Source organism: Apostichopus japonicus, chromosome 16, assembly GCF_037975245.1.
Source record: "Apostichopus japonicus isolate 1M-3 chromosome 16, ASM3797524v1, whole genome shotgun sequence".
Classification (NCBI taxonomy): Eukaryota; Metazoa; Echinodermata; class Holothuroidea; order Aspidochirotida; family Stichopodidae; genus Apostichopus; species Apostichopus japonicus.
In genome coordinates, this window is record NC_092576.1 from 15517096 (window position 1) to 15661274 (window position 144179).

At 37.7% G+C, this 144179-nt stretch overlaps 7 protein-coding genes and 1 non-coding gene across 13 annotated transcripts; 7 read left to right on the forward strand and 1 right to left on the reverse strand.

Moving 5' to 3' along the window:
• The first annotated feature begins 10871 nt into the window (after positions 1–10871).
• On the forward strand, positions 10872–26292 carry LOC139982028 (uncharacterized). The gene is made up of 16 exons (XM_071994528.1): positions 10872–10883; positions 11463–11507; positions 11949–11993; positions 12444–12488; positions 12930–12974; positions 13432–13476; positions 14413–14457; positions 14909–14953; positions 15899–15943; positions 16384–16428; positions 18858–18894; positions 19147–19209; positions 19462–19521; positions 20085–20110; positions 20482–20538; positions 21650–26292. The coding sequence occupies exons 1-16, from the start codon at positions 10872–10874 to the stop codon at positions 23882–23884; spliced, it is 2895 nt and encodes a 964-aa protein (XP_071850629.1). The 3' UTR covers positions 23885–26292.
• Positions 26293–46077: 19785 nt separating this feature from the next.
• Positions 46078–48633, reverse strand: LOC139982029 (zinc finger MYM-type protein 1-like). Its single transcript, XM_071994530.1, has one exon. It carries the CDS (start codon positions 48631–48633, stop codon positions 46078–46080), a length of 2556 nt encoding a protein of 851 aa, XP_071850631.1.
• Positions 48634–53047: 4414 nt separating this feature from the next.
• LOC139983530 (uncharacterized) lies at positions 53048–61533 on the forward strand. The gene is made up of 4 exons (XM_071997148.1): positions 53048–53204; positions 58221–58587; positions 59420–60467; positions 60932–61533. Exons 1-4 carry the CDS (start codon positions 53150–53152, stop codon positions 61214–61216), a joined length of 1755 nt encoding a protein of 584 aa, XP_071853249.1. The 5' UTR covers positions 53048–53149; the 3' UTR covers positions 61217–61533.
• A 21249-nt stretch (positions 61534–82782) lies between these two features.
• On the forward strand, positions 82783–91568 carry LOC139983627 (polyubiquitin-like). 6 transcript variants are annotated; one of them, XM_071997303.1, is made up of 3 exons: positions 82783–82952; positions 83805–83883; positions 89515–91568. In XM_071997303.1, the coding sequence occupies exons 2-3, from the start codon at positions 83880–83882 to the stop codon at positions 90045–90047; spliced, it is 537 nt and encodes a 178-aa protein (XP_071853404.1). In that variant the 5' UTR covers positions 82783–82952; positions 83805–83879; the 3' UTR covers positions 90048–91568. The 6 variants fall into 6 exon arrangements, with proteins under 6 accessions (XP_071853404.1, XP_071853405.1, XP_071853402.1 ...); XM_071997304.1 differs by lacking the exons at positions 82783–82952; positions 83805–83883 and adding an exon at positions 83911–84021; XM_071997301.1 differs by lacking the exons at positions 82783–82952; positions 83805–83883 and adding an exon at positions 84048–84345.
• A 4729-nt stretch (positions 91569–96297) lies between these two features.
• On the forward strand, positions 96298–107777 carry LOC139982958 (neuronal acetylcholine receptor subunit alpha-9-II-like). Its single transcript, XM_071996182.1, has 8 exons — positions 96298–96527; positions 100225–100330; positions 101101–101246; positions 102486–102530; positions 103581–103690; positions 104296–104485; positions 105834–106185; positions 107187–107777. The coding sequence occupies exons 2-8, from the start codon at positions 100237–100239 to the stop codon at positions 107633–107635; spliced, it is 1386 nt and encodes a 461-aa protein (XP_071852283.1). The 5' UTR covers positions 96298–96527; positions 100225–100236; the 3' UTR covers positions 107636–107777.
• On the forward strand, positions 97069–97141 carry Trnac-aca (transfer RNA cysteine (anticodon ACA)). The gene has a single exon. It is a non-coding gene; the product is annotated as a tRNA-Cys (tRNA).
• Positions 107778–120688: 12911 nt separating the features above from the next.
• Positions 120689–124020, forward strand: LOC139982030 (uncharacterized). Its single transcript, XM_071994531.1, has one exon. It carries the CDS (start codon positions 120689–120691, stop codon positions 123818–123820), a length of 3132 nt encoding a protein of 1043 aa, XP_071850632.1. The 3' UTR covers positions 123821–124020.
• Positions 124021–129178: 5158 nt separating this feature from the next.
• Positions 129179–130516, forward strand: LOC139982032 (uncharacterized protein F54H12.2-like). Its single transcript, XM_071994532.1, has one exon. It carries the CDS (start codon positions 129179–129181, stop codon positions 130514–130516), a length of 1338 nt encoding a protein of 445 aa, XP_071850633.1.
• Positions 130517–144179: the final 13663 nt, after the last annotated feature.

Sequence of the window (144179 nt, forward strand, 5' to 3'; positions counted from 1 at the left end):
TTCGCCCCCCTTGGCTACGCGCCTGTAAATGTATAGATCTCTCATGAGGTCTGGGAGATCGAGCAACCGGCCACATATTGTCATCAGCTGAAATAAGTTAGATCAATATGAAAATTATTTCCAACATAGTACAATTTCACTGCTTGTACAACTATTGAATGACTAAATTGTCGCCACTCCCCACCCCCCCCTCCACCTCCATAGCAAAAAGGAGAGAGTCCGCGAGTGATGGAGACGCAAATAATTTGTCACTCGCACATGTCAAACAATCTTACGATAACAATGCATAACCTGGAATAGTTCTTCGAAATTTGAAACAGGAGTGTAGGCCTAATATAAGGGAGGGGATGGGTTTGGTCAGTGGCAGCGCCAGGGGCAGGGAGTGTATGGTCTGAATTAGACTGACACATCCTATATGATATACAATACCCAACTTTATTCTATAATGACATGCCTACGAAAAGCCGTCTAGTTAATATAGTGTTGGGATAATATACATCAGCGCCAGTTTTGAAAAAAAATATCAGCATGTGGCAATTACTAATTGCGTATGCCAAATATTGCTTCCGTTATAGTATGCCATGAGGGGGAGAGGGGGGGGGGGGGAGCAGTATCTTACACAACCCAACATGTCAAGGGAAAGTTTGAACAACCCGACAATCACATCACGTGTTGATAATATTTCTAAAATGTAAAACAAACCACATACGCCGATGTGTTACCAAACGTTAAAGGTGTTTCTCCAATGGTTGAATCAACATTAATCGATGCATGCATGTTAATATCGAGCTTTAACATAATTGCTCTCATTTCTGACATACTAATATAGAAATATATACACATATTACATTTAATGTTGGCATATCGATATCATGTAACAGTTTGTTAGTTCCTAAGCTTAAACGAAGTTAATATTGAGTGGTATGGAACATTGAAAAACAAAACATCTCAATGGTAAACAACTGTAAACTCCAAATAATGATACGCCTGTACAGAGAATCAGGGGCGTATAGCTAATCTTCTTTTTAGGGGGTCCAATGCTATTTCTAGGGGGCAGTCACCACCATCTTATTTCAAAGACAAATCTGACAATTTGTTTTTGGAGGGGAGCAGCCACATATTTGGGGGCCAAAGCCACTGGGGGTGATTGGATATCCAATAACAATCGAAATACTCTAATTACTAGTTTGGGTTCACTCAAATTGCGCCATTATTGTTTTGTTTTTACCTTCACTGTAATATCAGGTGCTAAAAGTGAAATATCTTGACCCACTCACATCTAAGACACATCAATGATATTTCACATATACCTGTAGGCCCTAATTCAAGAAGAAACGGCTCAAAGCTTGCAAAATAAAAATTGACACAATCATTATTAAATTGCAAAAAAAAAAAATATATATTTTCATTGTACTATTTGGCATCATCTTATGTGTACGCACCTATACAGGTTATACATGTAATCCTTGTATTGAAAAAAAAAAAAAAAAACTGTGTACGTGAGCAAAACCACCTACCTGGTCTAAACGATTTCCCGGGAGGTTACGGACATTGCATGCTAGTTCTACATTTGTGGACGTACAAAGTCAGGAGAGATGTCGACAGAATCCAGATCAAGTCTCGGTTCTGCCAGCAAACCAGATGAAATACACAGCAAGATGAAGGAGATTAGCCTCAGATGTAGGACCACTGCCATACTTCAAAGCACACGGGTTACCCTATGTAAGCGGTATATGATGATTGAGTTCTGCAGTGTAATCACTAAACGTTAGCACGGCAATACACGTCTGGCTTCTTCAAACAATTTCTGCGAAATAATCGTTGTACAATAAAAGTTGAAAAAGAAAAACCCAGCGAAACTTGTTTTTGGATGTCTCATGTTTTTCGATGTACTTGTCAATACGATGAAAGGAAATAGTGTGTTTATTATCTAAACAATACTTGTCCAAGTGTAAATAAATACTATTGAGGAAATGTCAGGCCTCTTCATAACTTTCGGTCCATTCAAGCACGCCGCACGGCACGCTCTGTGAGGAAGACACCTATAAACAATTGGTTGTTTCTCGATCAATTTTTTGCCCTTTGAGCATTTTTTTGTGGATGAATAGCCCACAGAAAATGGTCTTTTCAGAACCATTTTTCTGTACAAATCGAGCAATTGGCTACAACAAAAAGTGCCAACGGTATCTCTATGGATGTGAAACCGCACATGTTTATCATAAATGGAGATAAAAAAAATAATGAAAAAAAAACTTCAGTTGTAACAGTATAGTGTGGAGATACTGGCTTGTATAGTCAATGAGCCTTGATCAATGCAAAGGGATTCCACTTTTGTGATAATCATACACATGAAATAGATTTTTTATTACTGCACAGAAACGTCGGGGTTTATACAGCCACAAGCTATCATTCTGACATACTGCTAGATAAAGCTATGTACTCTCAAAAGTCCCTATATTGTTGCAATACGCTCGTGTTCCAAATTATGGAGTTCGAACCGAAAAGTCGCTATCTCACATATCATTTTTCTTTTCCGTTTAGTCAGGTTGGTGTATAGACTCAGTATTTGGAAGAACGGAGCAATATACTCAGTTGACGGCGAAGCCGGGGACACTGCCGGCAAGATCCTTCATCCCCCTCTCTCCAAAGCTTCATCAAATGTGAATATCCTTTTACATCTTTGTTATTACATCTTTTTTAATTAAAATAGTGCCAATACATAGTAAACATGAAATTAAAAGTCTTCTTTGTTGAAAACCACTGAAATACTGGTATTTGGTATGAGAAACATAGAAGAAAGTACTGAGTTAATAAGACTTAGACAACTCCGGTTGTGCCCCCCCCCTCTCCCGAAGTTTTGTTTTGCTTTGTTTATATTTTCTTTTATTACTCTGTTCATTGTTCGTTCTATAAATTTCTGATTTTGACTTGTTTTTCTTCAGTTTTTAGGGAGTGAAACTCTTCGCCAAGTTCCTCGGGTTATTTTAGTTTTACTTTCCCTCTATATTTCATTCCACTACCTCATATTATTGTTCTTATTTTGTGCACTTGTACTATACAATGTTGTAGAAATTAATATGTACGAAGCGATATAAATTCTCTATGGAAATGTTAGTTCTTAATTGTTTTATTGTTGTTGGTGAACTGGTGCATGTTATCTGCACGAGTACCGTCATCGTACCCTTTCCCCCACCCCACCTTCCCCCTCTTCCCTCCCTCCCTCCCTCCCGTCATCATACCCTACATTAAATTTGTATAGTTGAGATATAAATGTAAATTTGTATTTCTAAGTCGGTCACACTCACCTTTTTTAAAATCAATTTGAAGAGTTTATTTTGAAACTCCCTGTACGATATTAATATTTATTGACATTAGGAGCAAGTTTTTTTTCAGGTGTTTCGGGCTTGTATCTGTTGAATTAGAGTGTGGTTAAATCCACCCACTTGTTTTTCTCTTGTTCTTAATACTAATTAACAGGAATAATATTGTTAGTTTTACACTTTTCAATTTCAATCGAATTAATTTGATATCATCTTTCATTTAAATGTATATACGGATACATCACTCAGGGAGGTTTCCCTGCTTTTAAAACAAAAATAGAGCTCATTAGTTTTACTGCAAAGAATAATATTTTTCACGGATCAAATTTTGCGTCTATGAACACAAGACCACACAGTCTTTCATGCAAAGTAGGCTACACCGGGTTGGCCTTTATTGACCTTGGATCACATGACCGTTATGTTTGAAATGATCCCTTACCCCATTCACAACTGGTCCCAAAATATCAACCATGTCGGATCCTGTCAATGGGAGTTATTGCTTGTTTTAATATTTTGGTTTTGGCCTCTAACTGACCTTTGGTGACCTTCACAGGCACCACAAAAAATAGGGCACATCTACTCAATGTGGTACTCATACACACCAAATATTAGATTGGTCCAAGCTTCCCTACTTGAGATATCGTGTTTACAAGCCAGGCGTCACACACACACACACACCCATACGTACATTGCATACCTATGTTGGTCGGAATTTTGTCCTAACCCTCGACATACCAATGTTGGTCAGGGATTTTTTACCAACAAGTGTATGTGAGGGACTTACACAACTGATCCTATTGGTGTGAGACACCAAGTTGCTGACAAACATGAAATATGATATGACCGGCATTTTTTAATACTGCCCCCAGTTATTGCTATATAGTTGAACTCTTGTACATACAGTATGTTATTGTTAGCATACAGTGAGCAACAGGAGAAACTACAAGAATAAACTGCTGTAATGGACTGTGAAACACCAAGGTAGGTATTAGTATTTTAATCTTGAACATCAAATTTACCTGAAGTATATCATGGGCTATGCCATTGGCTTGGAATTCTAAAACTAGCCCAATAAGACTACGTTTAGTATGTATCAAACCATGCAGAACACAAAACTTGGTTTGTTTTAGCTAGGCCTAACGTAAGGCTATATAGATTAACTGTAACACTAGGCTATGTTAATAGCATGCACTAGCCTAGGTTTATATGTAGCCTAGGTGGTCTTAATTTAGATCAGGTAAGGAATCAGTAAGCTGTTATTGTTAAAGAGGCAAACTGTTTCTTTTGCATCCATATAGCAAATTTTCGTACAAAAAGGCAATGCGCTGTGACCAAACTTCCAAAGGAAGCTAGTCTAGGCCTAGGTCTAACTTAAACGTTACTCCTTAGGATATGGTATTTAATGGGTATAGCCTAGGCTAGGCCTAACTTAGGCTTGGTAATTTAACTGTTACCAACGTTAAGGACACCTAATTTTCTGCATGTTAGTAAATTTGCATCCTTCCAAAATGTAACTCAATGCTGACATACACATGACACAAATGTATGATAGGCCCTAGGCCAACAGAATCAGTAATAAACTTTAATTTCTAATTCTAGGCTCAGCCTAAGTTAGGCCTCCTATGCTGGTTTTACTTAGCTGACCTAAGAAAGATTAGCTCAGGCCTTTGTGCTTTAAAATAAGTGGCATATTTTGGTGTCTTTCGAAATCATTTACTTCTGAATTCATTATTTTAAAAGGAATCATAGCAGGTCAATGTGGTTATATAGTATAGGCCTTTCTTGTTAGGCCTAGGTGCAAACAGGGCAAACATTGGAGCACAAAATCAGGCAACACACACAATTAAGGACACGCTATAACCTACTTCGTCTATAGCCTACGCTGGACCTACAATTTATGATGGGCTTAGGGCATTAAGCCTATGCCTAACCGGTTTGTTGTGGATTTCCTAGCTAAAATATAGGCCGTGGCTATTCTTACGACGAGTCGTAACAATTATTTATAAACTATTCATACGACAAAGGCAAATTCAAGTGCAGTAAAGTAAATAAAGCAACTGCGCATGTAGTAGGGGTAACCCTAACCCTAAACCTCAATCCTAACCTTTACCCTAACCCTAACCGCAAATTATTGATATTCCTCGTCGTAAAAATAGTACTCCTGGTCATGAAAATAGCAACTGCGCATGCGTAGTCGGAAATTATTCTTACAACTAGTCGTAAGAATAGCCACTTTGTAAAATATACCTCCCCAAACTTTGATCTTGTTTAATTGGACTATTATACTAAGCTTATAGACATGGGCACATATAGCCTAGGCATAGCTTATGATAGGCCTAACATTAGGGATATCTTACTGTAGCTGGCTGGGCTTAGGATCATGGAGCTTTTCGGTGATAGCCCCATGGTTCTATGCATGGCACTCTAGTATGAAAGTAGCCTAGGCCTAGCTTTACCTATATACCCTACACGGCTGTATCAGCATCGAGTTCAATGGTCTGATTCCATTTACAAACTTACCACGAACTGATATATCCTTTTTTGTTTTCGTAGAGGAAATGTATGTTAAGCTAAATCTCCTTTACATGGAATAAGTCTTGAGAGATTCATTGTTTGTTGAAAACAGAGTAAAATAATAGCAATTAAAAGTTAATACTTATTTTCTCATGTAGATGTACAATCTACGTCATAGAAGACGAGCAGTCCAGGGCCATACAATCATTCAACCCATGCAAACTATGGACAGAGACGGTTTGTCAGTAGAATGGATTAATGGTCATAAAGGTATGCATTTAATCTCTTGTACTGGAATATCATTGTTCAAATTGGAGAATGAAGAATGGTGTATTAATTGTTCAATGAACTCCTATTTGATTCACATTAATTTTAATGTGAGTTTTGGAGCATCAATATATGTTATAGGTGATCTTATTTTCATCAGTACTCAATTAAAGAATCTTGCCCATTGATGTTTTAATTGGGTGTGAGGGGGGGGGGGTGGGATCCAGACAAAAATAAGTAAATTGAAAATAAATAGAAATTGCTTAAATTATACTGGCTAACAGTCAAGATTCATATCAGGAAGTAAAACTTTGTGTCACAATTGTGTGGACTTGCTCTGGGGTTTTACTAATTTCATGATCTTGGTTGGCTAAAAGTGTTCTAATTGCAAATGTAGACTCATTGCAAGTGGCAGACAACATGTATCACTATTTTAAACTTGAAAAATGTCTGAAAAAAATTGTAGCTGTTCTAACAAGTGGCATAAACAAATTGATGTTTAAAATTAAAGCTCCATCATTGATACATTCTGGGGTATTGAAAGGGTTGAAACATTACATGAACATGCACTCATGAAATAAAACTTGTTCTACTCACACCCCAATATTTTCTAGGTGAACAACTCCTAGGAAACAAAACTGATTTTAGTATTTTGCTCCTATTTGAAATCATGGAAGCTTGACTTCAAGTGAAAGTAAAGGTTTTCAAAATTTTTACCACTCTGGAATTAGGATACATATAAGGCTGCAGAATTACAATTAAATCTCCCTGCAGTAAATCAGTATACATAGCCTCATCTGCTATATATGCTTATCTCTGCATTAAATATGTACAAATGTTTAACCACTGCATGGCCACAGTTGCTGATGAATGTGTACATTTGCCTAATGTATTTTTATTCTAGGTGTCAGTGTACTAATGCTTATGGTTGGTGGTGAACTCATTTCAACACTGCTACAGTGTATTTTGAGGCAAACTTATTTGTGGCCTTAATGAAGCAAATACACTCTTGAGATTGACACAATTGAACATGTCAAAATTTAAAATGTCAAAGTAAAGAGTCTTTTGCTCAACATAATCATCAGTATGAGTAGGAGTGGAATTTAATACAGTATTAAATTTATCTCTTTATTTATCCCTTGCAAACATGCAGGTAGAGGTGTATTTGCAACCAAAGCAATATACAAAAGAGAGTTTATCACAGAATTCAGAGGGGACCTCCTCTCCAAGAGAGATGCTGAGATGAGATGTCAGAAAAACATCTCAGACGTAGCATATATGTACTACTTCAAACATCAAGGAATAAACATGTGGTAATTAGAACTAGATAAATATTTCACATTGTATAGGGGCACATCCCATCTATTGATTCTTGATTTGATAAACATTCCTTCATGACTAATGGGATTTGACATCTCCTCACAGTTTGCAAGGTAACAATGAACAAGTTATATCCATGAAACCTTTTCAGAAGTTTGTATGGTGACAAATGACATGAAAACAAGTTGGTTTACCTTATTAGATAGTTGCTTGTGTGTGTTTTTATTTTTAAATCTGCATGCACTGTTTATTGTATTGTGAGATGTTCATGTGGCTGTCCACAAGTTATTATAACATAAAATGATATCACCTAAAGCCTTACTTAAGTATGTAGTGGTAAGATAAGTGTATGTTTTGTGTATTGCTAAGTAGATGACTGTTAGTGTGACTCTGGGAATTTGTTACCACTGTTATTAGTTTATTAATGAATTCAGTCAAGATAATGCTACTAATGTAGAAATGTAACATAACCTTATATTTGAACTCAATCTAAAACCACTGCCCCTGTCTTTTTTACACTAATTGTTTTTCTTTTTGTGTTTTCTTTTTTTATAGTATTGATGCCTCAAAAGAAGATGGTTCTATCGGACGCCTTGTTAATGACAACATTTCCTCTGTAGCTAACTGCAGGATGAGAATAATAGTGAAGGACAGCCACCCACATCTTTGCCTTTATGCGACTAAAAATATCCTTCAAGGAGATGAACTAGAATATGATTATGGAGGATATACCCCATGGCGAAAAAAGGTAAACTTTCATTAAAAACCTCTTTGATCATATCAGCAAGGTATGAAAGTGTGCAGTATTCAGGTATCCCTTACCAACACAATGCATGCTTAACATTCATACAAGAGCAATATAGGACTACTTATGGAAGTCAATTGTTTAAAGATCCAGAATTTCTGCTCTATTTTAGCATTAGCACACAAAACAAGAGCTTGAATGACATATAACTGAATCGAACTGTTTGGATGGCTTCAATATCACTGTATAATTCCACCTATGTGAACTTCTTACACCAGTAATATGCTCTTCACTCAACCTTTATGAGGCACAGTCCTTCTTGCTGTAAGCCTTACACGGGTTAATTTCATTGGCTACTGAAAATGTGTGTTAGTTAGTTGGTAGCATTCACCTCAAGTAACTTTCCCTTTTGTATTTTTCTTTTGTTGTTTCTTTGATTCCGTAAGCACTAGACCCAGGTAGTACAAGTGAAACTGTGCGTGAGTCCTGGGTTTCACAACTGTACAGCATGTGAAATTAAGCTTTCCGTACACCTATTTCAGGCATATGCAATATGATTCATTCACCAAGTTATTAATACCTTTTCCCACATTGTTATAAAACTCTGTGTATGAAAGGTATTTCAGTATTCACCCTGTCTATTCCACAATATCAATTTTTTTTTATCATGAGTTTTCTCCTCATTTTTACACAGACAACCAGTAAAGACAACGAAGTACATGTTACAGAAAAACATAAGGTGGGTATTTAAAATGTGTTATGAAATTGGGTGAAATGTTAAAATTCTTTTGGGGAAGAAAATTAGGAACAATTATGTTTTAAAATAATTTCAAATCAAGTGGTAACATGTATCTTTTTTGTTCTTGTTTTTGTGTTCTTTGATATACTTAAAGTAAATAGGCAGTTGTGACAAATATTTTACATAATACCTTTCTATGCAATCTCCTTTCAAAACAACTATCTATATGCATCCTGTTGCATGTCCATTCAAGGGCGGCGGAAGCACTTTTAATCTGGGGGGGAGGGCACCGACATCAAAGGGCACTTTGCAGAAATTCTATTGGACTGATGTAGCCTGATATTTAGTACCCTTTATAACTCTTATTGTATTATCTTATTTGCGTATACACATCACTCCATGCCCCCCCCCCCCCCCTGAAGGAAAACATGCATACTAGCACTGCAATATTCAATGTGCAAACAAGGAACAAGTTTTCTATTGAGACAAATGAGGTGAAATCATGCTAGTTGCTAATATAGGAATCTTCCGAATTAGAGTTTATTTCTTGTTAATATCTTAACGAATTGTTTCCATTTGAAATAGCTTTGAGTTTGACCCACATAAATTCATTATAAGTCAGGGGCGTAGCCAGGATTTGCAAAGTTGTATGCACGACTATCTGAGCGGAGCGCCACCATCGGTTGGCGCGGTGCGCACAAGAAAACTTTTTGTTGTACAAACCCCTCAGATGGCCGGAAACGGCCCTTCCCGAGTGTTCATTCTGGTTCCCTGGCCTCTTGCTAACTTGAGCCACCTAAATTTTTATGTAGAAAAAGGGCACATTTTTAACCCTGAGGAAAAGTGGGGGGGCACGTGCCCCCTGTGCCCCCCCAGTTCCGCCGCCCTTGCCATTGATAACTGTCTAATGTGTTAAAATGTTCATCAAAAATTTCCAATATCGATGAAAATATCTGTTTTATTCCAATTATACTTAAGTTTAAATTAGACCCACAAGTGACCCCGTGTGTAAGTCCAGTTGTGCCACAACTGTATGTGACTCTGTAATTTGATGTTAACATGACTATTTTGTCGTCATTTTTACACAGACCATTTGTGAAGCCAATGACGAAATTGTCACAGAAAATAGTAAGGTAGGTATACTAGCCTACATCCATGTACATTGAGATACTTAAAATGCTGTTTGAAAATGAGAAAATTTCATTACAAAATAAAAGGAGTGACTGTCCTGTGATTTGAGTAAGTAGGGCACTATATGCAGACCTACAAGTGAATGTGTGTGTGCTCAGTTGACCAAGAACTGTTTTTAACACTAGCTCTGGCACAAGCTCTTGAACAATTTTAACCAAAGTTTGATGGTGTGGGTTTCAGAAGACACCCTGTGTTATTGAAATTGATTCAAAACAAGTAGTAAATCATGTCAATTTTGTATTTGTTATGGTCTTTCTTAGATTTCATGAACATACAACTAGACCCACAAGTGACCCTGTGTGTAAGTCCAGTTGTGCCACAACTGTATGTGACTCTGTAATTTGATGTTAACATAACTATTTTGTCGTCATTTTTACACAGACCATTTGTGAAGCCAATGACGAAATTGTCACAGAAAATAGTAAGGTAGGTATACAAGCCTACATCCATGTACATTGAGATACTTAAAATGCTGTTTGAAAATGAGAAAATTTCATTACAAAATAAAAGGAGTGACTGTCCTGTGATTTGAGTAAGTATGGCACTATATTCAGACCTACAAGTGAATGTGTGTGTGCTCAGTTGACCAAGAACTGTTTTTAACACTAGCTCTGGCACAAGTTCTTGTACAATTTTAACCAAAGTTTGATGGTGTGGGTTTCAGAAGGCACCCTATGTTATTAAAATTAATTAAAAACAAGTTGTAAATCATGTCAATTTTGTATTTGTTATGGTCTTTCTTTGATTTCATTAACACTTACAACTAGACCCACAAATGACACTGTGTGTAAGTCCAGTTGTGCCACAACTGTATGTGACTCTGTAATTTGATGTTAACATGACTATTTTGTCGTCATTTTTACACAGACCATTTGTGAAGCCAATGACGAAATTGTCACAGCAAATAGTAAGGTAGGTATACTAGCCTACATCCATGTACATTGAGATACTTAAAATGCTGTTTGAATATGAGAAAATTTCATTACAAAATAAAAGGAGTGACTGTCCTGTGATTTGAGTAAGTATGGCACTATATTCAGACCTACAAGTGAATGTGTGTGTGCTCAGTTGACCAAGAACTGTTTTTAACACTAGCTCTGGCACAAGTTCTTGTACAATTTTAACCAAAGTTTGATGGTGTGGGTTTGCAGAAGACACCCTATGTTATTAAAATTAATTAAAAACAAGTTGTAAATCATGTCAATTCATTATTATTATTTTTTTTGGGGGGGGCGGGTTCTTTGATTTCATTAACAATTACACTAGACCCACAAATGACACTGTGTGTAAGTCCAGTTGTGCCACAACTGTATGTGTCTCTGTAATTTGATGTTAACATAACTATTTTGTCCTCATATTTACACAGACCATTTGTGAAGCCAATGACGAAATTGTCACAGAAAATAGTAAGGTAGGTATACTAACATACATCCATGTACATTGAGATACTTAAAATAATGTTTGAATATGAGAAAATTTCATTACAATATAAAAGGAGTGACTGTCCTGTGATTTGAGTAAGTATGGCACTATATTCAGACCTACAAGTGAATGTGTGTGTGCTCAGTTGACCAAGAACTGTTTTTAACACTAGCTCTGGCACAAGTTCTTGTACAATTTTAACCAAAGTTTGATGGTGTGGGTTTCAGAAGGCACCCTATGTTATTAAAATTAATTAAAAACAAGTTGTAAATCATGTCAATTTTGTATTTGTTATGGTCTTTCTTTGATTTCATTAACACTTACAACTAGACCAACAAGTGACCCTGTGTGTATGTCCAGTTGTGCCACAACTGTATGTGACTCTGTAATTTGATGTCAACATAACTATTTTGTCGTCATTTTTACACAGACCATTTGTGAAGCCAATGACGAAATTGTCACAGCAAATAGTAAGGTAGGTATACTAGCCTACATCCATGTACATTGAGATACTTAAAATGCTGTTTGAATATGAGAAAATTTCATTACAAAATAAAAGGAGTGACTGTCCTGTGATTTGAATAAGTATGGCACTATATTCAGACCTACAAGTGAATGTGTGTGTGCTCAGTTGACCAAGAACTGTTTTTAACACTAGCTCTGGCACAAGTTCTTGTACAATTTTAACCAAAGTTTGATGGTGTGGGTTGCAGAAGACACCCTTTGTTATTAAAATTAATTAAAAACAAGTTGTAAATCATGTCAATTCATTATTTTTTTTTGGGGGGGGGGCGGGTTCTTTGATTTCATTAACAATTACACTAGACCCACAAGTGACCCCGTGTGTATGTCCAGTTGTGCCACAACTGTATGTGACTCTGTAATTTGATGTTAACATGACTATTTTGTCCTCATATTTACACAGACCATTTGTGAAGCCAATGACGAAATTGTCACAGAAAATAGTAAGGTAGGTATACTAACATACATCCATGTACATTGAGATACTTAAAATGCTGTTTGAATATGAGAAAATTTCATAACAAAATAAAAGGAGTGACTGTCCTGTGATTTGAGTAAGTATGGCACTATATTCAGACCTACAAGTGAATGTGTGTGTGCTCAGTTGACCAAGAACTGTTTTTAACACTAGCTCTGGCACAAGTTCTTGTACAATTTTAACCAAAGTTTGATGGTGTGGGTTTCAGAAGGCACCCTATGTTATTAAAATTAATTAAAAACAAGTTGTAAATCATGTCAATTTTGTATTTGTTATGGTCTTTCTTTGATTTCATTAACACTTACAACTAGACCAACAAGTGACCCTGTGTGTATGTCCAGTTGTGCCACAACTGTATGTGACTCTGTAATTTGATGTCAACATAACTATTTTGTCGTCATTTTTACACAGACCATTTGTGAAGCCAATGACGAAATTGTCACAGAAAATAGTAAGGTAGGTATACTAGCCTACATCCATGTACATTGAGATACTTAAAATGCTGTTTGAAAATGAGAAAATTTCATTACAAAATAAAAGGAGTGACTGTCCTGTGATTTGAGTAAGTATGGCACTATATGCAGACCTACAAGTGAATGTGTGTGTGCTCAGTTGACCAAGAACTGTTTTTAACCCTAGCTCTGGCACAAGTTCTTGTACAATTTTAACCAAAGTTTGATGGTGTGGGTTTCAGAAGGCACCCTATGTTATTAAAATTAATTAAAAACAAGTTGTAAATCATGTCAATTCATTATTATTATTTTTTTGGGGGGGGGGGGGCGGGTTCTTTGATTTCATTAACAATTACACTAGACCCACAAATGACACTGTGTGTAAGTCCAGTTGTGCCACAACTGTATGTGACTCTGTAATTTGATGTTAACATAACTATTTTGTCCTCATATTTACACAGACCATTTGTGAAGCCAATGACGAAATTGTCACAGAAAATAGTAAGGTAGGTATACTAACATACATCCATGTACATTGAGATACTTAAAATGCTGTTTGAATATGAGAAAATTTCATTACAAAATAAAAGGAGTGACTGTCCTGTGATTTGAGTAAGTATGGCACTATATTCAGACCTACAAGTGAATGTGTGTGTGCTCAGTTGACCAAGAACTGTTTTTAACACTAGCTCTGGCACAAGTTCTTGTACAATTTTAACCAAAGTTTGATGGTGTGGGTTTCAGAAGGCACCCTATGTTATTAAAATTAATTAAAAACAAGTTGTAAATCATGTCAATTTTGTATTTGTTATGGTCTTTCTTTGATTTCATTAACACTTACAACTAGACCAACAAGTGACCCTGTGTGTATGTCCAGTTGTGCCACAACTGTATGTGACTCTGTAATTTGATGTTAACATAACTATTTTGTCCTCATTTTTACACAGACCATTTGTGAAGCCAATGACGAAATTGTCACAGCAAATAGTAAGGTAGGTATACTAGCCTACATCCATGTACATTGAGATACTTAAAATGCTGTTTGAATATGAGAAAATTTCATTACAAAATAAAAGGAGTGACTGTCCTGTGATTTGAATAAGTATGGCACTATATTCAGACCTACAAGTGAATGTGTGTGTGCTCAGTTGACCAAGAACTGTTTTTAACACTAGCTCTGGCACAAGTTCTTGTACAATTTTAACCAAAGTTTGATGGTGTGGGTTGCAGAAGACACCCTTTGTTATTAAAATTAATTAAAAACAAGTTGTAAATCATGTCAATTCATTATTTTTTTTTTGGGGGGGGGCGGGTTCTTTGATTTCATTAACAATTACACTAGACCCACAAGTGACCCTGTGTGTAAGTCCAGTTGTGCCACAACTGTATGTGACTCTGTAATTTGATGTTAACATGACTATTTTGTCCTCATATTTACACAGACCATTTGTGAAGCCAATGACGAAATTGTCACAGAAAATAGTAAGGTAGGTATACTAACATACATCGATGTACATTGAGATACTTAAAATGCTGTTTGAATATGAGAAAATTTCATTACAAAATAAAAGGAGTGACTGTCCTGTGATTTGAGTAAGTATGGCACTATATTCAGACCTACAAGTGAATGTGTGTGTGCTCAGTTGACCAAGAACTGTTTTTAACACTAGCTCTGGCACAAGTTCTTGTACAATTTTAACCAAAGTTTGATGGTGTGGGTTTGCAGAAGACACCCTATGTTATTAAAATTAATTAAAAACAAGTTGTAAATCATGTCAATTCATTATTTTTTTTGGGGGGGGGGGCGGGTTCTTTGATTTCATTAACAATTACACTAGACCCACAAATGACACTGTGTGTAAGTCCAGTTGTGCCACAACTGTATGTGACTCTGTAATTTGATGTTAACATAACTATTTTGTCCTCATATTTACACAGACCATTTGTGAAGCCAATGACGAAATTGTCACAGAAAATAGTAAGGTAGGTATACTAACATACATCCATGTACATTGAGATACTTAAAATGCTGTTTGAATATGAGAAAATTTCATTACAAAATAAAAGGAGTGACTGTCCTGTGATTTGAGTAAGTATGGCACTATATTCAGACCTACAAGTGAATGTGTGTGTGCTCAGTTGACCAAGAACTGTTTTTAACCCTAGCTCTGGCACAAGTTCTTGTACAATTTTAACCAAAGTTTGATGGTGTGGGTTTCAGAAGGCACCCTATGTTATTAAAATTAATTAAAAACAAGTTGTAAATCATGTCAATTTTGTATTTGTTATGGTCTTTCTTTGATTTCATTAACACTTACAACTAGACCAACAAGTGACCCTGTGTGTATGTCCAGTTGTGCCACAACTGTATGTGACTCTGTAATTTGATGTTAACATAACTATTTTGTCCTCATTTTTACACAGACCATTTGTGAAGCCAATGACGAAATTGTCACAGCAAATAGTAAGGTAGGTATACTAACATACATCCATGTACATTGAGATACTTAAAATGCTGTTTGAATATGAGAAAATTTCATTACAAAATAAAAGGAGTGACTGTCCTGTGATTTGAGTAAGTATGGCACTATATTCAGACCTACAAGTGAATGTGTGTGTGCTCAGTTGACCAAGAACTGTTTTTAACACTAGCTCTGGCACAAGTTCTTGTACAATTTTAACCAAAGTTTGATGGTGTGGGTTGCAGAAGACACCCTATGTTATTAAAATTAATTAAAAACAAGTTGTAAATCATGTCAATTCAGTAATTTTTTTTTGGGGGGGGGGGGCGGGGGCGGGTTCTTTGATTTCATTAACAATTACACTAGACCCACAAATGACACTGGGTGTAAGTCCAGTTGTACCACAACTGTATGTGACTCTGTAATTTGATGTTAACATAACTATTTTGTCCTCATTTTTACACAGACCATTTGTGAAGCCAATGACGAATTTGTCACAGAAAATAGTAAGGTAGGTATACTAGCCTACATCCATGTACATTGAGATACTTAAAATGCTGCTTGAAAATGAGTAAATTTCATTACAAAATAAAAGGAGTGACTGTTCTGTTATTTGAGTAAGTATGGCACTATATGCAGACCCACAATTGAATGTGTGTGTGCTCAGTTGACCAAGAACTGTTTTTAACCCTAGCTCTGGCACAAGCTCTTGTAAAATTTTAACCAAAGTTTGATGGGTGGGTTTCAGAAGGCACCCTATGTTATTAAAATTAATTAAAAACAAGTTGTAAATCATGTCAATTTTGTATTTGTTATGGTCTTTCTTTGATTTCATTAACACTTACAACTAGACCCACAAATGACACTGTGTGTAAGTCCAGTTGTGCCACAACTGTATGTGACTCTGTAATTTGATGTTAACATAACTATTTTGTCCTCATATTTACACAGACCATTTGTGAAGCCAATGACGAAATTGTCACAGAAAATAGTAAGGTAGGTATACTAACATACATCCATGTACATTGAGATACTTAAAATGCTGTTTGAATATGAGAAAATTTCATTACAAAATAAAAGGAGTGACTGTCCTGTGATTTGAGTAAGTATGGCACTATATTCAGACCTACAAGTGAATGTGTGTGTGCTCAGTTGACCAAGAACTGTTTTTAACCCTAGCTCTGGCACAAGTTCTTGTACAATTTTAACCAAAGTTTGATGGTGTGGGTTTCAGAAGGCACCCTATGTTATTAAAATTAATTAAAAACAAGTTGTAAATCATGTCAATTTTGTATTTGTTATGGTCTTTCTTTGATTTCATTAACACTTACAACTAGACCAACAAGTGACCCTGTGTGTATGTCCAGTTGTGCCACAACTGTATGTGACTCTGTAATTTGATGTTAACATAACTATTTTGTCCTCATTTTTACACAGACCATTTGTGAAGCCAATGACGAAATTGTCACAGCAAATAGTAAGGTAGGTATACTAACATACATCCATGTACATTGAGATACTTAAAATGCTGTTTGAATATGAGAAAATTTCATTACAAAATAAAAGGAGTGACTGTCCTGTGATTTGAGTAAGTATGGCACTATATTCAGACCTACAAGTGAATGTGTGTGTGCTCAGTTGACCAAGAACTGTTTTTAACACTAGCTCTGGCACAAGTTCTTGTACAATTTTAACCAAAGTTTGATGGTGTGGGTTGCAGAAGACACCCTATGTTATTAAAATTAATTAAAAACAAGTTGTAAATCATGTCAATTCAGTAATTTTTTTTTGGGGGGGGGGGCGGGGGCGGGTTCTTTGATTTCATTAACAATTACACTAGACCCACAAATGACACTGGGTGTAAGTCCAGTTGTACCACAACTGTATGTGACTCTGTAATTTGATGTTAACATAACTATTTTGTCCTCATTTTTACACAGACCATTTGTGAAGCCAATGACGAATTTGTCACAGAAAATAGTAAGGTAGGTATACTAGCCTACATCCATGTACATTGAGATACTTAAAATGCTGCTTGAAAATGAGTAAATTTCATTACAAAATAAAAGGAGTGACTGTTCTGTTATTTGAGTAAGTATGGCACTATATGCAGACCCACAATTGAATGTGTGTGTGCTCAGTTGACCAAGAACTGTTTTTAACCCTAGCTCTGGCACAAGCTCTTGTAAAATTTTAACCAAAGTTTGATGGGTGGGTTTCAGAAGGCACCCTATGTTATTAAAATTAATTAAAAACAAGTTGTAAATCATGTCAATTTTGTATTTGTTATGGTCTTTCTTTGATTTCATTAACACTTACAACTAGACCCACAAATGACACTGTGTGTAAGTCCAGTTGTGCCACAACTGTATGTGACTCTGTAATTTGATGTTAACATGACTATTTTGTCCTCATTTTTACACAGACCATTTGTGAAGCCAATGACGAAATTGTCACAGAATGTAGTAAGGTAGGTATACTAGCCTACATCCATGTATATTGAGATACTTAAAATGCTGTTTGAATATGAGAAAATTTCATAACAAAATAAAAGGAGTGACTGTCCTGTGATTTGAGTAAGTATGGCACTATATGCAGACCTACAAGTGAATGTGTGTGTGCTCAGTTGACCAAGAACTGTTTTTAACACTAGCTTTGGCCTTGAAAAGAAGCTTCCAACAATTGAAATGTGATAACCTTTTGTGGAAGAATATACCACAAATTAACTATTAAAATTAATTGAAATTAATTCATAAATCCAAAGTAATGCTTTAACCCATTGAAATTTGAACTGTGTTTGAGAATTATTATCAAGTCATGTTGCAAAGTAAGTAGCTTTGTCTTTTCCGTTTGATGTCCTTTTGAATCCTGTAGCAGTGTGTACAAGACCTACTGTACATGATACACTGCATGTGAACAAATTGTCCAAACTTAATGCGATTTGGCTTTTACATGCTGTTGTGAAGTCACTACGTAACACATGCCCTTTCTACTTGAGTCATATCACTCCTTTGTTAAGTGACTCATGCAACAAACAATTTTAAATCATGTAAACTGCATCAAACTGCATTCTGGAATAGTTGGTGCATTGCTTCCTTTTACTACCTTTACACTAATAACGCAATGTCGAAGCTACTGAAGTGAAGCAAATAGTCTTTTCTTTAGTAAATAGCGAGTTAAACCTTCAGGAGTCCATATCTACAGGCATCCTCTGTGTGCTGTCTTTGCCTGCTTTTTAATGCTAGTCTGGAACATAGTGAAAGAACAGGTTATATTGTTATATTGCTACTTTAATATTGATTACATGTGATACTGATGCTTTGCAATCATAGCATTAAGATGGAAAAAATTTTGACTCAAATTTTGGTCCTTTTTTTGCAAACAATAACAAATATGTTTCTTATATTTACTACATATTTCTTCAGGAGAGCATTTCAACCTCAACTTCAACATCATTTACTGGTATGTTTCATATTCATATCTCTATGATTAAACATTTTCTTGTAAATCCTTGTCGTGTGTTGATAGCTATAGTCCAAATGCATGCATGTTACTTAACTATCAGGCTTATGTGTTCTTTAGCTATTAACATTTAAATCTAACTACTGTTCAGGCATTATACTGTAGTTAAGATATATCCCTAACTATGTTAAATCTAAACATTTAATAGCTGCAGTAATATCATTTACAACTTCTTACACTTTTAACTTACAGAAGACACAGGCGGTGAACTGTACTTTGATGCTGATCTAGGAAAATATCACAACTCCTTACTTGGTAAGTGCAGCCCAATGTCTTTGAATAAATTGTCTGTATCATATGTAGGTCCCCTTTTTTTTGGATTTTATATTTGAAGATGTATACTATTCGAAACAAATTGTGATTATTTTCTTGCAACTAATTATGATAATATACCAAAATGGCATAGTTAAATAGCTTTAAGGGTTAGATGTGGGCTCTCTTCATTAATCTTGAATCTACTATAATCACAAAATAAACAAAAAACTTCTAATCGTTTTAACATTGCAGACTCAAACCGTGATGAAGCAGTTTTTTTAGACGAATTGACAGGAAATATGTACTCATATGGTAAGATACAAACTAGAAGCAAAGCTATTTTAATAGTTATGACTAAAACATTATATGATTTTTGTGAGGTAAACAATGCATTGTAATTGTCTAAAGATGGAAATCCAACTTTATTTTGTAATCACCAGTGTGAAAATATCTTTACAACTAGTAAACAAAGCATTTTGTACTTTTTAAACTGTTAATTAACATTACAAAAATATTTCCTAGTCAAAACTGTAGGCAGGTATTATTCTCAAGCAGAATATATCGCTTACATGTATGAATTCTTATGTGGAGGTAATATCTATAGAAATCACTGTTTCTACATGCATACGGTTCTCTGGAAATTATTTTCTGTTTGTTACTGTTTTGAACTATGGTTACCTGAACTTTTTGGAATCAGGAAATGCTTCAACAAAAAGGAAAGTTATGACTGCTAAAAGAATGTTTAAGGTCAATGCAGGTTCAAGGTAAACAAATAAACGCATTACCAATATTAAAGCAATACACACAATCCGAAACAATTTGCATGCATTTCAGACTGTGATAAATAAAATGTGTTATTTCTATCTTTTAAACAGATATCTTGAACAAACCATGTCAGGAAGTAAGTGTTGTTATTTCAAAACATTCAATTTAGGTTTTCAATTTTTTCTAACATAAAGTAAGATAAAGGAATGAGCTGCAAGTAATAAACATGTGTAATCCTACCTTTGTAATCAATGTTTCAACCATGTTACTTCAGGCCGCTTGTCTCCCAGAGACAAAATGACAAATTGTGGAGAAAAGCCATCTTCTAGTGCAGTAACTCTTCCTTTTTTTTGGCCAAGAAACCTATATTACCTCATGAAGTTTTTATTCAGAACCTTATAAAGGTATCAGTCTCAAGCTTCTATATCGTATCAACAATTATGGCTCTGTTTACTTCTCTCATTAAAATTACAAATGCTCTAAAGAGGTTTAATTATCTGTTCACAGTCTCACCCTGAACTGCAACCAATCTTTGAAAGGATGCTAGAACAAATGAAGGCTCAGGTATTGTAACTTTGGTATCTAAATGTGATATATGAATGAATAATGAAATTATAAATGGAAAAATGACTGGGAGATATTTTAATAAAATTTGTAAAGTGCAAAGAATTGAGGCCAAGATGGGATTCTAAACCAGTGACTTCAGGATTATGGACCTGTGCTTCACCAACTGAGCTACTCAGCCATATGAAGGTAGCTGTCCCTAATTTCCTAGGCACTTTTCAAATTACAAGTTCTCCTAGTCAGTTTCCCATTTATAATTTCATCACGTGTTTGTTTTAATGGGGAACTTCTCTGGAAATAACTTCCCATCTGCTTCAGGCTTGTATCAAGTGAAAATTGGTTAATAATGGAGTTATAAAACATTGGGCAAGGTACTGTCACTTTGACTGGCACCCTTTGCCTGGAAATGAATGAAGAACCTGGTTAAAATAACTTGGCTTTGCCAGTTTCTTATGTATTTTAATAAATGTACTAAGAATCTGTTAAAGTCATCTTTTCATTGAATCTTGTAATATGTACCATTATTAAAGGTGACTTTGCTCAGCTGCGAAAATATAAACCAAAGATCAAGTAAGTAGAGCAGGGATGAGATGACAAGGGGAAAATAGCTTATAAATATTGCACCATATAACATTTAGGAGCTTTATAAAATCCAAAACTTCCTAAAGATGAGTCTCTCTTTTTATACCCCTCCCCAGGTTTACCTCCTTCCCACTTTAAGACTTGATTTCCCAACAGTAATGTTTGCCTGGGCAGTCAGCCAGTTTGTTAGCTTAGCAGTGTTATAGCGCTAACTGACAGCTACGATAAGCAATTATACTGGAACACATATTATCACTCAGGAAGTTTTAAGTCAAAGGGTTTTCATTATTAGGTGACTTCAGCCTGAAAGTTTTATGACAAGTTCCAGTTTTCCTGAAGTCAAATAATTAATTGACCAATAGGCAACAATAATATTACAAGACACTGACTATTTCAGATCTCAGACACCATTGTCCAAAATATAAGGTCTAGAACTCTGGATGTAATGTTGTACCATACAAACCAACTATGTTTGCATAAACTTGAATTCAATCACAACATTTGTCTTTAAAACTATGTTTGCTTCTAGGTTCCAAAAAGGCTAAAGCATCTTAGCCATATGCAAACAACGGACTATGATAGTGAGGAATGCACCAGCACTGATGAGGAGGATTTCAGCGATGATTACCTAGACGCATTTAGTGAGAGTGAATCTTCAACAGATGAAGAATCCGAAGAAGAAAGCAGTGAAAATGAAAAGCCCTCAACAAGTAAAAATCATTCAGGTGGTGTCAAAGTATCTTCCACTTACTATAGTAAAAGTAGGAAAAGAACATGGAACAGACAACACTGTTGCCTCTTTTGTGAACAAAATGTAACCAAATTACCAAGACATCTAGAAACTCATCATGCTGATGAAATATTGGTAATGAAAGCTATGCTGTTGCCAAAAAGGTCAGCAGAAAGAAATGCAATTTTAGAAGAGATCAGAAAAAAGGGAGACAATGCCTATAATTGTCGTGTGCTAAAAGAAGGCAAGGGAAAGCTCTTGGTCTACAAAAGACCAAAATTAGGCACAATGCATGTGGAAGATTACATTCCTTGCCCAGATTGCCAAGGCTATTTTGCGAAAAAGTCATTGTGGCGACATCAAAAGAAATGTACCCTAAAAAAAGCAAAGGAAAATCCAACCACATCTCGAACTGCACAGTGTCAAAAGGCTGGTAGGGCATTGCTTCCAACAAAAAGTCCCTGCAGTGCTAAACTGCAAGAGATACTTGCTGGTATGAGAACTGATAGTGTTGTTGTTACCATAAGAGCAGATTCCTGGATCTGCAAATTAGGAGAGCATCACTGTGATGATAGCAGCACAATTAATCACAACATTGTTTCAGAAAGAATGAGGCGCATTGCAAGGCTCCTTCTTGAAACACAGCAAATAAATGCATCTATTAAGTCTGCTAAAGACTTAGTAGACCCAGCACATTTCGATGACGTGATCCTTGGTGTTAACATTTGCTCTGGATTTGACACTTCAAACCAAAACTTTGAAGCACCCACACTTGCTAAAAAGCTGGGACAAAGCCTAACTACTTTGGCTGAAATTGTAATTGCAGAATCCATTAAATCATCAGATACCTTGCAGGAGTGCAAAGCAGAGCAGTTCTTGAAACTAAAGAATCTGCAATGGAAACAAAGAATTGCCACAAAAGTTTATAAGCAACAATGCAAGCAAAAGTGGCAAAAACCAAAGAAAGTTCCCTTAACAGCCGACACTGTGAAGCTCAATCAGCTACTGACAAACCAAGTTTGTACTACAAAAGAGAAGTTACAAGGTAATGAAGTATCAACATCCACTTGGCGGGAGTTGGCTTCTTTAACCCTTGCTCAGCTAATAATGTTCAATCGCCGTAGACCTGGCGAAACACAATATTTGAGAATGTCAGATTATTTAGAGCAAACAAAGAAAAAGAGAGAGTTCCAAGATGAAATATTTGAATCTCTTCCAATAGCACAAAAGCTGGCAGCAAAGAGGCTTACTCTAATAATGACACGTGGAAAACGTGACAGAGGGGTGCCAATCTTGTTAACCCCTGACATGGCAGATTCGGTTAAAGTACTCAACAAAACTCGTCAAATTGCTGGCATCGATCCACAAAACCCATACATATTTGCTTGCCCATCAGGAAACTCTGTTCAGCCGCTTCGAGGTTATGATTGTTTGCACAAATACGCGCATTTGTGTGGGGCCAAAAATCCTGACAGACTGACTGCCACCAATCTGCGCAAGCATTTAGCAACTCTTTCACAAATCCTTAATCTATCCAACACTGAATTAGAACAATTGGCCAACCATTTAGGGCATGATGTAACCGTCCACAAGCAGTACTACCGGCTGCCCCAAGACGTCATATTTCTTGCAAAAGTGAGCAAGCTTTTACTAACTGCTGAGAAGGGAAAACTTCATGAATTTAAAGGGAGGTCCCTTGAAGAAGTTGAGATTGAGGAAAGCCAACTTCTGTCAGACATAGAAATGTCAGACGGAAATGAGAGTGACAACTCTGAATCAAAAGAGCCAACAAAGGCACTTCCAACTAAGAGGGTGAAAATATCTAAAACAATGTGGACAAAAGAGGAAGAGACAGCTGTTATTAATGATCCATGCCTTAGAAAGGCTATCAATGCCATGCACCCACCTGTGTCAAAAGATTGCCTTCAAGCAAAGCTAAAGAATTCCTGTCTTAAGCGCAGGTCCATAGTACAAATAAAGTCCAAAGTATGGAACATCATACAAAAGAATAAGAGGGAACAAATGAAGTATTAAAGACAGCTTGTTCTACTCTTCCTCAGCAACAGTAGTGTAAACGTGTGGTTTCTAAAAATTATCCCCAAATTTTAAAGACCCTCACATACTTTATGCAAGATTCCTCACTGTATGCATTGTAGGCCATGGGTACACTTAGTAGAAGTGCTTATTGTAGCGAGCTTCAAGAGATTTCCAATGCAGATCTTTCATTAAATTTTCTTTCTTTTTAAAGCTTATTACGATAAAGCTAAAAAGTTGTCTCCATACACTATCATATTTGTACAGTTGCTTATCACTGACATTTGTAAGTCCTTTGTGAAATTTGAACTTTATTCCTTTACAGGCACATACAAACATGTGATTTGTATGTCAAATTTTCATATGATTACAATTGGATATTTCTGAATGAATATAGTATTAGTATACCACTTTCATCATACAGCAAATTGTAACCATTAGTGTAATTATAGTATTTTCTTAAAGTGAGGGGGGGGTGGGATTTTGGAATGATTGCAAATATTCATTTTTAGTATCTTTTCAGTAAAAAAGTGCATTTGATTTGGAATGCCAAATGAGAAAACAAATGAAGGAGCTCGCCCCCTCAACTTGCATGTATCCTTAACATGGTACAGCCAGCTGTACCTCTGGCACAAATTACTAAATTGTTCAGATTTTGACAGACTCACCACAGACATGACACATGATCTTAAATATCATGATTCGTTTTCATATCGCTGAGGAAAACCATAAAAGTAACATCCATACACTATCATATTGGGTTTTTTTTCACCAACGTTTGTAAGTCACAAGAGTCATGTTCTTGGACAGTACTAATTCAACATTAGAATAATAACATACCTGTTTACATGTGTTGCTATAATGAATTTTAAAACAAAATTGTTGTTTGTTCATATAACTGCTAAATTTGTTTTTAATTTTTCTGCATAGCGTCTAATTGACACTTGATTGGTTATTTTAATTAAGCAAACTATTTTATGATTATTATGAATTTTATATCCCCCTTAAAGCGGATTTTACAAAATGCTAACTCTAATGTAATACATTGATGATTGCATATGGTAACATTCTTTTGCAGCATAACAGTAACATACTGTACACTACACTATCATATTGGTGCAATTCTATTCATTTTTTACTGAAGTTGGTAGTAAATCCTTTGTAAAATTTTAACTCATCATACCTTTACAGGCTCTTTTGAATTGTGATTTCTATATAAACTTTTTCATGAATAAATTGAATATTTGAATTCTGAATTTATATTGTATAACAATTCTATTGTACAGCAAATTGATGCCTTAAGTGTAATTAATTCAGTTTAATTGTACATTGTATTGAAAGTTTGAAAGCATTGTAGATACAGTTTATCAATTTTTATTTCCCTGACTGGAGAAGCTGTACGTATTCTTAGTATGGCACTGTAAGGTTTTACCGAATAATTCAAACATGAAAGAGGGAACATTTGCAGACTACTGACATTTCAAAATTTTCAAGAATCTTGTTGTTCTTCGACAATAGTAATTCAACATTAGAATAATAAAATACCTTCATTTTGTTTGTTTACATGTGTTACAATAATGCATTTTAAATCAAAATTGTTGTTTATTCATATAATTGCTAAAAAGCAATTGTCACTTTTCTACTTAGCATTTAATTGACACTTGATTGGTTATTTTGATTCAAATATTTCATCATTATTAGGGATTCTGTATCCACCTTAAGCGGATTTTAAAATATGCTAACTCTAATGTAATACATTGATGATTGCATATGGTAACATTCTTTTGCAGCATAAAAGTAACATACACTACATTATCATATTGGTGCAATTTTCTTCATTTTTCACTGACGTTCGTAGTAAATCCTTTGTGAAATCTTAACTCATCATTCCTTTACAGGCTCTTTTAAATGTGATTTCTATATAAACTTTGTCATGAATAAATTGAATATTTGAATTCTGAATTTATATTGTATTACAATTCTATTGTAATTAATTCAATTTAATTGTACATTGTATTGAAAGTTTGAAAGCATTGTAGATACAGTTTATCAATTTCTATTTCCCTGACTGAAGAAGCTGTACGTATTCTTAGTATGGCACTGTACGGTTTTACCAAATCATTCAAACATGAGAGAGGGAACATATGCAGACTATTCAGGAATCTAGTGCTTTAAATTTGATAAATTAATTGGGTCATTTTCATCAGGAGTTGTGAAATTTAATTCCTGTTCACTTTACAAAAGCTTGTTATTATTATTGAAGTCATTTGTTACATATATATTTTCAACATGTTACTCCCAAGTCAGTGGTAGTTTATTATGCAATTTAGTTACTTCCTGTGTATACCGTTAAAACGTTATGATATTGTTATTTACAGGAATGTTAAATAAATTTTGGAATCTTGATACTATTTTCTTTTTCATTGTTTTTGAATGTCATCAGTGTTGTTATTCCTAACTTAATTGAGGAATTCTACCCCAAGTAAACATAGGGTGCAATCAGCTCTACCCCTTCACAAACAAGGCAATTTAACTGTTTGATTTACGCATTCCCCAAAACTGCTACAAATATATTGTGCAGTTTTGTTCATACACATAAACATCTTTTAGTGGGTGAATTTCTTTCACCGTAGCCTTTAAAGGCATTGAAGACTCGCCACAAACCGCGTGCGGCCAATCTGAAAAAGTTAACTCTCTGTTGCTTGCAAGTAACGTTTTGTTCGTGTTGCTACAAAATGCAGACAGTAATGAAACGTGATACCTTAATTGTTATCTTTAGCTGGACCTGAGATGTCCATCGCTGTATGGTTTGTACACTGTGCTGTGGGTATTAACGGCAGCTGTATGTACTGACTGTACACTAGTGTCTAATTACCGACGGCAGCAAGCTGTGTGTATTTTCGGGGATCAATGGTGGTGTTTAACACTTCTGTTACACCTCATTTGAAACTATATTGGTCAAAGTACCGGCATTTAGACGTCATTTTTGCGAGAGTCTTCACACCCGTTATGTTTTTTTTTTTTATGCAGCCGCACATTGGTTGAAAAATATTCTTGTAATATTACATGTCCTTGCCTAGCGTGGGATATCATGGTGGCTGTCTCGTATTCCATTTATGGTTGATGCAAAAGTTTTCATTATAAAGATGAATACATTGTGTGTCAGTTAATACATTTTGACAAGGGCGTAGGAACCGGGGGGCTGGGGGGCGCCAGCCCCCCCAGTGAAAAATGTGGAGGGGCGGAAGTATCATTCCGCCCCCCCGCTCCGCAAGTCAGAAAACCCCTTTCTCATTTCCAAATGAGAAAAAAAATCTCATTTGGAGCACCAAATTGCATCTAAGGCCAGGTGAAAATAAAAAATTAAGTTTACAAAATGGAGTGGGTGTTGAAGTGTGCTATATTGCACCAAATTGCATCTGAGGCCACCTGGAAATGCAAAAAATTCCAAAGGGGAGGGGGACACCCCCTCCCCTTAGACCCCTCCCCCAGGCCGGCCATCAGTCTTCAGCCCCCCCACTCAAAATTACCTTCCTACGCCACTGCATTTTGAGGATATTTGTACCAAGAAACACTTTGCGAAAAAAGCCTCCTAGATTGCCACTTTCCAGGCACTTGAGTAACATGTACAATTTCTTTATTTTGAGATCTCATGATTTGAGAAATGTCCACTTAAACAAACCATGTCAATAACGCACTTGTACCTATTGTTACGTAAATAACCAGATATGAAAGCACTGTCATTAGGCCATTCTGATGGTACCTGTGGTTGCCTACTTATAAGGGTGGGTGGGTGGTTGGGGGTGGGCTGAACGGTTGGGCCCCGTAGGGTACGGGGTGTGGCAGTTCAGGTCAGTCTGTGTTTGGTTTGTGTCCTCACACAAAAGCCTTCTGCATCATCATATCGACCAACCGTTAGAACTGATGACACTATTTTCGCCTGCTTTTTCTGAGATGTAAGGGCAGGTCTGGGTTCATGAGCGTCTATACTTTGCCCTTATCGGCTCAAGTTTCATGCATGAATAGTTACAATACCAGGATCAGGATTGGTCGTCTTTCGATGCCACTTCTTTTGCTTGAAGTTTGCACTTGTTTCCATGCGCACATGTACAATGTCCTAGTCATGTTAAAGATAAAAAATTGTTGGCATAAGAATTAAGTATTTAATTCACTATGTTCAAGTGGTATTACATGCGCACTAAAGATACCACAAAAACTGAGACTTGACAAATGGAAGTACTTTTATTACATATTACTTACAATGTGAATGTACATCACATTTAGGCGATTAATATGAAACACGTCCCGGGTGGGCCTTGGCTCGATTGTTATAAATGTAAGGACAATTTGATGGTTCTTCGAACCAAAAGTGGGGGGGGGGGACATTTAGTGTTATGTGAGGGGACAGGCCCCTCCCTCTCCCCTTGTATTGTTGTCCATGCCTAATTTATTGTTTAGATTTGCAAAATAACGAATTATTATTTTTCGCTTGTAACTGCTATTACACTTGGAGGTGGCACATTTTCAAACGACATATTTGCCTGCGGGTAGCAGATGCTGTTGGCTATGAAGTCAGATCTTTAGTGAAGTGTTTGAACTGGGTACATATACATGGACTATTTTTATTGCGATTACGCTTAGTCGTGATAGTTGGTTAGAAGATGAGTTGGACTGCTATATGACCCTGTTTGGCCTCCTCTACTCACTTTCAAAAATATAAACCTGTGTCAATGTCTCACATGAGAAACTTACTGTTGATATAAATTTTCAAGCTTCAGTGAATTATGTGAATAGCATTCTTTGTAGTAATTTTGAAAGTGTATTTTAAAAGATGAGAAGGATAATTTAACTTCATAAAAGGTGTTCATGCAAATAAACATAGGAGACTCCTTCCAACTTACCTTGAACCAGTACCGTATAGGGCCATGCTATGACTAATGTTCTCTAACACACCACCATTTGTTAGACATGTTTGTAACTTAGGCAGAAGATTCAGTTAATATCAGACAACACTGTTGTGGGACAGTTCATAATAGAGGGCGATGTTGAACTTTTGCTATATTCACGTTTATACACAAATGAACCAAGAATAGATTCACTTTTTGGACAAATTATGTTTTGCTGTATATGAACTATAATAATCAAATTAAGCGTTTTGGAGTTTTTGAATGCATAATCACTTGTAGGACGACCAACAAGTGCACGTTACACAGAAAACTGACCCACAAATGCAGGTGTGTATTGTCCCACTTGTCCAACATATGTATGGCTAGTAAGAACACCCACGCACACACATACACACTATCCGCAAGCATGACTGCATAGGTTACGATTATCATCGAAACCAAAAAAGGACGCAAGCTTGCTTTCCTCTTGAGAAATACACCAGGACAGTGTCGCAGCACTATTGTTCAGAAAAGCGAAGTTTCTTCTCATGGTCCTTCAAATTATCAAAGTCTCCGGCTATATATTTTGTTTAGGACGTTAAGTACTGAGCTTTTCCCTTCATTCATTCCTGTCATATTCCTAAAAAGGAAATTAAAAATTACTACAAAAATACATTCATTTTTTGTCTAATTACCAACATTTTTATACCTGTAAGAATTTGTCACAAGGACAAATGAAGTTGATTGTTATCCAAACGGGGCTCCGTTGTTATATAAACTTTACAGAATAAAATATGTGTTTAGTTCTTAAGAATTCTTAAAATAAAGGATTAATATTATAACATTTAGGTCATCACGGAGTAGCCAGTCATCACACGGACTAATATCTTTTTAACAGTGTAATTTTTGAACGGTCCACGAAATATGAAACATTAATTTCTCGCCCAAAGGCATCCTTATATAATTTAATACCGAACGACGCAATTCTTAGTGGAACTTAAAAGCTACGGTTGACTGTCGCCTTTGGTTAGTCAGATAATTGGGAACGCAATCCTTAAAACAAAATGAATCACCAAAAAGAACGCGCGTGACATTTTGAGGGATAATTGTGTTTTTCTTCCAGCAACGTGATGAGAATCATATCGCATAATTGTGATGAAAAGTAGGACGTTGGATGAACCCGGTAAAAATTAAATATAGGCCAGTATGTGACCTAGTACCATTCCAGAAAACTCGACAACCATGCATCATAGGCTATTATATGATAGTACAAACATTGGTCGCCTCCCTGTTAAGAACCTATCACCAATAAACAGCAAATATTTTACTGGGGATTGTCAAAAAAAAACAAAAAAAAAACAAAAAAACGTCTGTGAGATTTACCAGACGTAAACCATTTGAACATAATTCGTTTTAGTTTCGTTTTTTTTTAACAAGACTGCCAGCCAATTGAAAGGAATATATTAAATATAATACTAACATGTACCTGTAATGTATATGATGCGATATTCGAGTGAAAGAAGACATGCACACTTTTCCGCTAATCTTGACACAACCTTTGACCTTAAAAAGAATGACGGCAATTGAGTAAACAGAGTAAGAAACCCTGCTATTAACTTTTTCAAGTCCCTAACCTTGCTAATCACCGATGTGTTATGTGTATGTTATTCTCTTAAAGATATATAGTTAGTTGGCATTATTCGTGATATAGGGAGTATCTCCTTAACACCGGTTGCTATGGCATTTTGAACGGGCTTCCTTCGTGCATGTAAATGCGATGGTGAGATTTGGAGGCCGGGGGGGGGGGGGGGTATTTGGAGGAACGAAGGAAGGACCGAGAGGAGGTTAAAGGAATGTGAGTGTGGGTGCCAATGAGGGATGTGGAGGGAACGACCCGTAGCCAGGAATTCGGAGTTGGAAGGGGCACCAATAATTGAATGAGAGGAGTGGGACCACAATTTAAGGAGGGATTAGATGGGATAGAGGGTAGAGTAGTTTGAACGGCGAGTGATAGAGGGTAGCTAGGCTACTGTGTCCGGCCAGGTTTCTGGCCTGAGGAGGAAATATACATCGATAGCAACATCGAGCAAGCACTGGATGCTGCCATATAGTCCTTCTGTTGTTGTAGTTTTGTTTTTTCTTTGAATAAACCGAATTGTTAGGTACACGATGCTGTAGTTTTTTTTTAACGTAACATTTGCCCTCTCTCTCTCTCACACACAAACATGCAGGATTCACCTCACCGTAAGCACACGACGTACGAGCGGAAGTGACGTTTCTAAAATACGAGGACCGTACGTATTTTGCATGAGACGCACCCGAACACACAAAAACAGTCAACTATACACAGAATCATTCGACGATAAAGATATGAACTAGCAGTGTCTCGTGCATTACAGGGGAGAGAAGAGTGGGATGGGTGTACATGGTTCCCAATAGTTACCACATCAATAAATTTCACTCGGGCACAGCTGGCGGCACTGACAATATTGAACATTGCTCTGATTCATGTCTCACCCCCCCCCCCCCCCGGCCGCTCCTCCGCTCTCCTCTCACATCTGAAACCTGTACCGAAGTACCTAGTCTCCCCACTCAAGTCATTATTACTCTCACCTCTGTCATTCCACTCCCCACTCCCCCAAACCCCTTCCACCCCTAATCCTACTCTAATCTCAATCTCCTATGAACTGCACCCACCTCCTGCTATATTGCAGAACCACTTTTATATTTCCTATTGAAGACTGTGGTAATATCTAGTTATGACATTGCATTATATATTTATCTTTCCTATTGAACACTGTTGTGTTACCTAGTTATGATACTGCATTATAACGTTTCTATTTCCTATTGCAGACTGTGGTATAATACCTAGTTATGATACTTCATTTTATCTTGTATATTTCTTATTGAAGAATGTGGTATAATACATAGTTATGATACTGCATTATATGTACCTTTATATTTCCTATTGCAGACTGTGGTATAATACCTAGTTATGATACTTCATTTTATCTTGTATATTTCTTATTGAAGAATGTGGTATAATACATAGTTATGATACTGCATTATATGTACCTTTATATTTCCTATTGCAGACTGTGGTATAATACCTAGTTATGATACTTCATTTTATCTTGTATATTTCTTATTGAAGAATGTGGTATAATACATAGTTATGATACTGCATTATATGTACCTTTATATTTCCTATTGCAGACTGTGGTATAATACATAGTTATGATACTGCATTATACTTTTATATTTCCATTGAAGACTGTGGTATAATACCTAGTTATATATGATATATCTTTCTCGATCTAAAGATGGCCTATATCAGAGAAGGCGAAGACTTCTATTTACACCCGTGAATGGTCAAAGCTGGTTATTAATAAGAAAACATCGTCATTGGAAAGTAATTTGATGAGAACTCGTTGACGATAATTCCAAACGACAACCTCAAGCTGTGAAGAGTGAAGAGTCAGTAAGAGAAATAGTATCCCCTGGATATACTTTGCTTCAGTTTTTAAGGCAAGTTATAAAACAAACATCAGCAAAACAACGATCTGAAAGGTCATAAGTGGAAGGTCACCATATTTTTTTTTTCTTTCTGAATTTTTCTTATAAAACTTAATTTTGTGGTAACAGCCTACAGGTAATACTACTGTTACACACCTGTATTGCAAGCCATGTGGGACAAACACTGCATAATATATCAGCGTATTAATCGTAATTTATACGCGTATTAATTGGAATATATACGCGAATATATTATTAGCCAATCATATGGCCCAAATATATCCGCGTATTAATTCGAATATATACACGTATTTACTCGAATATATACACGTATTAAATAGATTACATATGGGGATAAAATCCAATATATGCACGGATTAATTAGAATATACACGAAAACACATTTCCGCTCTTGCTGTGTACATATACCAACGATAAATGTTTTGGCGGGCTCGCGAGATCGCTTCATAAAGCGAAACTTTACACATGTACAACACATATATATTCGAATTAATACGCGTATATATTCGAACCTACGCGGATATATTATGCGGTGTTTGTCACACATGGCTTGCCATACACCTGTAACTATAAGATGTATACATCTCACCCCTATCCCCTCCTCCATATGCAAATATGTAGATATGAGGTATTCCTGCAAACATCGTGGTCGATCAATTAGGCACAGCTAAGGGGCAGACAAACCGGATAAGCTGTTCTTTACTGTTTCTCTATAGAAATTCTCATTTTCTGGGGAGAGGGGTTTGAGTTTGGGAGACGGGAGTGATTCGAATTAAGCCGATACCACTTCTTAACATGGGACTGTTTTAGCTTCCTGCAGTACTCGGATTTTCAACCGCTAGGCGTCCAACTTGCATATCACTGACCCCGCCAACAACACAATAGGGAAATATAAACTTTCAAACCGACGAGCGGGTTTCTAGAAGTTCCATTCAGCCACATAACACGACAGACACAATATCACAGCTTACCGGCAATTTGGCAAACCCTGTATTTTGTTTTGAATTAAAGATAGTATCCTCTATCCCAGGGATACTGACTGCCCTACAAGCTGCAGTGAAAATAACACCGTTCTATGCAATTAGCATATCAATAATCATTATTTGTATTGAGTTATCTGTCGTTAAACATTTTGAGCTGATTACAATTCGCCAGATATTTTAACGAGTCCGTAGACTCTACAAACGTCAATCAAAATTTACAAGCCCCGCCCAACAGATCATGAGCCAATCAAATCTCTCTGTTTTGTTTACGATAGTTTGGCCTAGGGTTACTTTCACTTTCGTGGCTAGCCTGTGGTAGGTTCATTCATTTGCATAGTATCTTTCTTTCGGTTTTACCGATGTAGCTTGCTTAATTATGTCATTTTCTCCCATTGCCAGGGAGAAACAAGTGTTTTCAGACGTTTCCTCCGTGAAATTGGGTCAAAAAAGTGTACGATATTAGTATATATAGGTCACATTTGTGTAATGAACATGCTGATTTCGGCGGTCGCGGTGATTTTACGGTAAATCGTTCGCGCCATAAAGGCAACAGAAAATAAATTTCTCTTTCGATTGCAACAGTTTTTGGTTTCGATGAAATCGTAACCTATGCATTCATGCAGGCGGAGACTGTGTGTATGTGTGCGTGTGTGTGTGTGTAGGTTTGTGCATATATATATATATATATATATATATATATATATATATATATATATATATAGGCCTATATATATTTATAGAAGGGGAGTGGGTGGTATATTTTATAGGCACTGATCACCCAATCCTTGACCGAGAGGTGTTCATCTGCCATCTGGATGCCCGAACTGTTCTGAATCTCTGGATGCTTTCAGTTTAGGTCATGTATAGTGCACACCTCCCACCGCACCGCTTAGGTGTGCTTCTGGGGTGAGGGGGCCAGCAACCCCCCCCCCCACCCGTCAGTAGTTCCTAAGCTGCTGTGAACCACTGATTGGCCCATGTTGATTTATTTTATAGTGCCTTACAGCCTATATTAGCTCTTGACTTATGTCAATCTTCATGGGCTATTGTTGTTCACTCTAGCTTTTATAAAAAAAAAATATATATATATATATAAATATATATATATATATATATATATATATATATATATATATATATATATACATATATATATATATAGGAATCGAACCCCCGGATCTTGTGTCACGAACCGAAGTCCGTACCACTCGACCACAACGGGAGATAATTGGAATTTCAGTAATGACGGCTATCCATTGTTTTCGATAGATGTAAGGATCATTCACTTGCTGAGTAGAGACAATAAAAACAATTGGTAAATGTTCCATTCAGTAATGACGCTATTATCGACACCTGCATTATTGTCAAGGTTGAACACTGAAGTTCATTCCACAGTAACTTCATTTGCAAACTCTAAAGAGAGATTTGCTAACTCCCTGTTTGCTCAAATATACTAAAACAAACCTCACTTTCACGTAACACTATATTACAAGGCTACAGTATCAATGTGGGTGGATTGTGGTTGAGAATGGACCAAATTAAGTTATCTATTTATTTCATGCCCAAGGCTCGATCTTGCATGAATTAAAAGTATTATTATGAAACAAGACATTGAAAAAGTATTGTCGGTCAAAAGCAAATGTTCTTACAAATCAACTGAACTTTCGAAACGGTTTTTCCAACTGACCAAATAAGTTCCTTACATAACGACCTGTTTCCGATTGTCTTTTCTTTGTATTTAAAAGATACCACTTATATCTGGTTTCTTTTCAAGATGATGGCGCTATTTTAAAACGGCACACCATTTCACAGAAAATGATTATATGGCACTTAAAGGCATCCGTACGTACACAATTAGGAGGATAGCCGCGTAATCAGGCCACGTATTGAGTGGACGGTGGCTGCAAGCATGCCGGTCGCAACGAGTGTTTCGACAATCTGGTTAGAATTCGCGCACGCCACCTAGCACGCTTCCGGTCGATTTGACCGACCCTCTTCGCATCCTCCCGGGTTCTTTTACGACATCAAGGGAGGCATGACACGGGATCCTATAGGCCACAAAAAGTGCCATACCACCACCGGAGGGTTATGAGAACTCCAGTGTGCCTTGAACCCTACCACGATTTACCGAACCGGCAGAGCAAGAGTCTTCCATCTGCCCCTTTCTTGAACCAGCCATCACGTCAGCTAATAAATTAGAGGTTTGATTTATTTCTTTCCGGTTTATTGACTTTTCGCTATACAAAACTACCAGAAATCAGCAAATACAGGATTATACAAAGGAGAAAGAAAGAAAACTATTACCTATATGTACAAGCTAAACATTAAATAATAAGTTTATCAACACTCTAACAATATGGTACTTGATTGTACTTCCCCGTTTACCATTTCACAAAAAGACGAACCATGAATCCAAGTTTTCATAAATTTGACTTCTAATCTACTTAAATCAATTTCATTGCGCTCTTGCATTTCTCTTTTAATCAATTTCACTACCTCCTTTTCATCAATAATACTCTTACCAAACACAAGTTGACACCTTCTATTCCAAACTACTTTTCTAACGATACCAAATACAAAGACCAGTCTTTCCCATGTCCGCCTATGTAATCCAGGGTTAAGAACCGCGAGTAAGAAGGCATCACAAGTGAGGAAAACATTCCTACCAACTACCCTTTCAACAACTTTATATACAAAGGATATGACTCTTGATATGTTTGTACACTCCCAAAACACGTGCCTAATCCTCTCTGGTTTTGCATAATGAAACACATACCATCACCGATTTCGCACCTGTGCAGCTTCTCTGCAGTGCACATTGTCCCGTGAGTAATTCTCCAATTTAAAACTTTAAACTTATTACATAAACTAGGGTGAAACACCATTTTCCAAATACTAGCCCAGCCGCAAGATGGATCATTGCTTTGAACCCTAGATATAACCGTTTCAGTGTCCAAATACTAACCAATTCCTTGATCCTAGAAAGCTCTGTAAACAAAGGGCCTATCGTGTGCAAGAACTGGATAATTGAAATCGCTGTACTCTACGGTGTTGTTGTGTTATGAATTAATTGAATCAATTGAATCAATTGAATCAATCGAATCAATCGAATCAATAGAACAGCCCCAATAGAACAGCCCCTTTTTGTAAACTGGTAAAGACAGCTTCTTAGATCATTTGTTGTAGCTTCTTGATAATTTTGATAACTTTTGTAACGCTTTTTATGTTTTCACTATTAACTTAGTCTCATAAACTTTTATATGTCTTAACCTGTATTTTGATGTTTTGTATATTGTTATATTTTTATCCTATTTATAAATTTCTCTGTAAATTTATACTGGAATAAAGAAATGAAATGAATCGAATCAATCGAATCAATCGAATGAATCGAATCAATCGAATGAATCGAATCAATCGAATGAATCGAATGAATCGAATTAATCGAATTAATTAATATATAAAGACTAGAGAGAGGAGTATCAGTAAGGGAAAAAGATAATTGTAACTACAGTTGGACTCGAATCCGATACACCGGGTTAAAAGTCCACTACTCAAACCTCTGAGCTATCTGACTATTTTACAACTTAAGCAGCTTAGTTTAGATTGAAGGCAGGACAACATCATCATTGTTGCCCCCCACCCCGCCATCGGGATAACTTATTTCTGAAACAGAATCATTGATACACTACATGATACTTTGATTTGGAGGAGTCCTTACTTTGCCATAAACACTACGATGGAATTATTTCGAATAATTTGAAATGCATAGTTTGAGGAACAAAAAATATCCAATTTCTCTAACCTTCACCTTTAGAACGCTTCGTGACTGCATATTTGTTTACAATTGAATATACCAGGAAAGACAGATTACATATCGATACCTTGATTCTGTAGGAATCCGATGTCAGGTTTAGCTAGTAATTATTGGAGATCGAATTTAATGACAATAATATTAATAATAATCAGGCCATCACGAATGTAGGAGAAACCTGCAAGGGATGACAACTTTCACGCCAGGTGGCTTCCAGTATCAACGTTACAACTCAAATCTGGAATCTTTTCAATTTTAGAAAGTCATTTCAAATGGGAAAATCGTAGATTGCTCTTGGATGAGGAAACCCACCTTACTATGACCCGGCCGTATGGAAAGCCATTTTAACATTTAATCGGGAATTTTAGATATCTAAAATTGTTTCTTATTTCAGATATCTGAAATTGAATTCGAGATATCTTAAATAGATTTCGAGATATCTGAAATTCTAATTCAGATATCTGAAATTGAATTCGAGATGTCTTATATAGATTTCGAGATATCTGAAATTGAATTCGAGATATCTAAAATAGATTTCGAGATATCTGAAATTCTTATTCAGATATCTGAAATTCAATTCGAGATATCTGAAATTGAATTCGAGATATCCGAAATTGAATTCGAGATATCTGAAATTCTATTTCAGATATCTGAAATTTAATTCGAGATATCTGAAATTGAATTCGAGATATCTGAAATGCATATGAATAAATTTCCGATTAAATGTTAAAATGGCACGTATGGAAAGCCATTTTAACATTTAATCGGGAAATTTCAGATATCTGTTATTGAATTCGAGATATCTGAAATTGAATTCGAGATATCTAAAATTCTATTTCAAATATCTGAAATTGAATTCGAGATATCTGAAATTGAATTCGAGATATCTGAAAATGAATTCGAGATATCTGAAATTTTATTTCAGATATCTGAAATTGAATTCGAGATATCTGAAATTCAATTCGAGATATCTGAAATTGAATTCGAGATATCTGAAATTGAATTCGAGATATCTGAAAATGAATTCGAGATATCTGAAATTTTATTTCAGATATCTGAAATTGAATTCGAGATATCTGAAATTCAATTCGAGATATCTGAAATTCAATTCGAGATATCTGAAATTCTATTTCAGATATCTTAAATTGAATTCGAGATATCTGAAATTGAATTCGAGATATCTGAAATTGAATTCGAGATATCTCGAATTGAATTTCAGATATCTGAAATTCCCTGGTATTTCGAGATATCTGAAATTGATTTTAAGATATCTGCAATTATTTGTAGATATCTTAAATAAATTGGAGATATCTGTATTTTAATTTGAGATATCTGAAATTATTTCGAGATATCTGAAATTCCTTATTAAATGTTAAAACGGCTTTCCATACGGCCGGGGATCGAACCACGAACCTCCTGAATTGCTAAGCCGCATTGATTCAAATAACCACCACCACCACCTTTATCCACTCGACCACAGCACCGGGGTTTGTAATTGTATCTGAATTTTATCTGAAATATGATCAGGATTGTCCTGTCGTTAAACTAAAAATATCAATATGGTGGACAATAAAGATTGTTTGCTTTCATATATTTATATAGAGTACCTGCTTGCCTCTTCGATCTTATGTTTCAATGCAACCCTGATAGGGTATATCAGGTCACGATACGGAAAAGTACAGTGATAATGGTTAGAATTTCAATATTTCATCAGGCTAATATCTATATACATATCCTAATAGCATCACCTCTTTTTTTTTTTTTTCTTTTCGCGCATGCAGATAGTAAATGAGATGTATACAGTTTAAGTGATTTCACAAATTCTTTTCTAAATATACGGCCGATTAATAAATCAGTCTATAAATCGATATTAGGTGTGTCAATCTTTATTAAGCTCTGTTTCATTCCAACCCATTGATATCATCATACATAGTGTCATTTCCATGGAACAAAATTGAAGTGACTTAAATGAGTGATCTTTTCGTCTCATATTTTATATTTTTGAAAAATAACACTGAAAATAAAAGCGAATAGCTTGTAATCTTTGCATGCATCTTGCATGTCGTTTTGAGCGTGTCGAATGGCTTTTATTATTTATTATTATTTTACCAAATTTATATAGCGCTCTTTTCATGCTTAAGCATGTTCAAGAGCGCTTTACAATGACAACAAAATGACAAAACCCTTAAATTATGAATATGAAGAATAAAATTGACACAGCTTAAACATTAATATAAAAAAATATATATATATATAAATCTGCGCCTGAATAATAGACTGACCTCAACCATGATTTATTTATTTTTTTAAATTATTTTCTTATTTGCTAGCGAGCTGCTCCTCTCCTTAATACCCAGAAGCGGTACTGTAGAGGGCTTGGTCGGAGATGGGGGGGGGGGGGGGTGATGCAAAATGATTTCTTTTTAAAAAGGCTTCAGCGGAGACAATGAATCCTTGCCCCTTGAGACATTGGTGATTATAATTTATTAATTAGTTATGTCAGTAATTTGATTGATATTCTATCTTTGATTTTCTTTTTTTTCCCCCTCTGAATTGTTTGGTGACCTTTCATAAACTTTTGGCGAACCTAGAAAGGGGTCTTTGAATACCAGTGGGGATATATTAAGAAAAAGGAGAATTACTTGAATAATCTACCCATGCATGTTTTTTTCTTCCCGCCTCCTAATTGACCCCAGTCCCCTTAACCCCATTCTCCCCTCATGTCTCCCCAAAGGGTATCAATTAGAGGAACTGAGTGCGGGTATAGATATAACCTGTCCTCTTCCCAAGCTTGTGACGTCAATGTTACGTGTTTTCACCCAGTTTCGCTCTTTCCATCTCAATATAACAGAATAGACAAGCTATTAATCACACCGATATACAAGTTCGGATCCTAATGATCGATCGTGTGTGAAATTGAAAAAAAAAAAAAAAAAAATCAAGATTCAGCTTTTTTCCTCCACATTGGTTAGTTCTCTTAAGTTTTAATTAATTAATTAATCTAACGAGATCTTCTGAACAAAATCAAAGACACCATCCGTGGACAATGGAACGACTGTATAATTCCCTTTCATGGTGTAATCACTCCAAGCAGAACCATTCGTTTGAATAACTTTAGAAAGGGGAACGAAAATGGTATATGCCTTAACTTAATACTGGTATATATTTTGTAATGTCACTATGGGACGCATTTGCCGAAACACTTCACTTCCCGCCACTACTCTCTCGTCGTTAAATGTGTGACCTGGGTCAAGAACTGACGTCATTCGCTGACATGCGCATCTCAGATCTAAAGGGAATCGTGACACTGACAATGAATACATGGCGTCGCCAAGATCATATACATGACCATAGTGCAGCATAGTGTATGGCAAAACATATGGAACAAACACCGCATAATATATCCGCGGATTAACTTAAAGATATACGCGTATGAATTCGAATTTATACACGTATATATTATAAGCCATTCATAAGGCTTAAATATATCCGCGTATTAATTCGAATATAAACACGTATTAATTCGAATACATATGAGGATTATTTCGAATATATACACGTATTGCACCCAAGCCGAAAAGGTGTGAGGTTATATTTGTTCTTAACGTGAAGCATATTATGCATTTATATGCCAGGGTGTTATAACACACTAACACGTGTTATGTTTTGGGAGCATGCGAGAGCTAGATATGTTAAAGATACAATACAGTAAATCGTAGTGGTATTATATATATATATTTTTTATACATATATTTTTTTTTTTTTTTAATATTTTTATTTAATATAAAATATATTTTTATTTATTTATTTTTTATATATTTTTAACACAGGCCGCAATAAAATGTGCCTCTAGCATAACACGTGTTATCATGTTATAACACAGATGCATATAAATGCGCAATATATTCAAGTCGAAAACGCTATTATAAGCAACTGTACAATTCGGTTCGGGTGCGTATTAAGGCATGCTGTTGTGTAGATCAAGTACGTTTGGCCGTCAAATAGAGACCAATCTCTCATCTATTGCACTGACGAAGCTACAATATGATCACTCTCGAAACTCGCTTGTGTAAACTATAAAACATGCCAGTGATTGTCTGAATTAAAACGTGTATATATTCATATTAATTCGAGGATAAATTATGCGGTGTTTGTCCCATATGGCTTGTCATACTCGTGTACCAGGAGATGCGGTATAGGTTTGGCACCACAATTAGCCTGAGCAGTGTACATCCGCGAAAACAGGTAAAAGTACCTAATGTAATGCTTGTTTAAGCATGTTATCAGTTACCATCATTGTTTGTTCTGCCTTTATATGGAAGATCATAACTAAAATACAGATGGTGTGAAAATATGGGAGGATCGAAGGTGATATAAACCATTTTAGAAAATCTTGCTTAAATGTTGTTATTACTCCGAGCGAGCAGATGGAAGGGTGGGGGTTCAGTATGCTAAACTTGCTCCTCTTCTAGCTCAAAATCTTAACGGTCATGATAAAGAAGTTTGTAAGTGCCATGATATGCCAAGATCTCAGCTATCATGCGGTGGGTAGGATATGCCAGTTGAAATTTTCTATCTATGCTTTGGCAGGTCTTGAAAGTGAGGAGTTTAGTGTGTAAGTCAATGGAACAATTAATTGTGGTGCAAGACCTATGGTGGCATACTCCTATTAGAGTCTATATCCATCCGCTCGATTGTTCTCCTTCAGGAAAAGTGCCAAAAAAAGCAGCAGGAGAACATCTTTTTTGACCTGTTATCAATCATGATCTAGTTTTTTTGTGTCTTGCATGTTCAAGAACATGAATGGAAGTACATGTGGTGAAACAATCGGGTAAATTGAGGCAGTTTTAAACCCATTTAGGCCTCCAAGAAGCATCGTACGAAAATTGTTTACAACTGAGTGAAGAGGTTTGTTTACAAGTGGAGAAAACTTCAGACTCTGATAGCAAAAAAATCTGCGCGTCATGGTACGGAAAATTGATAATGCCATGAATGGCCAACTTGTCAGCTATCCGGTGATAGGTAGCGTTTAGCTAGTGAAAACTTCTATCTAGACTTAGAGACCACATTACTTTTGTGATTTTGTGTGTTAGTCAACGGGGCTTTTAATGGGAGTATGCTACCCTATAGGCATGAATCACTCTTCGATGGAACGCGCAAGGGAACTTTATTTTGTTACTTAAACTTAGTTTGTTGCTGTCTAAACTAAAGTTGTTGCTGCTATTTGACCATGTTGCTGTTGTTCGTTTATGTCTTAACATACGTTGATGCCTAAACTCACGTTGATGTTTAAACTCACGTTGATGCCTAAACTCACGTTGATTTTTAAACTCACGTTGATGCCTAAACTCACGTTGATGTTTAAATTTACGTTAATGACTAAACTCACGTTGATGTCTAAACTCACGGTGTTGTCTAAACTTTGGTTGCTATCTTAAGTACCGTTGTTGAAACAAAAGACGCTGTGAACGAAAATCATTCTTTCTTTTCAAACAGTCACTTCTTCTTAAAAATTCTACCAATCCTACAGATGATTGTTTGAAACGAAATAAAGTCATAACAAACAACCGCAAGTTGCTTCCGTGCAGAGCTAACAATATTTCTGTTACAGAGATGTTCATGCTAAATATAGTTAATGATTTTTTTTTTTCCAAATTCGAAAGGGGAAAAAACAACATCCTGTGAAAACGGCAAAATTCGTTAACGTCCTCATTTGTAGTAACAGCCATGTATATAACGTTAACAACGTGATTTGTATAGCAACGACCTTAACACAATCACGTTGTTAACGATTTTTACATGATAGTTGCTACAAATCAGGACATTGTTAACGATTTTGTTAACGTAATAATTGAATCACTGTTTTGATCACAAAATGTTATGAGTTGAGACAATCTATGAATTGTGTGGGTAAGCTAACATCTCTGATACTGAAAATTACTTTTCGAATCACAGTATTCACACCACAGTATACTTTCATCGTTGCCAACTTGCGTATATTTTCGCGGTCCTTTTGACCACGTACTTAAATCATGAGTTTGGCGCAGTGTTCGCGTGTATAAACTACTGTATTTCATACATCGTCAAAAGTAGGCATTGAAGTTTGAGATATTTGAATCGACCTTGCATAAAAAAAGTTATTTACATATACTATCAGTTTCGTGGATCTAGTTGATTTAAAATGATGCAAAAGCATCCTGGGTAAATGATCAGTTGCTCTATGATTGAATGTAGTCCGCGCTTCGCGAGCAACACGAAGGGCACAACGTACGTAAGGAGTGTTAGCTCAGTGGTTAACGCCGGTGCCTTTCAATCATAAGGTCCCGAGTTCGAGTCACTCCCAGATTTAAAAAAAAAAAAAAAACGAAAAACAGGTACAGACAATTGTGCAAATGTTTGGTTTTGGTGAATATAAGCAATCATAATTTGAAGGTTATCATTGTACAAATGTGTCCTGATGCATTACTTAAAGGTCTGTTGTTTCAGTTTCATCAAACTTGGTCATATATACTGGATCGCCTTCTTCCTATGACTCCTTCAGGATATTAAGAAACTGTTGTGTGAAAACAGCAAACCCGTGGGTGGACGTGACACGGATATCCTTAGTATATCAAATACTAATCAGCACCAGAGCCCCATTCGTTCCTTTCATTGCCGTACCAAACTGTTCTATACAAACAGATCTATACCAAACAGTCTCTGAATTGAGAAACAGTATTAAAGAAAGAAATAGTATGTACAGTAGAACAAAATCATCAAATGTACTTTTTTGCTCTCACGTAACTTGTCATGGACAGCAAGCTATACATCCATCATCATGTAGTCACATCGACTTCTGCTTTTTTTATATGAACTCATAAACCTTTAGTACAGTCTTTGGTATATAAACCTATATGCACTGTATTACCATACACGCAATCAACTCATTTTTCAATGAAAAAAGTATACTTTCTAGTCCATTTTCGTTTTATAGATCATGAGTGTGTCTGTGCAGTTTTTCTCAGTGGCGTAGGAAGGTACTTTTGAGTGGGGGGGGGGGGGCTGAAGACTGATGGCCGGAATGGGGGTCTAAGGGGAGGGGGTGTCCCCTCCCCTTTGGAACTTTTTGCATTTCCAGGTGGCCTCAGATGCAATTTGGTGCAATATAGCACACTTCAACACCCAATCCATTTTGTAAACTTAATTTTGTATTTTCACCTGGCCTTAGATGCAATTTGGTGCTCCAAATGAGATGAAGCGGGGGGGGGGGGGCGGAATGATACTTCCGCCCTCCTCATTTTTCACTGGGGAGGGGAGGGGGGCTGGCGCCCCCAGCCCCCCGGTTCCTACGCCCTTGGTATTTCTCCTCCCAGAGATGTTATCCAAAGCAGCACTGTTTAGAAAAGCTGAAGAAAATGATCAGGTATTTTTAGAGGGTTGTTGTAGTACCTTTGTAATGCATTATATTATAACTGTGCTATATAATTACCTCATCTGTAAACATTTTGATGCATGCAGGAAGGAGACAAATAAAACATGAATGGAATTGTTCCCCCACCCCCCCCCCCCCAAAAAAAAAGAAAAGAAGAGGGGTACTTAAACTGACAATTTGAAGAAAATGGTCCCAGATATTTAGGAGCAGATCCTGACACAAAATGTATCACATGCCCCTTTACCTTCATTAACATGGCAACAAAATGTTTGCTAGAACCTGGAATTCCGATCAGGTTCAATGTCGGTCAATGTCTACCTGTGCAGTTAACAAGGTTCGGTTAAAAGGCTTCCATATATGTAATGTCAAATTTCAAATCTGGTTACTCTCCAAGATGTAATAATACATGAACACCATTATGATCACAATGCAGCTACAAACCATTATCCTTCATTTAATTTTCATTTTTCTTTCCTAGAATCTGCAAACAGAACCAATGGTGGTTTGGCATAGTTCAAGAAGCAGCCAACAAGTTCATCCTCTGGGGGCCAAAACATGGTACCCCTGGTGCAAGGCATTAAACCTTTCTGCATTTCCTACTAGAGGACAGTAGGGCTGAAAGTACGTCTGAGCTATCATCCCTAATGGAAGACAGAAATGACTGGAAATCTCGATGCCAGGTTATTGTCCGGCCAACTTCTCCTACCCCTCCATGATGATAATGGTCGACCGAGGTCGAACTGATGATGATGATGATGTTATTGTGTTGCGAAGATTAGAACAACTGCTGATGTGTTATTTTTCCTTCAAAGAATTTATATTAATTGACAAGATGAGCATTAGATACAATAAACAAGTGTAACATTTTGAAGGAGGGAGTGTGAAGAGGAGGGGAGTGATGGATTTGGCCGCATTTTATGAATATTTTAGACATCAGAAATGACACTGCTTATATATTTTCTTGTTGTTGTTTCCTTGTATTGTTAGTACTTGACAACATGAGTTTTAGACAATGAACAGCTGTGAATTTTGAAGAAGGGTGTGTGCAAGGGCGGCGGAAGCACTTTTAATCTGGGGGGGCACCGACGTCGAAGGGCACTTTTCAGAAATTCGATTGGACTGATGCAGCCTGATATTTGGAACCCTTTATAACTCTTATTGTATTATCTTATTTGCATATACACATCACTCCATCAACCCCCCCCCCCCCCTCCAAGGAAAAAATACATACTAGCACTGCAATATCCAATGTGCAAATTGGGAAACAAGGAACAAGTTTTCTTTCGAGACAAAATGAGGTGAAATCATTATAAAGTCCAAGTCCCTGCACACGCGATCGATACATGCATGAAAGCAAATTAAATATGTCAAAATACAAAAGGATGGGGTTTAGGTTATGGGATATACTCATTATTCATAGTAGGCTTTAAATGGCTTCTGCTTATTACAAAGTAACAATGTAATATAGCAATGCATTTTTGGAAATGCATAAGGATTTTTTAGGCAAATTGAATATGCATAATGGCACACACCAGAATGGTAGAGAGTCTTGTGGTAGAAAACATTCAAAACTTCCCGAAATATTTCATCCGACGTGGGTTTCGTCTTGTAAACTCCTTGGCGATATCCCGTATGACTAATCCGTCCGTTCTTGCTTTATGGATATGAAGCATTAGCATGTTGTTATAACGTTGTTCACCAATTGTGCTCCGCAAGTATGTCTTTATCCGGCGTTGGACAGAGAAGGATCTCTCTCCGGAGGCTGCGCTCATTGGTGCCAGAAGGTATATATGTATTAGGCGGAGCACATTGGGAAATGCCAGGCGAATGTCATTGTGGTCAGACAGGAGAGATACTACGGTATCCATTGATGTAACTTTCTTTACCAGAGGAAGTCTCTGTTTGATGATTCCATTTAACAATGCCAGTTCCGCTTGCAGACAGTGGAAGTCAACGTCATTCTTATATAGACTCTTCGTCTGTTCGCTGAACCCAAAATCGTGGCCATTTGAGGAATTGATAAGTGCCGTCTCGATATCAACTAGGACTGTATATGATGTTTGTTGAAAGCGTCGCCCCAACTCGGAGATACAGACGTCAATTGCCCCGCAATGCTCCACTCGATATAGATCCTCTGGGGAAGCGAACATGTGTTGTTCTGCATTTCCAAGCTGTAACCGACGAGGAACTTTTCTGTGCCTAGGCAGCTCTGGTGGATTTACAAATTCAATCTGCTCTGCTGCTGAGACGGTCTGCTGGTAGTATACTTGAAAAGAATTTCGTTGCCGTTGGAGATTTTTTTCCAAAGCATTAACGCATTCAACAACTGTTTGTGCAGTTATAGATGGTTTTTGCATAGTAGATGCAACTTGTTCGGAAACGCTAAAAATATTCAATGCAGAGTGTAGACCGATGAATGTCGAGAACTTCTCCATTTTGCTTGCCAAACCAAAGGCAGTACTGGCACTGTCACCAGAGGAATTATCACCTGTACTAACCAGAGTGGCATACAGACCCTCGTAATTGTGCAGGATTGCAGAGATTGACTTTGTTCGAACTGTCCATCTTGTTGGGCACAGCATATGCAAGTTCTCAACGTGGTCTGCCGTATATTCCGATGCGATATTCTGGTAATTTGCCATTCGCTTAGGTGAAGCGTGAATGAATGCTGACACATCCTGCGCAAAACTCAGCGAGTCTCGAATCATAGTACTAGACTTAACACAGCCTTGGAGGGCCAAATCTAAACTATGATTGCAACAATGCAAGTACAGAGCTGATGGGTTTTCTGCCGTAATTCTAGTCGCTACCCCGCTGAGACTGCCAGACATGTTTGCGGCACCATCGTAGGATTGCCACCGACAGTTGTCTAATGGCAGATTACATCGCAAAAGAATATCCTTTAAAGATGCAGTGATTGTTATGGCGTCTGTGCTGGTCAACTCATACATTCCTACGAAGTCTTCATGTACAGCTATATCTTCCTCTAGAGAAATCCATCGCAATACGCAAGTCATCTGTTCCTTGTTACTGATGTCTCTCGATTCATCTGCAATTATCCCGTAGAGGCCCTTCGAAGTTGTGTGAATTTCTGAAATTATCGAACGAAGCACAGAATTGCCCATCATTTCTATTAGTTCGTTAATGATCTCATGACTAAGATAGCGCCTATCTTCAACCCATTGTGCTAATCCAGGTACATCATTTGCTCTACATCTTAAGAGTTGTATCAAGTTACTTTCATCATCATTTTTTCCTCGAATGCTTAATCCTTGACGCGTTAGGTATTGGATACTTTCAATCTGTTTCAATAACAGCTGTCTGTGCATTTCTTGCATTTGGATTTGTTTGCTATCTAATTTGATCGCAATATTTTGCTGTTTGTCTTCAAAACAAGCTATTTTCTCAACCGCCTCTGCATGGAAATGTGAACACGCATGCTTGGAGAGTTTTTCATAACACTTCTTCCAGTTACAAAATGCTCCGGAAAAGAAAGCCTCTTCTCCCCCGTGACTAGCGGTTATGAGATTGTAGCCCAATGCACGCTTACAAATATGGCAAGAGATTGTTCCTTTTGTCATGCAATAACTGAGCCAAGTGTATTGCCTGAAAATGGATTGGGGACACAGTCGAGTCTTTGAAGCACTACCTTTACCGGTTTTCTGTTTAACTGATGTTTGCTTAATGTTATCAACTGTTGGGTGGAATGGTCGCTCTCCTGTGCAGCAAGGTGACTGACATGGTAAGCCTTTTGGTTCCTTCAGTTCTGCTGCACGTTCTACTTTCGCGGGACCAGTCTCTTGAATCGGATTTTGTTGGTGTGGATCAAGATCTTTATCCTGCGTCCAATGTTCCTCTTGATTCAGTTCCTCTGATTCTGCTGACTTCCCTGCTGTTTCTGTATCAGTAATCTCTTGAACCATTAAACTTCCTTGGAGAGAGTTTGTATTTTCATCCTGCTCATTCACTTCAATATTACTATACTGAGGTGTTTCACACTCTGGTTCTGGTTCCTGTTCTTTAGTTACTTTATTGAAAAATTGTGTGAGCTTTGGAATTTTGGTTGCTGTTACTTTTAACAGTTTCTCTCTCATTCGTTTTTGCCTCTGTGCCCGGGGCATAGTGACATAACGGGCTCTACGGGTGAATTGCTGCAAATAATATAATTATCAAAGCCAACTGATAGTTACATATATGACTTTCTAACGTTTATTGAGGATATTATTGCAGGGACATCCCGATTTTCATGAGGTTCATTGTTCATAAGGTTCTTTATTCATACGGAGCATTGGTCAAAACGACTGATATTCATAATTAACAAATATATATATATATATATATATATATATATATATATATATATATATATATATATATATATATATGTGTGTGTGTGTGTGTGTGTGTATATATACATTATAAGACGTCTGGAAAGACTTTGTCCCTGCTGTATATAGGTCAAAGGCGAGGATTTATACCATTTGCAACGACATCCAAGGGAGAAGATTGTTCCAGAGGCCTTAATATATATTATATATAAATATTCATATATTTTCCCCAAACAACATGATAGGCCTACAGGTCAAGCTAGAGGCATGTGGGGGGGGGGGGGGATTGGTACACAATGGAACTATAATATGATCATACAATTAATCAGGGAGACGTGATAGACCACCGCATTCACACAAGCAACAGGATAGATTGCTGTGCTACGTATTTATTATTTTTCGTATCCGGCTTTATTTTCCCAAAAATAAAATTACCCAAAATAGAATTGTCAATTTCCCACATTAGCTATACCCAATGAGCCTCCGTGCAATAACCTCGCTCATCCCCCAGGATGCGGCAAAATAGCTATAGGCTAGTTTATTATTCAGTTATCTAACACAACCACGATTCCATTTAAAAAGGTCTATGTGTTCCATCGACCATTACTAATACCTGGTCCAAGTTTCCAGTCCCCGGAATTCGGACCGACATGCACCCCTCCCCTCCTACACCGATGTATCTAAATACAATAGAAGTCAGAATCTTACCATAGAAACGCCACTGAATGTAAATCCTGTGAAAATTGTACGATTGTATAAACGCAGCTGAAGATGAACTAAGCCGATGCATGTAGTATAGGCTACTGTATAAAGCTCCTAGTCCTATACATTCAAATCGACCCAAGCTCTGCAGTGTAGCAATAGCAACGCGTATCACCTTCTTTCATCAATCTATGTTTACAAGTTGATGTTTGATTGGCGTAACTATTCAGGTACTTATACAAAATGCTAATTGCTAAAGTAGGAATCTGCCGAATTAGAGTTTACTTTTTGTTAAGTGCTTAACATTTTTTTCCATTTGAAATAGCTTTGAGTTTGACCCACAGCAATTCATTGATACTTCTAAATTAGGATTAGATCTCTTACTGGACCTAATAGGGTGATCAAGAGTACAATTTTTATGTAGAAAAAGGGCACATTTTTAAACTGAGGAAAAGTGGGGGGGCACGTGCCCCCTGTGCCCCCCCGGTTCCGCCGCCCTTGGGTGTGTGGTGGAATTCGATGTGGGGGGAAGATGAAAGCATAGTTGGCTATTATTTTATGAAGACTATCACAGATATATAGCACTGCCTCTGCTGATGTATTTTTTTGATTTTGTTATTTTCTTTTCATGTTCATTACTTGTGTTGACAAATTGAGTTTGTTTTTACCATAATTTAAGCAGCTATTACATTTTGAAAGGGGGTTGTGTGGAGAATGGGAGGGGAGGTTGGGAGTGAAGTTTAATTATCACTCGATGAAGACTGTCATAGATACAGCACTGTCACTGCTGATGTATTTTTTGTTACCTTCCGTAGATTATTACTTGCGCCTAAAAAAATAGCTCACAGAAGAAACAGCTGTAGCATTTTAAAGAAAGAAGGGTGTGTAGGGTTTGGGGGGGGGGTGGGTGGGTAGGAAAACATACATTTTATGAAGACTTTCATAGATGCAAGACAGTCACCTGATCTACCTTGCCGTTGCTTTCCCTCCATGTTCATTACTTGTATTTGAAAGATGACAATATTGTTTTAAAACATGTTGAAAGTGTGGAATGCGTGAAGAAATTGAAGATCATTTAGTCCTCCACCGCCAATGCTATTCAACTTCAGTTTTTATGTCATCTTATACCCATGTATCATGTAACCTTAGTTGATGTTCATTAATACAACGTTAACCATGCAAAACCTCTACTGTGTGCTTTTTAACTGTGATGAGTGAATTTAAACAGCACTGCATTACTTTAAACACACCTGCATAGTATAGCGGATGGAACAAGATACCTGCGCGGTTATTGAGTTATAATATACCCTCTTTCCGTGTAACTTAACTCAACCAGGTGGGTACCTTTTATGCACGACGATGCATAGTATAGCGGATGGAATAACTCACGTTTATTTGCCTAAGTTTATTCCATTTCTTTGTTGGGTGTGTAGGGAACTGGAGGGCATCCAGTGGCGGAGCTAGGGGTATTGGTCAGGGGGGGGGGGGGTCGATAATGGTCTGTAGGGGCGCTTTCGACACTATCTAAGCGGAGCGCCACCACAGGTTGGCGCGGAGCGAACATAATTTTTTGGAGTCAAGATACTCCCTAGATCGCCGGAAATGACCCTTTCCAGGCCTTTGCTAATTTGCAGATAATAAATAGGTGTCATCGCCAACAAAATGTGACAAATGTCAATAGGTAGATGAGAGCGCAATGAAAAAGTCAATAATCGCGAATAAGTAAAAAGTGCTTAAAAGCTGAAAAGGGCGCCAGCAGTCCATTTGAGTCCGTCAGGGTGGGGGAGGGGGGGGGGAAATACGCCCCCTGACTGTATGGACGCTCAGCCACTGAGGGCATCTGTCCTTTATATTGTGTAGAGCATTCACAAAGTATACAGGCAGTGATACGATCGCCATCTTTACAATTACACTAGTAAAAATAGGTCATACAATAAACGCAATTGGTGTTCGATCGGGACGAAAACCGTCTGTTTTCTCTAGTAATATTACTGTCACTCGTTTTACTTGATTGCCGATAATCACAGCATGTACGCACATCAGCTAACGGCTCAATTAAATTGGCATTTTATCCTCGACACTCGTTTTATTTGATTTCCGACGTTCACTTCATATCTATACGAATTATTGAAGGGGCTCAGTTAAAACAGTTTGACTGAGGTGCAGTATTCTTATGCTGCTATTTTATTTAGAGACACTCACAAATTTCCCGCTTCACAATTTGACAGTTAGAGTTGTTAGAGTTTGTATTGTAAATTGTTGTATATTAGTTTTAAATTTCTTTTGTACACATTATAGGCATATCACACTATACGCTTCCCTTGTACACAATCCAGCGTATTGACAGGGGTCATTATAACTAAGTATTGCGTATTTCCTGTAGAGCTAGGTATTTTAAAAGTTCGTTTTTCATGGAGGACAGCATGCAGTCTAGACGCGAGGTTTATACTGAGCGGAGGCAAACATTTTTCAGATGTTGCGTCCCGTGGACGCAAGTTTTAAAATCCAATTAACAGTACTGAAATGGTATTTAGTACACAACTTTTGACTCTTGAATTTTAATATTCTTAGAACAGTACTAAACAAACAATGTACTTTCAGTTTATGCCAATACAAAATCTCTTATATTACTGTATTACTACAGTAGTAGATAACAAAAGGTGGCCTTAGTAGATGTAGAAATATCTATGCACTTATAGTGTAGTCTACTAATACCATTATGACACTAGCCTGTAATAGTAATAGGTATAACGCATTCTAGTAGGCTGGTGATGTTTGTTGAATTTCGCGAGATCAATTGTTGAACAGCTTCGATGACAACAACGTCAGATTAGACAACAACGAAACTTTAGATAGCAACGAAAGTTTAGACAGCAACGAGAGTTTAGACATCAACGTAAGGTTAGACATCAACGTGACTTTAGGCATCAACGTTACTTTAAACATCAACGTGAGTTTAAGCACCAACGTGCGTTCAGACATCAACGTGAATTGGAACAGCAACATGGTTAAAACAGCAGTATAACAACGTTACTTTAGACAAAAAAAAAACTTAGTTTAAGCAACAAAATAATGTTTGCCCTTTTCGCGTTCCATACCCTTCGTGGTGTACATCGTAAAATGGAGAATACACATTTCTTTATCCCATAACTTCCCTGGTCCCCTCCATATTCCTGTGCCAACGGAGTAACCCGTGCCCCAGGATATACACATACCCCTATAATGCCCTCTCTATGGTGATATTTTCTTAAAGTATAAGTAACTGAACATTTACTGCCAGTGTTAGCTGGAGTTCAAGCTTGACGCAGTTTCCTTGTTGCCTATCAATATTCAGTGGCACACGTGTGCAGTCAATATAACTAACAGCTGATCATTCTCAAATATGATTGGTTCTAATTAAGAAAAATGGCGTGAGTTTGAATAATAATTATACGTTTATGGGGGTAAACCCTAAGTGCTGGTATAATCCCAGATCACGTTGGATTTGCTATAAATTTTTCGAGGGTATATAAATTACGACAGCGAATCAACTTAAGCATTTCTCAGGGGTGAGAAGAATAGATGTATTGTTCTTACCTGGAAAGACAAAGACTTGAACAACAGAAAGATGAAGACGGTGGTTTTCCTCCTGGTGTCCGTGGTACTCCCCATGCTGGTTCAGAGTAAGTATTTATTGTTATTTTCCTGTTTCTTTCTCTCTTCCAAATAAGATTTGTGGGTTTCTTTCACAAGTTTCAATAAAATGACAGCTCTTATGCCTCGTTCTTAAGATACCATACAGTAAACAACCTCCCTTTGAAATGTTTCGCCGTCCAATAAAAAAAATGACTGTGTGGCAATATTTTCTTCTTTTCACTTTTGCCTTGTTGTTTTCTTTTTTCATTGTCGATGAAAAGTAACAACATTTTCAAATTCCTTTAAAATTACAAATCCATGGAAAAAAGGGATGTTGTAAATACATCCATGGGGTAAGTTATTGTCATAACATAGGTTTCTTCTAAGAACAAGTTGTTATCATTATTGTTATAAACTTAATTTCTGACTGTTGCTCTCACTTTTAATGGACTGTACACTCTACCGTATTAGTTTGGAAGTTAGCTATAACGCTAAATAACTGTGTAGCAATATGGTATCTAGTCTTGTTAAGACCCTAGACTGTACAGCCTAGTGTACCTTTCTTTTTTACAAAGTTATTCCCCGTATCTATTTGCCGCACTTCCCATAGAACGCCCGCTGCAACGCTTTTAGGTTTGTATCGGACAGATCCTCGGGCATATAAAATACACAGTGGGCAAGCACATTCGTGGTATAGGCAGAAACGGACTCTGAGGCATGTACAGTTTGCACGCGAGAAAAAGAGTAAAACTAACGATTTGGCCAAGACTATTTATGCTATCATGTCTTTATCGCTTGTTCTTTAAAAAAATGAGACATTTCATATTACTGCTGAATGAGCGAGCGTGATTCGACCTATAACCAATTTCAACATTTGTCCAGGACACTTAATTGATGATGAAACGTTATCCAATGGGGCTTTTTCGTTCATACGAAGTTAAAACAAAACATGTTTTAGTTGAGTTAGTAAAAATTTTAAATTCAAAATATGGATTTAACTGTAAAAATTATAGGTATGTACCTTAACCTTAACCTTAAAGGAACGTTCCAGAGAAAATCGCCCCATCTTTACTATCATTCATATAAACGGTACTGACGGTAGCCTTTGGAAAAAATATGATTATCGTCACCACTTGTACTCTCGCAATGTTAAATTTGATGAAGTAGCAATAACGGAAACTATAATTACAACTAAGTAAACCCTTTACAAATTCTCATAATTCCACATTACAATTTTATCAATCCATATTGACCAGATAACAGAGGTGCAGGTAGGTGTTGGAGGAGTTGGTGCTTGAATTGGTGAATTCTGCGTCCGGGACGCATTGTTTTAGCCAGGGACGCAAAATCTTCGAACTGCTTGCATCCTACACGGCATAAGCAAAAGCAAAAGCATATATATATTGTTAAATATTAGAAACAGCATGTCAATTATTGCTAATTGACATATTTTAAAACAAAGGATTATATTCAATTTATTTAGGAGGGTGGCCGGTGGGGGGGGGGGGGGTTGGAGAGGTTATCTATTTCTTCTTCCAGGTTAACTTTTATTTAGCAAGTTTGTATATACTTATAACAGTTTCCACTTGGACTAATCTGATACGTGCATTGGAAAATAGTCAGAAAGTATACAGAGAAACATATTTTGGGAAGTTAAATTCAAGATCGTTTAGCGTGTTGATCTATTTTTCAAACACCTGCATCATCAACCTATATACACATCAATAATGGCATCTTGGTTGTTTCATTACTGTTAGGTACTTTTCAATTAAAAAATGCAGCAATTTTTCGCAAGATATTTCACTGAGCTTCAGCTTTTGTAGACTTAAATTGCCATAAAAATGTTCAAGAAGATGTTGTACCTGAACATTATCAAGTCGATTTGCAGTGTATATCAGTCTTTGTCATTCACTGAGGTTTGTCTAATGTGGCTTTATAAAGTTTCACATGTAACAGCGTACTGTGCCCTCGTTTAGTTTATTGTTGACCCTCCAACTCGGAGTATACTTGCTCCTCTATGGATTCAAACATTTCGGTAAGGCCGTCTCCCTAATATGCAAACATCATTTAGTGGGCTAAATTATTATCAGTTGCAAAACAAAATTGATATTCTAGCATATTTGCCTAGACGCTCGTTTTACTTGATTTCCGACATTCGTAGGGGTATGCATAGCCTATATAACATTTTCAAGGACGCTTAGCGTTGTATACCTTGGCAGCAGTTTGCATTGCCTGCCATCCAGGCCTGCATATATAGGGTAACTAGTCTGCAGCTAAATATCCCGCATCGCAATTTCGACAGAAACTTTGTTATTGTATGTTAGTTAAAGGTCTCATCATTCGATTTTTCTTGTGTACACATTATAGGCCTATCACTATACGCTTCCACTGTGCAATAGCAATGGTATTGTGTGTTCCTATAGAGGTATTTTTTAAATAGCCATGTTTTCACGGAGGCCGGGAGAGCAGCCTTTATGTTATAGAAATAGAAAATCAGTAAGAATTATCTGATGCTCTATTGTGGAATTTACTTGACACTAATGTTAAAGAAACACTTTTCTTGAAAAAGCATATGAAGGCCTTTGTTTCATGAGATTTTGGTTGGATTAAAGCAGTCTCTTATCTTCGTTTAAGAATGTGTTTACCCTGTACATGTGCATTGATTCCTTTGATTCTTTTTTTCCCTTTCTCCCGCCTCTATTTCTCTCCTATTTTTATAAGATTTATTTGATTTATTTGTTGATTGATTGATTGATTGATTTTATTGATTTATTGATTGATTTTTTGGAGGGGGGGGGGGGCTTTGCTTGTAATTCAGATTATCCACACTTTTGCGTGTGTAATTGTTGGTGTAAAAGACATTGGAATTGTATTATGAAAAGGGAAGTAAACGAAAAGTAACGAAACGACAGACAATACTTTAGCTGAATATCTTGAAACGAAACTGGACTATAGCCACCTATAAAACTAGACTATAGCTACATATCAGACAGGAATTATAGCTACCTATTAAACTGGACTTATAGCCACATATAAAACTGGACTTAGAGCAACATAGGAAACTGGACTCTAGCTACATTTAAAACTGTACTTATATCTACATATAAAACTGGGCTATAGCTACATTAAACTGGAATTAAAGTTACCTATTAAACTGGACATATAGCCACCTATAAAACTAGACTATATAGCTACATATAAGACAGGAATTATAGCTACCTATTAAACTGGACATATAGACACATATAAAACTGGACTTAGAGCAACATAGGAAACTGGACTCTAGCTACATTTAAAACTGTACTTATAGCTACATATAAAACTGGACTATAGCTACATACAACTGGAATTAAAGTTACCTATTAAACTGGACTCTAGCTACATTGAAAACTGGACCCATAGCTACCTTTAAAACTGAACTATAGCTACATATAAAACTGGACTATAGCTACATATAAAACTTAACAATCCCTTTAATGTTAATAACCATCGTCCCTGTGTGTCCACATAGTAATTACGCATTTCCATTCTGAAATTGACTTTATTTGACTTAGGCATTTAATTTAACTTATGATGGTATACGGTAAATTCCAAGGGATAACTGCTCTTTTTAAAGATTAAGCTGTTATATGACGATGTCGCTGATTTTCCTCAATGGTTTAGTTTAATCCTCCAACAGCTATGTGATGCCATCAATGGTTTGACCAGATACCGCCCCAATTAGAAATCATTGCACTTGTAAACGTCAGCAATTAAACTGTTCGAATCAAGGAGAAATAAATGTCCTTAACATCGCTATATTGCGTTGACGTTGACTGACTGTATAAATGTGTTAAAGGCATTGCAGACTCGCCCCAAACCGCGTGGCGCCCTCTGATACAAAAGGTAGCTTTACGTTGCTTGAAAGTGAAGTTTTCTTCTTGTCGCTACAATATGCAGACAGTAATGAAACGTGATACCTTGTCATCTTTTATCTAGACCTGAGATCAAGGAGTTCCACATCATCTCCCTGCTGAGATGTTCATCGCTCATATGTATACTGTGTTGTGGGTATTGACCGTAGCTGCATGTATTAGCTGTACACTAGTGTCTAATCAGGGAGTTGCTATGGAAACAACTCCCTGGTCTAATTACCGACGGTATCAAGCTCGAGATCGATGGTGGTGTCTAACAATTCTGTTACACCTCCTTCGAAACTAGGTCAGATTACCGGCATCAGACATTTCTTTGTGTTCGAGTCTCCACTCCCTTTAAATGGCTGGAATAATCCGCGAAAGTGTCTCAAAATACAAATTTGAGGTTAGCAATTTTGCCCGTTTGGATGGGATTAAAATTGTGATTGAAGAATGGTTTCAATTTGAGTGACGAACACGCCAACTACATGGTCTATCAGTGCAGCTACATTATGTGTAACACAATACGCGAGTTTTAGGAGGCACGAGAAGCCTTTTACACCACTATAATACAACAATAATTATAGGTCTTTCATTGCATTAAATAAAGGAAACTCGCAAATAGAAGGCAATATCAAGCTTTTCGAGTTTTTAAAACTCTAGATGTTTACAGGTGACCTAACATTTAGTGGGACCTGATTTTGCTTTCATGATATATATTCAATAGTTGTTTTGAGCATGCGCAGTAGACAACAGTTAGGGCCTCGTCTGTTTCTCGAAGTTTTAAAGTATATAGCCTACAACCTTGTCGTTTGCTTTATTTACCAAAACACCGAGCAGTGATGGTCACAGGATTTTAAAGGTGGACGATACTGGGGCCAATATTCGAACTCTCATTTGATCAATTTAGGTATAGGAAAACGGGAAATATGGAAAGACGACTTATGTCCATCTGAGTGGTCTAATTCTTACCAGATTGAATGTAACACATCCCCAGGCTGGAAGTTCCCCCCTCCATCCCACACCCAAATTCCGACTAATTATGAATGTAGTAAATTTACATAAATTGATATCTTCCTTGTTTTACCTCCTAAATTCTGGTGGGAGTGGAGGCCAATTGGGGTTATAACTGAGATGTATCAAATAATTTTTTGTTCTTTGTTTATTCAGGTACAAGCCCTCCAATCGTTTTCAAAAGAGTGACAACGTACCAATGGATTTACAATGACAGAGGTACCGGGGCTGATCGAGACATGTCCATTTGGCGTCCCATAGATAATGAACATGGTTACTTTGCCGTTGGTGACGTTGCCGTTGCAACCCACGACCGACCCAGCACATCAGCCGCGATGGTTAAGGAAATTACCGGTGGGTCCCTGGCCGCACCAGTCAGCTTCACTGAGATATGGCATGATAGAGGCAGCGGCGGTAGCCATGACGTTCGTATCATGAGAATGAATCCACCTGGTGGATTTACATGTTTAGGTCACGTGGCTGTCCTAGGTTACGGTAGTTACCCCGACGCCAGCAAGTACAGGTTAGTGTTACCATATACTGGACTCTTGAGAAAGTCTTGCAAGGATCGCATGTGTTAATATGCCATAGACTTAAGTTTATCAAGCTAGAAACTTGTATTAACTGAATATTAGCTTTTTTAAACCTTAATTTCGGTTTTCGAGACATTGATATATATTTAAATTATGTTAAAAGTGTCTGGAATTTTTCCTTACGACCCATACTTGATGATGACGTCAGTTCATCAATCTAAGCCTAATTAATAATGTCAATCAGTTGTTGCACCCAAACTTGAATAACTCGTTCAAAAATGTTCTATATAAATAACAGGTCGTTAAATATAACTTCCAACATTGTCTGGTCTTTTGCAAATTTGTTGTAAGACACGTTGAAACTAAAAGTACAAAGTACGTTTCAGTTCTCCAATGGAATGTCATATAGACTACTCTATATTCTCCACCACGGTAGACTTTATGTAGTCCCCTAACTCAGTCATTTTGGGACTCGTAAGTTAGTCGAATTTCATATAGGATACTCTATACTCCACCACGGTGGGCTATGTGTAGTCCCTTAACTCAGCGATTGTGTGACTCATAGGTTAGTCGAATTTCATATTGATTCTTAAGTATAGCCTTCACAATGAAAAGGGATCAATCACAAACCTTGTAACGGGTAGAGAATTGTAATTTATACCTCCAGTAGCAATAGTAACAAACCATAATTACTTTCATTTGTGTCTATAAGCTATATTGTGTTCAAACGTATAGTAAATACATTTGGTGAAATATATTTTACATTGGTATGCAGTGTTTTCTGCATCACACCTAAATTTACATTGCACTCTGTTGTTTCAGGTGTGTCAAATCAAGTTACACAGTGACTGGCAGATATGAACTTATCTGGCTGGACAGAGGGTCCGGAGCTAATTTAGATGCAGGCTTATACGGAAATCGTGTGTCGCAGTCAAATGTTTTCGCAATAGACGCGAACGCGTTTACTTCATTTGCTACACATAGTCTACCTGGAGGTTCCCCGCGGTTGATGGACGGCAAACAGGTGATCAACCACCAGCTGGTGACGCTAACACCAGATACCTACGTCTTCACTGTCTTCGAAGTTACTGACTTGGACGAAATTTGGAATGACGGGGGAAGTGGGGCTAATCGAGATCTTGCTGTATGGAGAAGCCGAGGACCCTCGAATACGTACTCTCTGGGAGACATCGCCGTCCCGGGAGGAAGGCCCGCCAAAGGATACGTTGTCAAGGAACACAAAGCGAACTCACTACGTCCGGCCTACGATTTCGCTCAGGTATGGAACGACCGAGGTTCCGGAGCACGTTGGGATGGCGCTTTCTATCGACCTTTGTGTCCCCCAGGGTATCGGGCGCTTGGCCATGCTGCCGTCAGAAATCACCATGATAAACCTCCAAGCAATGACTTTCGATGCGTGAGTGCCGAGTACACCGTTCAAGGGAGATGGGAGTGGGTTTGGAACGACGCAGGTAGCGGGGCTAATAGGGATGTAAGCGTCTTCAAAGCAATGTCTAGCGGCAATGGACAGGGTGTAGAGGCCATGTCTACAATCGCCCACCACGGTGGTATGAATGTTCTACCATACGTTCTTAATCCCAGTATTACCAATTACGTAATCGGAAAACCTGCTAAGCAGTACATCCTCCAGAGTATTAGGTACTTGTTCAATGACCGAACGATTGTTAGCACAGAGCCCGATAACATCGCAAGAACTGTAGTCGTAAACGAAGGACTAACGGAGCAGCAAGCTACACGGGAGTTGGATTACTCATTCGACGAAACTTACTCTTGGGGGAACACCGCTGGTCTCGAAATTGGCGTTGAGACTACCATCTCAACAGGGGTGCCTCTCATTGCATCAGGCGGGGTGAGTAATCACTATATATATATATATATATATATATATATATATATATATATATATATATATATATCTTTATATGCTAATGACCTTCTTAGAAATTCAAGAAGTTCAAGCTTAGATTTTTACCTTAAACAACAACAGGTAGGGTAATTACCAAACACCTCAAGTGAAATCTAAATACAGTGAATTTAGGGTAGGACCGTTATAAGCCAACTAATTACTAGGACCACATTTCTTTCATTTATTTCTATCGTTTCTTTAGGCGTAATGGGGATGGGAGAGGCGAAGGTGGATAGTGTAACTCAATGGGGGGGGGGGGGGGGTTAACTCTCAATGCAAGAAGGTGAATAATGTTGTTCGGATTTTCGTGCTCATGTTCTATACCTTGAGTCACTGTTCTTATGATGCAGTTACGGATTAGTTATTTCCAGGTAAACATTTCATCTATTGCATTGATTCATTTTCAGGTCACAGTTTCTACGACTGCCTCTTACTCTCATGAATGGGGCGGTTCCGAAACCAAGTCTCACTCAGATACGATCAGCGTTCAAACAACCGTTCAACCGCGGTCTTCAAAAGCTGCTATTATCGTAGGCAACCGTTATACTGCCGATGTACCGTATGAGGCTACACTAATTACCGTATATGACGACGGTTCGAGGAGCACCAACTCTCACTTCCGAGGTGTCTACCGCGGTGTTCAAGTCAACGAAATACGGGTCACCTACGAAGCCGACATACCTTTGGTCTAAGACTTCGCAAGACCAATATTAACAACAGCTTCCCGGCTAATCTTAACATCGAAACAATGTTTTTTTTAATTTCTTAAGTAAACAAAAACACAAGTTTTTTCTTTTGATTGTTCAAACTAAAAATACGTATTAATATTTCCGGTTGATGGTTTTCTATACGTTCCATTACATAATATTAAGTGTGCGTAATAGTAACGTCTTAAATTTTAATGGGATCACAGTGCTTTGTTCTTTTATTAAATGATTTTTTTGGCATTGGAGAAGGATTTCTTTTACACTTTTTTTGGAGGACTAAATCATGAATGTCATACAATAACATCCTCTGTGTCTTTATTCATTACTAAAGCCGTTCATTTTCTTACACAGTATACTTTACAATGGTCGTGACATTGCTGTAATACTGTACATATACTTCACACATTGCCTAGGCGTAGGAGGCGTGGGGTATAGGGCTGGGTGGCTGCAGCCCTGCAACCAAATATTTTGGTGAAAATTCGGGCACTATGCTGAGAATTTTTCGGGCACCTATTGAAAGAAATTATATTGAAATGATGTAGTTCAAGGAAATGAATAGTTGCCAAACAAAAAATCTCCTTGGTAATTTAAATAAAGTTCTAAGCTTGCCGGACTAATTCGCCATACTATTGTAAAAGCCTATATAAGTGTACATTAATATGTTGAACGCGCGAATTTTGGTTATATTTTTCGGGCAAGTCGTTACAGCCGCCTCCCCCCCCCCCAAAAAAAAAATCAAATTTGGCTCCTACGCCTATATACACATCTACTGTGGGCCGCTCACTGCATACGTTGTTGCATTACCAAAGGTATGCTGTTTGTACTTACGACGTTGCTATTGGTATGAACGATACCGATGCGAATCATAGGGATTGGGCCAACGGTATATCTTTGCCACCGTTGTTGAAAGTTTTCCGTCGTATTTTGCAATTGTCAAGATTCAGTGCCAAATAAACCTTCAGGTTTGGATCTTGATTTGTTGGGTGAAACGACATAGCGCCGTTTAGAAAATTTAGCTGTTGCCTACTTAGATTTTTATGACCAATCTCAATGCAAATTAACTGTGAAATATAGTTCGATAGTTGCACGTACATTATGTACGGGAAGTTTTCATGTGCGGAGATTGTTCACAAACTTCATGGAGCATATTAAACATACAGCGAAAGCATCATTTAAAATCTAAAATAACAATATATTACTGGGACTGTTTAAGCTTACGAATTAAGTTATGTGTTTTAAAGGCATTCGTAAATATGTTGGGTTCATATATTAATTTCTCAACCAATTAAACAAGTGATATAAACATTGATTTAAACATTATGCGCAGGCATCCCCCACACGGTAGAGTATATTACTAGCCCCCCCCCCACTCCCGGTACAGGTTATCAACAATAAAGATTGGTCATCCCCATATGAGTAGGGTGATATTGGGTTCTTTAACACACGGAACCAGAATACAAACTGCATTGCGGTTTCGATGACTTCATTGCACTAGACTTCTGGTTGTTAGTAACCAGAACTAGCTGTACAATAGAAACATGGCTCGAACCACCATTTTGATACATTTACATTATGGCACGATGAATACAGGTCAGTCTACTGTACGTGACAATACAAACCTCCACCAAAAACAATAGGGGTCTTGTATACTCAATGTAATGCACCCACACACCAAGTATGAGAAGTACCCACAATTCCCATCGTTAGATATCATGTAAAAGGCTTTTCAGAATTTGACCTCTGGTGACCTCATATGAGATTGGACCTCACAAGTTACACGATTCTTGTACTCAATATGGCAAATCCATATACCATGTATGAAAAGCATCCATGATTTCTACCATGAAAAATCATGTTTTAGAGGTTTTCAGGCCACGACAAATATTTTTAAAAGTACTTGCTATTTGGCGACCGTGACTAAAACTCTACTCGCCAAATTTCAATCGCCACTGCACTTAGGCAGATACATGGTGCTACGTAATTGCACATTGGAAACTTATGTTTCTTTGCAGTATGACATTTTAACTTTTTCCATTAAAAGTAAGTGTTGAACAAAGTAAAGCACGTCACAGAATCATAAACAAGCAGCTAGGCCTAATGTCTCAAACCAAAAAATAAAACATCTGTTAAAATACCTTGAGTAGAAGAAGCCTATTGTTTTTAGAGGAGGTCAAAGGTCATTTGGGGTAAAAAGGGGTCAACTTGTGAAAAACTTTTAAACACGATATCTCAAGAAGTAAAGCTTTGACGAGTCTCATATTTAGTATGTAGTTGTGATACGTTCAGTACAAGAAGCTTATTGTTTTTGTGGAGGTCGAGGGTCATTTTGAGTCACCATAGGCTAAAATGTGGAACATTGTTTCATAATCTACAGTGTCTCATAAGCATAGGGGCTGTTGGCAATTGGAAATAAGCTAATGGGCATCCGTAGAATCCAATCAGGACTCGCGAAAAAAATCCCCATAGCCTTCAGCTCGTCGCTCCGGAGCATACTTTGGCTACATACATTGCGTGCAAAAAAGTGTACTTTTTGGTCACGTTTATGATTATGGGACAACTCGAACAAACCTGGCTAGGCCTATGGGTAATTTTATTTAGTCTAGGCCAGCAATGGTGGTTTAAAATTGGGTTCGTAAACACAACAACATCAAGAATACCAGTCAAAATACGAATACATTTAAGGTAGCAAAACATCTCCCTTGATGATTTTCCTACATGCCATCAGTCATAATTCGCAAAATATGCTACAATTTAAGGAGTTTCAAGACAAGTTTGCTGTTCTTGCTGCTAGGATTTGTTTGCAAAGATTTTCACTCACAACATCGGTGAAAGTGAAAGATATAGATGCTCTTTCAACCTTAGATTTTCAGTGCAGTAAAATATCACTTTGATTCATGCAGTGTAATGGAGTAATAGCGATATTTTTCGCACACCAATGGTGTAAAATTGGGTTCGTTAACACAACAACATGAAGAATACCAGTCAGAATACGAATGCACTTGAGATGGCAAAACGTCTCCTAAAGGCATTTTTGGTTTCGATAGTAATCGTAACCTATGCAGTCTGGCGGAGAGTGTGTATGTGTGGATGAACCTCCTCCAGAATGCCAGGACCGGTGCTGGGAAATACACCATAAAGGGCAGGACATTTTAAGAAGACAGGACCACAAACCCGGTCCTCAGACTTTCTTTGGCTCATAGCCATCGTCATGCTGCCATCTTTCTTCTCTCAAAGTTTCAAGAAGATCATCTCTTTGCACACATAGTATGCATATGTGTGTCTTTTCAATATGGTAAATTGAAAACACACATAGTATGCATCATATGTGTGTCTTTCAATATGGTAAAATTGAAAACACACATAGTATGCATATGTGTGTCTTTTCAATATGGTAAAATTGAAAACACACATAGTATGCAACATATGTGCGTCTTTTCAATATGGTAAAATTGAAAACACACATAGTATGCATCATATGTGTGTCTTTTCAATATGGTAGAAATTGAAAACACACATATTATGCATCATATGTGTGTCTTTTCGATATGGTAAAATTGAAAACACACGTAGTATGCAGATGTGTGTCTTTTTTCATATGGTAAAATAGAAAACACACATACTATGCATATGTGTGTCTTTTCAATATAGTAACATTGAAAACACACATTGACTTTGACAAGCAACTTGAAGAAATGCTGCTCTCTGTTCACAAATTAACACATACCTCTTTCATAACACACATATCAAAAATCTATATTACCTACAACATGGAGACCAACGAACTGATTCAGAGCTAACATTGTATTAAAACTTGAAAACCGGACCAGCAATAAATGATCATTAAATATTTAGAGAAGATAATTACAATTAATTAAGGCATCAATATGCAAACATCTATCGAATCAGACCGCTCTTTTTCAAACAATGAATTGACTACGGTAAATTGACATTTGGGCCTGCAAGTGAAAGTAATATGAAATACCAACGTGCCAATACTAAACGGAGACTGGATATATACCAACAGCATTAATTAAATAAGGGTAATGGGTTGTCGAGCAGGTTCCGACGAATATGGTATTATATAAAAACGGTGAGTTTTCTTTCAGCCAGAAGTGTTTTAATGAGTAGGTGCGCGCGTGTGTGTGTGGGGGGGGGGGGGAGGGGTTGGGCCAGATCACTTCATTGGGGTGAATGATGGACTGGTTGGAACTTTAGAGAGGTCACCAATTTGCAATAAAGTAGTTCTGGATATACTTTGAAGAAAAGTCAATGATTGGTTTGAAGGACCACATCTCATATTCTATGTGCTTAAGAACCAGAAATTAAGATACATGGGCTTACCCTACTGCAATGTAAAAATGAATAGACCCCAACTCTTTCAAATGTTGGCAATTTGTATATTTGTAGCCGCTCCGTGGTTGAGTTGATACAACACAAATTGGAATAGTTCCTGCATATATTCTACTCTTTCACCAGTATGGGTTTAGTAGATAGACTTTATATGTGCAGAGACAGTCTAGAGAGACAAGCTAATGATGAGCCTGGTATAGACCCGCCCTGGTATAGACCCGCCCTGGTATAGACCCGCCCTGGTGTAGACCCGCCCTAGTATAGACCCGCCCTGGTATAGACCCGCCCTAGTATAGACCCGCCCTAGTATAGACCCGCCCTGGTATAGACCCGCCCTGGTATAGACCCGCCCTGGTATAGACCCGCCCTAGTATAGACCCGCCCTGGTATAGACCCGCCCTGGTATAGACCCGCCCTGGTATCACAACTTTCAGGAGTGAACCTTGAGACTCCCTGGTGATCATACCTGGACGTCATTTTATGTCGGAGTGGGGACCAAGGGGACAGGAATAGGTATAAGCCTGGGCAGTGTACATAGTCAGTGCACATGGGCAGTGTACATAGCCAATCATATGGTCCACGGTTCGAGTCACTCCAAGATTAATGTGAGTCGTCCAGTTATATACAGAGTTGATGACAATTCATAATCATGGGACGTTAAATATAAATGTAAGAGACTGACCTCGGTAAGCCTGCGGCTTTGATAAGCCAATGAGGCTTCTTCGCGAGTTCCTGCTTGCAGGAGGATCTAAAATACATACAAATACAAATACATAGTTAGTTGGCCAACCTACAGATGATATATGGACGGGCTGGGTAAGCAGGAATCAATCTCAAAAAAGGTGGGTGTGGAAAACGTCAGTTTGGCCTCAACTTTCATAGTCACATTATCCTGATTGTCACAATTCAGACTTAAACGAAGGAAATAGGCAACCAATCAGCGATGAGTCTGCTTCAAATTGTAAGAAAGTACTATAAGCTCACATCAACACGTTTCTACAACTTTCATGTAGAGCAAGATACAGCCTACTACATGTGTGACTAATTATATGACTAATTTTCATACATGGTATATGGATTTGCCATTGTGAGTACAAGAATCCTGCTGCTTGTATGGTCAAATCTCCTATAGGTCACCAGAGGTCAAACTCTGAAAAGCCTTTTACATGAAATCTAACGATGGAAATCGTGGATACCTCTAATACTTGGTGTGTGGATTCATAACACTGAGTACAAGACCCCTATTGTTTTTGGTGTATAGCCACATACAGTAGACTGACCTGTTTTCATCATGCCATAGTGTTATTGTATCAAAATGGTGGCTCGGGCCATTTCTATTGTAACAGCTAGTTCTGGTTATACTCACAACCAGAAGTCTAGTGCACTGAAGTCATCGCAACCTCAATGCATGTTGCATTCTAGTTATGGTGGCGTTTGCTCTTTTTGTTCTGACCACGTGGGCGTTCGTTTTGATTTCGCGCGAATTTTCTTTGTTTTCAATACATCTTCGTGTTTTTGGTGGCGATTGATCTTTTTGTTCTGACAAGTGGATCAATTTTGACTTCCTGGTGCTCCTTATTATATTGGCGCTTGTTCTTTTTTGTTCTGAACACTCGTTCGTTTCGCGTGAGCGTTCGTTTGGCTTACAGTAGATCTTCGTTCTATGGTGGCGCTTACTCTTTTTGTTATAACAAGTGGATCAAATTTTGACTTCCCGGTGGCGAATTTATTTTTCTCAAACAGGTTTGCAAATTGGGCGTAAAAAGTCGCTCATGATTGGTCGGAAAAGTTATGTCATCACAATAGAAACCTCCACTTCGAGGTTACCAAAATGACTGCATCCAGTGAAAGTTTCGTACAGGGTGCATCACACATGCGCTGTAGGCATATATGCGCTATAGGCATATTCCACGAAACGATTTCCGATTGCAATAGAACGGCTCACGAATCTTGGATAACGTAAACACGAACCCAATAGAATGTAGCGTATGTATCATAAGTAAGGTCAACATGTGATTCAAGTATATAAAAGTAAAGTTAGGACGTTTGAAGGGAAACCCCGTAACTAGATTAATTTAGTGTCAGTGTTTAGCACACAGTGTATGTCTTCAAACTTCCAGGCAATGGTTATTATTGATGCTGACGTCACGGGCAATCTGATTGGTTGAAAACTCCGTAATTACTCCGGTAATTGCAAACCTGTTTAGGAAAATAAATTCGCTTCCCGGTGATCCTTGTTTATCCTTCGGTTGCATATGTTTGTTATGTTTCGCTACATAATTTTCTTTTTTAATCAGTTCTATGTTACTAATGTTTTGCGACCGACCGTATCGTAGCATATGACTATTATATATATATATATATATATATATGTATATATATATATATATATATATATATATATTATATATATATATATATATATATATATATATATATATATATATATATATATATATATATATATATCAATGAAAATCGTAATATATATATCTACATAGATTAGTGGTTAGGGTGTCCGCATATGAAGCGGGAGGCCCGGGTTCGAATCTGTGTGGAGGCTAAAAGTTTCTTCACTGTTCTGGATTTCCCAACTCACTACGATTTCAATGATACATATATATATTGGGTCGGTACGTCACAGGAAGCCAATGAAAGATTCTTATACGAATTTGGGTGATGCACTAGCGAATCAGGCAGGCAGTTGTGTTTTGTACAATCATGGGGATGACCGATGAGTGTGTGATTGATTGATGCGTGAATAACACTATAATCATTGACACTCCCATACCATTGCATGCTGGATGGTTATATTGTATGGCCACAGTGGTCAATTCGAAATATATTTTTGAGCACAAACGTGAATTGATTAGTTTCTGAGATAGACATCCAGCAAGATGGGTGTCCTTCAATTGACTATAATCATCTGTGCTAGCACTCTCCTGGCACAAGGTAGGCGTTATCTTTGGGGTTTTATTTCAAAAGAATATATCAATAGTTAAGCTGGAAACTTTAACGAACTACTTTCAACTGGAAAAACTGATTGAGAGGTGGTCATCTTCACTTTTTAATTTTAGTTTTAAGGATTACCCCCAAAAGGAGAGGTTGTGGGGGTTATTAGTTGGGTTAATTTAGTCAGGTTTTTCTTATTTACATAAAGTTGCGAAAAGATAGTAAAACACCACCCCATGCATATTTGATATTAAGCTGACACTATCTTAGTGTGTGCCATTAGTGAACTTTAAGCAACACAGGTGTGACCTCATATAGTTATATTTATTATGCAGTTATATAGTGTGTTTTGTTATTTCTTTTTATTTTAGTTTGTTATCTCTTGTTTTAACTTGACTGTTTACTACATTCAAACCTTACCTAAATGGTGTGTGTGTGTGTTTGGTGGGTGGCGGTTAAGTGTGGGGGGGGGGGTATGAATTTAACAATATGCTAGTCACTGTGGTTTGTTCATGTTGAGATGCTATCTCGATTCTGAAGGGCAAAACCAAAAATCGATGTAAATTAAAAACAAAAAACATATCTTATACAACTTTTACTTACTTATTTCATCCTCAAAGAGGTGCAAGAGACTGGTAAAATATACATTTACACAGTATTCAAAACATGAAATGGCGACATTGTTAATATAAGACTTAAGTAGGATAACAGAGAAGGAGCCTATTTGGGAATTAAAAGAAAGAACTAGAGTAGAAACAAATTATGAACCATTTATGAATTATAAGTGAAGTGCAATTGAAATGTGGAGGAAGGCGATCAGCACAATACCACTGGCACATGAGTTTATGATCAATTAAAAAAAGACGGTGGTCTTGTATTTTAGAGCAATACCGACTTAAATTTACGAAGGATCACATCAGATTTAGATTGGTAGAATTATGCTAGTTTATCGAGCTTTATCTAGGTCTATATAATTCCACGTAGTTCCATATAATTCCACATAGTTCTATATAGTTCCATATAGTTCCATGATATTGTTATATTTGATGTTGTTTTCCTCTTTCGTTTATGAAGGCTGGGTATACTGAACTTTTTAAAGGTACAAACAATTGGGTCAATGTCATTCTATGACTTCTCACCTGTTAGCTTTTCAGCTGTTAGCTATTAATGATGATTATTATTGTGATTACAATGATTACTATATATATATATATATATATATATATATATATATATGTATAACGCACTAGTCTTGTCAACTATCAACTAACTAACTTACGGCAAAAACACAGCGTTATGAAATACAGATGTTAGGACTTTGTATTGGCTCTGCGTTTACATGTAATGATGTACATTGCTTTAGTTCGTGTAAAACGCCCATGTCAAACTATAGTATACACACCTCATAGTCATTATTTTACTATGACCATGAAATATGAGCAGAAAATGCTCATCTTCTTTCAACACATTTTACAAGCTCCGAAGATGAAGTGTAGCCTACTCTTTGAAAATGATAGACTGAAATTTCAGTCTAATAGATTGGAATTTAAGTCGGAGCATGGATGGGATAAGGGATCAAACTTTCTAGACTGACTTTCAATCTAAAACATAGAGAATGAAAATGAAACCTTTTAAACTGAATTGTTGCACCACATAATAGGTTCACCATCAGTCTTATACACTGAAAAGGTCAGGCTACTAGACTGAAAAATGTGGCTATTAGACTGAAAATGAAACCTTTTTAGACTGAACCATAAAGACTGAACGTCAGTCAAAATTACACTGAAAATGAAACCTTTTTAGACTGAAAAGCCAGTCTTTTAAACTGAATTAAAGCACCAGAAATGGCTGACCATCAGTCTTGTAGACTGGAAGTGTCAGTCTATTAAACTGAAAAAATCATTATTAGACTGGAAAATGTCTCTATTAGACTGAAGAGAAACTGAAACAAAGACTGAACGTCAGTCTAAATTAGGCTGAAAATGGAACATTTTAGACTGAAAGGTTTTAAACTGAATTGTTGCACCACACAATAGATTCACTATCAGTATGTCTGAAAATGTCACTGGAGCTAGTGGCAGCTTACAAATAATCAGTGCGTATTTGTCAATAGGGTTGCCTCTCTGAATAAAATTCCCTACAGCTGCTACTTCATGGAGCGACTTCGCCTTCACATCCAATCATGTAAGGCTATAAAGACCAGAAAATCGTTGTGATAGTCACACACAAAGTACATTAAAAATGGTATTCCATCAAGAAATATAATGGTCAATATTCACCGAACAGTAATTGTATTTCCACTAACCCACTAATATATGCATATATAATTTTCGTTATCATTTAAAAAAAAAAAACAGAAATCAAAAACAATATTCTGAGATATGTTCAACAAAACATGTTATCTTTCCAACAAACGTTCAAATTATAAAGATACTTTGAATAACAGTGACATATTTTCAGTTCAATATTAATCCGTAAAATTTCTTGCTTGAATTGCTTGAATTGGGCCATTTTAAATATTGTTTGATTTTTTTGAAAAGGATTAGGTGAGCTGAGAACAGATCAGTGGTGTCGCCAAATGGGTGGCCTTGGGAACCCCTCCCCAGGAGGGAATTCACAAATAGACATATCACCAACCAAGATTCAAATGTCTGGCAACACCACTGCAACAGAAAGCACGTTAGATTCTTTGTATGTCACCACCAGGTGCTAAAACCCTGGAGTTCATTGACAACACAGCTGTAAATTGAGTCCTTATATACCCAGCTGATCCCATCTCCCAATCTCACTGAACTTTAAATTTTCCACTGTAAAGGATATAGTAACTATACGATGCTGCCTTTACAAAAGGGATCGAATGGAAACACGACAATAGAACGATGGATCTGGTAAATTGCCTTTTTTCCAGTTGTGAATCATTAATGTATTGTAGCAACAATTTCTTAGAATGATTAAAATGGGGAAAAAAATAACAAATTTTCAGCAGGTTATTTATAAAATATTAGGAATGGTTAAACTATACATCAGTGGGGTCAACAATTAATATTTTGTGTTTCAATGATATAGATTGGCAATTGCTGCAAGTCATTATCCAGCACACACAAAACAAAATATTACAAGCAGTTGACAGAATGGCACTAACTTCATAATGGCTATTAGATAAACATGAATTATTATATACTGCATTCACGATTTCATGATATGGCATTCATATAAAGCAAATTTGTATGCAAAAACAGTACATGTGACTATTATACCACCCTCAATTATTCCTTAACTTTCTGATAGTAATCATGTATAGTGATTTTTATTGGGATTTCAATCAAATTTTGAAGCTTTATAAATTATCTGACTTGAATTATTTAATGTAGGGGCTCTAGCTGAAAAAGAAATGTCACTCGAGAGTCGAATAAAAAATTGAGAACAGTTTTGACTCATTACAACACTAAAGTTTCCCGGTTTTTTTAGAGGGGGGGGGGGGTGGGGGAGATATAATGAGGAAAGGATATTCTCAAATGGAATTGTCTGCAGTTACTGACTGTATAATAATCAGGTTACTTGCTCTTCATGGCACAAATTATGGAATATTGTGCATAATCGATAATATTAGCTTAACTAATTGCTTAATTAAATAAACCTTCAACATAGTGAGTGGAGTGAAATGTGGTAACATTAAAGTAAACATTAAAATAACATAGATTGTGTTCGAAATATCATACAACAAAGTTTCTTTGGTAACTAGGTGTTTGTTTAATTACATCCATAATTAGGTCAGTATCATTAAAAAACATTTTTGACAACCAAAAATCAATGAAATATTTATTTCTGGAGCCCCATTCATATAAAACTGTTGGTAAACATGTTTAGGCTTTGGGTAATCAAATAAACGTTTTAGGGTATGTGTTAGTTACTCCTTAAAGGCATTGAAGACTCGTCCCAAACAGCATGCGGCCATCTTAAAAGGTAACTTTCTGTTGCTTGCAAGTGACGTTTTGTTCGTGTCGCTACAAAAGGCAGACAGTAATGAAACGTGATACCTTGTAATATTTAGCTGGACCTGAGATGTTCATCGCCGTATCGTTTATACACTGTGATGTGGGTATTGACCGCAGCTGTATGTACTTACTGTACACTAGTGTCTAATTACCGACGGTAGCAAGCTGTGTGTGTATTTTCTAGGATCGATGGTGGTGTCTAACACTTCTGTTACACCTCATTCGAAACTAGGTCAGATTACCGGCATTAGACGTTTCTTTTTGCGCGAGTCTTTACAGACGTGGTTCCGGACTACAGAGCAATAAAAAAAGTAACATTCACTCCTTGAAGTTACTCCATGCTGACAGCCCTTATAGATGTGGCAAGGATACGGACGAGAGACTTCACTTCTGTTGGTTGCAAAATTCCATACACCATGGAAGCAAGGAACTCCCAAAACTAGTGTTGTAGAGGGGGAGCGTATTCTACGTTAAATGTATAGTGACATTTGAAAAGTCGGTCTGTCGCCTCTACGCCTCTGTCCCTGCTTGAATGGCCAGTTTATCTGCTACAGTGAAGAATTGTTTGGGGTTCAATTCTGGTCCGAGAGATAGGATGAAAGGCTGCCAATATTGTCCTTGTCTGCCTTGTGCTGCGCTCTCAATATCTGTGCCCTCCTGTTTGGTGAAGATAAAAATAAATGTGATGAAAGACAAGCAATATGGTATAAATCAAAACATTCTTCAAAAAAGATATGTTGAGAGGAAGAGTTCGATGTGGACTAGACTAGAATATTATTTAGGAGAGAATGGAGAAACAAGAACATGACTGGCATTGTACGAAGGAGATATATCAATTCACGATAGGCAGCAATATGTCATCCATGGCGGGTGAGATGTGTTTTGCGAAGGTGGATTCAAATTCAACCTAACATTTATGGGTTATCATTTTTATTGCGGCAGGTACATGGTTACCAAACAAGGTTTCTTGTTAGTTGTTTTCAGAAATTTATATTTCTAATGACAAATTGTTCATGACATCTCCTGATTCCATTACATCAGCATAAAAAAATCCAGTGAACAAGGAATATGATTTACATTTTAGCCTACTGATTTCACTAATATGTCTATCTGCTTGTAAAAGAAACTGATTTCATAAGATTAGTGAATATTACTGTAACAGTTATAATAATGACTGATGGCCCACTATATGTTTAATGAAATAACAAAAGCATACCAATTCTTTTCCAGTTTCCACATGATTTAAATACAATGGTAATGGTTTAACAGAATCGTGATAGCTTCATGCTGTAATGGCTGTAGCAGTAAACTACATTTTTCAAATGATTAAGGGTGCTTACAATCTATGCATAATAGTACATTACTGTGTTTTGCAATTTCTTCAGCAAATTATTTTCAAGTATTATTTATGAGGTTAACCTAGATCCATTTGGGACGATCGAGTACATATTGCAGGACAGGCGTGCTTATTCGCCCGACGATCGGGTAAATAGGCCCCACCAATTATAATAATACTACCTAGGCCATATTTGCTATAGTATAGCCTAGCTAGGCCTACCTAGCCTACCTCGCGCACTAGCCTAGAATAACTAACGTTACGAACTGCCAAGCTTTTATTCTGTATTAATTGAAAAAAAAAAAAATACATACATACCCTCGAACAGTGTAATCACTTCTTCGTGGAAATCTTTATTTGTAAGAAAAGTTCTTAAAGACTCAGCCATTGATAATTTATAAACTCTACTCTAGCTTAGACATACGGTCGTCTGTCTCGTTCATGACTAGCTCTGTGTACGACGTACGTACGTGCAGTAAAGCGAGTACCTGGCTTCGCTCATAAAGCGAAGTATATAGTAGTATACGTACACAAGTTGTAGCGCTCGTTGTCACTTATTTTTGTGCGGCATATTTGCAAGTTTTCGGATGACGTAAGAGCATTTCTATTCTCTGATTGGATACATTTTTCAGTGGAATACAGAGACTGAAAATGGTAATATGCCATGCCACATGTGATTAGCTGATTGGTTAATACAGTCAGTCCAAAGCAGCGACTGAACGGTGTAACTGATAATATAGTCTACGTAGAGTGTTTCTCAGTCTAAGCTCAGTGTAAAACACTGAAATAAATTTCAGTCTCAAAGAAGACTGAAGAAGTCAGTCTATCATTTTAAGAGAGTAGGGATAAAATTACCCCATGCTAACCACGACAAAATACCACCCTTTTCCATGGTAAACTGTGGTACCATACCACAATTTGACTGGGGTACGTATTCTGGGCCTACGGATGCGGTTTACCACAGTTTTACGATAGTACCATACCACAATTTATCCACAAATTTACAATGTTTTTGTTTTAACTTTCTATTTGATCTTCACCATGGTTTTATCTCAAATTAACCCAGTTGTGCATTTTCCCCCCGAGACCATGTACCCTTGATTTTAATGTTACTCTGCCCACAAGCAGTAGTTTGTCACTGTATATACATGACTCACCCATGGATCAACTATAGGAGGTTTCCTTTGTGACCCATATTTCGTGTATAGGAGCATTGTGGTACTGATATTGAATTGGTATGGAGGATAAATGGGAGTGGTGGATCTCTGTGGCCATGGCAACTGTATATGACAGCACCATTAATCTTTCATAGTAACTGAAAGGCTCGGACAAACCAAATGTAAATTTCTTTGGGCGAAATGTTATAAAAATTGATAAAAACTTGTCATAATGATATGCAGTCACTGTCTGCACATATTTCATCTGAGCCCTATCAGGGACCAGTTATTCTAATCAGTTATTGTCACCAGTATAACCTGCATGAAAATATACCCAGTGAAATGACCCCTGTCCCGATACCATCAAGGCTCCATACACTCTGAAAACAACCTGGTGAAAGTTCACCAGGAACTGGTGAAACTTTCACCAGGAGCTGTGTTTATATGCCACCCTCCATATCCTGGATGTTTTCCCCAGGTTTCTTAGTGAATGAGACTTTAACAAAATCCTGGTAGAAATAACCAGGATATCCTGGTTAAATTTCCTGGTTAGATATTATCACTATTCTGGTTAATATCAATGGGTATTTCACCTCATTCCTGGTTAAATTAACCAACATTTCTTGGTTGATGTGACTACTATCCTAGTTAATATCAAACGTATTACACCTCTTTCCTGGTTACATTAACCAACATTTCCTGGCTGGTGCCAATACTATCCTGGTTAATATCATAGAACATGCTACCTCTTTCCTGGTTACATTAAATATTTTCTGATTGATGTGACTACTATCCTGGTTAATATCAAAGAATTTGCCGCCTCATTCCTGGCTAAATCCCCACTTTGCTTGTTAATGCTATTGGGTATACCAATTAAAGTATTGGTGTGTTAACGAACTATAGGATGAAAAAGAGGATTAATCAGGTTTTTCAGTCACTACTAGTTTGTACCAAATATTTTTGAAAACCTTTTCTTTATCAGTTCCGGCTGTAGGAAAGGAATAAATTGCATGAGCCTGTCTTTTATAGCAAGTGCAGTAACAGGCTGCGTTGGCAGCCAATAATGATCACGATTCTTTACGGTGGTTTTGCTCTGATCTTTTCCGACGAACAAGAAAATGGAGACTTCAGTACACACAGCCTGTGTTCATGAACTTTCATAATAGGCGAAGGTCAAATGTGTAAAACTGCAGTAAACGACAGTCGCTTGGAGCAAAGTGAGTCAATAGTGTTTGTTACTTAAATCACTTCAAAACCAAATGGGATCGGTTCGAGATTGTTTTTGTTCTCGTCATTTTACGGTACATGAAGGTAGGAGCACTGAAAGATCTCTGTCAAAGCGGTTTCCTTTCATTTTAGACAAGTTTGTGTTTGCTTTGCAAAGTCCTGTCACTTCTGGCTGACACCCCAGTAAAGTAATTGTTCAATTTCCCAACATATCAAACTGGTCCCACTTTACCAATAATCGGTGGGCTATCAATGCAATTCCATGTGAATTAAACATTAAGCTAAACAATAAAACGTACTTGACTTACACCTATGAATGATTGCAAGGAGGTTGCAATAGAACATGCAGTGTTATGCACCCTTCGATGTTGAACTTCCCCAAACCAACAGAGTGAGAAGAGAAAATGCCAAGTACTTAATTTCATCTGCAAGAAAAGATTTGTGAAATTAGTATAAGTTTGATACAGTAAAATAACATTCACTGAAGTTTCTTCCCCCAACCCCCCTCCCCCCTTCTGAGATCACCAATGTATCTCACTGCTCTATGGTTACACTTTTAACAAGGACTGACACTTACTGAAGGCCATGGTCACACACTTTGTGTCCAACAGATGTGTAATTTCACAATTCAATTCACTTTTATGATTTAGAAAACAGGAAAAGCAGCTTGATTGACCCTCTATTTGTGGACATATTTCAGGCTTCCTGATAGTTTGTAATGAACTGCGCTCCTCTCTTACTTGTCTCAATGCTATTCAATGCTTAATTCTATCTAAAAAATCCTTAGTTAGGAATTATACCTTTTCACTGTTTTCAGTTGTGTTTTGCATCTCATCAACTTGAAGACAGTTAGGTAAGTATCTTTGCATGTAAATACCAACACTAGTGAGGTTTAGTTTTTTTTATGTTGTAACAATCAATATTTTGGATATTGTATCAGAAGGTGAAAGCAATATAGGAATCACATATGGTGAGGAACAATTATACAGTGGAAGGTAATCGGTAGTCATGGCCATGTGGAATACACATGATCTGCAGAGTGATTTCCTGTTGTGCCAAAGCATCCATTTCTGATAAAGAGAGCTCTTACACCTTTGTTGCAAATAATCAAAGTCTTGCTCTATCTGTAATTATAATGCAATGGCATGGACACACATGTTAACCGTTCTTACATTGACTAAAACAGATGAAACAAATTAAGAATTGCATGTAAGACTCACATACACCACGGAAAAATAAACTAGAAATCAGAGACTTGCCATCTATATACAATATAGACTGTACGATATGCTTAGAATAGTGTACGATTATATGTTGTACAGTCCCCAGATTTGGCTTTTCAAGTTGCTTCCTCCTACATTTTGGGGTTAACAAACCCGAAGTACACTCACTCACAGCTAGGCCTATGAAAAACATAACAATTTTTTGAATAAATATCTTTCTTTCTTTTCAAAAACCACAACTTCTCCTCGAAGAACCAAATTCCAATCCTTTACACAGATGATTGAATTTGTTTGAAAACAAATATATCAAAACAATCAACGCAAGTATTTTGTTAACAACAATTCGATTACAGAGATTTGCTCGATAAAGGTAGTCAATGGTGGTTTCTATTCTTTGTGTGATTTAATTGGCTAATAGCTCATATCATTGTCTGGAAGCATTCTTGCATCCATAGTTTCCAACGAACACAAAGGATGTTGTTTACTTTCAACTACTTGTAACTATATGGAAACTAGTTTACTGCAAACTTCGTGCTTCAGAATTTGACAATAATTTTGTTGTTGTATACTAGTTACAGCTTTCATCATTTGATTTTGTTGTGCACAAGCCAATGATTGTCAGGGGTCATTATAAGTAAGTATTGTGCGTTCCTGTAGAAGTACTTTAAAGTTTTTCATGGAGGTCTGTAGGAATGCAAGGTTTTCTGAGCGGACGCAAACATTCTCAAGACGTGTCAACTTTCAAATCTTGGTAAAAACCAAGAGTTATAGACATTTTAAGTGTATGACACTGTTTAAGATTAATCATGTTGGGTTGCGGGAATTATCTGGTATTGACAAATGATTTCTGTAATCGTTTCCGATCCTTTCCAGAAACAGGTTCAGCTCATGGCATACAGCATAAACATTGCAGCAACATAAAAAAATGTTCACTTGTTGCTTATTTTCATATGAAAATGGTATATACATTTGAACGGCAAATCTTCTGTAGTTAAGCATATCAGTATTTTGGTATGGAGATATTTTTAATTCTGCTTGACAGTATTCAGTTGCATTACATTGAACAGTGCTTACCATCCCAGGGCTAAGTATACTGCAGCTATCAGTTTTTTTCCATGTAGTTTGCAATGGTATGGAAGGCTCGAGGTTGTGTTTAATGTACTGTACTCTGTCATGGCTGTTAGCTGCTCTTGGGACAAATCTTCTATTTCTGCCAAAACAAAATGACTCATAACAGCAGCAAAGAGTTATTTATTTCTGCACCTAACAGAAGCTGGTCACATTTGTTTGAAAATATTTTAAAAGTAAAACAAAATTAATTCCAAAGGTCTCTATTTGAGTTTTTTACCAAGTTTAAATACATACCAGTTTATATCTATGTATAGTTGTAAACATTCCTCTTTCAAGAGATGAATGATAGGGCAGTGACATCTCCAATGAAAACTGTAAATGTCTCCCTTTTTGAATATTCAGAAAATCATGCCATGGGGAGTCCCTGCTATGGGCAGTTCAGTTTATTGAGGTTAACACCAATTTCATGATCTGCTGTTCCTAAATGGAAATATAATCTGCCTAACTTACAGTGCTCCAAAACCTACTTTTGGGGAGTATAATAATAGTATAGAACAACACGAGATGTATTAATCCAACGATTCATATTCATGTCTGTTTCATATTGCTAGGAGTGTAAGGAATGCAAAGCTGTGACCTAGTCATGTGGTGTTTCATTTTACATTTCTCATGTGGTTAAAACTTACATGTGACTAGGGCTAGACTATACCTATATCATTGCATGGATAGGCTTAGCCTAATTAACTTACATTTCAGCCAAAACCTATTAGAGTTTGACTCACCAGGCCACCCCCCCCCCCATACCTTAAAGCATTGATTGTTGACCAATTTAGATTGAAGTATAGTCTAAATTAAGATTAACCATACACGAGTTTCATGGTTTTTATAAATGAATATCATAAAATTATCATTATTCTCAATACATTTCACATTATCAATACATAAAACCTAATAGAGCTTAATTGCTATAGCCTAGCCTGCGTAAGATTTACACTAGGTTAGTCTAGGCCACTACAATAAATGCATCACATGCAACAGCTATATTTTCTTCTTTCAATGTCGGCAATCACTAGTATAGCCATTTTCCCGAACATGTAGACCACACGTGGTCTAAACATATCCACTGTTTAGCTTAGGCCTAGTCTTTTTAAAAGCGAAGGCAATCTACGGGTTCTAAAGTGTGCTGACCCAAGCGTAAAATATTGCTGTGTATAAATGTGTGGCTTTTGTTAGGTGTGCCCTCAGAAGTTACCATACACCACAATAACTCGCATTCGGTAGAAATAGAAGCGCCCGTGATTTAGCGAAGGTCTAGGTCTTGCTAAATATGGGTATGACACATTGTAGGAATTCTTTGAATTATAACCATCTAATTTTAAGCAAAGTTATCTCCACAATCTAAATGGACAACAATAAAAAATAAAAAATAAATAAAAGAAAAAAGAAAGAAAGAAAGCAACAGAGCAGAGACAGTAAAATATCTGCAAACCTTTCCAACTAAACTGTTTTTGTTATTTTCAGGTTTAATTGACGCTCATAGAAATACCGTTTTATCGTTGCGGGGTATGGTGGTATACCTACCTGGTCATGCGTTGGCATGACGAAATCACCCGTTCATCGACAGGTGTGTGACCTCCAGGTGTGATTGAAACAACATAGGTTTGGAATCATAGACCTGTTTAATTGAAGAATAATTTATTGGTCAATAATGACTTAACCAATCAATAATGTATATGCGCCGGCTATAGCGATATATCATTATGATATTCATCTGTTACAATACGGTGACATTTTTTAAACAATTTCTACGGAGTAGATTAAGCCTTTATACCTCAATTATATTAATGCATAGTGTACTTATCTGGATTTTTTTAATTTATTTTATAAATATTTCGGTATAAATGGTGATCAAAATCTAGAAACTATATTTGTGTATAAAGTTTGGACCCAGACATACATCGAGATATAATCAGATTACATTTCCAACTATGAATAACGTTTCGAACAGTTATTTCTAACACGGAATGGAACATTTTAAAAACACTGGTACACTTTAAAAACCAGGTGTAAAAGTTAACGTGGTATAAATGTGAGGTGGGGGGGGGGGGGAGGGTATGTGGGTAAGAGTTGTGTAACTTTTACACAACTCTGAGTACATCATGCATATCAGGCGATACAAAGACATGTTGATAATGGTTTGCAAATGCGTATACTGGGTAAAATTTGGACCCGTTTGCCAGTTTCTACCGGTAAAACAAAATACCGGCGTATTTTGTAGCACTGCACTGTGTAAATTACATTCATATTGCAATTTTGATGTGTATAAACCTGCTTTCATACCACGCGCTGCTTGTAGAACGACAACACGGAAGCCACTAAAAGTCCGAGAGTTGTTTTAACAATTTCTGGAAACCATCAATTGAAGCCACAAATGGAAGGTATAGGATGATGTATTTCGTGCATCAGTACTTGCCTTCGGTTTATGCGGAAAGCACAATATTTGAATTAACTCATGAAATACAATGTCATCGTTGGATGGTGAACAAAAACTGTTTATGTGGTATATACAATTCGCCTAGGCCTCAATCATGTTTATCTTTAGGACTAATTGTTACTGTAAGGTCTAACGTTCAGTTCAGCTATATGACTAATTGCAAAGTGCCAAACCTAACCTACATCATGTAGTCTCGTTCGCACACCTCGGTCGTTTCTCTCTTCATTTTCACTTCTTGCGAAGAGAGACAGGGTAGTGCCAAAAATTGAAGTAGGGAGAATGACGTCATGCGACATATACTATAGCTTTACTTGGGCGGCAAGAAAGTACCTGCGCGTCATACAAACATTACTTCTTTGACATAACTAAAGTGATAAAGTTGACATAAATCACTCGAAATGGTGATATCGTGTGCCGCATTCGGGTGCCAAAATCGTCAAAACTGCGGCAGTGGACTCCAATTTCACAGATAATTCTTAGGAAGCGATAGTAGAAGCAATTACATGGGAATCTAATTACGTCAATTTAATAACTTACTGCTGTATTGTTATTCAATGGACCCTGGATATAGTTAGCCTAGGCCCCTAGACCGGCTACGGCTGTCCTTTCGGGATGCGATATGACTAAAGTCTAATGACAAAACTTATTACCACCTAATTTTACTTAAAACTGTATCCTATATAATATAGCATAGTTTTCCCAACTCCCAGCTTATTATTGTAAGTACTACGATGGAGCAGATAATCCATTCGTATTATTGATATTATATTCTCTAATATTTATAAGTATGACTGAGGTGATGATGACCTTCCCTGGAGGTATATTGAATAAAATCACTTCGTAAATACGAGAAATATATCAACGCTAATGTAGTTCGTAATAGACTGAGGCTATCATCATTCTTGGATCGGAGACGAACTCCATAACTAACTAGATCTGCATTTGCCGGCAAATACGCAGTATTTGTAGTGCGCGTGGAGGGTTTGCAGTATAAGGAATGACGATTCGGTTGTTCATTGTGTTATTTTTCATTGGGCGGACAAGACAACAGGGAATTTAGTCATGTAAGTACCTACAAAGTGAGGGCGTTTGTGAGCGCCGTGACAGGCTCAGAAAAAGTTGGCCACGCAACCATAGCCTCTGAAACTGCAAATGTACATAGACTATATTTAAACTTTAAGTTTCATCGTCCAGTCATGTAGGTATGGGTCACTTGGCCTGTGATGTCAATATTGTAGCGCGCACGCGCACTAAAATAATACAAACAGTCGGTCTATTACTTGCATATGTGAATACCTGTCTGCTTCAAGTCGGATAGTTGTAATGTTATTTGCCTTTTCCTACTATAGACGATTTTCACTTGCTTTTCGTTGTCTTTCATTTGGTTGCTAGCTCGATAAACTTTCCTTGTTTTTCCAGTGTATATATATATATATATATATATATATATATATATATATATATATATATATATATATATATATATACATATACATATATATATATATATATATATATATATATATATATATATATATATATATATATATATATATATATATATATATATTAATATCCTTTTGAAAAATTGAAATTTGCGCGCCACGTGTAAGTGCTAACAGCAACAGTCGCAGACGTGGACTTCAACCGTCATTTCCATATACTGTGGTAAACCTGTTTGCTCAATGACTGACTATATACTTATGAGTTACAGAATTGTTGCATTCTTAAAACCAACGCTCCTTTCAATAGCTGATCATCATATTCTCTGTCGTTAACATACAAACATAGCTTAGCTGTTACGAAACTACTCTAATGTGTATGTGCAGTTAGTTAATATTTATGTGGCGGCTGTCGTTATTTCCACCATAACCTGACTCAGAGGATTTTGTTTAGTTTTGAAATTTTATAAGAAGGTAAGCAAGCCACCGTTTGTTTAAAATAAGTTCCATAAACCTTAAAAAAATCAAACTGTAGGATACTTACCTATCTCTCGTTATAGATATTGCATGTGCCAAGAGTTCCCGCCTGATGTCAAATATTATTATATTATTTTTCCCTGTTCCATCAAAACGATCAAATGGGTATATTAAGTTCCTTTTAGCCACTTAGAACTGCTTGATGATATTAAATACAAGTTTGAGCCGATGAAAGACCTACGATGCATCAATTTATGTCTAAATAACTCCTTCAATATAACACAAATTTATTTACTCTGAGGAAAACAAACGCCATCTTGTATTTATATTGCTTCTATTGTAATACAAAAACAAATCGTTAAGATATTTCGTTGTGTTTGTTACGATTAAGTAGACACCGTATTGTTTCTTTGATTGTTATATATATTCAAGCAGGTATCCCTTTGTTGCTAGACTTGCTTTATATTTCATTTTTTACCAGCAAGTCTAGCAACAAAGGTATATACCTGCTTGAATCATATATTAAAAAACAAAAGTATTTATATATATAAACATTATATATATATGAATATTTAAAAAACATTATTGGCCCTAAGTTGATGGAAATATATTTTTACCTGTCCTATTGGACATATTCATAGTGGCTCAAGCTCACCCCCCCCCCCAAAAAAAAGGGTAATTGTTGTCGCATTCGTCATTGTCATCATTGAATTATTATCATCATTAAATCTTCATAGCCACCGATATCACCATTACCGTCATCACCATCAACAAAATTATTAATTCATTAATATGCTAATTTGTTAACATTATTCTTGTTTCATGGAATATTAATTTTCATTTTATCAGAGAGAAGAAGGAGACAAAAGAAACAGAGTGGCTAATACATCTCTCGCTACCAAAATTCTATCGAATAATACCAACATGCGTAAGTAATGAAAGGAATGTGTGTCTTGAAGAGCATCAAAAAGAAAGGAAAATGTAGAACTAAGCAAACAATGACCTTCTCTGCCATAGCTCCATGGGAAAGCATTAAACTGAATTGGAACATTCACAGATGTAATGGGTATGTCATGTAATATCAAGACATATCTTGACCATGTAAACTGAGTTGAAAGATCAACTCAAGGTAAACTTTGAAATATTAACAATGACAACTTTCACAGATGAAGTTGACATTGCAGGTAGTATCAATATAAGTGTTGGCCGTGGAAACTGAGTTGAAAGAACAACTAAATGTAAAAAAGGAAGAATGGACTTTAAGCTATATGCTCTACGAGGAAGTATTGTATTGAGTTGCAGCTTTCATCGGCGTATGGTGTGTATTACGTACCATCAAAATATGTGATTGCTATGTTAACCGAGTTGAAACACCAACTAAAGTTCAAAGGTAACTTCGGGAAATGTCAATTAAGCAAACATGTTTTTTTGTTACAACTGCATATGTAGTCATCATGAATTGACTTAAGAGTTTCACGGCTGGTTGGACTTGTCAAAATGCCTTAAAAAAATAAATCAAATGGGAACTCAACTTCAAGAAATAGATGACTCCAATCTTCAAACTTAAGATCAAGGCGGTATACTCTCATATCGTTCTTTATACACGAAAAAAAAAAAAGGCCAGTACTCTCGTGCGCCAGAATACGCTTATATATTCCCATATGCAGTGAAACCAACTTGCAAATGTATGTGCTCGTGTTTGTGATATACGGTTTTTATCCAGAAACTGCTTTGCCTTATACCGTAACGATGGTGACTAGATATGAACATTTTGTCGAACTTCCTGTTCCATAATATCAGACGAATCCATAATTACGTTTTCCAATGTGTGATTTCTGCGCTAATCGACTCCGTCCTGCATGTATAGCGATTTAGTGTTACTTTGGGGCGCTCAGTTTCTGTTGACTGAAGCAGTTATCTATCCCAGCTAAGCTCAATTCATGAATTTCCTTATGTTTTTTGGTCAAGTCAAAAAGTTTTGGAAAAGTTTCTAACACCCAAGAAACTTTATGTTGTTATCTTACTCACAAGACTCTAACTTGGTGACTGGGAATACTATAGTGCTCGGTATACTATTTTCTGGTATATATTATATGAGTTCATCTCTTGTAAACTAGAATGCAATATCCTTCGGAGAATATTCTTTATTGGTTTGCTGTGAGGTTTTGTAATGCCTATACGGTGACGGTATACAGTTGTGGGGAATACCGTACTTCACTGCAATGTACACACTGCAAAAGTTGTGCATGTACGTACGTGCAAACTGTACATGCAGTGTACATTAAATCGCATGTATGGCTAGTATTTGAACAAACGACCACATGTCAGTTTTGCTAAATGAGGTTGTTATTGAGTAAACAGTAGTCCACAATCACTGAAAATATAGAGAATATCACTGCAAGACAGGGTAGGTGACCTGTTATAAAGAAACACAAGTAAACCAAATGCATGCATAACATAAACGAAACCTCGGTCGGCCCGGGTGCGAATATATTTTTCCCAAACTGAACTGACACTGAAATTATTTCCTCGTTTCTGGTTGGCTCTCAGCGAGCACGTGACATACTTTAGTATTCAATATGGATCTCTCCATACTCTGTCGAGATCAGTATGATCAACACGAACAAATTCAAGATATTCACATAAGCAACTTTCCAGAACTTTTGATAGATATATATGAACGAAAGAATATAGTGTTCTTAACACAATGAAGCAACTATTCCCAACTACTGCACCCATTATAGGCAGTCCTCCATCGTTTGTTTACTCGCTTAACTCCGCTCTACACAACACATGTAATGTAGCCTATTGTACTGTGTATAATATACAACACTATAAAACACAGTGCATTTGTGATTGTATACATGTAGCTGATGGACATATGTACGAGGTGTTAGTGTACATTCGGAGTTTAGTTAAATGTTTGAAAAAAGGATCAGGAGTGACACTCAAGTCCCCATCAAGGACCATATAGGAGAGGAAAACAAACTGAAGATACAAACACTCAGACGGCCAGCGAGTGTGTGCCAGCCACTGATCTGTACACCAACAGTGGTGCCAGCCAGTGAGTGTACACAAATAAGGCATTTGACGATACGTCTGTGTCTTTTGACTCGGAAACCTATACGGAAACATATTGGCTCGCTGAGAGCCAATCAGAATCGAGGAAATAATTTCAGTGTCAGTTCAGTTTGGGAAAAAAATATTCGCGGCTCGGGTGTGGCAGCATGGCATTCAAATCAAGGTATGCATGTATTATCATTAAAACGTAAACAAACTATATAAGGCGGCGCTAAATAAATATACTATATAGTCAAGGCGTTGTTATACGAATCGTTTGATTCTTATATCTTAGAAGGTACTTACGTAGCCTAGCCTATCAGTGGACTACCGGGATATTATACGTTTCGTTAGCTGTATTTTACAACGGTTGCGGATAAGAACATTTCACTTATTTGAATTTCAAAATTTGAATGCGGTTACAATTATTTGGCTAAACATTCAACTGTTTACTTAGATTACATATCAAATGAAATATCGAAATGTCATGAAATGATTCAATAAGCATAAACCTGTACTAAAGTTTACTATCGGGATATTATAAGTTTCGTTAACTTTATTTTAAAACGGATGCATGTGGATAAGAAAATACAATTTAGTCAAACGATGAGTACCGTAGTTATATTAGACAGCTCGAAAGTACTATGCGTACCTTAGTGTAGCGCCATATGCGCGTTTATTTCAGAGACCAACCATATCCTAACTAACGAGAACTAATTAGTACTCACATAACATGTTTATTACCAAGCATTCTTTAATGTAGTATCACATTTTCGACTACTTCAGAGATTTGTACTAAAATCACCTCATTATGTGGAATAAAGGACCGTGTGCATGATTAACGAGCAATAAATAGTTTTCCAAAGCATGTTTATTGTCAAGTATATCTTACTATAGGATGACCAGGTAGTTGTAATACAATCGCCGGTATATGTAACATAGCAATCAGTGTACACTCAACCATGATTAGCGAGCACTAATTAGTATTCAGATAACGTTATATTACCACATATACCTTAATATAACAACATATGTTCAGGGAGTTGTACTACAATCGCCCATATATGTAGTTTAGCAACCCGTGTGAACTCAACCATTACTGATGAGCACTAATTGGTATTCAGATAATATTATATTACCTCAATGTTGCAATATATGGTCAGTGAGTTAAGAGATTTGTATTAAGATCGTCTCTTTATGTATAGTTACAGATCGTGTGCACTCAACCATGATTACGTGATTACGACTAATTAGTATTCATAAAGCATGTTTATTAGCACTTTAGCCTTTACTACTTGTTTAATTTTGTCATCTGCTGGGAGTCTCTCAATCAGATCCACAAGTGGTCTGGGATTCCTCCGTATACACAATTCTGCAAGTTAACACAGCCACTTACTACCTCGGTTAGCTCCTCCAAATTACTACAAGTCCCAGTGAATACTGTCCAATCAGTTCTATCCAGCACATCCTGTAAATTGGTTATATTAGCATAATTTGAGCCTCTTTCCACTGTCTTCCTTTTATTTCTATTTTGGGTACAGTTCCGATATTTCTCTGTAAAGTTTGGCAGGACACCGATAGTATAATGATCCGATGTAGCTAATGCATGCAGTTGCTTACAAATATAGCAGTCCCCTATACAAATACAGCATCAAGTAAAGACTAAGAACGGGAAAAGTAAGAAAGTCTACAAGATTCTTATAACTCATAGATTTTAAGAATACGTACAAGCTCCATGTTAAAATCTTCAATTATAACGATATGTTAGCGTGGATTTCTACCTTGTTTCAGTCAGTGCTCGATTAGTTCTTTGTCAGCCATTGCAAAAATATAGGCCGGGTATATACATTCACAATATTTTCGAGACTGAACTCGGAATGAAGCGCGGTCGTGTGCTCACGGCGAGATTATTCGATGTCTGGCGTCGAGATACTCTGCTCCATTGTCGGAGAAATAACTTTGGCTATTATAATTGTCTTACTGACCTGTGATAACAACTTGATACATTTAGAATGTTGGCATATATGTTGTGAAAGTTGTATGTGCTAAGAATTTCATTTCTGTTTTGTTTATTTGTTTTGAAATTCTTAGCACAAAAAACTATTCATGAAAACTACTACAAGGACGGGTATTCCGCCTAAAGATACACGAAACTTTCAATAATTTTGCTGAGAACTCAACTTCAGTCACCAGAAAATCCTTTCAACCGATTTCAATCGATATACATACTTTTTATCTTCACGGAGATTTCACTGCGACATGGAAATGTACGCTACGAGCCGTTAAACGCTTTCTTACAGTCATACTTCTACAGTGTACTGGAATGCTGGTATTTCTACAGTGTACTGGAATATTGGTATTTAGCCAATTTGTCAGTGCAAAGGTACACCCTTGTCTGGTCAAACTCGAAACTGCTCATAGCCTATTTTCCAGACAACCATTTCAGACATTGCTGCCCCTAGTGATGAATGAAGAATATTTCTTGCTAACGTCCCCAGACACTCAACACGGGGGCACCTGTACAAGGTTCAATCTGATAGTTAAACAGGGGCACACGAACTGCGAATAGCAATTAATAACTGGTGATAGAATTCAACTACCAGTCATACCATAGTATGGAGAAGTTTGGATAAATCAGTTGAGTGTAAGGTTAATGACATATGCAGACCAGAACTCGTAAGTAAATAATCAATATCTGACCTATCATAACGTCAGAAGAAATTGTATCATTAGTGAGACTCGTAGTGTTTCGAAATATCTTATTGGGTATCAAAACTGGAAGACAAAAATAAAAAAAATATGAATTGTGAACTCAAGTTTTGTACTTTTTAACTGTTGATAAGTTGGTGACCATTAAAAAAGTCAGTACAGTTCAGTTCCGGTTAAGTCGCGGATACAGAAGGTTAGTAGTTTGCTCATAAATTCCCAACGCAGGCTACTTTTTTCGTGAATTTTGTAGCTGACTTTTGTGATTCTAAATTCGATTAATGCAATTTAATGATGCATTCCTCCATTTCCAATTCATTCTATACTTTGAGCAACAATATTGGAACTTAACTGTACCCTTATCGAAAGAGCTGGGTTTGGCAAAATATTAAACTTCAGTATATACACGTTCCTGTATAACCGATGAAATATGCGACAAAACTCATTCAGTCAGCTGTCAACCTAACTAGATAATTAAGCTGACAATGAATATCAATTATTAGCCAATATAGGGTCAATTGTTTTGCCGAAAAAAATTGGGAGAGCTTAATCAAAATTAAATTTGAAGTAACATTCAAATTCATAGACATGGAAATAGGTTGGTAATTTTGTTATGGGTACGGGGGGTGGCATCCGAACCCCAAGAACCCTCCTCTCATTGGACGGGCATGTATATGCTAACCTGATAGTTTCTACTATGTATATATAATATTTTATATATATAATATATAATATTTTTGCCTTCAATCAGAAAATCGTCATGCAGATGAAACATGTTTCGTTTTTATTCCAGTCTTCGTGAAAACAATTACCGGTAAGACAATAACTCTGAACGTCACGCCCTCAGATACCATTGAAAGAGTTAAGTTCGAAATCCAAGACAGTGAAGGCATTCCTACTAATCTACAGGGAATTATGTTCGCTGGAAAACTGTTGGAAGATGAAAGACTACTTTCTGATTACAATGTGCAGAACGACAGCACTGTCCACCTTTTTTTAAATTATAGTCGTAAAGATGCAGCACTTTCTGGTTTTATTCAAGTCTTTGTGAAAACAGTTACCGGTAAGACAATGACTCTGAACGTCACGCCCTCAGATACCATTGAAAGTGTTAAGCTCGAAATCCAAGACAGGCAAGGCATTCCTACTAATCTACAGGGAATTATTTACGCCGGAAAACTGTTGGAAGATAGAGGAATACTTTGTGATTACAATGTGCAGAACGAGAGCACTCTCCATCTTTTTGTAAAAAATCGTAATGAAATTGCAACACGGTCTGGTTTTATGAAATTCGTATATGGAATACTAAGTAGGGTGAGAAGGTAAATATTCTGAAAGGTTTACCTTGCGATACCATTAAAATCATTAATTCTACACTAAGAACACTCAGCTGTATATTTTGTTTTATAAAACAACACAAACAAACAAACATGTTATTATCAAACGTTCTTATACAATTACTTACATATTTTGTAATATTTAGTCTATGAGCATTCTTCATGTTTTTGCAGAACATTCCCAGAGAGCACAATAAACTTGGGCCAACATTCGCAAATTGGCTTGGCGAAGTGATGGGCCAAAGGATCGCTGTTGGTTGGGTTCTTTTTTGGCAAAAGTTTGGCCAACAAATATTTGTAAAGTTGGTCCAAATATTGTTTATGTATATACTGTTAACCTTAAGCCATCGTTACCAGCCAATTGTTGGCTATAAACTTGCTGTTCGTTAGCAAAACATTGGGCCAGCCAACGACTATTATGTTGTTGGTCAACTTCTTGCCAAAGGAATTATGTCAACGATGGTCAAACATTAGTAAATTGGTTCTAGACAAATCTATCAAAGCATATGTAGTCCATTATCGAGGTTATCGTCATTCTGGGAGCGGCGAGGAACTCCATAACTTATAAAAACAGTCGGCCTATTACTTGTGTGTGTGTGTATATTTTTGTGTTTGTGTTTGCTGCAAGTCGGATAGTTGTAATGTTATTTGTCTTTTAGCGAAATGTTAAGGATAATTAAGACGTCTCCCTGAAGAAAAGTAACCGTTAGTTCATTTAATTCTTGTCTTTGTATATATATTTGTTATCTGTTACTTTATCTGTCAGTGATATCACCAGCCTGCAGAGCATTGCTCACATTATATTCAAGCAAGTGTAAAAGTTACGTTTATCTCCAACCTCTCCTCTTCCCCTGTTGCACTCTTCTCTCCATCCCTTGTCTACTATTCCCCTTACATCTATCTCTTTCTGTCACCATGCTCATTAACCTGTCTGTATTCTGTGCGTGTTTTTGTCCCTTATGTTACTGTTACTTGCCATTTAGCCTTTGAAGAAGATCCTGCTAGGATCGAAACGTCAGGCTAACTTACTTTTACATATTCTCTTACACAGGCTCTCTAGTGGAGAAGCAGTTTCCTAAAAGTTTTATTTTATTTTTATATTCAAGCAATCTGACTGTACGTATATACTGCTTCTTTCTCTCTTTCTAATTTGTCCTACTTCATTTTCACTTTCTTTGTCTTTCATTTGGTTGCTAGCTCGATAAACTTTCCTTGTTTTTCTAGTGTCCTGTTTATACTATTCTACGTTTTTATTATAATATATATTAGTATAAGCATGTACCAAAAAAAAAATCGATAAATTGAAATTGAAGAACGATCTTGTAGTGTAATCACTTTGGAGTATATAGATTGTATGTTACCTTGATATGTATGTTAACTTGAAACACCCGTAGCTTGTATGACACATGGTCATACACTACATGGAGAGATACGTAGGAAACGCCATGACGTTTGATAACTACTGACACATGGAAGTTAGAGAACACGACAAATAAAGACAGAAAACCTCCTTCGATGGTTATATTGTTTATTGCGTACGTTTGGTCCATATATAAACACCACATATCTCAGTATTTTGTCTTAGTTCAGACTTCTTCATGTGACGCTTCCATACCATCCGCTCTACGATTCAACATTGACGAGTTCACATATTCTCGTGGAACTGTTGCGGCCTAATCCACGTTATATACCACGGTGATGCACGAAATACATCATCCTATACATTCCATTTGTGGCTTCAATTCCGCTAGGCTGATGGTTTCCAGAAATTGTTAAAACAACTCTCGAACTTTTAGTGGCTTTCGTGTTGTCGTTCTACAAGCAGCGCGCGGTATGAAAGCAGGTTTATACACATCAAAGTTGCAATATGAAAGTTTAAACAGTGCAGTGTACCAAATTACGCTGTTTATATTTTGTTTTACCGGTAGCAACGGGCAACCGGGTCAAAATTGTACTCAATACGCGTTTGTATACCATTACACATGACTTTGTATCGCATGATTTACTCAAAGTTGTGTAAAAGTTACACAACTCTTTACCCATCCCCCTCACTTTTATAGCACGTTAACTTTGACACCTGGTTTTTACTGTACCCTATGTTTCATTGAGTTTTAGAAACAACTGGTCCAAACGTTACTCATGGTTAGAATTAGTTATCTGATTCTTTTTCGATGTATGTCTGGGTCCAACCTTTACAATATATATTGTTTTCCGTCTTCTCGGTTTACATAGATAACCTTTTGATCACCATTTATACTGAAATATCTAAAAAAAAAAAAAAAAAAAAAAAAAAAGGGTTCCAGATACTCATTTGTGCCTAACTCTATTCATATATTTAATTCACAAGTGAGAAGATAGGTTTCTTATTTGTAGGACTTGCTGCATATTTGTTGTATTATTGCATGTGTATCGCAGATTATTGACTTAAACTATTGCTATTTTTGTTTCTTTCGTTTACGACCTGTGTAAGCCGAATTTCCGATTGTGGACAATAAATTCAAATTCAAATTCAGATAAGTACAATATGAATAAAAAATAATTGAGGTATAATGGCTTGATCTACTCCGTAGACATGTTCTTAAAAGAAAATAAAGATTGCTATCTAGTACTTTGATCTGCAATATGCTGTCTGTCATAGATCTGTGATATTGGGAAGGCCTATCAAATGTTCGTATAATGAGTAGACCGACATCAAGTTATATATGGATATATAAAAATGGATTTTTGGAGGACGCAAAATACCATGAACGAAATAAGATCTCTTTGCCATTTGTAAAAATGTAAGGCTAACAGTGATGTTAGCTGTACCAATAAAATAGCTCTTTTTGAACACAGGTATCATTTTGTAAGAAATTTTGGGTGGTAAGAAGTTATAGACACGAAATTCATTTGAAAGCTTTAGATATAGGATTCTCGAAGTAACAGTTACATTAATTCCCTAGCTGCACAAAATTAGGTTAAAATACAACTGTTAGCAAACTGCTTATCCACTAGAGAGCCTGTGTAGGAGAATGTGTAAAAGTAAGTTGGCCTGACGTTTCGATCCTAGCAGGATCTTCTTCAAAGGCTGAATGACAAGTAACAGTAACAGAAGGGACAAAAACACTCACAGAATACAAACAGGGTGATGAGCATGGTGAACACTAAGCGATAGATGTAAAGGGATTAGTAGACAAGGGATGTAGAGGAGAAAGAAAGAAATCAACAGGGGAAGAGGAGAGGTAGGAGATAAACAGTGAAGGGACAAAGAGAGGATTGAGGGAAGGGGGTAGGGAATGAACTGGAGAAGAACAAAGACAGAAAGATGTGGAGATAAAAGAGTGGAATAGAGCTATGAGAAGAGGAGTGATGTGGGGGGGGGGGGAGGGGGAACAAGGGAAGAAGGAGGGGGGAATTAGATTAGTAAGGAGCAGCCTAGTAGGGGTACCGTTATTTTCCGCACATGGTACTTTCTACTGACAAAAAACGGTGCTTTCCGCACACCAAATTTTTCAGCGGAAAACAACGTTTTTGTCAGCGGAAAATACCGTTTTTTGGGGGAAGGAGCGGAAAAGCTTACCGAAGTGATTAGGCATGTTGAAATAGTTTAGGAGGATAGAGAAGCATAGGCTAGGTCTAAGTACGTAAGTAAAACTGGTCCAAGTTATTGGCAGAATGAACCTTCGCTTTTCATATTGTTAATTACATATGCTTTGTGGAAATACATTGATGGACCCGATTGGCGTATAAACTCATACAGACACTGCCGTCATCAAGGTTCTGGCTTGTTTTAGTAAAAGCAGAATAGGAAGGAATATCGTAATCGCATAAAGCTTCCTAACCAGGCTATGTCATGGTTTATTGTAGTGACCATAAGTTGTGGCAAATATAGGACGGAATAAGAATGAAATGAAATTTTTATTTGAACTCAAATGCTGTGTCGTTTCATTTCGTTCATATGTAACTATATCACTTTGACCAGGCGCGTATCCAGGTTTTTTCCAAGGGAGGGGCGAAAATGTAGGCAAATTATCAGAGCCGTAGATACGGCATTGCAAACTATCTAAGCGTAGCGCCACCATGAGTTGGCGCGAAGCGTACAGGAAAATATTGGCTGAAAATGCCTCCTAGATTGCTGGAAATGGCACTTCCCAGGCCTTGTTAGTTACATCTTAGCATTTTCTCTTTTGAAATTACTATCGATATCATAAAAACAATTAAAAAAAAATATGCTCAAGGGGGGCGTCTGCCCCTTCCGCCCCCCCCCCCATTGGCTACGCGCCTGACTTTGACGCACATGGAGACAAATGAAATGTTTTATATTCCTGTTATTTACACTATCACCATTGTTATTTGTCATAATAAACCATGACTTCAATGCAGCGACATAGTAAACACACAGAGACAAATGAAGAATATCATTTTCTTCTCCGTGTACACTATCACCACATATAATTACCAATAATCTTTCACAAATACAACATATATCAAAATGATAATAAAGCGTTTAAATGCAACGACAAAATGTACAGACAGAGACAAATAACAACTACCAATAACTATTCACAAGTACCACATTTGAAATCCCTAACCTATGCCACACTCTTTTCCAATGTTAAACTCGATGCCAAACTATTATCCAATGGTATAGTGCAAATTATAACACTCCGGCCGGATCCGAGAAAGACTTGATCCAGTAATACTAGCCAACTCACTTAGGCCTATAAACTAGGCTACAATGTAACTTATTAGGCCTAAGTATCCATGCCCTAACTTAGGTCCCCTATTTGCCCTAGCCTATGGTAAGTTAGGCTTAAGCGATCGTTAGCCTAGGCATGTGTTCTAACTTTAACTTAGTTTAAGTTAGTATTAGAGCAATTCCACAGTTACATTGTGATGCTTTGGAAGGAATTTTAAGTTTCCAGTGCATATAGTAGAGACAGTGCAAAGGTTTGGAATAAACTTTCCTATTACAGTTCATCTCTTAATATTTGACATTCATGCAGAATGAAAATATTTTCGAAGTCTCTGAAATGTATGAAATATGTATATTAATAAGAAGAGTTACAGTAGTGCTGATATTCGACTCTTTATTTTGTAGTCGAGTAATCACATAGTTCTTCTCGCGATTACTCGGTTACAGTTATGACGTCATCACTGTCATTTCAAATTGCAGAAATACAGTCAAGAAATCATTTTCCATGGTGCACTGTCTTTATTTTTTCTTTCGTGTCTTAACGTGTGGTGACTAAATCATGTCAAAACATCTACCAATCAAAAAATTAACAACTTTCAATCTACAATGTTTCTTAAAACCCTTCGTCGTAAATCAGAACTTCAAATGAAAGCATGTAAGCATTAATAAAAGCATGTGTAAAGTATCCTCTATCTAACTATCCTAGCAGTATCTTCTCAAAGGCTGAATGACAAGTAACATAAACTACATTGGACAAATACAAATACACAGAACACAGGCAGGGTGAACACAAAAGAGATTGATGTAAGAGGATTGGTAGACAAAGGATGGAGAGAAGAAAGAAACAAACGGGGGGAAGAGGAGATGTAGGAAGAAAGGGACAAAAGAGAGGATTTAGGGAAGAGGGTAAATATAAACTGCAGAAGGACAAAGACAGGAAGGGTGTGTAGAAAAAAAGGGTCAAAGAGATCTAGGAGAAGGGATGTGACAAGGGGGAAACAAGGGGAGATAGCGAGGGGGGGGGGACTGAGACAGACGGCTCAGAATCAGATAAAATTCTATAGTCTGAAGAAGATAGGGATGAGGATTTCGAATTTGTACCTCAAAGAGATACACAACCCTATTTGTTTGAGCCAGAAACAGATGAATCTGACGATGATGACAACCATACAGGACGAAGCAGCAGTCAATGACGTAATGCCAGTCAATCGCTTATGTGAAAGTGTTTCCGACCAAGAGATTTGCAATTGAACGTCACGCAACTACAGTGTTATTTGTTGATTGCTGGTATTAGAATAAGACACTTTGGACCAGCTACTGCTACTTCCTCCTTTCATATCATGTGATTTGCTCATAGGCTTTTATTATTTATATGTCCTATACAGTGTAGAATACTCGCTGAATGATAAAGACTTGGCATTTTGCTTGCCACGATCCGTATTTATGTGTAGAACAAACATATTGTTCACCTTGAATGATTCACAATGGCTATTTACGGCAATAACGCTCACTCATTCAAAATGCTCAACGAACCCTAGCTTTAGTTTTGGTGTAACTTATCGTAGACCGTGCTGGTTAATACCTGTCAAAAATTAATCTGCATAGTTCAACAGTTTTCATTTTCATTTTGCTGCCTACTGGTTCCACTTTGTTCCTCCTACCAACAGGTGTAGGTGCGTTCTCTCATTTTAGTGGATCCCTACATTTGTCACCAGCTTAGTGCACCATCTATACCAATACATCCAAACGCTATCAGGCAGACAGATAAGTCACGCCAGCTAACTGTTTTTGTCAGTGAGTATCGCCCAAACCAAAATAGTAGCCTGCATAATTTTATATATTTGAGTTGGTTAACAAATGTTTGCCGTGGACACGTTAGCCTGCTTTTGTTAACATTTTGTTAAATTGTTTTAAATATTTTGACGTTTGCAGAGCCTGAGTAGTTGAAATTCTAAGATCATGATGTAATGGTTAGGGCAATTGAAAAGTTTCATATATATATATATATATATAAATATATATATATATATATATATATATATATATATATATATATATATATATATATATATTACGTTATCATTTATATATATTCATTTGCCTTTGTCGTTTACCTCCGTTCCATTAACATAAAGTCTGTTCAAAGTATCTCTTTCGAGATCCGGCTTTAGGAATCACAAATGATTTTCGAGTTGGTTAGCATCATGTTTGATCTCTAGAGTAAGGCAACATATGTCACCAAAAACAGAACTAGTATTGTTCGATACAGGTGTCAAACGCCTACAGTGAAATTGCGACCTTCCTTACTGGTTTCGAACCTCTGGACATACAATCAGCGTCCATGGCCTAGTTGGTTAGGGTGTCCGCGTACAAAGCGGAAGGCCCGGGTTCGAATCCCGGTGGAGGCTGGAAGTTTTTTCACTGTTCTGGATTTTCCCTCTCATTACGTTATCATTTATATATATATATATATATATATATATATATATATGTTTGATTTATTTACATAACATTACATTTAACGAAGCCTTTTATAGCAAACTAAAATGGCTTCCTTTGTTTACGTTTGTTAAAGCGATGGGGACAGATTATGCTGAATTAGGCATTCCGTGTGCTACAGCCAAAAGTAGTAAGGAAACAAGCGAGTATATGGTGAACTAACTACATAAAACACTCTGGTATGCACACCTGAATAAACATTCAATATTGTATATATCATGAACTACGCTCATTTCAATACTGCTCTAATTAGGGTTAACCGTTTGAGAATTAGTCGATATTTAACCTTATCACAGCTTTGAGAGTTTTCGCATATAACTTGTTGACGTTCATTAATGACGTATTTCCATAAAATTATTGTTCCATTGCATGTATGATCAATTGTGTTACAATTAGCTTAACTAAAGAAGTTTAGGCCCATATACCTGTCATGATTCTTTTTAAATTTTACTCGGAAAGTGAGGTAAACTTTTGAACAAAAGTAAAAGAACAAGACGCTTGTATATTCGAGATTTTGAGGTTAATAACTTACATGTTGATACCCGTCTACGTGAAGCTTTAACGAAGACAAGATCTACAGAAACTTGGGACTTGTGTAATATAATGCAAATGTACGAGTGGCTATGTCACTGATGCCCTGCAGTCTGTTTTTTGTTGTTGTCTTACTTTACAGTGGTAAAGGAGAAGAAATTTCATAACACAGGTGCGAATTACCTACGCCCCTTTTTTCACCAAGTGGAAAACACTTGACCCGAGTCAATCAATAATAGGCTATGCCTCCATATTGAATATTACTAGTATTATTGCGGATAGGACAGCTAGGCTTCCGGGTTTTTGTTACTAGCTTGAATATATGTACAGTCAGTGGTATAACCTTATAGGTAGAAAATGGATACTCGTTCAGTTGGCATGTGCTGATAGACTTTGTCTGATCAGGAGTTGCTGGTTTTGAGAACTTCCAAACATCGGTTTTAGTCTAGGAAGCTCAGCATGTGGCGTTAACTCAACTGGAAGTCGGTAGTTTGCATCAGTTTACAACTAATACTGCAAAGTCACCTTTACATACAATATCTGGTTACTTTTAGATATCAGTCGTTGAATGCACTCACCAGTGTTTCGGTGCGCGGACGGCAGTTGTGAGACTATCAGCCTTAAAACACTGGAAACCGAATAATCCTTCCCATAGCCCTAGTGTTCTAGCCTTGGATATATTTCCGTATCATTCAGCTGTTGACCAACTTTTATGGGCTTGACTCAATGTGTCTACTTTTAACAATACCCCTCCTACGTTTTACAACAAAAACTACCATGTGCACGTCTACAGCGGCAGGGTAAACATTCATCCTTTTCATATTAACTTTCGTTCTTTTCAGTGTTATTTGTTGATTGCTGTTAGTAGAGTGTGACACTTTAGACCAATTACTGCTACTGCCTCCCTTCATATCATGTGATTTGTGCGTGGGCTTTTATTATTTATATGTCCTATACAGTGTATAGTACTCGCTGAATGATAAAGACTTGACATTTTGCTTGCCATGGTCCGTAGAACAAATATATTTTTCACCTTGAATGATTCACAATGGCTATTTACGGCAATACCCCTCCTAAATGTTACAGCAAATACTACCATGTGCACGTTTACAGCGGCAAGGCAAACATTCATGGTCGTCCATTTAATGTTAACTTTCGTTCTTTTCAGAGCAATTTTTCAAGTTTAAACTTGCTAGTATCACTAATACCTTTGTGCAATTGTCCATTTCTTTTGTAGCTGCATTTCTTTGCTACTGTATTTCTTCAAAGTCTCTTTTTGTGCTGTAGTTGAAAGATGTGGTGATATTCAAATGTTGTGGGATAACTCGCAAGTTCGCATTAGTAGCCAAACCATGATTTCTCCATTGATGTATAATAATTATGGCGGATCTCTTTCGTTTCAAAGTTCTATTTTCCATTCACTATTTAGCATGCCTTTCGTTTCTGCTCAAGCTTCTTTACAATTAAATTGACATGACTCCACTAAGTGGTAATATTCTGGGTTTTTTTTGCACCCATGCTACTGATGTTTCCAGGGTTCTAAGTTACTTTATGCCATGTTGTTTACAAAAACGAGATCAATATATTCATAAAAATAGAGCAGTTAAATTGTACAGATTGTTTGTGAAAGGTCACACGAAATGTTCGTTCAAGTGATTCATCCAACAGTCTTGGTAAATATGATCTACACACCCCTTTGACTGCAAGCACGGCATTGACACCTTCGCACGATGTTGAATATGTAATGTATAAAAGGTAGTTTGGGGTTGAATCGGAATCAGCGATGATATTTACCTTCCGTGTTTGATTTGTTACGAGCGTTGTTTGTTCGGCAACACAGCCACCAAGTTTGTAAGGAGGGGCTTAGAATTATGACGTGCCGGTGTGGGGTAGCCGCTCCCTTTGAAGAAAATTTGCTAAATGGAGGGTGCTTACATCTAAAAGTAATTTGAATTAGCCTCAGCACTGAACATCAAAAGACATAGTTTCGCGGATTGCTTTCCTATTAAGAAAACTTACAATGCAATTAGATGATCACTGGTTCTTACACCGAGAAAGGGTCTAATGTAAACGGTCCTAAGTTGCGAAAGCCTGTCCTCTTCATTTCAGATAGATCAACGTACTGAACTCTTCATTCAGATACTAAGAGTTCAAATGGTCATACTTAGCACGATTTCAAGTAGGGTATTACAATTGGGCCTAAACAGGGGTTACATCAGTTCATAGTCATGTCGCAGCAGTTGAACAACCTCTAGTAAAATTTTATATCTGAAGTAGTAAATACTTCAACAAACTTTAATGTTTGCACAAGTATCTTTACAGTCGTTCGCTAAGAGACGCCTACGTATGTTTTGTTGTCGTATGTTGATTATTCCTGATAAAGTATGACACCAGCATATGAAAGAAAGCTATATAGATCGATATCATGTAGCCCATATTGTTTCATTCTTGATCTTTAAAGTTTGGGGTTTGGATGAGCTGTGGCGTCTTCGTAATCAGGAGCATCATGTTTTTCTCTCACTGCTTTCTGCTTACGTTAATGTGTATTGCATTTACCTTACCTTTCGGTGAGTATATCAATAAATTTTGCCAATTGTATTTAATTTGTTTGCTGCAAATAATTGTTCGTTATTACCAATACCTGCAAGCCCTGTTAGAGAATTTGGATTTTTAATGCATGGAACGCTCAGCTCTTTTGTAAAAAAAAGTTGCGATCTATCGTAAGGAATCTGTTTTGAAGTTTTGCGTAGATAATAGGAGTATTTTTCCTTTTTAGGTTGACAAAACCCGTAACCATAATCATTACTATACTTAATAAAGATAACTGTGATGAAAGCTTCCTCAAACAGCTGAATATTATAGTATTCCAGGTAGAAGATATCACAGATTTAATGTTCGGTCATACATAAAATGGAAGACGAGCTATTCTAAATATGACATCATCGAGTCACGAGTCAATTGAAGTGATTTTGCTTAATAAATGACTCTGTTTATTTTCTACCATACTGTATTTCTTATAGTGACAAAATAATGGTGTTTGTTGAAAACCAATGAAAATTAAGTTTCAGATCCAAGCGTCACTATGACAAATAAGATTTCTCCGGGGCATTGTTCAATATAGCTCAATATAATCATTGTGTATGTGTCCCCTTTAATATATAATGCATTCGCCAAAACTTCAGCCAAAACCTATTCGCAAAAACCTATTTGTCCCTCACACGTTAGCTCCATCTTAAAAATGTTACCAAAAAAAGAAACAAAAAATGGAATTCAATACCATGTAGGCCTAAAATCTTGTGATATTAATAACAGTGATCTCCTTCACATCCTTCTATAGTAGAGAGTGCTGACATGACAACTCGAAATTGGTTGTATCGGAACCTCACCGACACAAAAGAGTATGTGAAATATTTGAGACCTGTGAATGATTCATACCAAACGGTAGAAGTTGGATTCCGATTTGATCCGTTTATACATGAGTTGGTAATGTTAAATATTTATTTTTTATCTCTCTCCACCTCTCTCTCTCTCTCTCTCTCTCTCTCTCTCTATATATATATATATGTATATATATATATATATATATATATATATCTATATATATATATATATATATATATATATATATATATATATATATATATTTATATCTAGTGTCCTAATGTTGTAATTGTACTGTATAAAAATGTGCCGATTATTTCATCCATATAAATGTACTAAGACAAGCCCATTTGTACAGCGTAGTAGTTAGATCTCTGCTCATCTCACACCCAGAACGTATGAATATATGAACGAATATGGCTATTGAATTACATCATGACGACGTCATAGCTTGGTTCATAAAAAATATATATATATTTTGGAACCTTTACTAGCGTGACATATGCCAAATAATGTAAATTCTTACAATATTTATTTGCACGATTAAAGTGCACATTCTGAACGGCGCTAAGTCAATGGAGATCGGGGATCAAGTTAGCCACAGTTACGCGGGAACGTTGTCTCCGGAACTGTACATTAAAACATGATGGATGTATTGGACACGAACTGTAATGCCTTTGCTTTTAACGTATTACGACATACGATCAAGGGGAATTGTCAAAAGTCATCATCACCAGGCCTGTATAAAGTATACAGGCCTTTAAACAGCACACATGGCAAAGTATATATTACAACGCGATGCGTGTTTTCCAATATTTCACTCGGGACCAGGGCGGACTGAGGTATTATTTTTACCAGCTCAGTGATCCAGTCGATGACGCTGGGCATTGAGAGTAGGGCGTATTTTCTATCACAAGTGAAACTAACACTTTTTACGACCAAGAGGAAATCCGCAACTTCAGCACCTAAACCTGTTGGTTCACGGGCTCGTAGCCGGAAAACTTGTAAACCATGCCGCCTCTGAATGAAGCCAGGAAAAAGTCCTGATCCCTAAATGAAAAATCCAATCAACCAAAACATAGTACAACGAAATTGGGAAATGAGTTTGCTAATAATGAAAGAAATGAGTAAAAACAGTTGTCATTGGCCAAGGATATAATGCTGAAATGTTATTGAGTAAATAAATGGTTGTTCATTTATTCATTGTTAGATGCAGTTGAAATCAGCAGAAAAATTGTTGTCGGTACGATAAAATAAATTAATAGTATTGCTAACTGTGATGCTAATACTTCACTTTGATTATGGAACATTTGCGGTATTTGTGTTGCTTATTTCTTTCAGGATTACATTAATCAGGAATTGCAGTTAAGAGGCACCTTGGACATGGTTTGTTTGTTTTCTTTATTATGTTTAAAAATGAGAAATGTTTCCAGTGACAGAAAATTGTTAAACATTTTTGCTTATACTTCTCCGTAGGAAGCCCCTCAACCTTATATAACTGACAAATTAACAGGGTGTGTATATATATATATATATATATATATATATATATATATATATATATATATACATATATATACATATATATATACATACATACATATATATATATATATATAGATATATATAAATAGATATTGTAATGAGTTGGAAAATCAAGAACAGTGAAAAAACTTCCAGCCTCTAGGCCATGGACGCTGATTGTATGTCCAGAGGTTCGAAACTGGTAAGGAAGGTCGTAATTCCACTGTAGGCGTTTGTCACCTTTATCGATCAATACTAGTTCTATTTTTGGTGACATATTTTGCCTTACTCTAGAAATCAAACATGATGCTATCCAACTCGAAATCATTTGTGATTCCTAAAGCCGGATCTCGAAAGAGATACTTTGAATAGACTTTATGTTAATGCAATGGAGGTAAACGACAAAGGCAAATGAATATATATAAATTAAATTCGTAATGAGTTGGAAAACCAAGAACCGTGGAAACACTTCCAGCCTCCACCGGGACTCGAACCCGGGCCCTCACACTGCACGCGGACACCCCAACCACTAGGCCATGGACCCTGATTGTATGTCCAGAGGTTCGAAACCGGTAAGGAAGTCCTATAACTTGCGACATATATATATATATATATATATATATATATATATATAAATATATATAAATATATATATATATATATATTGTATATATAGAGTAGGTAGGCGTCTATCTTGGCGCAGAGTGCTCTATGTCCATTGGACAGAGCGGAACATATGTTGATACTAGATGAGACTAGTGGAACACTAGTAGTTGTTCCACTAGTACTAGTGTTCCACTAGTCTCATCTAGTATCAACATATATTGTATATATATATATATATATATATATATATATATATATATATATATATATATATATATATATATATACATATATATATATTTACAGACTTGGTATGACTTTCGTCTTTCTTGGAATCCTGATGACTACGATGACTTACAATACATAGAACTTCCCCTCAATGAAATATGGCAACCGGAATTGATTTTGTATGAAAGGTAAGATGCCATTCCAAATTGGAATACCTTTTCTCCATTTTCTTTCGTGTGTTGTTCTTTATTAACTTAATGACTGTCCTATAACTTGCGACTTCCTTAGCAGAATTGGTCAAATATATATCAAGGAATTTTGAAGGTTTATCTTAACCGCTGTCTATCCTAATGTAAGGAAATGCTAGGTATAACTGAATCGCTCGTAACCCCTAGAGACTTGATTCAAACTCTTTCATCAAAATCAGCTTATATTTGGGCCTCTTCACTTCGGATTCCCTTTATAATCACATGACGGGCAAGGTTATGAAATACTCGCTGACCACAGATCCTAATCCCTAACGTTTTTTCGTCCTTCTCCTTTCTCCTTCTTCTGTTTCATTTGTGGAATCCTCAAAGCCAAGTATCATTAAAACAAGTACACTTTGTATAATTTCTCCGTAAACCAACAGACAATAACTATATCACCAAAACGATAATAGAGATACTTAACAGGAATGAACAAATACACAGTCCATTTTATCAAATCGACCCAGTTTGCTTCCAAAGATTTATGTCTTGCATGCTTATATGTTGGTATCATCAATGTGTTGCCTGTTGTTTTTTATTTTCAGAATGTCAAAACATAACGATGAAAGTTTCCAAACGGAGACCGATATCGTAAAAGTATATAACACTGGTAAAGTGGACTGGGTAACCATAGCGTCGACGAGAACGTTTTGCTCGATAAACGTGGATAAATTTCCAAAAGACGAACATACTTGTGACGTAACGTTTACAACTTGGCTGCACCAGGACAATGAGGTAAACATTGAACTATCGTTACAGGCGTAATGAAAACAGAGAAAGTAATTTAATTGTGAAAATTACATACAAATTGATAAATAGGTCACAAAATGAAGTACGGTTGCATCATTCTTCTAGAAATCATAAATATCGTTTCCATTTGGTTTTGCCTTGGTGAGTACAATTTTGTCTGTCTATTTGAAGCTGTCTTTTTTTCTTTCTTTTTTGTGAGGAAGAATTTTTGATACAGATAACCACATCAATGCTGAAGGATATTGTCAATAGATAGACATCTGTAAAACTTACATCTTTTCCGTCGTTGAAATTAAACGTTCCAAAGCTTTATTCAAGTTTTGAAAACTGTTTTGTCAAATAACTCATAGCATAATCGTTCTTTTACGTACAGACTGAGGGGTGGGGGTTTAATGTGGTTGCACAAACATAATATGTAGTTCAGTATTGTAGCAATTTGGCTCACAACGTTATGAACCCTCAAAGTTGATATGAAACAAGTTAGTTCTTCTTCTTCTTAATTCTTAATACTCTATTCTGTTTCTCATACTTCTTCTTCTTCTCCTCCTTCTAATTCCATTTCTTCTCATTGTCCTTCGCATTCTTCCTCCTTTTTCTCTTCCCCTTCTTCCCCTGCTTCCCTCCTTCCCCTCCTTCCCCTCCTTCCCCTCCTTCCCCTCCTTTCCCTCCTTTCCCTCCTTTCCCTCCTTTCCCTCCTTTCCCTCCTTTCCCTCCTTTCCCTCCTTTCCCTCCTTTCCCTCCTTCCCTCCTTTCCCTCCTTCCCCTTCTTCCCCTCCTTCCCCTTCTTCCCCTTCTTCCCTCCTTCCCCTTCTTCCCCTCCTTGCCCTCCTTGCCCTCCTTGCCCTCCTTGCCCTCCTTGCCCTCCTTGTCCTCCTCCCCCTCTCCCTCCACCTCTCCCTCCACCTCTCCCTCCACCTCTCCTCTCAGCCTCCCTCCACCTCTCCACCTCTCCACCTCTATTCCCATTCCCATTCCCATTCCCATTCCGATTCCGATTCCGATCCGATTCCTATTCCTATTCTCATTCTCATTCTCATTCTCATTCTCATTCTCATTCCTATACCTATTCCTATTCCTATTCCTATTTCTATTTCTATTTCTATTTCTATTCCTATTCCTATTCCTATTCCTATTCCTATCCCTATCCCTATTCCTATTCCTATTTCTATTCCTATTTCTATACACATTTCTATTCCTATTCCTATTCCTTTTCCTACTCCTATTCCTATTCCTATTCCTATTCCTATACACATTCCTATTCCTATACATATTCCTATTCATATTCCTTTAAAGCATCGGACTTATTATGCTCTTTTTTACTTTAACTATGCAGCAAAAACTACACATTTTGGGCAACATGGATTCATGTGAATTTGAGCATCTTACTTGGCGTTTAAAATTCACTGATCTTGGAGGTAATGACCCCCTCTACAGATGCGACCACTACCTTAAAAACCAATCATATGTTCGGTACATCGCCACTTTGGAAAGACTTGACACAAACTTCGGCATGTACACATTAGTGGTCCCAAACATTTTGGTATCAGTTTTGAGTGTGTTTACTATCTGCTTTCCAAGTGGAGACCGCAACGGACCAGCGTTTGGTCTGATGTGCCTTCTGGCTTTAATCATTCAACTTGGGATACTATACCAAGTACTTCCTGATACTGCTTTCTCTAAAGTTGGTAAGTACAGTCCCCCTATAACGGTTCCACCTTTATATTAGTACCTTATATATTAACTTAGGCTATTTATATCAGATATGCACATCTGCAAACATATTAACGAATTTCAACAAAAGATTAACATTGCTCAAGTTAGACGCACAATCACAATGTTTGTAGTGATCAGCATCCGGAAGCGACTTTAGGATCAAACCATTATTAATTTTGTGTGGACTAGCACTTGACCACCCGGAATCTATCATACTGCGTTGGATTCGAACATACAACTTAACATAATATATGGCTTCAATCAAATGACCCCTCTTTAATCAAGTGTGTATATTGGAGTTGAGACATTGAACTCGTTCATCAACTGATAAATTAAAGTATGTACAATTCTTCCCACCTTTCATCGTTAGTAGCACTTACCTGAAACTTGATGAATTAATGCGCAAAATTAGGTGTAACAAAGTGGTAACACAGTGAGTGTGCTTACCCGTACGGAGTTATAGGGTAAAATAAGTTATGTTAGTTAATGTGTTGTGAACACAAATTATTTCACGAAGTCCTCTTAAACCCTAAGACCAAGGGACTTGACTGTTGCGTGTCTGTGACATGATTAACTTCAGACAACAAAGGTAAAATTGCATTTTGGTCATTACTCGAAAACCAAATGAAAAAATATCAAAACCATGGCGCCCATCTAGGATGTATGACTTTTATGATAGCCCTTAGTTGCCACTGAAAGTGTTTTGCTTGTTTCTTTGTCAGGTTATTTTTGACGGTATTTATCTGATTTTTTCCTATTATTCGATACATTTTGACTTGTCAGCTTTTGTTTGGTTCGAGAAATACGTTTTGGTGTCTCAAACCTACTCCTATTAGATAAGAAAATGTTTCATTCAGTTTATACGTCAATAAAAACGAGAAGATATAATATATATACAGATGCCGATAAAGTGATAGTAAATGTTTTAAGTAACCTTACATAGTGTGTCTGTATCTTCCTATGACTTTTTCAGGTCAATCCTTAGCTTTTTTAAGTATTGCAGTGGCTTTCGAAACGGTCTTTTCTGTAATAAATATGGGCATAGAAGATGTCATATACATTGTCTCCAAGATGAAGAATATCCGTTGCTTAATCCTCAAGAAGAAGGAGTCCCGGCGCAACAGAAAGAAGATAAAAGAATATGAACGTTTACGTGGAAATGACCGACCAAAACCAAATCCCGGCGACAAAACCGAAATGAAAGCCCAAAACAAAAATCTTGACAGCAAAAGTGCTGAAGGTTCTCCAATTCCCCTTCACATTCCTGCACCCGTCATGGCGAAAGACGCAAGTACATGCACATGTACTCAATTCGTAATACGATTCCCATTGTGGTGTTTTATCAAGTTCGTTGTGGCACTTGGCTTTTTAGCAGCCATAATTTGGATCAACGTTCATATGGTTGGAAGTTTGAGCAATTAATAACCATGGTTCATGCAATTTAGATATACCATATGCATCTGCTAGAAAGTGTGATAGCTCCAAGGCAACTGTAGACAATCTGTTTTAAAAGACCCTACATTTCTGAAACATTTGCTTTTTATAGTGTAATTATAAATGAACGAGCCAACAATGTATAGCTTTCTGTTGTGTTGTGTATTTGATGAATAAAGAAGTTACACCGCACACTGAATCAAGTAGAATATTTGACCAAGACCTATTATTTGTACTATACATTTAAATTACATATAGGTAATACTTCATATGTTCATCGGATAGAACATTTATGAAACATGTTAGAAAATGAGTAACGGTTACTTAAGAAGGGAGATTTTCATTAAGAACAACCTTGTTTACTTTACAGCCGTTCAACGTAGATAATGCAAATTACTTTATAGTCTACTTGTTATATTTGGGTCACATTCTTTGTGATTAATCAAAGCGAACATTGAGAAGTAAAAAGTATCTCATTTAAGATTTTCCAACAATACTATAATCTTTCCATATTATTGAACATGAAATATTGTATGCATTGTTTGAAGATATTCCTTTGTAAATATCATTAATATTTGTTCGGTAGTATACATAGCACTAACTAAAAGAATGCGATCTAATAAGGTTAATTGATAGCTTTACAACTATTAAATATATTGCTACATTTGTCTACTAAAGGGACATATCACATGGAATGCAGAATGACCAAACTGAAAGCTGCCAAATCAAAGAAGACATGGTGCACTGTTGTTGTCTCTACCGACTCATGTGTCAATATCTCATAACGTCTGTCTCACCGTATACAAAGTATGTCCAATATCCCCACCCCATCCCTCCTCATCCACAATTTTCTTCTGGTAAGTCTAGGCCAACAAGACCTACCGTACTGAATCAAGAAAGAGAACACCTATAAAAATGTTTTGTTCATGTTATCGCAAGTCACCTCTTGTGGTTAGAGAGAGCCGATGATTCCACTTAGTATGTACTGATCTACAATATGTAAACGCACGCAGTTCCAAGAAATGTCAGTTTCAAGTCATGGTACATACCCTAGATTATCAGATTTTCAGAAAAACACCTTGATTTCATTGTTTGCTCAGATCCCATGACTCCATACTGAAATCCACTCTATTGTTGGGCTCCGAGGGGTCCTTAGCACGGCCAAGAATACTGCCAGAAGTTCTGTATGGAGAAATCGATGCTAGCCTGTGTATCAGTTAACCACCGCAGGGCAGCAACTGGAGGCCAGGCCAGGTTACAAACACACAACAAAAATGACTCTGTGCATAAGACGAGAGTGTGAGTGCCAGTGATTTGGAAAAGTACAATTTTACAGGGGGTTTAATTGAATGTCTCATTCTGGTCCATATACCACGCAATAGAACAGTACAACATGGGAAGTACAATCCCTTTAACTATTTAATTAACAACAATAACATTATGCCCCCAAACATGTGCAGACATGTTGTAGACATTTAATTTAATGATAATGTTGGTTTACTAAAACAATAACTCTCTTAATTAGACAACAAAACACATCAATTAACATTTAACCCCCTAAAATTACATCCTAATAGATTATGAATATTCATGACATGGCTGGCTATGAAGCTAAGTGCAGTTTACTACGGATGAGTATAAAGGCCATTCACGTTACACTATCCATAATATTAAAGACGATCTTATTAGTGACCACTACCCTATTATCTTCGAAACCAACGTAAATATAACCCTAAATCAGGCTATTTTGATCTGTAGAATGCAAACGGGAGGAGGGGGTGGGGGTGACATCACTCTTGGACACATATCCCTTCCGTGAGAAAACCTTAGATTACATTGACAGGTACACCGATTAAATTACCAAATAATTTGTTAAAACCTGCCACAAACACCCCTCTTTTAAGATTCATAAACCTATAAAGCTGTGGAATTTAACCAAATAAATTCTTAATCTTATCAAGCAAGGAGAACGCTCAGCAGATTTCACATGTGTACTCATGACTCACATACTACACCCATCGATAAGACTAAATATGATATTAATAGGCTTATCACCGCTGATAGACATTTAAAAAATCGAAAATAATGTAACCATATCACCGATAATGAACACCAGGACCTTCTGGAATAAAACCAAGAGAATCACCAATCGTTATGCTAGCCCAAACTTACGGAACAAACAAAATCGGCAAGATCCATATTAATATTAAAGACCAAAACTAAACTTCTAGAAATCCATTTCAATAATACCACTTTGACAATAAGTATAAACATGAGATCGATCGCAGAATCATCTCAAACCGCAAATTCATCACAAACCCTTCTGGCATTCTCAAATTTGACTGCCCCAAATAGTCCTATAACCCTACAGGACTGGAAAACTTCCCTTGGAAAAATACCCCCTCTCCTTGTTGTGACAGGATCTCCTACCTTGGAAGTCATTCTTATATCCAAACCAAATAAAGATCTTACAAACCCGACTAAATACCGCCCAACTTTGTCTCCCATCACTTGATAAGATCTTTGAAAGAATACGGATTCAACAATGTGGTGGCTGCAGATGATGCATGTCGAAGTACGATCACATTTGAAATACCATGCTGAATGGGTGTAGTGTTAGATATTAGAGGTGGAACAGCAGCACGCACAAGAAGGTCTCGTAGGTTGCGGGTTCGTCTGTAGACGATGATGGGTTTTTCAGGGACGGCTCGTTGGAGTCTATGTGAAGTGAGGAGAATGTTGTGGTTGTTAGAGGTGATTTTCTGAAGAGGAGGAAGATTTGGGTGGAAAGTAACCACCAAGGGGAGCTTGTTGTCGCAATCTCGACCATTTTTGTTCTTCATTGCCAACGTAGATGGTCTGGAAAGGGAGCGGACTCTCTAAATGGCATTACACACTCTTCTGGCACTATGGCCCGTGGCAGTTAGGTGCTTTTCCAAAGCATCTGTATGGCGAATGAAAGAGGAATTGTTAGAGCAAATGCGACGAGGACGAAGTGCTTGACTGTAGGCAATTCGGGACTTGCAGTGACGGGGATGGCAGCTTGAAGAATGGAGATACTGGTGTGTGTCTGTGGCTTGGTGAATAAGTCTTTAGGGAGAGAACCGTGTTCCTTGCAAACAGTCACATCGATAAAGTTCACCTGTTGGTGAGAGTAATAAGAGGTGAATTTGATGGTGCTGTGGAAAGAATTGATGTGATTGATGAAGGTGAGCAGGCTATACTTTCTAAGTATGTGTAGTGTAAGATTATTTTGGTTGAAACCACATTTGCCCTTTATAGGTAAAGCCTGGTAAGGAAGTAACAGAAATAACAAAAAAAGCAATAAATCCATGGAGATGCTAATCTCATCAAAATATTGGTCTTATGACTATTGTAATGTCATCACTGCGTGGGGACATTTCATAGCCACCAACACGAAAGTTTTTTTTTTAACCATTGGAAATGTATCCATTTATTCAACATTCAACAATTTTTCTTACCTGAAAACCAATTGTAACACTAACCCTCTCTTTTATCGCAGGAGCCTTTTACGATTGATTTGAAGTTGTTCAAGGAACTAATAAAGTTAAACAAAACGCGGAATAAATGATTGGGGATATTTCTGACATGTTAAATCTTTGTACATTATCAAACTGCAAACCACCAGGATGCATTCTTTAAAATGGTAGAACGTGTGACATACGCTCTCATTGAAAGTTAAAGACGATGTACAATACGTATTCCACCAGAAGAGTCACTGCTTAATGGTACGGACTTAGACATGTCAAATGAATGTCCGATTTTGATTTCTACCTTCGCCTGATCAGTCCGTGAGGTACGAAACCTGTCGTGAAATTTAATTTTCTGGTGTGTTAATCTTTAATAATGTATTTAACGTCTGTTATGTTCAAACAAAGTGAGAAAGTACTCAATTTTAACAAAGTATGAATACCGATTATTTTGAAATATGTATTGAATTATCGGTCCCCTGGAAAACCTTCTTCAGTAATGAGGCTTGAGTTCAAGTAAAAAGTACTAGTGATTAAACAGAGACCATTTTGGAGTGTCAATAATACAGAATATCTGAGAGCAACAAATTTATTCTTCACGATTCATTCTACACGATTCAATGTCGACAATAGAAGGATTTTTTTATTGCTGGTTAGATTAATATCGGTTCATTACAATATTAACCTAACGTTAAAATAGTTCACAGGGAAAGAAATAATTATTTTGGAATACAAAATTTGTTCTAGTTATATTTTCTAAAGAATCTGTAGACAATTGTACTTCGAAACAATCATCGTTATCGAAACTGAGCAGGAAGTTGAAGGAAAATAGTCGTGGAGCGAACTCTGGTTTGGGATTGATTCCTGCTTACCCAGCCCGTCCATATATCATATGTAAGTTGGCCAACTAACTATGTACACCGCCCAGGCTTATACCCTTTCCTATTTCCTTGGTCCCCACTCCAACATAAAATGACGTTCAGGTATTTACACCAGGTTCAATCCTGAAAGTTGTGAAACCAGGGCGGGTCTATACCAGGGCGGGTATATACCAGGGCGGGTCTATACCAGTGCGGGTCTATACCAGGGCGGGTCTTTCCCAGGGTGGGTCTAATCAATGCACGTGTACAGGGTGAACAAATTCTTAAACGAAGATAAGAGTGCTTTAATCCAACCAAAATCTCATGAAACAAAGGCCTTCATATGCTTTACAAAGCTTTCAAGAAAACTGTTTCTTTAACATTAGTGTTCAGTTAATTCCACAACAGAGCACCAGATAATTCATACTGATTTTCTATCTCTATAAAGTAAACGGTTGCTCTCCCGGCCTCCGTCAAAATATGACTATTTAAAAATACCTCTATATATGAACACACAATACCCTGGCCACAGGGGAAGCGTATAGTGGTAGGTCTATAATGTGTACACAAGAAAAATCGAATGATGAGACCTTAACTAACGTTCAATAACAAAGTTTCTGTCGAAATTGCGATGCGGGATATTTAGCTGCAGACTAGTTACCATATATATGCAGTCCTGAATGGCATACAATGCAAACTGCTACACGGTTTACAACGCTAAGAGTCCTTGAAAATGTTACATAGGCTATGCATACCCATACGAATGTCGGAAATCAAGTAAAACGAGCGTCTAGGCAAATATGCTAGAAAATCAATTTTGTTTTGCAACTGATAATAATTTAGTCCACTAAATGATGTTTGGATATTAGGGAAACGGCCAGTAGTGTATAGACCCACACCGGGGCATAATCGACAAGGGGGACCGCAACCGGGGCATAATCGGTGACCGGAACTAGGGCAAAATGGACAGTGGGGACCCAGACCGGGGCAAAATGGACAGTGGGGACCCCAACCGGGGCATAATCGGTGACCGGAACTAGGGCAAAATGGACAGTGGGGACCCCAACCGGGGCATAATCGACAAGGGGGACCGCAACCGGGGCATAATCGGTGACCGGAACTAGGGCAAAATGGACAGTGGGGACCCAGACCGGGGCAAAATGGACAGTGGGGACCCAGACCGGGACAAAATGGACAGTGGGGACCCCAACCGGGGCATAATCGGTGACCGGAACTAGGGCAAAATGGACAGTGGGGACCCCAACCGGGGCATAATCGACAAGGGGGACCGCAACCGGGGCATAATCGGTGACCGGAACTAGGGCAAAATGGACAGTGGGGACCCAGACCGGGGCAAAATGAACAGTGGGGACCCAGACCGGGGCAAAATGGACAGTGGGGACCCCAACCGGGGCATAATCGACAAGGGGGACCCCAACCGGGGCAAAATGGACATTGGGGACCGGAACTAGGGCAAAATGGACAGTGGGGACCCGAACTAGGGCATTTCTGGAAAATGAGAACAAAAGCGATGTGTTGTACAGTTTTGTTTTTTATTCGAGTGCATCATTTCTTCACATCAAACAAGAAAATATATTGAACAAAAGGATAAGTCAATAGTGGCTTAAGTGACAATAACAATAGCGACTCGTCCGTTAGGTAGGATATCGATTTCTGTTTGAGGCAAACAATTACTAACCCCTAAGATCATCGTCCGTTAGCTATTTTCGCGCTCAGTACACAATGAAACTCAATGTTCTCCTTTGGGGTCTTAACCTTTCCTTTAGGATATATTTTGTGTGGTACAGTAATGTAGCGGGGGACGGATTTTCCACAAAAAAAAAAAGTACACAATTCATCGCAATGTTAAAGTTAAAATAGAAACATTCTTTTAACAAACTAACCAATAAAAATGTTCATTTCATTCGGAAACAAACGGTGCATAGACAGTTTTATATATTAAAGAAAAATAAAGTATATACGTAAAAGGTTTACAACCATTTCAGTGCTTTACAACAACACTTTTCACATGTTTTTTAACTCAAAACACGTTTGCAATTAACAGTTCACCCTTATTTGTAAATCAAAATTTACAAAAATATTTTAGCTGCAACATTTAACAAATATCATCATATGAACAGAAGAAAGCTCTTCGTTTAAAATTAATTTTGGTTCACAAACATAGTACAAGTTAAATAGATAAAAAATAAATAAATAAAAAAAAAAAAAAAATCACAACCATTGTACACGTTTAAAAAATAATAATAATGCTAATGTAAAAGTTAAAATAGAAAAATTCTTTCAATCTAACTAATAAAATGTACTTTACCGAAGATTGGTAGTTTCCAACTGGGAGTAGAAAATGAAAAACACAGCGAGCATACTAGGTATCATGTCTGATTTTAAGTTCACGAGTCCATGACGACAAATGAAGGTAAAGTATTACACTTTGTCCCGACAAACACCTATTTTCCGTCTAGGTTTCGTCTATGATCCGCACATTCATATCTCCTGGAAGGTAGGTAGTTCCTCCATCACAGTAATCAATGGTACAGTTGAACCCTCTTTCATATCGCAAGAAAACATTGGTAGCGTGTTTTGGTACTTCTGATTTGAATAATATCTCCATAACGTGCTCCTTGAAAAGTGTTAGCCATTCGAACGGTAAATTCACTCCACCACGAAAAAGAGTCATTTTAGAGAATGCCCCACACGTCATGGAAATGAAGGCGTAACTGCTAGAACAAGTCCGTGGTCATCCTTCATCACAGGAACCGATGCTATATTTGAGTCCTCTTTCATATTGGATTTTTTTTATTGCGTTTCGCGTGTTTCACGCGTCGTACGTTGAAAACACATGATCACGAAAATAAGTCATTATTGAGGATGTTCCATAATTCTTCGATGCTGGGTATGGACAGGAAATCCTCCGAAATAGATACCATGAAATCACTGTCCAGTACCGTAAGTGATAACGCCTCCTCGAACAAATCCAGCAACATTAAATCTTCCGATTCAGATGGGACCGTCGACAAAGTTTGCGGTATCTCTTCATCATCATCTCTGATGATAATAGGAAAGTAATTGTACAATTTTGTTTGAGGCATGGTGATTGCAGAATGGATGAGATCTCGAAATGCTGTCCCTTTTTAAAGTGTTCGACGTGAGTTTTGGTAAACAATTAACAAAACATAAAGAAGAATAAATGAAGTCTACGTAAAGATGTAAGGTTACGTAAGAGCATATTATCTAAAACTGTAGGAGCCAAAAATAGAAATCACCCGGAGAAGTTTTCTTTATTGTCATAGAAAATAATTTGGCGGTATTTTTTACTAAAACTGTATAGGAGCCAAGTTTTCCTTTATTGTCATAGAAAACAATTTGGCGGTATTTTTTACTAAAACTGTATAGGAGCCAAGTTTTCCTTTATTGTCATAGAAAACAATTTGGCGGTATTTTTTAACGGTTTTAGAGCATGTGGCGGGAACATTTGGGGAGGGGTGTATTCGATGTATGCGTACATAACTCCCTATACCTGTGTTGTAATCTAACACATTAACACATATACAGATATGGAATCCAATATAAGCGGATGCTTCTCCGGACATCATCTCATTTTATAAGTTTATACTATCGAAACAAGATGACTAGCCGTGTCTTTTGTGAATTCTGTTTGGAACGGTTTGACACACCGACCACTTTCATCTTACATTTTAACCAGGTGGAATGCATTTGTATTCCACCATGGGTATTTTTTGAGGTGGATGATGAAGTTGATAAGGAACTTTTGATGAGGGAGAAGAAAGAGGAAGAAGAAGAAGAAGAAGAAGAAGAAGAAGAAGAAGATCATGAAGAGGAGTTTAAAACAGTGGCAGAAATACCAATCCTCGTTTATGAAGATATATCTTCAGACGAGGAATTATAAGAGATGAAGCTGAATTATTATTATTATTTTTTTTGTCATCGGCTCTGAATAGGGCCACCATATATTCCAGAAAGAGCAGACTTTTTCCTCTCTAAAAACATGCAATGTGTCGATTCATTTATGTTTATCATATGTATCGTTTTTTACTGATAGGCTCCCAAGACTAAGTTGTAAGATTTAGGCTTTGTTTAAGTACTTTTAGGCCTACATTTTATTTAGCGCTAACACTTACACTACTCCGCGAATCAACCTCTCGTAATTGTATCGACGAGTTTTTTCTTGATACTTTTCCTTCTGTTTTTCCCTCTTAAACTATGGTTTCTTCTAATCGCTTTTGTGGTTTTTCATTGCTTTTTGATATTTTTCCGTTTCGATTTACTCACTGTCATTTTACGCTTATCTTACTAACTTACGCTAAAAACCGTGACTTCCTTTTTAGAAAGATGTTGTGGGCAGGAATACGTAAAGTAAAGAAGTGTTAAGCGTGTTTTGCAAATAACCACTTTTACAGTTGATTTTGGCTGCTTGACTGTATCAGCTCAATAGATTTGTCTGTGCCACATTTCAAAAACAGGTTGATGACGATTTTATTCAACATTCTTCACGTTCAATAAGGTCGATGTTTCGTAAAAAGTTCCATTGCCGAACGAAAATCCTTCCGCGTATGTGTCTCAAATTATATTGACGAAATGCACAGATGTCAGAAAAATGAAAACGTGAGCCGATAACACAACCAAAAATTAACCAAGACGATATCCAAAGCAAATTACAATGGCTTGAGTTGGATTCTAACAGTTATATATGTGTATATGCCGTACGGTGTACCATGCATATATAGAGAACTGTACATAAAAGCACAGCACACTGTGCAGTAAATTGTGGTCCATGTAGAAAATCAATGAGGATTAGTCTAAAGTTCTATCGATGGTTTGTAGAATAAACAGTGGTCGAATATCGACCGTCCGACCAGTTTCTATGTATGTGATGAAGTCAGTCATATACTGAGAGTGAGATGATGTGTCAAAGGTCAAAAAGTTTGAGAGAGAGGACGCTATCACGGAGCAGACTATATAAAGGCACCGATTTGATACGACAGATTCATTCTGTGTCAAAGACTGGTACATGATCACACACGGATAATGATGGCTTTGAGAACCTTCGACTACTTCTCTGTCAGCCCATGATATCCTCTGCATTGCAGGCAAAGTGCGTCATGGCTGGGAAGTAACCATGTCGATTGCGTTTTTGGCTGGTGCATTACACGAGCAGGCTTGATTAGCCCCCAATACTGGAGGGCCTTTCGCCTGTGTCACATACACGACATAACACTTGTTACACATAGGTCTGGATGCATTTACTGGATTTCTTTCTCATCTACAAACTCGTCACTTTGTGTGGGAACCTGTTCCGTGGATTACTATGATATATATTTTTGTATCGGGAACCAGAGCGGTGGATTCATACGATATTGTTTAGTCGTAACCCGTCCCGTGGATTAATACGATATACAGTTTTGTGACGGAACCAGATCCGTGGATTCATACGATATTGTTGTTTCGTAACCCGTCCCGTGGATTAATACGATATACAGTTTTGTGACGGAACCAGATCCGTGGATTCATACGATATTGTTGTGTCGTCTGATGGAAGACGGTTAGAGGGTAAGTCAAATCACTTTATTATTTTTGTTTACCTTAGGTACTTTGACCTCACACGTCACGTGGTTTCGCTCTGTGTCTATATAATGCATTCACATCATGCTCATCGTTCAGTCTTTCCCAGACACTGAGTAGAACAACATCATGAAACCGCCTCAAGGATTTGTATACTACCTAAAACACGGTGTTCTGAAGATTTTGAAAAATGAAAGATATCATTTTTTGCTACACAAAGCAAAGAGTGATGAAGTCGGCTTATCACACACACACCACGCAGAAGTGAATGGATCAAGACAATTTTTGGAAGAGGTTGAAATGCATCTTCAAAGTCTGACAAATGCACTTCGTGAGCTAGCGTTCGTCGATGAGGCAGCATTTGCGTTTCGAGCTTTCCGAACGACAGAGGCGACATCCCGTGCCAATATCGTGTTTTCATTGTACACAACGGACTTACTAGCAGTGATTGAGTTTTTCACTCGATACATTGACGATTTGTGTGAGGCATGACGTGTATAAAAGGGTTAGAGTTGTGAATCCGTCTCTCATTTATCGGTTGCTGATCAAACGCTGTGCATCATGTCTGTACTCTCTCACAACAAAGTGTCTGAAGAGATGATATTCAACGTCTTGGAGGCATCGTTCTTACACTGTTTGGAGGATGCGATCACTGCTTATCCTTACAGGATCTGCTACGGTTGTGACATTAATCACCCCAGTCAAACGCATCACCCGTGTGTCATGGATGACATCCTTTATGATCACTCTATGTGGCAATCTATCGTAGACTGTATTGACCGTGACGTCGTCCACAGAATTTTTGACCGTATTTTAGCCATCCTTAAAGTGAAGGAAACTGTAGAATTTGAGTTTGGCAGGATGTACCCGTTTGTCCTGGGATTATGGAAAGGCGAAAAAGGAGGTATCTCACACGTGAAAGAAAACGCTTTATTACCGAATACCATTTTCACACTGGAGACGCGTCAAGACCTCATCAGAGAGGCTCGCACAAAGTATGGGTCGGATATCGTGAGGGAAGCCGTACGGAGTCATGCGATCGAAAAGAAAAACAATGCCTTTCGATACCGATTGCGTTTGATCGTTCTGAAGGCCCTGGTGGGAGCATGGCATGGTATCAGTTACGAGGAAGCAAAGCTTACCCTCAACGAACTTCAAATACTACAACGGTTCAAAGCTGAACTGAGCGAAGAAGACAAACCTTTCTTTGGTTATTTCAGGGACCATCTCGAATTTTCTGAAATCTTTGAGGATTTACCTACAAATGGAGCTTCGAGGGATCATCTAAACAATCTTGTCCTCAGGGATGATCGCATATCGTTTTTACTGCGAAAATCTGAAATGGATATGAATGTAAAACTGCCACTGACCATCGAAGCGTATGGTGCATCTCTGATTTGGGTATAAAAGGGGCGTTTGCCTACCAGTGAGTTCATTCCTTGAGTTGGACTCGACAAACTCACAACTACCAACCATCAGTTCGTACTTCGCTTCTGACGCTAAGGTGTTATCGCTTCGTCATCGTATCCTCGAAAGGTATCATGGACTCTGCATGGACATCATTGAAAGATACTGAAGGGAAGACCGTGTACTTTAACTCGGAGACAAGTGAAGCCACCTACGATCAGCCACTCCCTTCGAAACCAGTCCAGACCGTGATCAAACCTCATTTCAACCAGTCCATATCACCAAAACCTCTGAATATCAAAGGACATACTCAAAGGAAACGACACGTTTCAAACGATACTGACATAAGGATCCCCATCGGAGATGACCGCTTTGTGACTGTCAACGTCTTTAATGGAAAACTGTACATTCATGTCAGAGAATTTTTCTACAACCAAGCAGGAAGAATGTTACCGACGTCAAGAGGCATTGCTCTCACACCCCCGCAATGGTCAACCTTAATTGAAAAGCTGCCTCTCATCGAAGATGCCTTGCACCGCAAAGAGGAAGCACAAGCTGAGGCGTCTCATGGATTACTCAAAAGACGAGGCGTCACCCATTTGAAACTGAAGCTGTCAGATAGCGTTGATTCAACGGGGTACGACACTGCCGGTTCGACCAACTCAGTTATCGAATAATGGATTGTTACATGGATGTGACGAACACATCAGCTAGTTGATGTTATTTTGAGGCATAATAAGTGAAGTTTAATGTGTAAAACAAAACGTTGACACTTGACATTTTTTCCTATACGTAACAGTTAAATTTACTATTTTGGTGTGACGTTATTTAGTTGTTTAATGAACCTATATCATCTTTGTTTGAGGTGTGAGTGATGATACTGTTGTCTGGTGTTGACATTTTACTGTAAATACCATTAACTTGAGATTAACGTATCATGTTCTGCTATGAATGAAAAAACGATCATTTTACATTTGCACGTGAGTGAATAAACACCGTGAAGATATGCCATACAACGTTTTTGTTTCATTTATATGACGTCTCTATCACAAACAGCACATCTGTATGCATTCTACACCCTTTGTACTTGGTGGTCTGCGCAGGGTTAAGGTGAAAATGATTGGATCGCAAGCGTATGTGACCATTCGAGAATGCCATCCACACCCGAAACATAGCAAACGGTTTTTATCTGGGAAGAAGGGTATTAATCTAACCGTCGAAGAGTGGTTCTCATTGATGGAACAGAGCACTATGATTTCAAAAGAAGTCAAAAGGATGTTAACCGAAGCTTTGCAACAACGTTGTGCAAAGCTTGATCGTCTCAGATAAGCAGAAAGGGAAAAGGGAGAGAGGATCTGATCGTGATATCCCAGGCTTTAATAAATCGCCAGGATACTGCTAAGTATCAGTTCGTTTCGAGACACTGAAGCATGAACAACTCCGAGGCATCGAAACATTGGCAAGTGTACAGGAGTCGTTCATGGGGAAGACCTTACTTGTTCAACCGGTTCACCGGTGAATCGCGATGGATCGAGGATATGACTACTCACCCCTTGACAGAAGAAAACACAACGGTGTCGCATAATCATGAGGAGACCGAGCAGCCAGTCAATCAAATTCAGCAGAGTGGCTCGTCCACGGAAGATATGGTCATGATTGGTGGTGCTTCAGCATAGGCACAAATAATGGAGGCTGCTGACACACACAACACTGAAGCAGAAAAAGTGAATGCCGAGGATTGCTGGTTCATTCAGAGCAGGAATATCAGGCGCATCCGTCGCTTCAATGCCGAGGCAAGTGAATTTGTCGTGATCTTCAAGAAAAAAGCGGTCGAAACGTTTGTTCAACAACAGAGTACTATTTTAACGGCCTTTTACGACATCTTCGATAGCTTGATCCGTAACATCATGGACACCTTTCAAACCGGTGATCTCGTCGGGATGGAATTCGATCACGTTAATTTACACAAGACTATCTTTGTACCGCTCATGCGCAGAGACCAGATTGATGCTGATCGTATCCTGAGTATTTTGGAACGCATTCTACAATCAAACGATGCCTTCACACTAGATGATACACTACGTGTTAAACTAATTCGTGTGAAAGAAACCAAAGGTGGACAACCCTCCCCGCTTACACTTTCAGAATGGCGACGAAAAAAGCAGAGTATCGTTAGGATTGGCAATGACGACGACATGTGTCTCGCGCGGGCAATCGTTACAGCTATGTCTCACAGTACCAAACAACAAGGAAAGAAGACTGATTGGTCAAATATTAGGAAGGGTCGATCTAAGCAAACCAAGTTAGCCGAGCAATTGCATCTGCGAGCCGGGATTCCTATCGGATCTTGCGGTTTAGACGCGATACCACAGTTTGAAACCGTTTATTCCGACTACCGTATCATTGTCCTCACGACCGGACAAAAGAATCCCATTTTGTACGCTGGTCAAAACGTTCAAGGTAAACCGCTTTTCCTGTATTATCATCACCAACATTTTGATACGATCGTCAGCGTCGCAGGGTTCCTGAATAGCAAATTCTTTTGCATCAAGTGTTTGAAGACCTATACGCATCGTAACAAACATGCGTGTACCAAACGTTGTTTAGCATGCAAAACAGAGGGTGCCGATTGTCAAACAGATGGTCAAAGATGGTACTGTGAGTCGTGTCACCATACCTTCAAAAATCAAACATGCTTGAGTAATCATCTCATTTGTCCAATCGGAAAGCGTGGTCGTCCGGAGAACAGTACCTGCATGTCGTACAAACGTTGCGGAACGTGTTTCCGTAGCTACAATCCTCGTGAAACGCACGAATGTGGTATTGAGTATTGTTCAAAGTGTCAAAAGAGGCAACCGTGTGATCACCTTTGTTACATGCAACCTTTGTTGAGCGATGACGCGGATGGCACCAAAGAGGACGACGACCAGCAGAAGAATCTAAAAAGGATGATTTTTTTTTATTTTGAGTCACGCATCGAAGCCGATGGACAACACGTGCCGAATTTGTGTGTGGCGCAAGTCGTGTGCGACCAATGCTTGACAGAGGAGGATATTGACATCCCATGTGAAGAATGTGGTCTCAAGCGACAGTGGACATTCCATAGTGTAGAGACATTTTGTCAGTGGGCCTGTCAGCAACCCAATGCGCTCTTTATTGCCCACAACCTGAAAGGTTACGATGGGCAATTCATTCTTGATCACATGAGTAAGAGTGGTATGCCACCTTCTCAACTCGTAACCATGGGTACAAAAATTGCCTATATGGAATTCACGTTGATTAGAACGTCACGCAATGAGAAGAGAGAGACCATCAAATTTAAAGATTCTTATAACTTTATACCCATGGCTTTAAGTCGTTTCTCTAAAACATTCGGCTTGGAGGAAACAAAAGGATACTTCCCCTATCTCTTCAACACGAGTGTTCACGAAACGTACGAGGGACCTTGGCCAGCAGCTCACTACTATCACCCAGAGGTCATGTCAGCTGAAAAACAGAAATCGTTCTACGCTTGGTATGAGACACAAAAGCACAGCACCTTCAACATGGCGGAAGAGATGAAGAAATATTGTATCGATGACGTCAATCTACTGCGAAAGGGCTGTCTTAGGTTTCGTCGTGATTTCCTGGCCATGAACCAAATGGATCCCTTTGTCAATGCCATGACGATCGCGCAAGCCTGTCAACAAGTGTTCCGACGTAAATTCTTAAAGGAGGACACTATCGCACTCGTGCCGTCTCTTGGTTACCGTCGTATGGACACACATTCCAAGAAAGCCACACAATGGTTGGCCTGGCAAGGACATGTGGCAGGTGTCCGTATTCAACACGCACGTAACGGTGGGGAAACCACTGTGAAATGCTGGCAAGATAACGACACGGTGTTGGCAGAGTACAAAGTCGACGGGTTCCAGAACGATACGGTCTATGAATTTCACGGCTGTGTGTGGCATGGATGTCCCCGATGTTATCCGGATAGAACAAAACAAGTGCCGGGATCATCATTTACGATGGCAGATGCCTTCATCAAGACACAAACCAAGATGAATCACTTGCGCAAACAGTTCAAGAATGTCGTCAAAATGTGGGAATGTGACTTTGACCGGCTTTTGAAAACCGACACCACCATGAAAGCATTCGTCAACACCCTGACTTTTCGAGAAGCACTTCACCCTCGACGGGCCTTTTTCGGTGGTAGAACCAATGCGACAGTATTACGTTACGATGCAAAGGAGGGAGAACAGATCAAATATATCGACGTGTGTTCGCTCTATCCGTTCGTCAATAAGTTTGGCATATTTCCCATCGGTCATCCAACGATCGTGACGGAAAATTTTGATGGCTGGGAGACCTATCACGGTTTGATGTACTGCAGAGTGGTACCTCCCAGAAAACTATACCACCCAGTGCTTCCTTATCGAACCGGAAATAAGCTACTCTTTCCCCTTTGTCGAAAGTGTGCCGATGAAAAACAACAATCATTGTGTCTACATGACGACAATGACAGAGCTTTGGAAGGGACTTGGGTGACACTGGAATTGGAAAAAGCGGTGGAGAAGGGGTACCGTATTGTAGAGATATTTGAGGTATGGCACTTTGATGAGTTTGCTCAATACAATACTGAAAAGAAGGAAGGTGGCCTATTTGCAGATTACATCAATACCTTCCTGAAGATGAAACAAGAAGCCGATGGTTGGCCAACCTCCTGTGACACAGAAGATAAACGGAAAGAGTATGTCGAGGCTTACGCTGCGAGAGAAGGCGTTCGACTCGAACATGTCGAGAAGAACGAGGACGTCGGTGTCTGGCAAAGCTGATGCTCAATTCGTTTTGGGGAAAGTTCGGTCAACGTGATAATTTACCAATGAAAGAAATTTGCAACGATATTTCCCTTCTGATGAAACTCGTTGGAGATACCTCTAAAGAGGTGACCATCAATAGGATCACAGAAGAAATCATCGAATTGACGTGGACGGATAAAGAAACTTTCGTCGAGACGGGTAGCAATAAAAATATTTTTATTGCTGCTTATACTACTGCCCAAGCACGCTTAAAGTTATACTATTACCTGGAACGCCTGGACGAGAGAGTGCTTTATTTTGACACCGATTCTATCATCTATGTGTCTCGCGAAGGGCTCTACGATCCACCGATCGGATCATTTCTTGGCGATATGACGGACGAGTTGGCAAAACCATTTGGAGAAGGGAGTTACATTACCCGATTTGTGTCTGGCGGTCCAAAGAACTATGCTTACGAAGTGTATAGCACAAAAACGAAACAAAAAACAACCCATTGCAAAGTGAGGGGTATTACCTTAACACCGGATGCGGCCAGAAAGGTTAACTTTGATACCATGTCTAAACTCTTGGATCATATCACCAACGGTACGTCGAAGGAAGAGGAAAAAATTACCATCATTAAAGAGCATGACATTGTCAGGAAGGGCATCGGTAAAGTCTACACCGCCGCCACGAAGAAAACATATCGTATCGTTTACGATAAAAGAGTTATTCAACCCGACTTTAACACCGTACCATACGGATATTGAAGTCTGAAACATTACAAATAAGACGGGGTGTCCAGATCTTGACACAATTACCAACGAGATGTCGAAGGAAACACTCGATGTCCGATTCAAGCATCCATTTACATGTCTCGTCGCAGGACCAACAGGTAGTGGTAAAACCGTTTGGTTATCCAGACTGCTGAAACATCGACACACGTTGATTGATCCACCGCCAGAGAACATTGTATGGTTTTACGGTGAATACCAGAAAGTGTACGACGAGATTCTCAAAGATTGTCCGAGCGTCAGATTTGTTGAAGATTTACCGGATCGATTTGATGACTACATCGATCGAAGCAAACCAAATTTATTGATCATCGACGATCTCATGCACGAGACGGACGAGCGAATCGCACAATTGTTTACCAAAGGCAGTCACCATAAAAATTTATCCATCATTCTCGTGCTTCAGAATTTGTTTCATCAAGGCAAACATTCCAGAACGATCAGTCTCAACAGTCACTACGTCGTGCTCTTCAAGAATCCTAGAGATGCTTCTGTGGTGCATCACTTTGCTAGACAACTTTTACCGGGCAGTACCAGATTCTTACATGAGGTTTACGAAGAGGCTACGTCACGTCCCTATGGTTACCTGGTGTTTGACTTTAAGCCAAATAGCGATGAACGCACTCGCTTCAGGACCAACGTTATGCCTGAAGAAGATGGAGATCGCATTACGGTGTATCTCCTCAAGCGCAAAAACCATCGACCTCGATGATCGAGTCTTGCGTGTACTTTACGATACGCTCGTTCGTCGGCGATTACGGTTGATACATGATATCGCACAGGATGGACTCACTGAACGCATTTGTCTCATTGCCGAGTGTGTGGATCATCAAGACGATTATCGGAAACTCCTGAAGGAAGTCGTCATGATTGATTTTCAACATTTGGAAGCGGCGTTCTCTCTCGACGAAAACGTGACCTTCACACACGTCGCCGTGTTCATCATGTATATGGTGGATATGCTCATTCTCAACGGTGTGATCGGACCGACCAATTACCAAGACTGGTTTCGTGTAGATAGACCCATGATTAGACGGTTCCGTGGACGCCTCGTACCTTTCAGGTCATAAAGCAACATATCAAACACGCTTCGTGTCATTTGATCGTAGGATGGAGAGGATTCGGGATCAATTCCCCCTTTTAGAACGCTTAGCCCACTGTTCACCAGCAAAACGTTCAACTGTCTTGAAGAACATTGATCCAAAACTGTTGCTTACCCTCTGTGAATGTGCATTGAACATCTTACACGGAAACGTGCCTTTGAATAACCAACAAGAAAAACGACTCAAGCGGCACAAGCATTGTCTACGTCTACTTGCTGATCGCCAGGTGTCGAGAGGCAAAAAGAAGAAAGCGCTTCTCCAACGAGGAAGTGGGGCATTTCTCCAGTCGATGTTAGAGGCCGTGCTACGTTTGCTATAAAATGGACTATGGAAGGAAAATGATTCTTGTGCCACAGGGAAGTACTGTCGGTAAATCCGATGAGACGGTGGAGACGTTGAAACACATTCAGCAGCTACTGGAAGAAAAAGCATCACCGGAAACGCAACAATCTAGACGTCTCGATGATGTCATTAAAGCTATTTTATCACAGACGGATTTGACGGAAGAAGAGAAAGCCAAACACTATGCGCAAGCCATACAGAGACAGCGCATGTTTCAGAGACAAGGCAGAGAAGATGAACCATCACGTGATGTACAGACCGTTGCAGACATACCACTTTTCGAGACGATTATAGGAAGTGTCCCAAAAACATTTCAGGCAAAAGCAGAAAAGCTGGTTCGCTTCCTCACAGATCACCATATCAAGTGGTTACCTACCGGAGAATTAATTGGGACGGACAGTCATAGCATACCGAGTACTCATATCGTAGACTTGGTCAACGATCTCTTGCGACACAGGAAAACCGTGAAGCCAAACGGGCGGGAAGCATTAGCACGACAGCTGAGTGATACCAATATCCCTCGTGAACTCGTCGGTAATGAAGAGCGATGGCGTACCATCACCAACATCTCTGTGAACCCACCGTCATCCAAAGGACGTCAACGTCGAAAGAGTAGAGATGCTACACATCTGTATGGTGTACGGCAATGGCAGAAATATTAAGTGTGACGTACCTTGACGGTTTCTCAGATCACTTTAGAACGACATGGCATTCATGCAAAGTCGGCCTTTCGTACAGATTCAGAGTAGACTGAAGCAAATCCGTTGTCTCTGTGCCTGCTGCAATGGTAAGATCGTCACCGATGTCGACGGACTCGCTAGCGACCATTCTTCACGATCTCTACTACGACGCTTCGCATCCCGCTGGTTACAGAGGCGTAAATGCCCTACTTCGTCACGCCAGGAAGCGAAGACCAAACACAAAGTTACAAGTGGTCAAAGCATGGTTGAGGACACAGGACCCTTACACGTTACACAAACCGAGCCGAAAGCGTTACAGCCGCAATCGCATCTACGTCAAAGGGATTGATGATCAGTGGCAAGCCGATCTTGTTGACGTCAGACAGCTCTCTCGTCAAAATCGTGGTTTTAAATATCTACTGACGTGCATCGACATTTTCTCTAAATATGCATGGGTCATTCCTCTCAAGGATAAGACGGGTACATCTCTGAAAAGGGCCTTCCTGGATATTTTGAAAGATGGACGTCAACCTCGAAAGTTACAAACTGATAAGGGGTCCGAATTTTTCAACCGGCAGGTCAAGAACCTTTTGATCGAAAAAGAGATCCACCTCTTCGCCACACACAACGAGACCAAGGCAAGCGTCGTGGAAAGATTTAATAGGACCTTAAAGGAAAAAATGTGGAAGTTTACGGCAAACCATACGATGACTTATCTTAATGTGCTACCGAAACTGGTGACCAGCTACAACAGTGCGCATCATCGCAGTATCGGCCGATCTCCCAACTCCGTGACCCTCAAAAATGAACTCGACGTGTGGCGCACATTGTATCCACGTCAGACTTCACAACAGCCACAGGTCTTTCGATTTGACGTCGGTGATAAAGTACGACTGAGCATGACGGTCCGTCCATTCCGTAAAGGTTACTTACCTCGATGGACGGAAGAAATTTTTACGGTGAGCGCACGACTACCGAGACGTCCACCCGTATATCGCATCAAAGATTGGGATGGTGAGGTGATCCATGGTACGTTTTACGAAACGGAAATTCAACGTGTCGACAAACATGACAAGGACGTGTACAGAGTGGAGAGAGTGTTACGGCGTCGCAGAAAGCAAGACGGGAAGATGGAATATTTCGTCAAATGGACCGGTTATCCATCAAAGTTCAATAGTTGGACGGATCAACTCATAAATTTGTAACATACTGGGTTCAGCTTCACATCGACACCGACGTTGGAAGAAAACGGATTGATGCGGCATCATGGACAGTTTTTACGTCACACTACCTAGTAACAGTTCTCTGGATATTTTTCCGGATAACTCATTGGCTCACTACTTCACGCAATTGAGCAAACCGTTAACTCTCCAAGGTGCTTGGGAAGTAGCACTCTCCAGTATTTCTTACCCTCGCTCCTGGTATGATATCGAATCTCATCATGGTGCTTTTAAGTATCGCATGGGTCCAAACGAATCATTTACCAGTGTGACCTTCAAAGACTTTCGAACGAGTGAACAGCCACATCGCGACATCATGGACTGGTTCCGCGATGCGTGTCCCAATCTAACGTTCGATTTCCAACCAAAAACTGGTAAAATGACGGTTTCTACGGAAGTAAACGAGCCGTTTTTCGAAGTGGAAGCAACGGGAAGAGTGGCAACACTCATGGGATTCTATCATCCCGTCAGAGAAAGTGTCCCGTATTTCGGTGGTGATCGCGAGTTCGAACTTGACGGTAACAGATACACCGGCGATCGCCCCATGGATCGAGATCCACTTCATGAACTATTTATTTATACTAACATCATCGAAAATCAATTGGTCGGTGATACCAGTGCACCGCTGTTAAAGACGGTGGCATCCAAAGGCCGCTTTCCACAGATGGTGACATTTAAATACGATAGACTGGAATACCATTCCGTCATCTCTAGTCTCATTTCCACGATCGAAATCGATATAAGAGACGAAACCGGAGAGCGAGTACCATTTCAAACTGGACGCGTCGTCTTGACGTTACATTTCCGCCAAAAACGTTCCGTCTTATTGTGAAGCATCATGAGTCAAGGTCTTCCTGTGTTTCAAGCTCCCTACTACCAGCGTGGTCATGGACTTGGAGCTGTGTTAGGTATTCTTCGTGGAGCCATTCCGTTTCTGAAACCTGTTTTTAAATCTCTGGGTAAAAGTGCACTCAGAGCTGGTGTCAACGTGGCAACGGATGTACTAGATGGCCAAAAAGTGGGTTCGTCATTGAAAAGAAGAACCGTCGAAGAAGTGAAACGACGTGTGAATCAGAAGGGCAGCGGTATGCGTAGACGAAGGATACCCGTCAGGAGACCCCGTGCCAAAGTCATTCCCAGATCAAGAGGCAGGAAACCGAAAGCTATAAAACGACGAAAACCTGCGAAAAAACTCATTTCGACTCGTGCCTTCAAGCGACAAAGACTTCATCGGGATATTTTCAGTTAAGGCAACATGACGACCATTCATCCTCATTCGTGTGAGTGCAGCAAAAGTGAAATGGACATTTTTAGTGTCCCACCGACACAGATCGTCATCGATCGAGGTGCGTGGGAGAAAATCAACCCCATCGCCGGATTGTCTCAACTTTTTGAATTTGAGATTCCGGGCACCGGAGACCAATACCTCGATCTCGAAGAGACGCAACTTTTCGTCAGGTGTAAAATTACCAAATCCAACGGTGGTGCTCTCGTACATACTGGAGATAACGTGGACAGTGTCGGACCCGTCAATTATCCCCTCCATGCACTCTTTAAACAGGTCGATGTTTCACTCAACGGTCAACAAATTTCGGATTCTTCGGCATGTTATCCGTACAGATCATACATGGAAGCGTTACTCAACTATGGTCGTGAAGCCAAGACGAATCATCTGAGTACTGCCTTGTACCAGAAAGATACACCAGGACACATGGAGGACAGCAATGCAGTCAACGGCTCTAACCAAGGACTCAAAACCAGAGCAAAACATTTCAAAGACAGTGTAGAAGTGGAACTGATGGGTCGCCTACATTGTGACATTTTCCACATGGATCGATACTTCGTGAACGGTGTTACCATGAAGTTGAAATTAATCCCCAACAACGATGCGTTCGTGTTAATGACTACCAATGATGCTGCAGGATACAGAGTTCAGTTCACAGAAGTAGCTCTCTATATACGTAGAGTGACACCGAGTGCTACGATGCTACTTCAACATGCGAAAGTGTTGGCGAGTGGTACTACTGCTAAATACCCCATCAACCGCGTACAAGTTCGAACCAAAGCCGTCCAGGCCGGCAGTACGAACGTCATATCCGATCACTTATGGTTAGGGCAGCTACCGAGACGACTTATCCTTGGGATCGTGAAAACAGCAGCATTCAACGGCCATTATGCTAAAAATCCATTCAACTTTCACCATTTCAAAGTTAACGAAGTCTCTCTGCGCTACGCTGGACGTATCCATCCTTCAGAGGCATTGAAATTACGCTTTAACGAGGACGGATCTGCCAATCAAACGATAAGAGCCTATGACTCGCTTTTCACGGCTCTACACAAAAAGAATTTAGATGAAGGGATAGACGTCACTCGCAACGACTACGAAAAAGGCTACACATTATATGCCTTCGATTTTACACCCGATCTCGCCGACGGTGCCCATTATAACCGTAAGGATGAAGGTACATTGGATCTGACGCTACGCTTTGACGAAGCCTTAACCGAGAGTGTTATGCTGATTCTGTATGCCGAGTTTGACAATCTTATCGAAATCGATCAGCACGGTAACGTTTCATTCGACTTTATTCGTTGAAAATGGACAGCACGACGCTGACGAAGATCCTCGAGAGAGATACGTTTACAGCACCTACATTCCGAGGTGTGTTTGCATCCGACAATTTGCCAACACGGCGTCCTGAACCAGGCAACTGTTACGTGTTCAACACAGATCCATCGGCTTATGAGGGTCAACACTGGACGTGCTTGTTCGTGTCACGAGACCGCACCGTCGTAGAATATTTCGATTCTTTTGGCCGACCACCCACGACGATACCAGGCATCGCACGGTTTCTTCGAAACGAAGTTGTTCGTTACAACACACGCCAGTTACAATCGCTGAGCTCTCATGTGTGTGGACATTACTGTTTGTATTATCTCTTACATCGGTGCCGTGGACAACGTATGGCGGATATCGTTGGCAGGTTTACCGATGACGTTCACCGTAATGACCAAGATGTATATTATTTCATCAATCCATATCTTTAACGATTGATCATTGCAGTGCTCACTATTTTATGTGTTTACCAAGTTGTTGTTCTAAACATAATCATGCATGATTTACTGTGTTTACCAATTTTTGTTTTGTTGTTCAAATGTTCCATACTTTAAAATAATAATAATATTAAAATGTGCTAGTATCCGAAATGAATTTCGTCGGAACGGGTTTACCGACCGTCTCCTCACCGTTATGGTAAAACGATAACCAAAGTAGTGATGTACTATCGATATCATTTTTGTTTTTACATGTATGACTTAAGCACCCGTATTTTCTTGTTTGATGTGAAGATATGCTGTGATGCACTCGAATAAAAAACAAAACTGTACAACACATCGCTTTTGTTCTCATTTTCCAGAAATGCCCTAGTTCGGGTCCCCACTGTCCATTTTGCCCTAGTTCCGGTCCCCAATGTCCATTTTGCCCTAGTTCGGGTCCCCCTTGTCGATTATGCCCCGGTTGGGGTCCCCACTGTCCATTTTGCCCCGGTCTGGGTCCCCAATGTCCATTTTGCCCTAGTTCCGGTCCCCAATGTCCATTTTGCCCTAGTTTCGGTCCCCAATGTCCATTTTGCCCGGTCTGGGTCCCCACTGTCCATTTTGCCCTAGTTCCGGTCACCGATTATGCCCCGGTTGCGGTCCCCCTTGTCGATTATGCCCCGGTGTGGGTCTATACACTACTACGGCCTTACCGAAATATTTGAATCCATAGAGTTGGAGGGGCACCAATAACTAAACGAGGGCACAGTACGCTGTTACTTGTGAAACTTTATATAGCCACATTAGACAGATTCTCAGTGAATGACAAAGACTGATATACACTGCAAATCGACTTGATCATGTTCAGGTACAACATCTTCCTGAACATTTTTATGGCAATTTTAGTCTACAAAAGCTGAAGCTCAGTGAAGTATCTTTCGAAAAATTGCTGCATTTTTTAACTGAAAAGTACCTGACAATAATGAAACAACCAAGATGCCATTATTTTTGTGTATATAGGTTGATGATGTAGGTGTTTGAAAAATAGATCAACACGCTAAACGATCTTGGATTTAACTCCCCAAAATGTATGTCTCTGTATTTATCTAAGTTTGTTTAAATGCACGTATCAGATAGTCCAAGTGGAAACTGTTATAAGTACATACAAACTTGCTAAATAAAAGTCAACATGGAAGAAAAAAAAAAGATAACCTCTCCAACCCCCCCCCCCCCACCGGCCGCCCTCCTAAATAAATTAAATATAATCTTTTGTTTTTAAATATGTCAATTAGCAGTGATTGACATGCTGTTTCTAATATTTAAGAACATATATGCTTTTGCTTTTGCTTATGCCGTGTAGGACGCAAGCAGTTCGAATATTTTGCGTCCCTGGCTAAAACACTGCGTCCCGGACGCAGAATCCACCAATTCAAGCACCAACTCCTCCAACACCTACCTGCACCTCTGTTATCTGGTCAATATGGATTGATAAAATTGTTATGTGGAATTGTGAGAATTTGTTAAAGGTATATTTAGTTGTAACCATAGTTTCCGTTATTGCAACTTCTCAATTTAACATTGAGAGAGTACAGGTGGTGACGATAATCAAAATTTTTCCAAGGGCTACCGTCGGTTGTTTATATGAATGATAGTAAAGATGGAGCGATTTTCTCTGGAACGTTCTTTTAAAGTTAAGCCGATGATGACGTCGGTTCTTTACAAGGTACATACCTATAATTGTTACATTTAATCCATATTTTAAATTTAAAAATTCTACTAACTCAACTAAAACATGTTCTTTTAAACTTCGTATGAACGGGACAAATGTTGAATTTGGTTATATAGGTCGAAACACGCTCGCTCATTAAGCAAGAATAGGAAATGTCTCATCTTTCAAGAAAAAAAGCGATAAAGTCATGATAACATATATAGTCTTGCCAAGTTGTATGTTTTACTCTTTTTCTCGCGTGCAAACTGTGCATGCCTCAGAGTCCGTTTCTGCCTACCAAGAATGTGCTTGCCCACTCTATTTTACATGACCGAAGATCTGTCCGATACAAACATAAAGCGTTACCGCGGCGTTCTTTGGGAAGTGCAGCAAACAATACGGGGAATACCTTTGTGAAAAACAAAGGTACACTAGGCTGTACAGTGTAGGGTCTTAACAATAACAGATACCATATTGCTACACAGTTACGGTTTCTAAATGAGGCTTCCAGACGTTCAAAGCTAACTTCCAAACTAATACGGTAGAGTGTACAGTCCACTAAAAGTGAGAGAAACAGTCAGAAATTAAGTTAATAACAATAATGATAACAACTTGTTTTATGAAGAAACCTATGTTTTGACAATTACTGCAATAACCGTGGAGTGTTAGCTCAGTGAATAACGCCGGTGCCTTTCAATCGTAAGGTATCCGGTTCGAGTCACTACAAGATTAATGTATGTCGTCCAGTTACAGAGTTGATGACAATCGACAATTCATAATCATGGACGTTAAATATGAATGTAAGAGACTGGCTTCGGTCAAGAAAGAGGATATTAATGTCCATGTGCATAATGTCTGTTCGTCGTTATATAGTCATCAATTGAAAGCTTGATACGTGTTACCGGAAGCCGATTAAAACGCTAAACGTTCACTGTAAATTCTGGACTGCTCACATAGCGTAAAAAATCATGTCGTACAGGTTTTAATAATATGAAAGCAAATGCACCACTTGAACAGCATTAATCTCTTTCTATTGTTATAAACTTGTTTCGAATAAGAGAGACGCTGGCGCTAGATTCGATGGGGCTAGAGACGTGGTTCGTCAATGAGTATCGATAAAGTCCATTAGTGTGTTACGTGCTGGACATAACGAGGACTACTTGGTATTCCAGTCATGGCAGTAATCTTCATCTGTTCATTGTTCATCAGAATGTAGTCCATTGACTTGTAAACAAATAGAATAAAGAACAAGGAATCTGATAACATTTTTTCGAGATCAAACTAGTTTTATCCTGAGACGTGTACAACGAACCGAAGAGTTAAAGATATCTCGAAGATCATGTGTAGTATCTGTTCCCTTTCGAGTGGAATGGTTATAAACACCTGGCGATGATCACACAATCATAGTCTCGATTCAAGGGGACTGGGATTGAGAGCGAATCAGACGGTAGTTTGGTTTTCGTGCCCAGGTTCTTTCCCGGGTTACTTTTCTTAAAAAGTATCCCCTGTAATCAATCATGGGAGAATGATCGACAGATAGATTTTGCTGTAACTTGATAACTCACCTAAATAATTAAATAATGCATAAGGCAGAGTCTTGATATGTTATAATACAAAGGAAACAGACAACTTTGAGTCCAATAATGTTTCTGTAGCTATTCCAGTATTTTGCAAGATATGTTTCGTCAAAGATAATTATTTCTGGAATATTCGTTTAGGCTAGCTTGATGGTTACGTCGGCTCCTCACTGCAGTTCGTATATTTAATGTTATTCCGTTGTTTTTGAGGTAAATGTTCTTTAATGATCATGTAAGCAACAGAGCACCCTTGGATGACATTTGACATCATATTCCTTACTAAATGTGTAATTAATTATAAACATGTCATTTGAGACCATGCGCAACCAAGGAACTAGTCTGATGGGCTGTGTAGTAAACTAAAAGGTCTAGTCACTTTATCTAGGAAACCTCAACTGTTTAAAGGGTCATTCCAATAATATATATATATATATATATATATATATATATATATATATATATATATATATATATATATATATATATATATATATATATATATATATATATATATATATATATATATATATATATATATATATATATATATATAAATGTGCTATATAAATATAAAAAAAACCTAGCAAGATTGAGAGCAGTGATTTTTAATGGTCCACCGCATAACAAAATTAATTTTGTAACTGAAGTTATCAAAACACAATACATGGGATTTTTTTTGTGTGAATCTCAAACAAAGTTCTTAAAAATCACCCAGTTTCCGAAACTAAATATCCTCTATGAGAATTTGCTACAACACTGCGGCTTACAATGGGACCACATTGACATTAGTATACTTTGGTGTTCTTGCAAAGTGATATAGATTGAATTCTATGTATATTACAATTTTATTTCATGGTCTTGCTGGCTTGTATGTTTCTATTATTGCAACGAATATAATGATTGTTTTGGTGAAGGTTGTGTAAATCTTTACCAACACATTTATGTCAAACAATGAGTTTAGTTCCTGCAAACCCTTGTGAACCGCATGACTGTTTGAATGTGTTGCTTGACTCACCACAAATAACCCATTACAATGAAATCCATTCCACCTTCAGAGTGACAAAAAAAAAGGTCTTTCAAAGAATTCGATGGCGCTAGTTAGAATCATGATGTTTTTTTAATATAAAATAATTATATGGCTTTTAAAGGCATCCGTAGATTTACTTTTAGGAGAATAGTGCCTCATTAGGCCACGTATTCAGTGGACGGTGGCTGCAAGCATGCCGGTCGCAGAGATGTCACCACCTCTGGCCAAAGGCAAGGATTCACGCACGCCACCTAGTACGCTTCTGGTCGATTTGACCGACCCTCTGCGCATCCCCCCGGGTTCTTTTGCGACAACAAGGGAGACATGGCACGGGATCCTAGGCCACAAAAAGCACCATACCTACAGCCAATGGTATTATCGCCAGAGGCCTGTCTTGAACCCTAGCCACGATTTACACGACCGACGAGGAATGAGTCTTTCGTCACCCTCTTAACCATATCGGCCATCACATTAGCTAGTAATTTAAATGGTTGAATTAATACATCAAGACTTCAGGGTCGACTGCTGAAATAGAAAAAGAAATTTTAAACGTGTTTCACCAACCATTGATGGAGTCGAACTCAGTTCATCAGGGTTACCAGTCCACTGCTCTACCAACTGAGCCATTAGACGAGTTAACTTTCTTCGAGCTTAAATTGGTATTGTTGATTGGCTACAATCTATTGGTAGCAGAGAATGACACTGCCTTCAACGAAATCTCTATTCATCCTGTTTTACTCTAATTAGAACAACGGATCTGAATATCTTTATTAACAAGAAGCTCACGCTTCAATGGCTTTGTTTACATTGCAGCAAGCAGTAAGAATGTCGTTTCCTCTCAAGACGTAAATATACAATAGGCTTATGCCCCGATATTATCGATGACTCCGAAGCAGGCGGTAAAGAAAAAACGGATTCCGTGAAATCTTATTCACAAAAGCTTGCTTAAGATAACGCTCACAGGAGATTACTTGTTGTAAGTTGTACCCCTTTACAACTATATTCGATGCAGGCGATCGTGAACTGGGATTAAGCCTGAAATTTCAACAAACAATACCTATTCACATTTCAAGACCTTTTTGAATGAGGAAGGGTCAATACTTATTAAATCAAACACGTTTACTACATGTGAATAATCTTATTTAGGGATCTGAATGGCTGGAAATAGCACAGTAATTCGAAACCCGAAACAGAATTCATAGGGTTTTGAGTTTATGCAAGTAGATTTGGGAAACACGGGGATCGGGAACTCGTCAACTACAAGACTTTGTTTTAGTCCACAAATGACTAGATGTGTTTATTGATTCTTTGAACTGCGGTATTTGCGTGTAAAGCCCCCCCCCCCCCATTGACTGTGTTTCACACATATACAGAAGTGTGTGCTAAGTTTAATACAAAATATTAGCATCATCTTTATAAATATTTAAATTTTGATCTATTATCAGCCAACGTTGTTTAAAATTGTTGCATTTTGAAGGACTGAATGGTAATGAGGAAGGGACGGTGACGAGGGCGGAGTTTGGATGTTTTTATAGCTTTTATATGTGCAATACATTTTGTCAACACTCTGACATGGTCGACTCTATCAGCAGCTAAAATCTCTTCAAACATAAGTTATAGGAGGCAATAGCATGCCTTCTAAGGTCGTAGCTACTCTCCCTTCACCAACGCCCCTCCTTCTCATTTCATATGCTGATACGTTACTGAACGATGAAAATTCTTTTCTTAGATCAGATCTCTATAACACAGAAATAACTCAAGTTCTAACTCAAGAACTACAAGTTCTCTAGTGAAAATGGCGGAGGTCGAGCGTCATTTGAGGTCAACATACCTCAAAGTCTGAAGACCTAGTAAACATGGTAACTTAATTTGTTTATTTATTTATTTATTTTTTAAGGAAGTGTGAGTCAATCCTCAGTATCTTAACACCATCTGTAACTTGTTTTATGCTCTTTCACATAAATGAAGACAAACACAAAACAATGACGTGGTAACTGATAATATTGTTGTGTAGAGGAATTCCAATGCCTCTACTCGGTATAATCAAAGGTAAAATATTTAGTATTGTGATTGGTTATTAATGTATAATTATTCATGATTGTGTCAGGTGATGTCATGTCATGAGGTCAAGAGACCCAGATCGAAGCTTCTGGAAGGACCTTTGCTGGCTTTCCAACCTGTCACACCCTGGGAGTTGTTAAGTGATTAATTGTAAAATCAGACGCAGAGAAATATCAAATAAATTGGGAGTCGAAAAAGACATTAATTGTGTTTCTGATTATTGTTAATTAACCTGAGAAGTTTTATCTAATCAAGTGTGCAATCGAAAAAACAACAACAATATGCCAAGGAAAAGTGTTAAATGATGTCATTGTTGCCTTTTTCCTTTGTCCCGAGGGTGAACCTTTCGATTGGATGTACGTTACTCTAATTGTGGTATGGTACCTAACCTCGGACATTGATGCATAGAGCACTTCAATGGGCACGTACAAAACGTTAAGTAAAAAGGATTGGCACTATTGTGTTAAGTTGTTTAAGATTTTAGTAAGATAATGTGAAGGCTTTTGTAAAACTTCTCGTAGACAGCGCATACAGAGCCGTAAATAGACGGATAGCGCCACATCGAGCCATAAATAGAAATGTATAAGATTGCGTAAAAATATAACATGTACATGTACTCAGTATGTTACGTATATATAAAACGCAGATCCGATAATGAAGTTTGAGATTAACTTGAACGGAGATTTAAAACAAAAGGATTATATCGATTAAAAAAACATATTTGCAGATTTGCATAAGGAACATTGAGTAGTAATTAGTTCGAAATGTTCTTATCCCCCATTGATGTGTTGAATGAAGAGACAACGACTGTGTAACTTCAGTTTTTGCTTTTTTTTTACAATTCTCGTATTCATCAATTACTGTGATACAGGCCCAGGCATACAGTGAATAAACGATACTTCGTAAGGCTATACATCTCATTGGTCATATAAAGAAATAGTTATTGCAAGAGTGATAGTAAAGTCAATACGGATGTTCATCATCGACCAATCAAATAGCCCAGTGGCTAAACGAATCAAAATGAAATACACGAACTGAGTTTGTTTCCCTTGGAAAGTGGGAGGATCAAATAAGCATTCATTTACAACCTATTTCTTGGTCGAAATTTTTTTTATTCATTCTGGAGCTATTTCCCATTTGACGTGTCGTTAAGCGCGATGGTGTAAACGAGAGACCTTATAGCAAGTCGTTTTAACATTTACCTCCGAGTTCTACTGAGGTGTAAAATATTATACTTAAGTATAACTCAATTCAACTTAATTGAAATAGAATTCGGCATAAATAAAATGTTTTCCACTTAAGTGAAGTGGAATTCCACTTAGATAGAATACAAATGTTCTATTTACCTGATTGGAATGCAATTTCACTATATAGAATTGAGTCTTAATATTTTACTTAAGTAAAGTATATTGCCTGGTTTACGGAAGTGAAATATTATTCCATTAGAGATGAACTGAATTCAACTTCAGTGGAATTCAATTAGACCTAAGTGGAATTTCAATTTACTTAGGTAAAATGCCATTTCATTCAAATAGAATTCGATTTCAATGAAGTAAAATGATATCATTTAACTAGAATTACATTTTACTTCAGTAAAATTCATATCTTACTTAGATGAAATGGGACTGTACCGGCCTCTATTTAACTAAAGTGGAATACAAAGTAGAATGCGTTTCACTTTTATAATTATGGGGATAAGTGTTAAGACTTCTTGTCAGTAGGACCTTACACTGCTAACCGTGTAAAACGTGCTAGAGTTTGAGACTGGTCAGAGGCGATAATACCTCCGGCTGTGGTACGTACTAAACTAGCGCCATCTCCTCTGACTCACATGTACGTTTCCATGTAAAAGTTAACACTCATTGATAAAGACAAGCTTAACGTACATAACTGGGTATAACTCAACTATATAGTGACGTCATTATGAAGCTACCGTAAGGAATTGTTGCCACTACCTGATTGCCTTTTCCTATTTTTATTTATATGTTTATGATTGATGTGAGCAATCAAAACCAATTATTACCAGCAAAAATTGCCTTTAAACTTGGTTTGGACCATATAAATTGAAGTAGGGAGAATGACGTCATGCGACATATACTGAAGTCACCCACCCGGCTAGTGGCGCTTTGCCCGTGCGGCAAGAAATTACCGGCGCGTAATACAAACACTACGTCTTTGACATAACTTAAGTGTTAAAGTTGACATAAATCACTCGAAATGTTGATATTGTGTCAAAGCCATTTGGTTGTCAAAATCGTCAAAAAATGTGCCAGTGAACTAGTTGCACAGGTATTTCTAAGTAAGCAATAGTATTGGAGCAATTACATATGAATCTAATTACTTCACTAGTGTCGTCTGCTCAGCCGCTGTATTGTTATTTATTCTCTTATATATATATATATATATATATATATATATATATATATATATATATATATATATATATATATATATATATATATATATACATGTATATATATACATATATATATATATATATATATATATATATATATATATATATATATATATATATATATATATAGGTAAGTGATTGGAAGTAAAACAGCCAATGTTTAGTTTTTGCAGAGCTTTCAGGCACAACTAGCTCTTCTTCAGTGCATGATCACCGAAAGTGACAAGGAGTAGCAGGAATTGAAACTATTTTATAGGGAAGAGTGTCAGCATCGTTGTGAAGTCAAAGCGACTAACAGATTTCTGCTGAATTGAGAGAAGTTTTAGAAATCGGATTATTTTAATCCGTGTCGGATTATTTTAAACCAATTCTGTGGTAATTGCAAAGAATTGTTTTGGTTTATTTGGGACGGCAAATCATTTCTGATGTTTAAACCGAATGATGCCCGTGGTCTTTAAGTTTAGTTCTCATGTCTTTTCTTTTGCTTTTCCTTCCCTCTCCAATGTATTGTAAGTTGCAATATTGCAGTAGATGAGGTAAATGACATTTTTGGATAGGCAGTTTATTTTATGCAGAATTTGAAACGTGCGTTTTGTTTGGTTGCTCTGAAAGGCCCTAGTCGAATCGACAAGTAATCACGTTTTGCAATGTTTTGTACAGGGCGATGGTCCCGTAATTTCTGTTTTGTTTTCCATAATGAGGTGTCAACCTGAAAGGATGCCCGAACTAAAATATCCCGTAGGTTACTGGGTCTTTTAAAGGCGATGACTGGTAGTTCTGAGAAAAATGATTTCAGGCGTACGGTGCCTTGAAGTTGGTGAAAAATCTTCTGAAAGATATTAGCCAGCGGTGGGAGACCAGGTGGAATTCAGTAACCAATGGTACCCTTTTGGAACTGGTTTGACGAGTTTTGTTCGTCAATGTTTCGGTACGTTTGTTTTTTAGCCTTTTCGATGGTATTTTCAATAGTACCCCGACAAAAATGTCTGTTCAGGAGGTGTTGTGACAGTTCTTTAGTGCGGGAATCAAAATCGACTTCAGAGGAACAAATGCGTCGAATGCGCAACGCTTAACTGTACGGAATATAATTAAAAAAAAAATATAATGCAGTAAATTTGATAATGTGATGAAACGAGTTTGTGTCATCAATGAAGTGTTTTAGATTCATAGTTCATAGAAGTGTTGTAGGTCCATATCATACAGATATTGTCATGAAAGGTAACGAAGTTTGTGGTTTCAAGTTTTGTCGAGATAGAAATTCTTTCTCGAGGTTTCCCATAAAGATGCTGGCAAAAGACGGTGCCATTTTGGTACCCATTGCGGTGCCATGAATTTGGAGGTAGTGTTTGTTGCCAAATACCAGATTATTGCTAGTCAATATTAATTGCATCAATTCGGCCTATTCTTTCTTCCTGGGGGTTTTGCCACGTTTTGGTTTGAATGCTTTTGTGCAGGCCGAAATTCCCTCTTCGTTAAGGATATTTTTGTATAACGAAGACACATTCAAGGTAACTAACAGAGTAGACATTGGAAGATTGTTTATATCCCCAATTTTCGGGTGAAATCCGTAGTGTCCTGCACATAGGACGGTAGGGCCAAAACACAGCCATTAATTCAAGCGGAGCATTCTTAAGGATTCCACTCCAATTTGCAAAGCTGTCGCTATCAGAAAGTAGTAAACCAGCACGGACCGTGACTTTAAGTCCTTTGGGTACCGTTTTGTTCATAAGGTATAGTCTGTAGTTGGAAAGGTGATGCCGATGCCTAACCCTTTTTTTTCGGAAAGGCGTCGAAGCGTTTTCAAAGTTTCAAAGGTGCTCTCCATTTTGAAGTATAGTTGGATCAATTAGATACAAACAGTGAAAGATATAGATAGGAAAAACGGAAAAACTGTTAAACAACTATGCTACACTTAGAGAAAGGCTGGATCTCGAGTGAGATACAATAATTAAATTAGGGTAAGTGATTGGAAGTAATTCATGGCAAATCGTGGCACGCAATGGGTAACAAAAATGGCACCGTATTTTGCCAACATATGGGAAACCTCGAGAAAGAATTTCTATCTCGACAAAACTGGAAACCACACACGTAGTTACGTTTCATTTACGATATCTTCATGATATGGACCCATGGCGAGGCAAATCTAAAACTCTTCATTGATGATATAAACTCGTTTCTGGACATGGCGTTCACTTCCTGGACACGACTGTGACACTACAAAATGGTTCACTCAAAACAGACTTGTTCAATAAACCCACGAACAAGCACTACTATCTTTTACCAAGCAGTTGCCATCCACGTCACTCTACCAGAAATATTCCGTACAGTCAAGCGTTGCGCATTCGACGCATTTGCTCCTCTGAAGTCGATTTTGATTCCCGCACCAAAGAACTGTCACAACACCTCCTAAAGAGACAGTATTTTCGGGGTACTATTGAAAATATTTCTGCATGTTGGACAGTCCGTGAGGTGTAAATATTCAAGAAGAGACGAGCTTTTTATCGGGATTTATATCAATTCACGTTCACAACAACAGAAGTAGCATGGTCGTGATAATCATTCAAATTCGCACCAATCAGAATGCGCTGTACAGGTCAAGTGATCATCAGATGACCTTTCCACTGCCTTGTGTATGGCAATGTCAAACAGTATTCACCGTGGTATATAACGTTGATTAGGCCATAACAGTTCCACGAGAATATGTGAACTCGGCAATGTAGAATCGTAGTGAGCGGATGGTATGGAAGCGTCACATGAATAAGTCTGAACCAAGACAACATACTGAGATATGTGGTGTTTATATATGTACTAAATGTACGCAATAAACAATGTAACAGTCGATGGGAATTTTCTGTCTTTATTTGTCGGGTTCCATGTGTCAGTAGTTATCAAACGTCATGGCGATTCTTACGTATCTCTTCAAGTAATGTATGACCATGTGTCATACAAGCTACAAGTGTTTCAAGTTTGATATGTCAACGTAACATACAATCCATATACTTCACAGAGATTACACCACAAGATCGTTCTTCAATTTTAATTTATCGATTTCGTTGGTACATGCTTATACCGTAATAAAAATGTAGAATAGTATAAACAGGACACTAGAAAAACAAGGAAAGTTTATCGAGCTAGCAACCAAATGAAAGACAAAGAAAGTGAAAAATGAAGAAGGACACATAAGAAAGAAAGCAGTATCTAAAAAGCATATATAAAAGAAGCAGTATATACTTAAAGTCTGATTACTTGAATATAATGTGAGCAATACTCTGCAGGCTTGTGATGTCACTGACAGATAAAGTAACATATAACAAATAGAGATAAAGAGATAAGAATGAAATGTACTAACGGTTACTTTTCTTCAGGGAGACGTCTTAATTATCCTTAAGATTTGGCTAAAAGGCAAATAACATTACAACTATCCGACTTGCAGCAAACACAAACACACATATACACACACACAAGTAATAGGCCGACTGTTTTTATAAGTTATGGAGTTCCTCACCGCTCCCAGAATGATGATAACCTCGAGTATGGACTACATATGCGTTGATAGATTTGTCTAGAATGAATTTACTAATGTTTGACCATCGTTGACATAATTCCTTTGGCAACAAGTTGACCAACAACATAATAGTCGTTGGCTGGCCCAATGTTTGCTAACAAACAGCAAGTTTATAGCCAACAATTGACTGGTAACGATGGCCAAAGGTTTACAGTATATACAAAGACAATATTTGGACCAACTTTAAAAATATTTGTTGGCCAAACTTTTGCCAAAAAGCACCCAACCAACAGCGATCCTTTGGCCCATCACTTCGCTATGCCAATTTGCGAATGTTGGCCCAAGTTTGTTGTGCTCTCTGGGAATGTTCTGCAAAAACATGAAGAATGCTCATAGACTAAGTATTACTAAATATGTAAGTAATTTTATTAGAACGTTTGATAATAACATGTTTGTTTGTGTTGTTGTATAAAACAAAATATAAACCCAGTGTTCTTAGTGTGGACTTAATAATTTTAATGGTATCGTAAGGTAAACCTTTCAGAATATTTACCCCCTCCACCAACTTAGTATGTCATAAACGAATTTCATAAAGCCAGAACGTGTTTCATTTTCATGACGATTTTTTACAAAAAGACGGAGAGTGCTCTCGTTCTGCACATTGTAATCAGAAAGAAGTCTTTCGTCTTCTAACTGATAACCTGCAAACATAAGCCGCTGTAGATTAGGAGGAATGCCTTGTTTGTCTTGGATTTCGAGCTTAACTCTTCCAATGGTTTCTGAGAGCTTGACGTTCAGAGTTATAGTCTTATCGGTCATAACGAAGACTTGAATAAAACCAGAACGTGTTTCATCTGCATGACGATTTTTTACAAAAAGATGGAGAGTACTCTCCTTCTGAACATTGTAATCAGAAAGAAGTTTTTCAT

Bases quoted from the DNA above. Each gene is read 5' to 3' on its own strand.
- LOC139982028 (XM_071994528.1), top strand. The intron at 14,458-14,908 runs GTAGGTATACTA...ATATTTACACAG, and splicing joins TTGTCACAGAAAATAGTAAG to ACCATTTGTGAAGCCAATGA. The intron at 20,539-21,649 runs GTATTGTAACTT...GTTTGCTTCTAG, and splicing joins TAGAACAAATGAAGGCTCAG to GTTCCAAAAAGGCTAAAGCA.
- LOC139982029 (XM_071994530.1), bottom strand. From the start codon at position 48,633: ATGCCCCGGGCACAGAGGCAAAAACGAATGAGAGAGAAACTGTTAAAA.
- LOC139983530 (XM_071997148.1), top strand. From the start codon at position 53,150: ATGAAGACGGTGGTTTTCCTCCTGGTGTCCGTGGTACTCCCCATGCTG. The intron at 53,205-58,220 runs GTAAGTATTTAT...TTGTTTATTCAG, and splicing joins ACTCCCCATGCTGGTTCAGA to GTACAAGCCCTCCAATCGTT. The intron at 60,468-60,931 runs GTGAGTAATCAC...ATTCATTTTCAG, and splicing joins CTCTCATTGCATCAGGCGGG to GTCACAGTTTCTACGACTGC.
- LOC139983627 (XM_071997299.1), top strand. From the start codon at position 85,875: ATGTTTGAAAAAAGGATCAGGAGTGACACTCAAGTCCCCATCAAGGAC. The intron at 86,200-89,514 runs GTATGCATGTAT...TTTTTATTCCAG, and splicing joins AGCATGGCATTCAAATCAAG to TCTTCGTGAAAACAATTACC.
- LOC139982958 (XM_071996182.1), top strand. From the start codon at position 100,237: ATGAGCTGTGGCGTCTTCGTAATCAGGAGCATCATGTTTTTCTCTCAC. The intron at 100,331-101,100 runs GTGAGTATATCA...ATCCTTCTATAG, and splicing joins TGCATTTACCTTACCTTTCG to TAGAGAGTGCTGACATGACA. The intron at 102,531-103,580 runs GTTTGTTTGTTT...ATATATTTACAG, and splicing joins TAAGAGGCACCTTGGACATG to ACTTGGTATGACTTTCGTCT.
- LOC139982030 (XM_071994531.1), top strand. From the start codon at position 120,689: ATGGAGGCTGCTGACACACACAACACTGAAGCAGAAAAAGTGAATGCC.
- LOC139982032 (XM_071994532.1), top strand. From the start codon at position 129,179: ATGACGACCATTCATCCTCATTCGTGTGAGTGCAGCAAAAGTGAAATG.